Source organism: Nyctereutes procyonoides, unplaced genomic scaffold, assembly GCF_905146905.1.
Source record: "Nyctereutes procyonoides isolate TBG_1078 unplaced genomic scaffold, NYPRO_anot_genome, whole genome shotgun sequence".
NCBI lineage: Eukaryota > Metazoa > Chordata > Mammalia > Carnivora > Canidae > Nyctereutes > Nyctereutes procyonoides.
Genome location: NW_026575121.1, coordinates 871,497 through 1,015,675, shown reverse-complemented (window position 1 = coordinate 1,015,675; position 144,179 = coordinate 871,497). Strand labels below are relative to the sequence as shown.

The 144,179-nt window shown below is 46.0% G+C and overlaps 2 protein-coding genes across 2 annotated transcripts in view; one reads left to right on the top strand and one right to left on the bottom strand.

The window, feature by feature from the left end:
• Window positions 1–7,657, bottom strand: part of DLEU7 (deleted in lymphocytic leukemia 7) — a 16,431-nt gene extending 8,774 nt beyond the window's left edge. Inside the window, 3 exon segments of the mRNA XM_055335642.1 lie at window positions 7,451–7,524; window positions 7,556–7,627; window positions 7,630–7,657. Of these exon segments, the coding sequence (XP_055191617.1) occupies window positions 7,451–7,524; window positions 7,556–7,627; window positions 7,630–7,657 (174 nt within the window).
• Window positions 7,658–62,849: 55,192 nt separating this feature from the next.
• RNASEH2B (ribonuclease H2 subunit B) lies at window positions 62,850–121,816 on the top strand. Its single transcript, XM_055335969.1, has 11 exons — window positions 62,850–63,132; window positions 86,085–86,156; window positions 88,517–88,624; window positions 93,055–93,131; window positions 97,734–97,848; window positions 108,260–108,324; window positions 109,757–109,862; window positions 112,615–112,696; window positions 114,339–114,381; window positions 118,223–118,303; window positions 121,373–121,816. The coding sequence occupies exons 1-11, from the start codon at window positions 63,081–63,083 to the stop codon at window positions 121,478–121,480; spliced, it is 909 nt and encodes a 302-aa protein (XP_055191944.1). The 5' UTR covers window positions 62,850–63,080; the 3' UTR covers window positions 121,481–121,816.
• The last annotated feature ends 22,363 nt before the right edge of the window (window positions 121,817–144,179 follow it).

Sequence of the window (144,179 nt, the reverse complement as noted above, 5' to 3'; positions counted from 1 at the left end):
TACTTGTGGTGGACCCGGTGGTGAACGCTCACAAGTAACTAAGGTTCCTTAGGCATTTGCTTTGGGTATGGTACCATTTTCATTAGGAAAGTCCAGTTAAAAGCACTTTGTGATGGATACAAGCACTTGATTCAGGTACGCTCCCAAGGCGAACCCCCAAATCGTAAAACAAAGCATGGCAGCGTTTCTACCAAGACGTTGAACGGAAGTAGTTTTGCTTTCGGGCCTTCCTGCAATATCTCCCCCAAAAGCTTCATCCTGGAAAGCTTACATGTCCTGATTCTCCTATCATTCACATTACGAGCAACGTCGGAGCCATAATTAAGCTACTTGTAAAGTAGTCATTGGGCCTTTTGGTCACAGAAAAGCACAATTTTATCCCAAATGAAGAGCGATTCTCTGGCTCTGCTACTAATCATATAACCCTAGGCATTTACTTCTTCCATAAGAAGTAATTTTTAAAGACACGATTCCCAAATTTGCAGAAACTGCCCTCACACTCCTGTACTTGGGGGGAAAAAGTGCTCGTCCTCAATGTCTTTCCCTGAGTGACCCAATATCCACACACGCAGTTTGCAAAGAGCATTAGCGGTGACTGTGAAGCCAAAGCCAGAGATTTTATCACCGCAGTGCTCGGTACGTAGATGAGAAAACCAGCCAGGACTACTGAACGTGACGGCATAACTGGTACCAGACTCAGCTAATTGAAGTGGTGAACTCACAGGCAAGTGTAGTCTGTGGTGCGGGAGAGTCCTCCTGCCTCTGAGAGTTGGCATCAGCCTTGGTTCCCATGAAGCTTGCACCAGAGCAGAACTCTTGCAAACCATCAATATTTTTGATTCTCAAAGGAAGACAGGAAAACTCGGTCAGAGTGACTTCATAACTGGCTTGGCTCATGGTGTCTATGTGAGTTGGTCACTTTCAGCCGTCCTTAAAATCCTAGACTGTCTTCCTTCGGGTCCTCTGCATGTTTCTACGCTCCCTTTGAGTGGGAGTGCCTAAAGCATTCTTGATAGCTGGAGCTAGTTTGACAATGATTTCCTACATTCTCCTGGCACTTTTGGACACTATGTAAAGTGGCCGTCATAGAAAGAGACACACAAATCACTCAGTATAAAGATTGGACTAATTGTGTTACTACACACACACACACACACACACACACACACACAAATCCATGCATTGAAACATAACCTCCAGTGTGACTGTACTGGAAGTAGGACTTTTAGGGAGGTAATTAAGGTTATATGAGGTCACAAGGGTGGGGCCCTAATCCAATAGGATTGGCGTTCTTGTAAGAAGAGGGAAAGACATCCAGGATCTCTCTCGTTCTGCACGCATAGAGGAAAACCCATTCAAGACAGAGCAGGAAGGTGGCGGTCTACAAGCCAGGAAGACCTTACCAGAATCCAAATTTTTGATCTTCAGCTTTCCAGCATTCAGAACAGTGAGAAAATAAATGTCTATGGTTTAAGCCACCCAGTCCACAGCATTTTGTTATGGCAGCCCAAGCTGGCTAAGATACTCAGTCTGCAAGGTGACTGTGGCAGCCCGAGCAGAGTGTGCAGGGCACAGCACGTCCAACCCCACCGGGTCAACCAACCATCCAGGCCCACGGGCTTTATTTTTGCATGATGTTCATAACACCTCCAATCTAGCCACTGTGGTTTGGTAGAAAAAGTCAGATAAAACCATGTTGGAATCATGGGCCATGACTTCCCAACTGTGAGATCTTTAGCAAAATCCTAAATTCCTGAGTCTCCGTTTCCTCCTATAATAAACGTTTGTCTGGCTGGTTAACTCTAGCCTCTCCAACAAATGGAAGAAGACTCCATACTGTGATGCATTTTCTACCCACTCTAAAGAAACTCACTTCATGTATTTTTGCATGTGTTTGGTAATCTCTAAACATTCAATAAGAATATTAAGTGTCAGTTTCTTTAAGAAAAGAGTAAAATACCATTAAAATATCCATTAGTACTGTGCTGAGAGCTTCTCCTCCTTCACACCTGATCACGTCACTTCCTTAAGCCTCGGTGGTTTGATCAGCAAGCCATTCAGTAGCAACATCTCTAAGTCAGCCATCAGGCATGGGCTAAAAGCCAGCCTCTGGATGGTAGAGGCTTCTCGGAAGTCTCCTTGGGTCATCCTAACTCTGCTTTTGTCTGCAGTCTCAAGAAGTAAATCAAGTCATGGGTCAGATCCATCAGTATCAGGAACGGAACTCACAACAGTAATTAATAGTCCATGAGAACATGATGTGCTAACTTGCTAGTAACAGTAATAATAACAGAAGCTCAAAGGTATTGGGACTTTGTATGGGCAACCACTAGCTAAGACTCCATAAGCCTTATCCTAATAACCTCGTAAGGTTAGACGCTTCTATCCTCACTTTATAGACAAGGAGACTGAGGCACAGGAAAGCTAAATAATTGGCCCGAGGGCCTCCAGCAGAAAGCCGCATAGTAGGCTGAAGGGTTCCACAGACCAGATCACTGAGCTGTGCTGTGCTGTCTCTCCTTTGGATCCCTAATGCCTTTCATCTGGGCCATTGGCTTTAGCTCAAGCAAGTCCCCCTCCTCTCGGTGGCAAGTAACACTGCAGAAGGGAACAAAGAGAACTGCTGTTCAGGATGTTTCCATGTGCTTCCAAGTGATATGCAAGTGTTATTTCCATTAACATAAATCCTCCTGAAATCATTCTGTGTGTGACATCAATCCACATGTTCTTAATTTAAAAATATAAAAAACATGAAAGTAATTGGAGAAGACACACATACATGGAAAGGTATTTCATATTTTTGAATTGAAAGAATTAATATTTTTTAATATTATTAAAATGTTCATACTACACAAAGCAGTCAACAGGTTCAGTGCAATACCTATCAAAACCCCAATGGGGTGTTTCACAGAACTAGAATAAATCATTCCGAAATCTGTGTGGCACTACAAAAGGCCCCAAATAGCCAAAGCAATATTGAAAAAGAGCCAGGCTGGAGGTTATCAGGCTCCCTGATTTCAAGATATACTACAAAGCTACAGTAATCAAAACAGGATCATACTGGTACAAAAACAGACACACAGATCCCTGGAACAGAATTAAGAGCCCAGAAATAAGCCCACACATATATGGACAATTCTTCAACAACAGAGGAGCCAAGAACCTACAATGGAGGAAGGACAGTCTCTTCAATAAATGGTAATGAGAACACTGATCAGTCACAGGCAAAATAATGAGACTGGGTCACTATCTTACACTAGACACAAAAATGGACTCAAAATGGACAAAAGACTTGAATGTAAGACCTGAAACCATAACATTCCTGGGGGGGGGGGGGGCGGGAAGCAACCCATGGGCAGCAAGCTCTTTGACATCAATCAGTCTTAGGAACATCTTTGTGGATCTGACTCCAAAGGCAATGAAAACAAAAGCAAAAATAAACAAATGTGACTACATCAAATTAATGAGATTATGCACAACAAAGGAAACCTTCACCAGAATGAACGAGCAACCTACTGAATGGGGGAGAAGATGTCTGTAGACCAAATATCTGACAAGGGGTTAGAAGGGGTTAGTATTCAAATATATATATATATATATATATATATATATATATATATATATATCCTACAACTCAACAAAAAATAAATAAACGTCTGGTTAAAGAATGTGCAGAGCATGTGAATAAACATTTCTTCAAAGAAGACATCCAGATGGCCAACAGGAACATGAAAAGATGCTCAACATCACTCCTTATTAGAGAAATGCAAATCAAAACCACAGGGAGTTATCTCCTAACCCTGTTACAATGGCTACTATCAAAAAGACAAGAAATAACAAGTGTTGGTAAGGGTGGGGGGGAAAGGGAGCCCTCGTGCACTATTAGTGGGCATGGAAATCAGTGCAGCCACCATGGAAAACAGTATGGAGATTCCTCAAAAAATTAAGAACAGAGCTACCCCATGACTCAGCTATTCCACTTCTGGGTATTTATCCAAAAATTATGAAAACACTAATTTGAAAAGATATGTGCACTCCTATGCCTATTGCAGTGTTAGTTATTTACAACAGCCGAGCTACGGAGGCACCCTAAATGTCCGGTGACAGATAGAAGGGTAAAGAGATGGTCTATAAATACAGTGGAGTATTACTCAGCCATAAAAAAGAATGAAATCTTACCATTTGTAACATCATGGATGGACCTTAAGGGTATTATGCTATGTGACATTTAAATTAGAAAAGACAAATACTATATGATTCCACTCATATGTGAAATCTAAAAAAAAGTAAACAAATGAATGAACAAACAAAATAAAACAAAGACAAAGCCATAGATACAGAGAACACACTAGTGGTTCCCGGAGGGGAAGGGGGTTGAGGGGCAGATGAAATGGGTGAAGGTGGTCAACCGTATGCTGATGAAGGGTAGTCTTAGGGAGGTGATCACTTTGTAGTGTATACAGCTGGCAAATTATAAAGCTGTATGCCTAAAATTTATATAACAAAAAAACATATAGCAAGAAAACTCTTCTAAATCACTTGAATTAACACTAGTAATAATGAAGCCCAGTCTGCATAACCAGCCCCCTGGGATGACAGGCTACTGTGTCCTTAAGTCTAAGTCCTTTGTAATTACTACCCTACAACTGAGTAGCCAAACAAAAAACCAAGCCAAATTCCAAGATGCTGGCCAGGAGGCAAGTCATCCAGAGAAGCCTCTCCCTGTTTCCCTCCCTTCTGAGAGCACTGGCTCTTTTCAAGAGCCCTCAGATCTCATAGCTCCCCTGCAGGTGAACAGCAGATCCAGTAGAAAGACTATTTTGGGTTGGAGGTGGGGGGCCCGATAGCATTTCTTTATTAGAGACAAAGAGGAAGATGAGTGGAAGTGGGATTTTTTTTCTTCTCTCTTTTTTTTTTTTTTTTTTTTTAGGTAGAGAGGAAAATATTTGTGCCCAATGGTCTGAATTCTCTCAGAAGAGGAGTGAATAGGCTGATGTTTGGATAAAGAAAGCTTAAAGGGCACCCAGTGGCTCAGTGGCAGAGCATCTGCTTTTGGCTCAGGATGTGACCCCTAGGTCCTGGGATGGAGTCCCACATTGGGCTCCTCACGGGGAGACTGGTCTCCCTCTGCCTGTGTCTCTGATTCTGATTCTCTCTCTGTGTCTCTCATGAATAAATAAATAAAATCTTAAAAAAAAAAAAACCTTGAGAAGGTGAAAGATGTTGACAAAAAAATCAAATAGAAGCACTAAAAGGATCACCAGTAGAAGCGACAGAGGCATGATGTGTAGGCCAGAGCAGAGAGCTCTCATGCATCTGAGCGGTGCAGGGTCCCGGGACAGCTGGGCAGGGTCTCCGACTTGACCCCAAACTGCAGCTTCACCTGCTGTGACTCAGTCATTCCAACCATTACTTTTCCGTGCAAGGCAGTTCAAGGTCCCCTGCATGATACGCAGGCCTTTTGCCACCCGACCTCTTACCTCTCCAGCATCCTTTTATACCTTCTGTCACACTGAACTAATTTTAGTTCCCCCAAAGGGCCAGGTATTTTCATTGCTTTGGGGCCTTGGATCACACAGCTCCCCTGAAATGTGTTTTTTTTTTCCCCTTTCATGCCTGTGGAACAAACATTCTTTTTTTTTTTTTTTTAAAGATTACTTCTGGGGATCCCTAGGTGGTTCAGCAGTTTAGCGCTGCCCTCAACCCAAGGTGTGATCCTGGAGATCTGGGATCGAGTCTCACATCAGGCTTTTTGCATGGAGCCTGCTTCTCCCTCTGCCTGTGTCTCTGCCTCTCTCTGTATGTCTCTCATGAATAAATAAATAAAATATTTTAAAAATAAAAATAAAAGATTACTTCCTCCAAGAAGCCTTCCACGATCACCTAAGGTAAAACTGATCAGTCTCTCCCTTCCCACCTACCTGCACCTCACACATGCCCCTCCCATCACACACAACTTCCCATTTCAGCATCCTAAGATGCACCTTTTTTCACTTTTCAGAAACCTCTGATGAGATCTTACAAAAGATGGTGCATCATGCTTTAGTTGGCAAGATTTTTTGTCTTTTTGGTACCCCTCAGAAAAGGTGCATTCTAACTGGCGAGCATTGGTGAAATGCAGCTTCATTTTTTTGAACTTTCCGACGTTTGTGGGCAGTACTTCCCACTGGGTGGTGATCTTATTTCCCCTCCCCCCAACACACTCTGGGGAAGACTGGGTTGTACTGGGCGTGCTGGGGTGGTAGTGCTGGGCAGAGGCCAAGGGTGGTGCTAAGCCTCCTGTAATGTTGGGACAGCCCCACAATTAACCAGCCCAAAATGGCAACAGCAGGAGGTTCACAAACTATGTGTAGGGTAAAGCACCTACTTGGGTGTATCTTGTGCTTTATTACACCTGCATTCCAATGGTCTTTTACAGTGTATAGTACAACCTGAAATACAGCCGTTTCCCCCCAAGTCTTGGCTTGTAGTGCAGAACAGCAGCTCTTGAGAACTGCTCTAACTTCCTTCTGCTAGCCTCCCGGGGGAAGGCATGGAGGGGGGAGCCAGAGGACCTCAGAGATCTGTGACCTCAAACCACTGACCATGTGAGGTCAGTGAATGACCTCAGGTTTCCGGGGTCCCCTTGGGCCTGAGGGGCAGCGACTGTGCTCGGGTCTACACTGACCCTAGAGGAGGCTCCGCAGCTCAGCTCCAGTACTCCCGGGCCCACCCTGCGCACAGCCCCACTCCTGAGGGTTTAGGTGGACCCTGTAAGGCCTCTGTGCTCCGTGGGGAGTGGGATTCAGGCAAAAATCACTGGGGTTCTTAGGTGTGAAAGAACTTTACATAAAGCTAGGTGATTTTGTCCTACAGGAGGCAGAGGGGACTTAATCCACGCACTTAAGGCTCTGGGGTAGGGGTCACGGGGGAACTGGGGTGCAGGTGCTGCTCCCCAGCCCAGGAGCTGCCGGTGCAAGGAGCCTTGGGCGGGGAAGGGCAGGGGGAGCTGAGAAAGGAGGTTCCGGAAGGCTTGCAGGAGGCCCATCCGCGGCCCCATCCGCAGGCAGGTGGGCCCAGGTGGGCTCCGAGGTCCGGCCAGCCCCAGGGGTGTCAGCGCCCCCTGGGTCTTGCAGTTGCGGAACCCTGGGGAGAGGGTTCAGCCACCGCCCCCCCCGCCCCCCCCCCCCCGCCGCCCTGGGGGGGTCCACCCTGCCCCAGGCCGCACTCCCCTCCAGGCGGACGGGAAGGCCGCACCTGCTGCGGGCCTGGCTGCTCCATGCTCACCAGCTCCCAGGTCGAGTCCGCCCCCATTAGCTCGCATCGCCGTCGGGGCGTGGTCAGGGCACCGTCACCGGGGACCTGCAGCAGCTCCATGCCTCCTCTGCTCCTCTCATCCCTTCTGGGGGAGCTTGCCCGCACCCCGCGCCCCGCGGACCCCCCTCCATCCCCTCTTCACGCTCCCGCCCGGCCCGGCCTGCCTGGGGCCTGCACGACACGCCAGGGCCACCGACACGAGGTCTGGATTGAACGGGAGCCCGGGGTCTAGGGGGTCTCGGGGGGCCGCGGCGGTCACTGGGTCCCCCCCCCCAGCCCCACTCTGGCCGCAGCAGCTGCAGCGTCTGCAGGGCCACCAGCTGGGGGCTGCGGAGGCCACCAAGGGCGCGGGGCTGGCCATGGCCTCCGCTGGGAGCGCTGGGCCAGCAAGTGCAGCGCCAGGGTCCCACTCCCAACCCCGCGGCTCCCGGCCTCCCCCTGTCACATGTGGGGCGGCCGCGCCCAGGCCCTGGGGTGAGGACCCCGTTCCTCAGGTCCGGGGCTGCGTGCAGAGCCGGGACGGCCTGGGGCGCTGCTCCCCGTGCGCCTGGAAGTCACCGAAGGCCGAGTGCTGCGTCCCTCCCCGGGGTCAGGGCAGCAGGTGCGGGGCGTCGGATGCCTGTCAGCGACCGGCTGCCTTGGGTGCTCGGGCCTGGGAGACACCCACCCTGAGCAAGAGGGCCAAGGGCCGGACAAGGGCAGGCGGGGAGACCCTCCCTGCTCCCACCCTGGGAGAATTTTCAGGGCCTCCTATCCTCCAAACAGAAGGGGGCTTGTGTCCCCAAGTGTGCGGGTCCCTGCCTGGGGCACAGGGCCGTGGGCTCCCCCAGGGGGCTGGGGAGCGGCCTTGGCCCTGCAGGGTGAGGAGCCCCAACGGCCCTGGGGGGGGGGGGCAAAGGGTTTGCAGCTAAATCCGGCTGCGAGCCATGAACCCAGGGCCCGCTGCACAGATAGTGGCTGCTTTTCATTAAACCTAACTTCCCTCTTTCCGGATTTAGGAGAAAAGACTGGGAAATCTGCACTTTGATAGATTGGAAACTACTGGTGTGTGATTGCATTTTAGTGGGGGAAAGCAGCACACATTTGAGGAGAATGGTGTGGACCAGCGTCACAGAGCAGGGTCTCCGCTTTCTCCCTGCCTGGGAAACTATTCCCATCACCTGACAACACATGAAGCCGTAACAAGGGTGAAGGCCCTGGAAAGACACTGGACCCACCCGGCCCACGGGACCCACCAGACCCACTAGCCCGGGAGGCTGGGATTTCACTGTTCCTGTGAAAGGGAGAGTCCGGCCTCGGTGTTGTGCAGTGAGAAGCCAGAGGCCTTTGCGTGGGAAAGCTGCTCCAGTGAGTCCATTAGTCTAAAGGGCGGTCATCAGAGATGGGGGGCGGGGGGGGGGAATTCCGGGTCCTTTAAGGTTTCTTCAGCTCTAGGATAACATGACCCTGTATAATCCTCCCAACTCTCCAGTGAAGTTTCCTTCTAGTTCTCAGTGCTTTCTTCGCCTGTGAAAACAAATCTGAATGCCAAGGTAAAGAAAACCTTTCTTAAACAAAAACGAGTATGTTCACACTAATTATAACCAAGCAAAAATGCATGTCTGTGCATTGACGGAGAGGAAGTGACTTTGGAGGGAAGTAAATAGGTTAATGTTGATTAGCTTCTCTTGACGAAGTTACTGAAGTTCATGATAAAAAATAGAAGACTTCTTCTTTGGGTGTGGGTGTTTTAATCCTCGACTATTGAAATGCATCAGGTTGAGCAGACACTAACCAGGAATAGCGAAAACTAAGCCCTAACTCTCACAGAGCACGTGGCTCTCCAGGGGCGCTCCTCTTTCCAGATAGGCAGGAAATCCAGTTTCGTGGGCTGACTCTTCCACTATCAAATGGCTGAGTGCAAAGCCTTCCTGACAGATGGAATTGCAGCCAACAGCAGAATTGGAATCAGCAGGCGCAGCCTGACCCGAGGCCCCGCTGTTGTGCGTACCAGGCCGACCCTGAGCCCCCCGGGAGCCGCTGAGCCTCGCCGAGTGGGAGACAAGGGCCCTGAGACCCGTGGGGCCTACGGGATGGTACGTGCTGCTGAAATCGCTGTCTGGGTCTCCTCGGGACCTTTAGAGTGCCCTGCACTGCCCAGCACCTCGGGGGGGGGGGTCTGTCTTAGGCTGGGCCACATCTTTCTTCGTCATGACCTTGAAGGGGCTGATGTCCCAAAGCTGAGAGACGAGGCTCCAAGTGAGGAAAAGTATTCGTAGGCTATTGAGGCGGGTCAGCGACCTAGCAGATGGGCCTTGGGTCTAACCCCGGCCAAAGCCATTGGCGCTGGGCTACCGGGCCGAGGGCTGAATGTGGGCTCCCTCCACGCACACTGTCCCGGCTCGGCCACGCTGTAACAGAAGGCACACGCGAGAGGATGGAGCCCAGGACACCGGAGATCTCTGCTTCGCCACACCCGTTTCACTCTTTTATGGAAACATGCCCTCATTTGCCAGTTGAGATTCCTCCTCCGTCTCCGTCCCCATCCATAGAGTCAGGTAGGAGGACGCTGTCCCGCCGCAGAAGGCTGGGGCCAGTCACACGCCACCTTCCCATTGTGAATGGTCAGGAGTGGGCACATGACCCACCTGGAGCCAGTGCAACAATATTTAGGATGCTTTCAGCTGAATGTATTATATAAAATAAAATAACAGAACAAGAAGAGAGTGTAGGCCAAAAGATGAAATAGCAAAAAAGGCGAATTCCTTTCCAACAAGAAAACTTAATATAAGCAATAATCAACTGATTATGTAAACCCATAAGAAGAAGGTCTCGGATCACGAGTCTGAAGGCAGGATGGCTCCAGGGCTGGTTAACCTCTAGGCGGGTCAGATCCCAAGGTGGGCTCCTTTTCCAGATACCCTGGAAACCCGGCTTCATGCCGCTCACCCTTGCACTTTTAAGCGGCTGACTGCAGTGACCCCTCTGGATGTGAGACTAAGATGTGAGTTCTGGAGCTTCTGCAGCCACCTTATGAGTCTGAGGGAGAGCCAACACTAAAGAGAGAAGAAACGAAAGATCTAGAGAGAAGCAGTGGCCTTACAACAACATCAACACCACGGGGGGTCCTAGACTCCGCAACCCCGGGAGACAGCCCCCCACTGAGCTTGTCAGCTGCACAGGCCCCTGGAATCTTTTTGCTTGAGCCACTTGGGGTTTATAGTTTTCGGCCTCTGGCAACAGAAAGTCACACCAAAGCAAAGTGCTTGGCATGTAGGATAGCACAGGTGCGGTGTGGAGGGCTGCGTGGCCCTCAAGCCAAAGACCTCCAGGTCCCACCTCCTGCCCTGGGCAGTGCCGCTCCTGTCGTTCACCTGGACTTTCCACTCTCTCCTCTATTGTGGCCAAAGCTCTTTGAGCCACTCTGGGCGTTCCCGACGACTGACGGCCTTACTCAGCGAGCAGTGGACATACGACCCTGGGGAACTGGGATGCCAAGGGCTGCAGAGGGTGGAGGACTCCTGGAGCGTGGATGCCCGCGCTTGGAGAAACCAGTGCCCTGGCCCTTCTGCTAATCCCAAGGTTCTCTCCTGCTGGATTCTTCTTCTCCCCCCTTTTACTATTTCTTTCACTTGAGTGTGGTTGATGCACAAGATCACATCAGGTGGACCACGGAGCGATTCAACATCTCTGTACATCGTGCTGCACACTGGCCATGAGTGTCACAAGACAAGGAAGGCGTTGGTGGAACTGAGGAAGCCTGGCACCCTGAGAGCCCGAGGGCGTGGGAGCAGGCCAGCCACATGCAGTCATCCTCAGGGGGCTCCGCAGCGCCCAGATGCCTCTGAGCCCCCCTTCTGTACATTGGCACTCTCCTCCAAAAGGGATCCAAGAGAATTCCAGAAATGGAGCTGCTCACCTTCAGCACACCCTGGCAAAGTTCACAGGCAGGAGCGAACAAAACATGTCCAAAGAGACCAGAGAGTTATTATTTTTGAATGAAAATTATGGTTGAGGAGAAACAGATGCTGAAGAGACATTACCGAGATCTGAGACTGGACTGTAAAAAAGAAGACTATGGTGCTAGAAAAGATGGAAGCCCAAAGAAGAAAGAGCAGAAAAGATCAAATTCCCTTTTTAAACGTACAATTGTGATGGTTGAATATGCCAGGTCATAAAAATGCACATGAGATTCCAGCTTTGGCCTAAACATTTATTTTCAGAAAAAAAAAAAAAAAGCAACCCCTCCACGAAACCTCTGAATTGCCAAAAACAATTGTTTACACGGGCAATGTGTTTTCAGGACATCATATATGCACCGCCTGCCCGGGCCCTATTAAACTGGTGAAGCTAAGTGAAGTTTTGTAAAAACCAAGTGTAGAAAAATAGGCAAGCATAGTAAAGGGAGGGAAACGAGAAATTTAAAATGTTGGAGCTCACCTGCCTGCACCAACAGAATCTGATGTGCAAGTCCCCTCCTTAACACAAAATGCAATCCTTTCCGGACATATAAATCATTTTCCTTGGTTCCGTCTTACTAGTAAGTTCGTTTTCAGGAGGAATTCTGGATGTTGGCAGAAAAAAAAAATCAAAAGCAGATTTTAAAAGAACAGATATGATTTTTCCTAATTCATGTAGCTTTGATGGGTGATTTTATGTTGATGAGTGACAGCGTGGCCATGGATTTGCGTGCTGCCCACACGTAACTTCAACACGACAAGCTTGCTGGGTTTTCCCCTCAAAATCTGATTATAAAATGTAGCACCTGAAGAATATCCATTCCCTTGGAGGGAAGAATTTAAAAGCTGCTTGATTCCCTGAACTATTTGCAGGTTCTTTAATCTTAGTGGGGGGAAAAAAGGTGACCCCCTTCATCACATCCCGTGACCACCCTCGTATTTTCAAGTTCTAGTAGGTACTCTCTTATTATGATCGAAAGAAATACTTGACTTGGGCTAATATATTTAAGACTTAAAAATGAAAAAAAAAAAAAAAAAAAAAAAAAAAACCTCCCCGATCCTTGTCCTGATATTTATCCTCATTCCCCTATGCACTTTTTCCCCCTAAAAAAAATCTGCTCTTGTTCCCCGACTTCTCTTCTGTCGGCCTTTATGGTGGAACAGACCTTGCGGTTTTATCCATCCTCTCATTTCCTCCTCTCTCCCTTCTGTTTTTCCAGAGCTCCCTCTCCTAAGAAAAGTGAGAAAAGGGGGCAGGGAGGAGGGATGTGGGAGGCACATGGTTCTTCTGTGTAGCAAGATCACTATGCTTATGTTTCCGTGAAGTCAAAACTTCTTACTGGGAGTTTTGGTCCAGTTTCCAGCTCTTAAACCCTGAGTGTGGCAAGGCGGGGGGGGGGGGGGGGGGGGTCAAGCAGTTTTGGGAACTGGATTAGCGCCTTCCCACATTGGCTCTCTGCGTTAGGAAAACAAGAGGGGCTGACAGATCTGCTTGTTTGATTTGTTTGGTCATGTCGATCCTTTTGTTTCAAAATATTATTGAGAAGAGGCAAAAGAGTTGAAGTAAGGGAAAAGACATTTTAAAAATAAGGATTTGTTGAACATGACTGAAGGGATCCATATCTCCCCCTCCTAGGAGGAAAAAGATAGAAACTGTTATAAAACTTATGTTTACATAAAAATATGACATTGCATATTTTGGCATAAAGAATGTCTATATTTTAATTCTCATTATCTGGGGTTTTTTGGACTATTCACAGTTCATTAGCAAGTGGGGTCTTTTAGATGTGAATCTGACCACAAAACGCAAATGGTCCATAGAAGCGATCAAGTTTCAAGCCTTTGTTCAGAAAACATCATATGTAGATTTTATTTGGTCTGTACATCCCATTTGAAAAATTGAAACCACATTCAATAGGATCTTTAATGTCTCTGTTCAAATATCTAAGCTTACTCGGCTTAAATTACAGTCTTTGACGGATCATTCGTAGATAATGGTAGATGATTTGTTAAAGCAGGGAAGGGATTCTTGTTAAAACAGGGATTCCTGTTCATTTCAGCCAAGAATAAAATCTAATGCTTTCTAGGTAAGTGTTAATTTCATCTTTTTATTTTATTTTTTTATGTTTATTTTTTAGGTGTTTATTTTTTTATTTTATTTTTTTATTTTTATTTTATAGGTAAGTGTTAATTTTAATACGCAATTCTATTTTCCAAAGGCTTAGTTTTAAAAGTCAGCATAAAATATAAAATGCATATGATGGGGCGCCCAGCTGGCTAGATTGGTAGAGCATGTTGACCCTTGATCTCAGGGTCATGAGTTCAAGGTCCATGTTGGGCATAAAAGCTTACTTAAAATGCATATGGCCAGCAAAAAAAAAAAAATCTATCTATTGTATTTTATTTATCACAATGTGCACTGTGCTTCAAAATAAAACTTTTGTTAGCTCTCTTAAATTTCCATGCTACTATTTCAATTCCTAAATTTAACCATTCGCAGCAAAGCGATGTAGCCTGGAAGCTCACAGACGGGGCTGTTATGGATGATGGAAATGTCTCCCGGGGAATCCCACGAATCAACTTAAATGCTGTGAGAACAAATGAAAGCTGACCTCGGGTCTACATAGTCAACATACAAAAACTGCTTAGCCTCCCTGTACACCATGATAACTGATTAGAAATGTCAGGGGGGAAGTGGCCTGATTCATAGCAACTACAAACTTACAAAATAGCTGGAAATTCAGTAAACAGGAACATTTTCAAGACTTAGGATAAAAACTATATGGAAAACAAAATTATTAAAAACTGTAAAAGAAGGGGCATCTGGGTTGTTCAGTCGGTGGTTAAATGTCCAACTCTTAATTTTGACTCAGGTCATGACGTAAGGTCCTGGGATCAAGCCCTGCATTGGGCTCTCTGCTCAGAGGGGAGTCTGCTTGAGGATCGACCCTCTGTCCCTCCCCCCACTCTCTCTCTAAAAATAAAGAAATCTTTTTTAAAAAACTGTGAAAGAAGATCTAAGTAAATGGAGAAAACTACTCCCTTTCTGACTGAACAGTCCAAACTTACAAAGCTTTAAATTTTCTCTAAATTAAATTACTCAATGCAATCCCAAAAAAACCTCAATATATTTTTATGAAACTAAGCAAGCTTGTTCTCAAGGTCATCTAGACGAGAAAGCATCAAAAGAGCTAAGAAAATGTTGAAATAAGAACAATTAGGAGGGACGACCCCTACTGTGTATCAAACTGTGCTACAGGTTATACTAATCTTAGAAGTATGATAATGGTGCTAAAATGGACAAATAATTCATTAGCGTCAGAACCAGGGCTGCACATGTGGAAGGGGCCTTCAGCAGGAGCAGGACACTGATTTATGTGAGAGAGGAAGGACTTCCAGGAAAAGGTTTTGGAAAGGCCTCCCCAGTCAGATGGGCCCCAGGTGAGCCCCAGGTGAGCCCCAGGTGTGCTCCAGGTGAGCCCCCGGTGAGCCCCAGGTAGGTCTCAAGTTCCCTGCCCCAAGTGCTGAGGCCACCGAAATATATACAAGACACAGTATGTATAGACCACAAAGGAAAAACTGAATAGATTTAATTACCTAAAATTGTAAAACTTTTATTTAATGAAAGACCACAGATAACACTTAAAAACTCGTGCAGTCTTAGAAAATACAGTTGTGGCATAAAAAACGAGCAAAGGATAAATATGCAGCTATACAATTTTTTAATGATACAGATTTTGATCAAATAGAGGCAAGAGATAGAGACAAAATCAATGGTCTAATAAACACCTGAGAAGATAGGCCGCCTCTGTAGTTCTCAGGGAAAGGCAGGTGGAGGTGACGCTGGGGTACACCTCGTGTCCCCCGAGCCCTCAGACGGGCGGAAACGCAGCTGACTAAGATGCACGTGGGGGCCAAGCAGGCTGAGGCCCATCTCCTAGGCCGTTGGGAGGAGTAGACCAAGCCCGTCTCGCAGGGGTGCTGATACCCCGCGGGGACAGTCGCAGGTGGGTGCGGTGTCCGTGCCAGGGAAATGCAAAAAGCTGCAATGCCGATCCTGGGGGAATGGGTAAATGCAACCATGGGACACGGAGAGAGTGTATATCCCTGTCACAGGGAAAGCTGGTACAAACGGTGGGTAGAACTGGAGTCGTTCCCCTGCACAGGGGCAAGTGGCAGAGAGAGCAGGACCCTCCCCTGACAAGTATTAACACTGACTGAGCATCGCTGTCAACCGGTAGATTTGGGGACATAGAAAATAAGTAACACACACCGAATTCCTATTGCTGGACAATCAACAAGTCCACAAGTGTATGTGTGGCCTCTTGCCGTTCAGCTGCAGGAGGAAACCCAAGTAGCCGAGGCTTAAATACAGAAGGATTTCTTGATCACGTGTCACAGCAATTCAGGCGAGGGAGCCGGAGCTGGGGGTGGTTTACCCAAGAATGAAAATCTCAGCTTTCTGCTCTATCAGCCTCAGCTTGCGAGCTTTGTCCTCGTGGTCACAGAAGGGCTGCGGGTCGCGCAGCGGGTCAGCGGCCAGGATGGGAACTCTGGTTCTTTTTTTTTTTTTTTTTTTTTTTTGGTGTAAGCTCCACACCCAACATGGCACTTGGATTCATTAGCCTGAGGTCAAGGGTCCTTCCCATGGGAATGAATATGAGCCCCATCATATGGGGTTTGTCTCTGACTTACCTCCCTCAGCATACCACCCTCTAGCTCCAGCCACGGCGTTGCAGAAGGTGACATTTCACCCTGGTTTTGGCTGCATCACACTCCGTGACACGCAGATCGACCACGGCTTCCTTACCCGCTCACCCACCGCTGGGCACTGGCTGCTTCCATAGTTTGGCTTTCGTAAATAATGCTGCTATGATCATAGGGCTGCATGCATCCCTTTGAATTAGTGTGGGGTTGTTTTGGGGGGTAAATCCCAATAGCATGATTACTGGATCATAGGGTAATTCTACATTTATTTATTTATTTATTTATTTATTTATTTATTTATTTATTTTGAGGAATCTTCATACTCTTTTCCACGGTGGATGCACCAGTTTTCGTTCCCACCAACAGTGCACAAGGGTTCCTTTTTCTCCACATCCTCACCAACTCTTGTTCTTTTTTGTGTTTTTGATTTTAGCCCTTCTGACAGGTGTGAGGTGGTAGCTCATTGTAGTTTTGACTTTCATTTCCCTGATGATGAGTGATGTTGAGCATCTTCTCATGCATCTGTTGGTCATCTGTAGGTTTTCTTTGGAGAAATGTCTGTTCGTCTCTTCTGCTTATTTTTAAATTGGATTATTTGGGGGGTTTTTTGGTGTTGAGTTGTATAGGTTCTTTATATATTTTGGATACTAAATCTTTATCAGATATGTCATTGCAAATATCTTCTCCCATTCTATAGGTTGCCTCTTATTTTGTTGATTGTTTCCTTTGCTGTGCAGAAGCTTTTTATTTTCAGGTACTTCCAATAGTTTATTTTTGCTTTTATTCCCCTTACCCCAGGAGACCTATCTAGAAAAATACTACTACAGCCAATGTCAGAGAAATTATTGCTGTGCTCTCTTCTGGAATTTTTATGGTTTCAGGTGTCACGTTTAGGTCCTTACTCCATTTTGAGTTTCTTCTTTGTGTATGATGTAAAAAAGTGGTCCAGTTTCATTCTTCTGCATGTGGCTGCCCAGTTTTCCCAACACCATTTTTTTTTATTTTTTATTTATGATAGTCAGAGAGAGAGAGAGAGAGAGAGAGAGAGAGAGAGAGAGAGGCAGAGACACAGGCAGAGGGAGAAGCAGGCTCCATGCACCGGGAGCCCGACGTGGGATTCGATCCCGGGTCTCCAGGATCGCGCCCTGGGCCAAAGGCAGGCGCCAAACCGCTGCGCCACCCAGGGATCCCCCCAACACCATTTGTTGAAGAGACTTTTTCCCATTGCAAATTCTTGCCTCCTTTGTCAAAGATTAATTCACCATACACTTGTGGGTTTGTTTGGGTTTTCTATTCTGTCCTATTGATCCATGGGTCTACTTTTGTGCAAGTACTATACTATTTTGATTACTACAACTTTGTAATATAGCTTGAAATCTAGATTTGTGATGCCTCTGGCTTTGCTTTTCTTTCTCAAAATTGTTTTGACTATTTAGGATCTTTTGTGGTTCCATATAAATTTTAGGATTGTGGGATGTGGGGGTGGCTCAGCAGTTAAGTGTCTCCCTTTGGCTCAGGGTGTGATCCTGGAGTCCTGGGATCGAGTCCCACGTCGGGCTCCCTGCATGGAGCCTGCTTCTCCCTCTGCCTGTGTCTCTGCTCTGTGTGTGTGTGTGTGTGTCTCATGAGTAAATAAATAAAATCTTTAAAAAAAATTTAGGATTGTTTTTTCTAGTTATGTTGAAAAATGCTGTTGATATTTTGATAGGGATTGCATTAAATACATAGATTGCCTTGGTAGTATGGACATTTTAACAATATTTGTTCTTCCAATCAATGAACATGGAATGTATTTCCATTTGTTTGTATCATCTTCAATTTCTTTCATCAGTGTTTTATAACTTTCAAAGTACCGGTCTTTCTCCTCCTTGGTTAGATTTATTCTTAGGCATCTTATTATTTTTGGTGCAATTGTAAATGGGATTGTTTTCCTAAATTCTCCCTCTATTGCTTCATTATTAGTGTATGCAGACAATTTCTGCACTTTGATTTTATATCCTGTGACTTTACTGAATTAAAAATTCTAGTACTTTTTGGTGGAGTTTTTAGGGTTTTCTATATATAGTATCATGTCATCCGCAAATTGTGAAAGTTTTACTTCTTCCTTACCATTTGGGGTACCTTGGTGTTTCTATTTTTAAATTTTTGAGGAAATTCCATACTATAAAAACAATTTTTAAAAAAACATAAACAAAGTCTGAAGTCAGACAGATGTGGATTTAGGACCAAAACTTCTATTACTAGCTGTGTAAAATGAATAATGTATTTATGCTCTGATACAATTTCCTCATCTGCAAACTGGGAATATTAGTATTGTATGAATTAAATAAGAAAAAAATACATAAAACAGCATATAAAGCAATCTCTGAATTATTTTTATTTTGTTGTCTAACTGCACTCTGTATCGTGGCTTCTTTCCATCAAATATGCTTATTGTTTTTCACAACTTAAAAATTCCATCTTCCCTCAGTCCAACTTCCTTCCTTCCTTCACCTCTTGAGAGACTTGCCAGTTCTCCTTGTGCTTCCTCACTTCTAACTCCATTCACATGCTGCAGGGATCTGCCTGCCAGCTTTACTCCATTCCAGAAATGGGCCCTTCCCAAGGTCCTGTCAGCCTCCTGTTGTCCATTCAGGGTCTGCTTTTTGGTCTCTTTACCTTTTTGTTCTTGGAAAGCTCTCTTCTCATGGTTTCTGCTACTTTTGTCCCTAAAGATAAAGTATGAACACAGTAAAACAGCTTATAAGATCTTCATGAAATCTGTTCAATTTCCAGTGTTGTATCCCCTTAAGACATTATTATAAACAACTTTATGCTAACAACTTAGAAAAAATGGATAAATTCCTTGAAAGACAGAAACTACCAAAGTGTATGAGAAGAAACAGATAACCTGATTAAAGTATTCAAAAAATTAATATGTTTACTATAGATAATTGATCTGTAACTAGAAACTTATTCCATAAACAAAACAAAAATATGTTCGGGTGGTATATTCCACCAAGCAATTAAGGAAGATATAGTATCAATTCTACACAAATTCTTCCAGAAAAATCAAGGAGTACAGAATACTTTCTAATATGTTCTATGAGGCAAGTATTATCCTGATACCAAAATCTATCAAAGATACTACAGGAAAACTACAGACCATGCCTTTCATAAACCCCAAAATTGTAAGAAAAATTTTGGCAATTGAATTCAACAATAAATAAAAATGATAACACACCATAGCCAACTGATATTTATTCAGGAAAGCAAGATTGATTTAATATTTAAAAATCATTCAGTGAGGGGAGCCTGGGTGGCTTGGTTAATTAAGTGTCTGCCTTCATCTCAGGTCACGATCCCAGGATGCTGGGCTCGAGCCCCTGCATTGGGCTCCCTGCTCAGCAAGGAATCTGTTTCTCCCTCTGCCACTCCACCTGCTTGTGCTCACTCTCTCTTCCTCTATGTCAAATAAAAATAAAATCATTCAGTGAAACACACCATGTTACCAGTCTAAAAATACACTGGTGTGTATGTTTACTATAGGATTGTGTCAACAGATACAGAAAATGCATTTGGCAGAACCAGCATCCATTCTTGATAAAATTTGCAGCAAAACTACGAGTGGAAAGGCATTTCTTCAATCTAAAAAAAACTGCATCCTTGAAAAAATTACACCTACACCATAGTAATAGCAAAAGACTGAATGTTTTCTCACTAAAATCTGAGCTAAGGAAAGGATATTCACTATTACCACTTCTATATTATTCTAAGAGATTCTAGCCAGTGTAATAAGGCAAGAAAAACAAATTATGCATCAGATTGGAAAGGAAAAAGTAAAACAATCTTTCTTTTTGTTTCAATATAATCATCTATGTTAGAAAAATCAATAGGAACCTATAAAAAGATCAGTAGAACATGAATATAGCATGTTTACAGGAAAGAGGTCAATATTCAAAAATTGATTGTATTTCCATACATTAGCAACAATTAGAAATTGAAACCTGAAAAGAAGTGTCATTTGTAGTACAACAAAAAGTAATAAATAGAGATCATTAACAAAATATAGGCATTATTTTTATGCTGAAAATGATAAAACATTGCTCAAGGAAATTAAAGAAGATCCAAACAAATGGAGAGATATACCATGTTTGATGATTGGAAGCATTAAGTATTAAGATATCTATTCATCCTAAATGGCTATACAAATTCATCCCAATCTCATTCAAAATTTCAGCAGCCTTTTTGTATAAAATGACAAACTGACTCTGAAATTTATATGGAAATGCAAAGGCCTAAAATACCAGAACAACTAACTTTGAAGAGGACTAAAGTTGATTTCATGACTTTTTTTAAGACATGGTAGTCATAACTGTGATGTTGGAATAAGCTAGGCAAATAAATCAATGAAACAGAAGAGCTAGAAATAGACTCACACATATGATCAACTGACTTTTGACAAAATTGCTAAAGTAATTAAGTGGGGAAAGACAACAAATGGTGCTGGAATAGTTGCAAAGGGTTTAGAATAGTGAGAATTCTGAAAAAGAAAAATAAAACTGAGAACTTCTATTATACATGTATTTCATATGATTTTTTTGACAAAAATCTATCAATGGGGGAAAGGAGAGTCTTTTTTTAATAAGATTTATTGATCAATTTTAGGTTAAGTGAGAGAGCTTGCATGCACATGCAAGGAGGAAAAGGGGAAGAGGGAGTGGGAGAGAGAGAGTGAGAATCCCAAGTAGACTCCTGGCTAAGCATGAAGCCAGAAGCAGGACTCAATCCCATGATCCTGAGATCATGATCTGAGCTGAAACCAAGAGTTGGACACTCAACCTCCTGAGGCACCCAGTTGTCCCAGGAAACTCTTTTTAATAAAGGAAAGTGCTAAAAAAAAAACCCTAATATCAATATTTTTTAAATAAACTTCAACCCCCATATCACTCTATAGAAGAAACTTATTTTAGATCAGCCTTAAGTGTAAACAATATGCAATTATACAGTTTCTAGAAAAAAATAGATATTCTTAGAGAGGGCTCCAAAAACACTAACAATAATAGCAAAAATATTGATAAATTGGACTTCATGAAAATTAAATTTTCTGCCATCCAAGAGCTTTATTGAGAAAATGAATTGGCATGTCACAGACTGGAGAAAATATTTGCTATTAATATCTGACGAAGGATTTGTGTTCTGATATACACATATTAACAATGGAGAAAGTCCTATTTTTAATACAGGCACAAAATTTGACCAGACATTTCACAAAAGAAGACGTTAATAGCCAACAAGCACAAGAAAAGTAGCTGAACATCGTTAGTCATCTGGAAAAAGGCAAATTAAAAGCACAACGTGCTACAATTTCACACTCACTAGAATGGCTTAAAAAAATGAAAGACTGGCAATAACAAATGAACGGAGCATATGGAGCAGTTGAGACTCTCATACACTGCTGGTGGAAGTGTAAAAAATTGTACAAGCAACTTTGAGAACTATTTGGCAGCTTCTTATAAAATCAAACATACATGTCCCCTATGACTCAGCAGTTACATTCCTAGGTACTTACCAAGAGAAATGCAAACACATGTTAACTAAAGGACTTGTAAAGAATATTCACAGCATTCTTATTCACAATAGTCAAAAACTGAAAAAACACACATGTCAATCAACTAGGAGAGTAGATAAAAACTATGGTATATTCATGGAATGGAATACTTCTCAAGAAAAAAAAAGTTTAAAGCTATTGATAATTGCAAAATATGCCCGAATCTTACAAATATTAATGTGATTGCAGGAAATGAACAAAAAAAGAATACTTACCATAGGTGAGAAAATTTGGGCTCCACGACCTTGGTGATGTTGTTATGCTTGTGAATCTGTTACATTACTTGGCAAAGGGACTCAGCAGGTGCAATTGAGGTCACTCATCAGTTGACTTTAAAATAGGGAGATTATTCGGGATAATCCTGGGAGGCCCCATTAATCACATGAGCCCTTAAAAGCAGAGGCTGAGGGGGAAGTCAGAGAGACTCAAAGCTTGCAAGGAAGTCAGACTGGTCTGAAGGTGGAGGAGTCTGGTGGAAAGTGTTACAAGGAAACGGATTGACAACCAGTGCTTGGAAAAGGCTCTTGAGCCCCAGGTGAGGACTCCCCTCAGCCGACACGTTGATTTTGGCCTTGTCAGATCCTAAGCAGAGAATCGAGCCATGCAGTGACCGATTTCTTACCTGTAGAAACTGTGGGAAGATAAATACCTGCTGTTCTAAGTGCTAAATTGGTGGCAAAGTTTTATGCAGAAGTAGGTGACTAACACACTGGATGACTTATTTTAATTACTAGAACAGCAAAACTAATCTACGGTAATAAAAGCCAGAAAATAGTTTCCTGTAAAAGGAGAGAACTAACTCAAAGAGGCACAAGGCAAGTTTCTGGAGTAATAGAAATGTTCCATATGTTGTTTTACATTGGTGATTGCATGGTTTATAAAATCATCGAAACTCATTAAACTTTGTGTCTCCATTAAAAACAAAGAAACACAATGATTGCCCATGAGAATTACTAAAACAAAAACAGAAAACAAAACCCAAACCAAACAAACAAAACACTTACAATAAGTGTTGGCAAGAATGTGGAACATGATAGGGAACACACTGAGGGTCGCTGGAGGGGAGGCGGTTGGGGGGACGGGGTAACTGGGTGACGGACACTGAGGAGGGCACGTGATGGGATGAGCACAGGGTATTACATGCAACTGATGAGTTAGTGAACTCCACCCACATCTGAGACTAATGATGTCCTATATGTTGGCTAATTGAATTTAAATTAAAAGAAACAAAAGGGGGGGAATAAAAGAATGTGGAGCATTACTGCTGAGAGTATAAAATGGTTCATCCAAATTGGAGCATGTTTGGCAACTTCTCATAAAGTTAAATATACGTTCTCCCCATAACCCAGCAATCCCGCTTATAGGAATTTATCTAAGAAGATTGAAAGCTATGTCCACAAAGACTTGTACAACAGTGTTCAAAGCATTCTTACTCATAATAGCTCTAAATTGCAAAAATAACCTAATACCCACCAGTGGGAGAAAGGAAAAGCAGATTGTAGCATATCCACACCATGAACACAATGTATACTCAGTAGCAAAAAAAAAAAGTGATATGAAAACATGGATGAACCTTTAAAATGATGTATTGAGCAAAATAATTTCTGCACAAGACAGTGAATACTGTGGATTCAATTTTTTGTGAAGTCCATCAGCAGTAAAAACTGACCATGGTGATAAAAATCAGAGAATGGTTGTCTCTGGCTTTGGGAGATGAGTAATGAACAGGAAAGGGCCAGGGAAAAATTTCTGGGTGATGGAAATATTTTCTCTTGGGTGATGGTGACACAGGAGTACGTAATTATTAACAATTGTTAGACTAATAGCGTAACGTGTAAACTCAAATCACTGTTGATGTGCAATCACTCAGCTGTGCACCTGAAGCTAATGTAACGTTGTCTGTTAACTATACTCAGGTTAGCACCACCACCAGGATTATTAGACTAAGTACTTAAGTTCTATGAATATGTCAATTTTATCTCATTAAAAAAATGATAAAAAGAATCCTAAGGAGGCAGGGATGGTGTTTATTAAATCAACATTTACTCTCTCGGTGTAGTTAATTGAGCATCTACTCTGTGTCCCTCCCTGGGCTGAGCCTTCACCCTGGAAGCCCATTTTGTCTCGACATTATTTAGTCCTGTTTTCCTAACAGATGTGCTTCACACCAGACCTAGTCCCTTCCTTAAGGACAAGCTCCATGGTGTCACACAGGTCTTTGTTACCGCAGGAGTGGAAAATGACATATTATCGATAGACTACTTCGCCTGAAACGTTTGCATTTCCCGACAACCACGGTATGAAACAGGATGGAGCTTATTTTATAGGAAAAGAGAAATTGTGTGTTTGAGAAATGATTTGATTTAGAATTCTGAGTCCGGACCAAACCTTATGGGTTTGAAACCTTTGAGATTAAAGTGGAGATGATGAGTCTTATGTCCCTTTGTCACCTATTTTTTTTCCAGCAGTCGTCTGCCGTGGGTTACTGACTTAGGACTCCCCCCCTTGCTGATACCCCCGAGAGGTTTTCAAAGATTATATTGTGGAGATTATAGAGACTTGAAAGTTTGACAGAGAGTAGAGGGATTATTACAGAGATATAAAGTTTAGCTAAAAATTCCATTTTGCCCTTACAGAACATTTTGTCTCAAGATTTATTTATCTATTTATTTATTTTAAAGATTTTACTTATTTATTCCTGAGAGACACAGAGAGAGGCAGAGACCCAGGCCTAGGGAGAAGCAGGCTCCCTGCGGGGACTCGATCCCAGGACCCCGGGATCATGGCCTGAGCCAAAGGCAGACGCTCAACCCCGGAGCCCCCCAGGTGTCCCTTGCCTCAAAATTTAAAGCAGTTCACAAGAGGAGAAATACAAATGACTAATAAACATATGACAGAAGTTGAGGTATTCTAATAACAAAAGAAAAAATAAATGATAAATTAGATACTGTGGTTTTGCCTCTCAGATGATCACAATTTTAAAAGTGACATCACCTGGGTTTGGCTGGGACGTACGGTAGGTGGCTGGTGGAAACGTAGGATGGTCCAGTTCCTGGGACAGCGATGTGGCCTGTGCCGGTGTAGACGTGCAAACGCAGGCGGCCCTCTCTCTTGCCTGCTTTCCTGCAACTCAATCACATGAGAACCGTATAAAGTAAAAAGTGTCCATATTGCTTTAGATACGAAAATTCCAACTCCCAAGAATCTATTTTGAGATATTCAATAGAGATGCATGGAAAGATTAACTGTATTTATTGGGGACGTTATTTATAGAAAAAAAATGGGAAATAATCCCCATATCCAAGAATGAGGAATTGGTTAAATAAATTATGGTATTTCCATGTAGAGTGGAACACTACATTTCCATAAAAATCATGTTTTCAAACAACAGCTAAAGACATTTGGAAATGCTTATGATATAATATTCAATTAAAAAGCAGGATGCAAAAATTACATACGGAATGATCTCAATTTTATGTGCATCTGTGCAATCATACTCCCAAGAAATATACACACATGATACTATTTTAAATTAAACCAAAATGTTAAGAAGGCTTTTTCTGAGTGATGAGATTATGGGTGATCCATAATTTTTCTTACAAGTCTCTATACTTGACCAATCTTTGTTATGAGGCCATATATATTTTATAGTACATTTTAAAAATCTGGAACTATGTGAAGTAAAAAGTTAAACCTCCTGCTGACATCCCCGTACAGAGGTGACTCTCCAAACCATGTTCTGTGCATCTGCATATTTTTAAACATGTCCATGTTGAGGTATAAGTTAAGTAAAATAAACTGCATCTATTTTAATCGTAAAGCTTAATGAATTTGACACATGTGCATCCCTACTTAACTGGCACTGTAATCAAAACATAAAACATCACTTTCACCCCCAAAGGTTTGTTCATGTCCCTTTGCGACCCGATGGTCCATCCACTAATCAATTCTTGTTACCATAGATTAATTTCTCTTTTTCTAGAACTGTACAGAAAACGAAATTATACAGCATACGGTCTGTTGAATTTCGTTTATTTTACTCATCATTATGGTTTCGAGATTCATCCATGTGGTTGTAAATAAAATTAGATCTGTTTCTATTGCTGAGTGGTATCTAATCACGTAGATACACTGCATTCTGTGCTTGGATTCGCCTACTTTAATACTGGGGTTATTCTAGTTTTGGACTAATATGAAAAGCTCTGCTCTTATCATTTGTATATAATATTTATGTAGACATATGTTCTGATTTTTTGAGTGGGGGCACACACCTAGGAGTATGTATTTGTCTGCATTCTCCAGAGGAAAAGGAAATGAAGATCTAGGTAGCTAGAAAGATCAAGAGACCGATAGATCTGCAGGTAACCGTATAGATCTATAGAGCATGAACACATGCACACACACGTACCTACATATGCATATGCACATATGATACATCTGTGTGTAGGTGTGTGCATATGTATGTGAGAGAGAGAGACAGGGAGAGATTTACTTTCAAGAATTTTCTCCCATGATCACGGAGACAGAGACGTCCTAAATAAATGTGCAGTTGGAAAGGGGAGGACTCAGGAGAACTGACGGTGTGGCTCCAGGTCCAACGGCCTGAGAATCGGGAGAACCCGTGGTCTAAGCTCCAGCCTGAGTGCGAGCCTGGGGGCAGGAGGGGACTAGTGTTCCAGCCTGAAGACCGTGAGAGAGAGCGCGGCTGTCCACTGTCAGTCTGCTCCATGCAGGCCCTCAGTCCAAGGGGTGAGGCCTTCAGTCCAAGGAGGCAGGCCCTCAGTCCAAGGGGTGAGGCCTTCAGTCCAAGGAGGCAGGCCCTCAGTCCAAGGGGTGAGGCCTTCAGTCCAAGGGGTGAGGCCCTCAGTCCAAGGGGTGAGGCCTTCAGTCCAAGGGGTGAGGCCCTCAGTCCAAGGGGTGAGGCCCTCAGTACAAGGGGTGAGGCCTTCAGTCCAAGGAGGCAGGCCCTCAGTCCAAGGGGTGAGGCCCTCAGTCCAAGGGGGCAGGCCCTCAGTCCAAGGGGTGAGGCCCTCAGTCCAAGGGGTGAGGCCTTCAGTCCAAGGAGGCAGGCCCTCAGTCCAAGGGGTGAGGCCCTCAGTACAAGGGGTGCAGACCCTCAGTCCAAGGGGTGAGGCCCTCAGTACAAGGGGTGCAGACCCTCAGTCCAAGGGGTGAGGCCCTCAGTCCAAGGGGTGAGGCCCTCAGTCCAAGGGGTGAGGCCCTCAGTCCAAGGGGGCAGGCCCTCAGTACAAGGGGTGCAGACCCTCAGTCCAAGGGGTGAGGCCCTCAGTCCAAGGGGTGAGGCCCTCAGTCCAAGGGGTGAGGCCTTCAGTCCAAGGAGGCAGGCCCTCAGTCCAAGGGGTGAGGCCCTCAGTCCAAGGGGTGAGGCCCTCAGTCCAAGGGGGCAGGCCCTCAGTCTAAGGGGTGAGGCCCTCAGTCCAAGGGGTGAGGCCCTCAGTACAAGGGGTGCAGACCCTCAGTCCAAGGGGTGAGGCCCTCAGTCCAAGGGGGCAGGCCCTCAGTACAAGGGGTGCAGACCCTCAGTACAAGGGGTGCAGACCCTCAGTCCAAGGGGTGAGGCCCTCAGTACAAGGGGTGCAGACCCTCAGTCCAAGGGGTGAGGCCCTCAGTCCAAGGGGGCAGGCCCTCAGTCCAAGGGGGCAGGCCCTCAGTACAAGGGGTGCAGACCCTCAGTACAAGGGGTGCAGACCCTCAGTCCAAGGGGTGAGGCCCTCAGTACAAGGGGTGCAGACCCTCAGTCCAAGGGGTGAGGCCCTCAGTCCAAGGGGGCAGGCCCTCAGTCTAAGGGGTGAGGCCCTCAGTCCAAGGGGGCAGGCCCTCAGTCCAAGGGGTGGGGCCCTCAGTCCAAGGGGGCAGGCCCTCAGTCCAAGGGGTGAGGCCCTCAGTCCAAGGGGGCAGGCCCTCAGTACAAGGGGTGCAGACCCTCAGTCCAAGGGGTGAGGCCCTCAGTCCAAGGGGTGAGGCCCTCAGTCCAAGGGGGCAGGCCCTCAGTCTAAGGGGTGAGGCCCTCAGTCCAAGGGGGCAGGCCCTCAGTCCAAGGGGTGAGGCCCTCAGTCCAAGGGGGCAGGCCCTCAGTCTAAGGGGTGAGGCCCTCAGTCCAAGGGGGCAGGCCCTCAGTCCAAGGGGTGAGGCCCTCAGTCCAAGGGGGCAGGCCCTCAGTACAAGGGGTGCAGACCCTCAGTCCAAGGGGTGAGGCCCTCAGTCCAAGGGGTGAGGCCCTCAGTCCAAGGGGGCAGGCCCTCAGTCCAAGGGGTGAGGCCCTCAGTCCAAGGGGGCAGGCCCTCAGTCCAAGGGGTGAGGCCCTCAGTCCAAGGGGGCAGGCCCTCAGTCCAAGGGGTGAGGCCAAGACCCGCCCCGGGAGGGCCAGCGACTTTCTCAGTCACTGATGCAAACCTTAACCTCGTGCAAAACAGGAACGATGCTCAGCCAGGTGTCAGAGTGCCCACGGGCCCAGACAGGTTGACGCATGGAGTAACCGTCACAGAGGGGAAAGCATGGGTCAGGGGGCAAGTGTTTCTGTTTACCTTTTTTAAGAAACTGTCAAGAAGTTTCCCAAGATGACTGGGCCATGTCACATTCCAACTAGAGGCCTGTGGCAGTCGCGTTTCATCCACGTCCTCTCCAGCCCAGCTACAGCCCGGCTGTGTAACGTGCGCCCCTCTAATGGGTATGATCTCGTCTCGGCTTTCATTTGTATTTCCTGATGATGGTAAACATCTTTTCATGCCCTTATTTGCAGTATTTATATGTTCCTTGGTAAAGTGCCTGTTCAGGTTTTTTGCCCAATTCTTAACTGCATTCTTTCCTTATTACTGAGTTTTAAAAGCTCTGTAAATATTCTGAATACAAGAATCCCCACATGAGCTCTGCTTCTCCCTCTCCCTCTGCCCCTCTCCCCACTTGTGCATGTGTGTTGTCTCTCAATTTTTTTTAAAGGAATACTTTATCAGATCGGTGCTTTAGAAATATTTTTCTCCCAGTTTGTGGCTTCCTATTTCCCTCCCTTAGCAATGTCCCTCCAGGAACTGGAGTTCTTAATTTTGATATAGTGCAATTTATCTTTTTTTTTTCTTTTGTGGATTATGCTATGGATATTATAGCTAAAACATTTTTGCTAGCCTAAAGTGGCCAAGGTTTTCTCCTATGTTTTCTCTAGGAAATTTATAGTTTTACGTTTTACATTTAAAGATCTGAGTTATTTTGAATTGACTTTTGTATTTATTGTGAAACATGGATCAAAGCTTTTTTTTTTTTTTTTTTTTTAGCATGGATATCCAATTGTTCCAGCATTATTGCTGGAAAAAAACTGTCCTTTCTCTGTTAGATTGTCTTTGTACCTCTGTTGAAAATCTTTGTACCTTTGTACCTCTGTTTCCATCTATGTGAAAGTCTGTTCCTGGACTTTCTGATCTGGGTCACTATCACTTTGTCTATCTTTATGCCAGAACTGTCTTGATTAATGCAGCCTCACACTCAGCTTTGAAATAATTCTCCAAATTTATCATTTTTCAAAGTTAATTTGCTATTTTAGCCTCTTTGCATTCCTACGTGCACCTCATTGTTTTTTTCCAGTATGCACTTTAGGATTAGCGTGTGATTTTCTACAAAAGAGCCTTTTGAGATTTCAATTGGGATTGTGATGAACTATAGGTCAATTTGGAGACAATGGACCTCTTAATCCTTCATCTGTGAACATTGTCTCAGTATCTCTCTCTCTTAAGCTTTGTTAAAACTATCAAATGCTGCTATTACACATGATATATATGTCTCCGTAGATAAATATATAGATATAAGATAAATTTTATGTATGATATCTAAGATATGATAAATATATTATATATAGATAATATATAGATAAATTTATATGTATGTATCAAGTGACCACACACACACACACACACATTGTTAAAACTACCAGACACTGCTGAACTATATGGCAAATTTTGTGTTGATATTTTTTTTCTTTTCTTTCTACTTCTTAAAAATACTGTTCTATCTATGGTCTCCATTTTTCTTTCAAAGAAAGGCATCCATCATTCTTATTGATATTCTGAATGTAACATGTATTTTTTTCTTGGGATATTTTTAGGATTTTCTGTTTACTTTTGGTTTTCTTTTTTTTAATAAATTTATTTTTTATTGGTGTTCAATTTACCAACATACATAATAACACCCAGTGCTCATTCCGTCAAGTGCCCCCTCAGTGCTCGTCACCCATTCACCCCCACCCCCCGCCCTCCTCCCCTTCTACCACCCCTAGTTCGTTTCCCAGAGTTAGGAGTCTTCATGTTCTGTCTCCCTTTCTGATATTTCCCACACATTTCTTCTCGCTTCCCTTCTATTCCCTTTCACTATTGTTCATATTCCCCAAATGAATGAGAACATACACTGTTTGTCCTTCTCCGATTGACTTACTTCACTCAGCATAATACCCTCCAGTTCCATCCACGTTGAAGCAAATGGTGGGTATTTGTCGTTTCTAATGGCTGAGGAATATTCCATTGTATACATAAACCACATCTTCTTTATCCATTCATCTTTCAGTGGACACCGAGGCTCCTTCCACAGTTTGGCTATTGTGGACATGGCTGCTAGAAACATCGGGGTGCAGGTGTCCCGGCATTTCATTGCATCTGTATCTTTCGGGTAAATCCCCAGCAGTGCAATTGCTGGGTCGTAGGGCAGATCAATTTTTAACTCTTTGAGGACCCTCCACACAGTTTTCCAGAGTGGCTGCACCAGGTCACATTCCCACCAACAGTGCAGGAGGGTTCCCTTTTCTCCGCATCCTCTCCAACATTTTTGGTTTCCTGCCTTGTTAATTTTCCCCATTCTCACTGGTGTGAGGTGGGATCTCATTGTGGTTTTGATTTGTATTTCCCTGATGGCAAGGGATGCGGAGCATTTTCTCATGTGCATGTTGGCCATGTCTATGTCTTCCTCTGTGAGATTTCTCTTCATGTCTTTTGCCCATTTCATGATTGGATTGTTTGTTTCTTTGCTGTTGAGTTTAATAAGTTCTTTATAGATCTTGGAAACTAGCCCTTTATCTGATAGGTCATTTGCAAATATCTCTCCCATTCTGTAGGTTGTCTTTGAGTTCTGTTGACTGTATCCTTTGCTGTGCAAAGCTTCTTATCTTGATGAAGTCCCAATAGTTCGTTTTTGCTTTTGTTTCTTTTGCCTTCGTGGATGTATCTTGCAAGAAGCTACTGTGGCCGAGTTCAAAAAGGGTGTTGCCTGTGTTCTCCTCTAGGATTTTGATGGAATCTTGTCTCACATTTAGATCTTTCATCCATTTTAAGTTTATCTTTGTGTATGGTGCAAGAGAGTGGTCTAGTTTCATTCTTCTGCATGTGGATGTCCAATTTTCCCAGCACCATTTATTGAAGAGACTGTCTTTCTTCTAGTGGATCGTCTTTCCTCCTTTATCGAATATTAGTTGACCATAAAGTTCAGGGTCCACTTCTGGGTTCTCTATTCTGTTCCATTGATCTATGAGTCTGTTTTGTGCCAGGACCACACTGTCTTGATGACCACAGCTTTGTAGTACAACCTGAAATCTGGCATTGTGATGCCCCCAGCTATGGTTTTCTTTTTTAAAATTCCCCTGGCTATTCGGGGTCTTTTCTGATTCCACACAAATCTTAAAATAATTTGTTCTAAGTCTCTGAAGAAAGTCCATGGTATTTTGATAGGGATTGCATTAAACGTGTAAATTGCCCTGGGTAACATTGACATTTTCACAATGTTAATTCTGCCAATCCATGAGCATGGAATATTTTTCCATCTCTGTGTCTTCCTCAATTTCTTTCAGAAGTGTTCTGTAGTTTTTAGGGTATAGATCCTCTACCTCTTTGGTTAGGTTTATTCCTAGGTATCTTATGCTTTTGGATGCAATTGTAAATGGGATTGACTCCTTAATTTCTCTTTCTTCAGTCTCATGGTTAGTTTATAGAAATGCCACTGATTTCTGGGCATTGATTTTGTATCCTACCACGCTGCCAAATTGCTGTATGAGTTCTAGCAATCTTGGGGTGGAGGCTTTTGGGTTTTCTAAGTAGAGTATCATGTCATTGGTGAAGAGGGAGAGTTTGACTTCTTCTTTGCCAATTTGAATGCCCTTAATGTCTTTTTGTTGTCTGATGGCTGAGGCTAGGACTTCCAGTACTATGTCGAATAGCAGTGGTGAGAGTGGACATCCCTGTCTTGTTCCTGATCTTAGGGGAAAGGCTCCCAGTGCTTCCCCATCGAGAATGATATTTGCTGTGGGCTTTTCGTAGATGGCTTTTAAGATGCTGAGGAATGTTCCCTCTATCCCTACACTCTGAAGAGTTTTGATCAGGAATGGATGCTGTATTTTGTCAAATGCTTTCTCTGCATCTAATGAGAGGATCATATGGTTCTTCTCTTGCTGATATGTTGAATCACACTGATTGTTTTATGAGTGTTGAACCAGCCTTCTGTCCCGGGGATAAATCCTACTTGATCATAGTGAATAATTTTCTTAATGTGTTGTTGGATCCTATTGGTTAGTATCTTGTTGAGAATTTTTGCATCCATGTTCATCAGGGATATTGGTCTGTAATTCTCCTTTTTGGTGGGGTCTTTGTCTGGTTTTGGAATTAAGGTGATGCTGGCCTCATAGAACGAATTTGGAAGTGGAAGTACTCGATCTCTTTCTATCTTTCCAAACAGCTTTAGTAGAATAGGTATGGTTTCTTCTTTAAATGTTTGATAGAATTCCCCTGGGAAGCCATCTGGCCCTGGACTTTTGTGTCTTGGGAGGTTTTTGATGACTTCTTCAATTTCCTCCCTGGTTATTGGCCTGTTCAGGTTTTCTATTTCCTCCTGTTCCAGTTTTGGTAGTTTGTGGCTTTCCAGGAATGCGTCCATTTCTTCTAGATTGCCTAATTTATTGCCGTAGAGCTGTTCATAATATGTTTTTAAAATCGTTTGTATTTCCTTGGTGTTGGTAGTGATCTCTCCTTTCTCATTCATGATTTTATTAATTTGAGTCTTCTCTCTCTTCTTTTTAATAAGGTTGGCTAATGGTTTATCTTATTAATTCTTTCAAAGAACCAACTCCTGGTTTTGTTGATCTGTTCCACAGTTCTTCTGGTCTCAATTTCGTTGAGTTCTGCTCGAATCTTAATTAACTCTCTTCTTCTGCTGAGCGTAGGATCCATTTGCTGTTTTTTCTCTAGCTCCTTTATGTGTAAGGTTAGCTTTTGTATTTCAGTTCTTTCCAGTTTTTGAATGGATGCTTGTATTGCGATGTATTTCCCCCTTAGGACTGCTTGTGCTGCATCCCAAAGATTTTGAACGGTCGTATCTTCATTCTCATTAGTTTCCATGAATCTTTTTAATTCTTCCTTAATTTCCTGGTTGACCCTTTCAATTTTAGCAGGATGGTCCTTAACCTCCACGTGTTTGAGGTCCTTCCAAACTTCTTTTTGTGATTTAGTTCTAATTTCAAGGCATTATGGTCTGAGAATATGCAGGGGACGATCCCAATCTTTTGGTATCAGTTCAGACCCGATTTGTGACCCAGTATGTGGTCTATTCTGGAGAAAGTTCCATGTGCACTTGAGAAGAATGTGTATTCAGTTGAGTTTGGATTACTTTGGTTTTTCAACAGTGTGACTATGATGTGCCTGGATGTGGGTTTTTTTTTTTTTATCAATCGTACTTAGTATTCACTGAATTTATTAAAAGTGTAGCTTGGCATTTTTTAACAATTTTGATAATTCCTGGCCATTAAAAAAATTCTTCTGCCTATACATAATTTTATGTATTTTTTTTAGTTTCACATTTTTATTTAAATCCCAGTTAGCTAACATGCAGTGTAATATTAGTTTCAGGTGTAGAATTCTGTGATTCATCACTTGCATATGACATACAGTGCCCATCCTAACAATGGGTCTTTAACTCTCCTGCACCCATTTAGCCCATTCCCCACCCACCCCCTCCAGCAGTCCTCCATCTGTCATCTGTACTTAGGAGTCTGTTTCCTAGTTTGCCTTTCTCTTTTCTTCCCCCTATGTTCTTTGTTCTGTTTCTTAAATTCTACATGAGTGAAGTCACATGGTATCTGTCTTTCTCTGGCTGCCTTATTTCACTTAGTATTCTACTTTCTAGTTCTATCCATTTGTAGCAAATGACAAAATTTCATTCTACTTATGGCTGAATTCTATTCTGTGATATAGAGATAGATCACATCCTCTTTATAAATTCATCTATTATTGGACACTTGGGCTGCTTCCATAATTTGGCTATTGTAAGTAATGCTGCTATCAACATCGGGCTGCATTCAAAGGGTTGAATTAGTGGTGGATTTTTTTTTTTTCATTTTTTTGGGTAAACCTCAATAGCATGATCACTGGATCATAGGGAAGCTCTATTTTTAACTTTTTTTTTTTAACTTTTTGAGGAACCTCCACACTGTTTTCCAGAGTGGCTGCACCAGTCTGCGTTCCCACCCACAGTGTGGGAGGGTTCCTCTTTCTCTGCATCCTCACCAACATCTGTTGTTTCCTGAGTTGTTAATTTTAGCCATTCTGACAAGTGTGTGGTGATAGCTTGTTGTAGTTTTGATTTGTGTTCCCTGATGATGAGTGGTGTTGAGCATCTTTTCATGGTGATTTTTGGCCATCTGGATGCCTTCTTTGGAAAAATGTCTGTTCATGTATTCTGCCCATTTCTTAATTGGATTATTTGGTTTTGGAGTACTGACTTTGATAAGTTCTTTATAGATCTTGGATACTAGCCCTTTATCTGATATGTCATTTGCAAATATCTTCTCCCATTTGGTAGGTTGCCTTTTAGTTTTGTTGATTGTTTCCTTTGCTGTGCAGAAGCTTTTTATCTGCATAAAGTCCCAATGATTCATTTTTGCTTTTTGTTTCCCTTGTCTCAGGCGACATGTCTAGTAAGAAGTTGCTACGGCCAATGTCAAAGAGGTTACTACCCTGTGTTCTCCTCTAGGATTTTAATAGTTTCATGTCTCACATTTAGGTCTTTAATCCATTTTAAATTTATTTTTGTGTGTATAATGTAAGAAAGTGGTGTAGTTTCATTTTTTGCATGTTACTATCCAGTTTTCCCAACAGTTTGTTGAAGAGACTTTTTTCTGTTGGATATCCTTTCCTGTTTTGTCAAATATTAGTTGACTCTAGGATTGTGGGTCCATTTTTGGGTTTTCTGTTCCATGAATCAATGCATCTGTTTTTGTGCCAGGAGCATACGGTCTTGATCACTACAGCTGTGTAATATACCTTGAAGTCCAGAATTGTGATGCTTCTGGCTTTGTTTTTCTTTTTCAAGATTGCTTTGGCTCTTTGGGGTCTTTTGTGATTCCATACAAATTTTTGGATTTTTTGTTCTAGTTATGTGGAAAATGCTGGTGGTATTTTGATAGGAAATGCATTGCTTTGGGTACTGCAGACACTTGAACAATACATGTTCTTCCAGTCCATGAGCACGGACTGTTTTTTCATTTCTTTGTTTCATCTTCAATTTCTTTGCTAAGTATTTTATAGTTTTTGGAGTACAGCTTTTTTACCTCCTTGGTTAGGCTTATTCCTAGGTATCTTATGGTTCTTGGTGGTGGAATTCATTCCTTGATTTCTTTTTCTGATGCTTCATTATTGTTAATTGCACGTGTCTTAGATGATTTGGTTTTTCCCCGCAGGTGTTTTAAAACAAACTCTCTTAAAAGAATAGTTTGAGATTACAAAAAAGTGCAAAGATAACATAGTTCCCAGATACTCCGTTGCCAGTTTCCTCTGTTGTTAAAATCTGAGCCATCTGTGGCTCTACTTCTAATAAACATTATTTTTTCTTGACTGTGGGTCACATTGTCCTACAACTATTAGTAGCTCGTGCTCCTGTTGTTGTACATGGCCATGTGGTTTAAAGGAGCCATAGGGATGGGAGTAAATAGTATTTATCCCTGTTTTATGCTGTGGACCCTACTCTGCCAGTCGTCCGTGGCTGAGGGGCCGGTCAACCCCATCTGCAGTTGGGCTGGTTCCAAGCTTTGTTGCAAGTAATTAGATTCAGTTTATGACTGGTTTCGTGAGTTTTAAGAGTGGAATCGAGACTTTTCTTTCAGTGTGTCTTGGAATCCTAGAGCCTGCAAGACTCTAGAAACTTCTTCAAGCTTCACAGCCCTGGTCCCAGTTTTCCAAACTGTAGGGCACCAGTGCTAGATAGCCCAGCCACCAGCGTTTGGGGGTGCTGTGGCTTTTTCTGTGCCCCAGCTCTGCTTCCCCATAGAAGTATGGGATATCTCTTTCCACTCTGATGCCTTCCCTCAGCTTCCAGTTCACAACCAAGATGTACCCAGTAAAGGTCTGCCGCGCCTTGGATAAGGGGCATTCCCGTCCGTGCTCCTGCTTTGCTTCAGTTTCTACAGGCCGATGCCCGGCACTGGGTGAGAGCCCAAGCTCTGAGGAAATTCCTCTCAGCTTTGCTGCCTTCACCCAACCTTTGCAAGCCAATGTCCTGCAGTCGATGAAACTCATGTACCTAAGAACACCTCTCTGCCCCCTCCCGCTCGGCTTCTACCTTCAGCAAGCCACTTCCTTACATTGGGGAAGATCTGCGGTACCCCCGGGGGATATTTTTCAGCCCTTCTGCGCTGGCACCAACTGCAGTGTAGTAGTCCCACGCATGCAGTGCAGGCTGAGCGGGCGCACACCGTTGCTGGGCACCTCGTGATTCCAATCCACTTTGCCCATCCACGTACAATCCTTGAAAGTGTGTTTAAAGGTAGGTTGGTCTCTTCCTTCCTTTCCTATGATCCGTTCAAACCGTCTAGCGAAGAGAGCAGCTGTGGCACAGCTCTTCCAGAAAGTACTTGATTCTTTCTAAAATGTACTTATTACCTCATTAATTCTCTTATGAGCATAAAGCAAGTGAACAAAAACAGCAACAAATCCAGCTACGATTTTGTAGCATTTCTGGCTGTTCTTCTTTCTAGGGTAAGAGTGACATAAATTATACAGAAATGAAGTCTTATCTTCTCATCCGCATTGTCTTCAAGGTCTAGGTTGGGTACCTGTCAGAAGGTTCCCTGAAACACACACACACACACACACACACACACACACACACACATACTCCTTTTAAATGAGGCTAAACATGCTTTAAAGCCTCAAAGGTCAACACTCATCCTAAATATGAGAGAGCTTAAACTTTCCATGGTCTTCAAGAGTGCCCTCTAGAATCTCCCATCTTTGCAATGGCCTCACAGGATATAAATGCTTGCTGTGTGCCTACTACGTGCTGGTAACTGTTTCGGGGCCTGGAGTCTCACGGAGCTTGCATTATAGTGAACCTCTAGAAAAATAAAAGGATCGTGATTTAGATGGGAGAACTCCCACAGTGTGCAAGTTCACCATGCTCTAACATTTGAAACAGCCATTTCAGGAGCCAAATTATTAAGGATAATTTATCCCAGATCTCTGCTGGAATAAACAATGCTTCTGAGTTCTGTACAGATGTGCAGCCAGCAGGGAGCCGCCTGACTCCATCAGTTTCTAGACATCTTTCAGCAAAGTCAGAGATCCACATGGAAAGCCAAGTATCCAGGGCCTCTGTGCACAGTCAGGCATGCCCTGGGGTCGCAGGCTAATGAGGGGATTACACTCCTCTCTGTGTGTAATTTTTTCACTGGTGACAGATTTAATGTGGATAATAGTGCTCACTTAATAAGCAATCCAGTGTAATTTAACAGAAGTTATGAAGCTCAAGTTAAAATGAACCTTCATCTACGATTTTAAGAGCATCACGTGGATGGCAGAGAAGAGCAGTGAGCCGGGAACTAGCCTAGAAAGAGTAACATCCTGAATTGTGCTCTTGCATTCCTTTCTTTTGCTTCAACTTCTGAGACTGTGAAAAGTGGGAGAATGCATTTCCTGGCTTGAGTCTACTACTAGGATCTTAGACCAAAAGATCATACTAGGCCCGCGACCTGAGATCATGTTCACCCAACAGGGCCCGCGACCTGAGGTCATGGTCACTCACATGTGGCTTGTCAACCAAAGCAGGGCCAGCCAACTTCCCGTAACCTCACAGACCTGAACATTCGGGCTCTGGGCCCCCACAGTCCCTGCCACGACCGCTCAGCTCTGCTATCCTGCAGCGACACTGCCTGGACAATGCCTAAAGGAATGATCGTGGCCCTGTTCTAATAAACTTTATTTACAAAACCAGGCAGTGGCTGGAGTCGGCCTGCCGGCCACCCCCTGGGCACAAGGGTGAGTTAGACTCTAACTCGGATTGTCAGACTCTCCAGATCATGCAAGACACGTGGATCCTGGCTGGGTCCAGGCAGAAACGGGGGATGGGACGTGGCCCCACCGTGCAGACGACCGCAGAGCCCAGTGTGGGGCCTGGGAGAGCGCGTGGTGCGGGCCGAGGGCGCTGTCCCCGCGTGGGGAGGGGGAGGGGACGGTCCCTCCAGGGGCAGGCATGGCCCACACACCCCTCCACGCACCCGGCGCTCGTTCTCACATGTGCGGGACCCGGGGTCTCAACGCAACAGGGAACACCTGCTCCCAAGGGCCGCGATGCAGCGACAGCAGTGATGATGGAAGACTGATAATTAGGAGGCGTCAGTAAATTCCACAGTAGGTGAGCGAGGTCCTCTGATATGAGGAAACGAAAGCTCTCCACTTTTCCCGAAAATATTTTTAAAGATTTTTATGTATTTACTCATGAGAGACCCAGAGAGAGAAGCAGAGACCCAGGCAGAGGGAGAAGCAGGCTCCGTGCAAGGAGCCCGACGTGGGACTCGATCCCGGGACTCCGGGGTCAGCCCTGGGCTGAAGACACTCAACCCCTGAGCCCCCCAGGGGTCCTTTTCATAAATATTAAGGAATATTTTATTTAATAATTTAATAATAATTTAATGATTTAATAAAAATATTATTAATATTTTTATTTCCTAAAATAGTAAGTGTATATTAATAATACAATATTAATTTAATATACACTTAAAATATTAAATGTATAGTAATAATAATATAATAATATATTCTTAAAGATAATAATAAAATAATTTTATGATTCAATAAGATATTATTAATATTTTATTTCCTAAAATATTAAGTGTATATTAATAATAATATAATATTAATAATATAATAATAATCTAAAATAATAAAATAACAATTTAATGATTTGATAAAATATTAATAATATTTTTATTTCCTAAAGTATTAAGTATATTAATAATATGTTGATTTAATGTACACTTACAATATTAAGTGCATATTAATAATATAATAACAATGACTTTTAAAATAATAAAAATGATAATTTAATGATTCAATAAAATATTATTAATATTTTTATTTCCTAAAAATATTAAGGAAGACTTCGTGAAAAAAGATGTCGTGTATCTGGTCTTTAAAGACTATTTGCGGGATCCCTGGGTGGCGCAGCGGTTTGGCGCCTGCCTTTCGCCCAGGGCGCGATTCTGGAGACCCGGGATCGAATCCCACGTCGGGCTCCCGGTGCATGGAGCCTGCTTCTCCCTCTGCCTGTGTCTCTGCCTCTCTCTCTCTCTCTCTGTGACTATCATAAAATAAATAAAAATTAAAAAAAAGAAAAAAAAAGACTATTTGCTAGGCAGACAAATAAAGTAGATAATTTTATTTATTTATTTATTATTTTTTGAAGTAGATTATTTTAGTAGGTAATTTTATTTTACTGTCTTCACTTCTTCTCAACTCCTTGCCATCTAGCTTATCTCCAAAACTTAAACTATTCCGTCCTGAAGGACAGCAATCCATCAACTGTTTCTCAGGCTTCACTTTCTCCTTGACTGTTCTGCGTCATTTCACATTATTAATCACCATGCCCCCCACTCTTTTTAAAGCAGATTCCGGCTTTTGGGAGGACCAGTTAGCTTGGAGTATGGAAAATACTTCAGGGAATATTGCTTAGGATTTTATTGCGTTAATCAAAGTAAGAAATGAGAGGGCCTGACCCAAGACTTGGAGTACTGATAGAGGGGGGAAATGGGTTCTAGAGTTATTAGAAAAGATGACCCAAGGGAGTAGGGACCAGTTAGACGGGGCACTATGGGAGGTGGGTGGAGTGGATAGGGTATGGCCCCACCAGACTGAACCTGGTGGCTTAGAACCTTGACAGAGCGAGTGACTTCCCTCTCAGAAGTAATTTCATCCCTAAACATATTATAAAACAGATCCAAATATAATTTTACTAATTTCTTTAAATCATTTTTAAAATTGTCTTAAAATATGCATGACATAAAATTTACCATCTTATATATTTTTAATCATACAGTCCAGCGGCATTAAGTAACATTTGATCGTGCCACCATCATCACTATCCACTTCCAGAACTTTTCTCATCTTTTGCAAACCTGAAACTCTGTCTTCATCACACAGTAACTCCCCATCGTCTTCACCCTGCATCCCTGACAACACCCGCTCACTTTTTATTGCCACATTTGATTACTCCAGGTACCTCAGATCGATGGAGTCACACCATACTTGTCTTTTGATGACGGGTTTATCTCACGTAGCATCGGGAAACCTCAAGGTTCATCCATGTTGCAGCATATGTCAAAATCTCCTTTAAAATTTGAATAGTATTTCATTCTACGTGTACAACATATTTTGTTACCCTGGGTTTCTTTTAAGACTTTATTTACTTACTCATGAGAGACACGGAGAGAGAAAGAGAGGCAGAGACACAGGCAGAGGGAGAGGCAGGCTCTCGGTAGCGAGCCCGACGTGGGACTCAATCCCAGGACCTGATCCCAGGACCTGATCTGAAGGCAGAGGCTCAACCGCTGAGCCCCCCAGGGAGCCCCTATTTTGTTACTCCGTTTATTCATTGATGAATACTTGTTTTGCTTCTACCTTTCGGTATTTACTTACTTTTTAAAGCTTAAAATAACATCTTAAAGATGCTTATACTATTCCAAATTGGAAATACCTGCAAATTATATATGTTTTTAGGAAAAGCATAACTTTGTTATTATTATTGATTTTTTTTGTTAACTCACATAATGGAAAAAAGAGGAAAGCACCAAATATGATCTCAACCAGCACAGATTTCTCAGAATCTTCCATCTTCTATTTAGTCTTTCTGTTATTTTCTCTGCATTTCCCTTTCTTACCTTTAATGATACTGTGAAGAAGAGATTGGCTGTTAAATAATGCTTAGAAGAGCCAACATGCATCAGGATTATTGTTTGAAAGCCAGTGCTGGTTTTGTTTCAGTTTCATCTTTGTCAAATAAAGCTAAGATGCACTGCTTCTTGCATCCTAATTCTCTCATCTGGTTTTAATTTTCTTCTTTCTGAGGTATATCTTTCAGTAGTTCTTTTAGCAAGGATCTAGTAAGTGTATCAGGCTTTGTTTCTCTGAAAGTCTATTTTGCCCTCACTCTTGGATGAAAATAAGACCATAGCTAGACATATCACAGTGAAACATCACCAAAGACATAGAAGTCTAGAAACTTAAGAAACTTATATGTAGACTTTTGAAACAACATTACAAGTTAGGAATCTTGAAGAACTGGCTATTCAGACAGATGGAAAACCTAAATGTAAGAAAAGCAACATTATAGATGTTTGGAAGAAAATAGAAAATATCTTTATGGCATTGGAATAGAGAACTAATTGTTACATAAAATTCAAGAACGTGAACCATAAAAAATATAATACAGTCAAATATGTAAAACGTAAAAAAATCCTCCACACAATAACATATAGAAGTAAAACAGCAAATAAATCAAAAACAAAAACAAGATTAAAAAACAAAACAAACAAGCAAAAGTAGAAAAGCAAGACATGCACTAGGATATTTGCATAACACATAGCAATTATTAGTATGTGAAGAATTACAACAAATCAATTTTTTAAAAGTGATAACCCCATAGAAAAAAAGTGGGCGGAAAATGTGAATAGGCAGTTTACAGAAGATGAAAGGTGAATAACCAATAAACAGGTGAAAAGATGGTTAATCTCACCAGCATTCAGAGAAGTTAAAACTAAAACAACATTGAAATGGCCCATGACACCCACTGGCTTTACAAAGAAAGTATTTTGACCTGACAACGCAGAATGTTGGCGGGAATGTGGGAGAAGAAAAGCTCATAGAAGTCACTGGTTTGAGATTAACTTATCACAATTTACTTACTCAAAGGGTGTGAGTTTGGGCAAGGGATTTCTCTCTGGCAGATGCAAAGTCTCAGACAGGGAATCACCATGACCAACACTCCCTCATGGGGAGAAAGTGCTTTGTCCTGAAGATCTGGGTGGCCACATCACAGTGTCTACTACAAAAAATAAACTGAATAGTTAAAATAGTTACAGTATTTCTGTAGTTTGAAAACACACCAAAAAAGTGCATGTTGTTTATGCTGCAAATACATGTTAAAAACTACAAATGACTTTGCTCATCTCCCAGTTAGGTTAACCAAGTCAATCAATACAGGTTTCTCATGACCTCTACTAGTTTCTCATTGGATTTCTGTCACTTACAACCAAAAGAACCCGTCCTGATGTAGAGCACTTCGTTGTGAGGTGTCTCAAGGATTGTGGAATTAGGCAGAACGTGAATAAGAAATAAAGTATAAGCATTTCTTTAAAAATATTTACTTGTTCATTTATTTATTTCAAATAACTGGTCTATTTTCAAGATGATTTCACAGTATCTTAAAAACATGTTATAGATAATGACATGATTAGAAGAGTTTGCTCTTCTATATAAAGCCATTGAGGCAATGTGTCAATTTCTTTATAAAGAAAAGCAGATCATGCTCATGCATGAGAGGTTCTGCAGTTGGGGGGCCACTGAATGGATGTACTTCTTAGCAAGGGACCTCAGAACAGGACCCTCAAACTGGCAGGCGACGAAGTGTGAGATAAATCATTCTAGACCTGGGCCGATGGGAGCACAAGGGTCTCAACTACCCTTACTCTAAGTTTCCTTATTTATAGTAAATGAAAATAATAATGATAATAATAATAATAATAATACCCAATGCTTTAGTGACGATCCCAAGGCTTTAGTGAGGATCCAAAGAAGTACTGTGTGTGAAAATGGGAAACAAATATTCTGTAATCGTACAAGAAGTTGTTCATTTGTGGTCATTGGGGCAGTGTGGGTGACTCGAAACCTGTTCTATCTTCTCTAAGATTATACCATGACTATTTCAGCCTTCCGGCCTTCCTTTGCCTTCTCCTCCACATAGTGAAATCCTCAGCATCTTTGAGGCATGCTTTCCCCCATGAACATGCCCTTCTTTTGAGCTTTTCTGAGTCCCTTCACTGGAGTTGGTGGGTCACTATTGCGTACTGTCCTCCTCTGGCAATTGCTTTGGGGCTCCTTCTCCATTGTCAGGGACATTATTCTATACAGTCTCTCCTCCCACTATACATAACAAAAACAGTAGATGCTCAGCAGGTCAATGTTTGTTGAGTAGTGTTAAAAGATAAACTGAGGCATGTTAAAATTTTTAAGGGTTTGAGCAAAAATCGCTTTGAATTGGGTAGTATTCAATGTGGCAGATAGGAAAGAACAGAGAAGCCATACAAAACGAAAGACTTTTATAGCCAGAAGGGAGCAGGATAAAGGAAGTGATACCAGGCAAAAAAGGATGTTGGTTATTGCAAGATTATTTTCCTTTAGGGGAGGACAGGGCTCTATCAGGCAGTCTACCTAACTAGTACTGATCAAGCTATTTCTTTTTTTTTTATCATCATTGTTTTTTTAATTTAATTTAAATTCAGTTTGCCAGCATATAGTATAACATATAGCTCATTTCATCACATGCCCCCCTCAGTGCTCAATCACCCAGTGACCCTATCCCCCCCCACCTCCCCTTCTGCAACCCTTTGTTTATTTAATTGACTGGTTCAAGATTTCGATTCTGGGAAAGCCAGAACTGTAATTCTGTTTGGTGATGTGGGGCTTAGCATAAGGGACTCCATTTTGGGTCTGTTATCTTGTTTTTAACAGTAATTTAATAATCTCTGAGGTGGCATGAGCCTGCTTCCAAGAGTCCATGATGCATATCACTTCTCAGTTTTGGATTTAGTGCTGTCAAGGTGACAGCTTAGAAGTGCAGTGCTGGGAGTATCTATACCACAGGAATTGGCAAATGCTATAAACTGTGCCCCACCCTCCACCACAGCCACCTGTTAACGTCTACCAGCACACCATGCACTAAGGCAGGTATATGGAAGGCCTGCGATGGAGAAGAAAACACAGCTCCTGAGATGGAGTCACAGCTACGACAGCTCCACACAGGACAGTGGCCTGAGCCTTTAAAGAATGGCCGGCATTCAACTTAGATCCCATATTCCAAGTACACATTGGAAGGCTGCCGGATCTTTCTACTTTCATTTCAGTGATGCCCTGTTTTCACCGTTTCCCCAGCTTTCAAGAGAATTACAACTCTAATAGACACGTAGGAATGGGGAGATAAGGTATTTTTATCATTACTATCAGAGGTGTAAAAGCAAAAGGTTAGGTTTTCTAAAAAAATCTTTAAAAATATATTTGAGGGGAAAACACAAAGGTTGGACCAAACTTTTTTCCCCAAAAATAAGGAATACGGCTAACCTAAATATTATGTTCCCCTTCAATGAATTAATACTTTTTTTTCAAAGATTTTATTTATTTATTTGAGAGAGAGAGAGAGAATATGAGGGCATGAGAGGGCAGAGGGAGAGGGAGAAGCAAGACCCCTTGCTGAGCAGGGAGCTTGACGTGGGGCTGGATCCCAGAATCCTGGAATCATGACCTGAGCTGAAGGCAGACCCTTAACCAACTGAGTGATCCAGGTGCCCAAAATTAATTCCTTTAAAAAGACATTTTAGGAAAAGAGTATTTTAATGGCAAACCCCCAGCAAAATGCCTATGAAGATAATGCTTTTCACATAAGTTTAAGTCTTCTATCACCTGATTGATTATAATGTATAAATTATAGTATCATAAACTATCACCATTAAGGGTAAATCAAGAATAAATAAAGGCTATCATTTTGGTCCAACCATTTCCCACTAAGGGAGTGACTTGATTATTTTCAAAATATTTGCTACAATCTCAAGCATCTATGCTGTCACATATAGTCCCCCCCTCACCACCACTGGGATGTCCCCGGCAATGCAACATGGCACAGGGATGGCATTCATTGTCTCCTTGCTCTTCTCTGCTGTGTGAACACTCAGCTGCAGCTCACAGGACACTCACTTCCTCTGAGAAATCTCTCTCTTAGAAAAACGTGAGTCAAAGAGGGGAAAGGACATTGAGGAGATGGAAGGGAAAAGCAAGAAGGGGGAAGATGAACTAAAGGTCTGTGGATTTGAAATGCAAAGCCTGAGCAGCAGAAAAGTAAAACAGAATGAAGGAATACAAAAATCAAAAGCTTTGGAACAAAGTCATGAGAGAACAAAAGTATTAAAACTGAGAAACAAAAACAAAAACAAAAACCTGTCTGATTATAACAAATAACAGGAGACTGAGTCTGGAGCATCCTGAAATCTCCTCGATTATGGAAAAGGGAGGACTGGACCATAATGTTTCTCATGGTCATTTTACGTCAGGATGGTAACCGTAAAACTGTAAACGAGGAAACATAGCCTCGTAGAAGGAATCAAAGGGCTAGCTTGAGTTAACATGGGCCCGTACGTGTTAAATACATTCACTTGCTCCGCGTGCTCTGCATTAGTCAGTTTTCCGATTCTCTGAGACCATTACAATTCTACTTATACTTGGGATTTTTCACTTCATAGTGTTGGTCCCAAAACCTTACAAATGCCATTTGCAAAGAGAAATCAGCGGTGTTAAAAAAGCAATCATTCGTGAGAAAGATCCCAAAGGGAGCAGTAACATAAAATGATGAAAATGCCAAAGATATGAAAAATAAAGACGATTGTTACAAGACGCAATAGCACTGAATGTGTGCTTTTATGTGACAGATGTTTTTAACCAAAGCTCAACGTTGGCAGTTTGAGTACACTTATGATTTTAATTTATGTTCTATTCCCTTTTCATATCGATGTCTACTTACAACATCTGTGAAGGCTCTGTAACCTGAATTTGACAGGGGAAAGTGAACAGACTGCTTTTGGAGTGTTTCCATTAAGTCCACATAACAGACTGTTAACAAAAATCTTAAATAGCTATTCTAATCATCAACAGCAATCTTACACAAATTAAATTAGACCCAAAGGGCCCGATTAACTTTAAAATGCCTTACAGGCATGTAACATAAATTTAACTTTTTTTTTTTCCTTTGGAGTAGAAATAGGATTTTTCAGTGTGAGTCACATACACAGTTAAAAAAAAAAAGAGTTAGCAGGAATGTTAGCCTCATAATGACATGGAGACAAAATTTCATTTTCTTTATCAGGAAACCACATTGGTGTGCACAGAAATTCAGTTAGGCCGCAACCAAGCTCCCTCCTTACATGCAAAGTAGATGCATTAAATGAGGTAGGAAACATAGCTTTTCTAATAAGCTCAGGCGGTTTCATCGCTAAAGAAAAGAGGCATGTATCGATCGACAGTAACAGTAAAATGATGCCTTGAGCCAAGGTAAAGCTGAACTAGAATTTCTGCAGTTCATCAACCCCACCTACCAAGAAATAGGCTGGATTCGTGATTTAAAGGAAAATTATACCATTAATCAAGGAAAAACCATTTTTTTAAAAATGTCTTCCCTTCTCTGCTTTAGCCAAAACCCCAGAGGCCTGTCCAAATGCATTTCTTGAATTTTCGTTTATCCCAAATCCCAGCCAGCATGTTCACCACCTATACACTGAAGTCTCCATTCCTCACACACCTTGGGCAACGTCTCTCCGGCAGCTTCCTCCCAGCTGCACGCAGCACGTGAGCTCGGCCCAAATCAGTAGCAGTGAGTGAGACCCTCACGGTGAAGGACGTGAACCGTCAGAATTACCAAAGCCGCGTTTTGAATGGCCTATGGGTTTAGGGAACTGGTCCTTTCAGCTCTTGGAAAACTATCACTGACCCTCTCCTTGGCAGCAACCCCTGTGCCCTGCTGCCCTCCAGAGAAGTGTTTCCAATCTCTAGGAGACTTTCTCTTCTCCCCGCCTCTCCAGACACTTTCCAAACGCTAGGTAAGAGTCTAAAGGAAGGGAGACAAACCATGAGAGACCCTTAACTCTGGGAAACACAAAGGGCTGCAGAAGGGGAGAGGGTGGGGGGATGGGGCAACTGGGTGACGGGCACTGGGGAGGGCACGTGACAGGATGAGCACTGGGGGTTCTACTATATGTTGGCAAATTGAATTTAAAAAGAAAAAAAAAGAGTCTTAAGGGGTGTTCATTGCTTGCAGAATATTCATTTGTACCTCGGCAAACCAGAGAGCTGCTCAGAAACAACCTGTCCATGCATCTCCTGCTCTGAGCACCACCCACATCACCAGCAATACAGCCTCCTTGGTTCAAGGCCAAGTCAGTGGTGGTCGCCCAGCCACCGTGATGGGGCCAGGCACCTAATCTGACATGATTAAGGCAACAAAGGCAAAATAAGAAGGCCTTGTATCCTTGTATTTGAGGCCTCAGGTGGACCGCGCACCACGGAGCTCCCATGGGCACGGCAGCCAGACGGGGAGCACCCAAGGATCCCTCTGAGGGGAAAGCCAATGCTTCTGGACCCTTGGCATCCAGTTGTACAAATAAGTCTTCCCACAGCCCGTTCGCCTCCGGGATTTTGATTCCTTGTGGTTGAAAATACTCAGCCGATTTCAGGGGTCTCCTGAGCAGCCTGACCCCAGTCTCCCCAGAGTGTCCTAGGATTCCTGGCCTGTCCAGGCGCTGGGCCCATTAGAGGCTCCAAGCAGGAAGCAGGCACTTCATACTCCCCACCCTCCCAGGCCCACAGCTCCTTGAACCATGTGTGAGCTCCACTCTCAGCCTGAGTTCTTTTCCCGATGTTTCTTCCTCATGCGACCAGACTGGGCCTCTGGCAGCTTCCCAGTGCACCCCGGATGCCCTCGCACCTGCCTGGGCTTGCACCGCAGCCCAGACACACACAGAAATGTGTTTTGATAAAGTCTGAGCTGAATTTTTTTTTCTTTTTTTTTTTTTTTTTTTTTTTTTTTTTAGTTTATCAAACTTAATTCCTCTCGGTTTTACCTCAAGCCAGGCCTGGGGAACTGACCTGAGCGGACTTGGCTCTGGAGGCACTGAGGAGACACAGAGCAGCACGGAGCCCTCTGCCTGGGACTGCCGGGGCCCACACGGACCTGCTGCGGTGCCACAGCTCTGCCACCACCGGACTGTCACTGTCGTTCCTTGGGGACCCACGCTCGGAAGGAAGACCTGCCCTCAGGAAAGGGCGTTGAGCCACGGGGTGAAGCTGGCTGGACCGCTGGGCGCCTGAGAGGGCCGCTTTTTGCTTCAGGATGTGCGTTCTAAGCAATGAAGAGTCGGGCTGCACCCCAACAAAGTCCTCAGCTGTGGGATGAACGAGAAGCAGGGCAACATACACACCTTTGACGCCATACCTAACCCAATAAAATACATAAGTGGGAAAAATTGCTGCCAAATTAATCCTGGGAACACGGTTCTCAGGATATTGCCACCGACTCCAGAACATGCATGCCCCCCCCCATCCTTAATTCTAGAATCCTCTGGCCAATTTCCAAAGCATTCTGTGACCACACACGGCTCATCAACCATGGAGAACCATGCGTTCCCCGAACCATCTGCACCAGGGCCTTCCGGAGGCCTTCCCTCCCTGTGCGGCCTTCCCCGAGACCCTGGGCTACTCCTCCCTGGGCTCCCAGCCCACGTGGGCCTGACCTCTGACCTGCCCCCGGCTCCTCTGGGACCCCTCAAGCCCATCCACCCGCAGGGCCTCCTCAGAAATCCCTCCCAGTGACACTGGGCCCAGCTCCTGGCCTTTCCTCGCCCTCAGTGGTGCTCACCCTTGACCTGGGGTTATGTTTTTCTATTTCAGATGGGTGGTGGGCCTCCTCTAATCCCACTGCGTGCTGTCCTTAAGAATAAGCAGCGACGTCTTTCTCTTCTGTATCCATGCTGCAGCCCCTGGCTCGGGGCGGGTCCACAGGCTCCTCTGCAGACGCTGGCTGGTGGGTGGATAGAAACCGCCTGGGGACACCTGAAGCTGCCCCCTGCCCCGTGTCACCGGGTCCCCCAGCCGGGCGCCGCTGCCCTGGTGGGGAGGCAGCTTCTCATCAGCAGAGGTTCCTGTGAGGACGGAGGACCAAGCTCTCGTTCTCTTCCTCGGTGTCCTTCCTGCCTCGCAGGAGATTCTGAGATCCGTTAAGTTCCCCTTATCTGCAGAGCCCAAATCTCGGGTTTCCGAGGACATCCGTGACGCTGATAATCCTTTCGAGCTCCAAGTAGGCCGGGGTGTCCGCCGTTTCGGCCAAGCTCTTGTTCTCCAAATCCCCAGGCGATCCTGAATGTCGTGCAGAGGTACACACTTATTTCTAACGTCTGATCTAACTCTGGCTGCAACTCAAGTCCATTCCCTTTCTCCCAACCCTAAGTGGAAACAGGGACCAGGGCTTTCCTTGCTGAAAATCACGTCCACACCACATAACTGATTTTTAAAAATGTTATTTGCCAGTCTGTCTTCTATTTATTTTTTTTTTAATTTTTATTTTATTTATTTTTTGATAGTCACAGAGAGAGAGAGAGAGAGGCAGAGACACAGGCAGAGGGAGAAGCAGGCTCCATGCACGGGGAGCCCGACGTGGGATTCGATCCCGGGTCTCCAGGATCGCGCCCTGGGCCAAAGGCAGGCGCCAAACCGCTGCGCCACCCAGGGATCCCGCCAGTCTGTCTTCTAGACAAATTAAGGACGTGCTGCTGTCCCCCCCCCCCCCCCCCGCAAAAAAAAGGACGTGCTGCTGTGTCTTACATCTGATCTTGGTTTTAGAGTAGATAGCCGTCTGTACTATCGACTAATAAGGCAAGTCCTTTAAATTCACAAACATTCCAAGTACAAGGGAATTATGTCCCATTTGCTTTAAACATTTTATTTTAAAAATTAATGTATTATGGATATAATTAATGCCCCCTTTAGACTACTGACTGTTCTCTCTCCAGAAGGGTAAGGACTGAAGCCAAGTGCATGTTCTTTCTGTCCAGTTTTTAGCTGTATGTGCCATCTACGTATATCATATACCCATATATCATATCCATGCATGTGCTATGGGATACGATAGGCACCGCGTGTGGTGTTCATATTCTTTATATCACAGCGGACGTATCCCTCTGAAATGTACTTGCATGTCAGAATATGTTTTTAGGGCTTCACCAAGTTGGCAACATGGTTTTCCTTTTTACAACAGTAATATAATTTACCTACTCATTCTTCTACTGATGGACATTTAAAATGCGTCCAATTTCCTCTATTACAAACTATATATCGAGCATGTATGTATGGATCAGAACCTGTACATATTTGAGAGTTTCTCTAAGATTATAATAATGCTCATGCATGGAATTGCTATATTATAGAAAAGCATGTGTTGAATTTTACCAGATTATAAAATTTGCTCTCCAAATTGCCTCTAGAAAGTCACCCTTCCACTAGAGGTTTTTGAGTTTTTACCACTTGACACTGTTAGGGTCTTAAATTTTTTCCAGAAAGGTAGGTGAAAATTTGGTGTCTTGTCTTTTCTCTGATTGTTTGTGAGGCAAAGCATATTTTCTTGTTTATTGGTCGTTTGGGTTCCCTTCTCTGTTAATTATTTTTTTGTGGCATTTACCCATTTATCTATTTTGTCATTCTTACTGACATGTAGGCTTTAAATATATACATTCTGTTTTTCTCTTTTTCTAATCCTTTGTCAGTTAAAAACAAGATAAATATCTTTTCCTGGTCTGTGGATTCTCTTTTAACTTTAAGTGTCATATTTTACAGGTTTTTTTTTTAAAAAAAAACATTTAACATAGTCAAATTCGTCAATCTTTTTTTCATAGTTTTTGATTTTTGCATTTCATTTTATGTTCACAAAAGTTTCTTCCTAGCAATAAGGACTGAGGATACTTATCCCACCTGAAAGCCAAGTGGTATTAAAAAGAAAACTCGGGCAGCCCTGGTGGCTCAGCGGTTTAGCACCACCTTCAGCCCAGGGTGTGATGCTGGAGTCCCAGGATCCAGTCCCACATCAGGCTCCCTGCAGGGAGCCTGTTTCTCCCTCTGCCTGTGTCTCTGCAGCTTCCCCCCCCCCCCATGTCTCTCATGCATAAGGAAATAAAATCTTTAAAAAATAAATAAATAAATAAAGAGAAAACTCTAGAGAGCTTCCAGGAAAGCCCTTGCCTTGGATAAGCCAAGTCTGCTTTAGAGCAAGAAGGAGAAAGGAATGTTCAGAGAAGAGATTGTGATATAAAGGATTCAGGGGGTGACCACGATGAGTTCCAGCAGCCGCACTGGAAGGTTCAGGAGATGGGGACACATTCTGTGTGCTCTTCCCTATCAGGACTCATTATACCTCAACGATTCTTGAATATACTCAGCCATAATTGCTCCAAATCTTGTTTCTCTCCTCTTCCCTGTAATCTTTTTTAGAACTCTAGCAGGAAAAAAAAAAAAATAATAGAACTCTTGCAGGAAGCTCTCAATCCAGCCACCATGTTTACCAGCTGCCCTTTTTTATTTCCACCAACTTGTATGTGCTTTCTTGGTCATTTCCTCATTGTTGCCTTCAAATCCACCACTTCTCGGCTTGACTGTGTCCGGTCTAGATTTTATTCTGCTTAATGCACTTATTTCAATGACTGTATTTTTTATTCTGAGGACTCCAACTGAGTGGTTTTGTTTTGTTTTGTTTTTTAAATATACGCTCTTCGCACTCTATTTCCATCAGCTTTTGTTTAGGATTCCATGTTTTTTCTTGCGAAGGTGTTCCTTTATCTCTTTGGGGCTCTGAAACATTTATTTCAATATCAGCTTCAGATTGCTCTGTTATTTTCATATCATCTTCAGAGAATCCATGTTCCTCTTGTAGGAGCCATGTGCCATGCTTTGTGCAACTGTCCTCTTCCTCTTGTGCTTTGGAATTCTAGATTGCAGGCTCATCTTGAAGGGTTGCTTTTTGTTGGTCTTGCTCGTCTCTACCTCCAAGTCTATTCCCTTTTAAGTAGCAGTTTTGTGATTGTCTCCACCCAGCTCGCAACTCAGAACCAAGCTTCAATCTTGTAGCTCCGGGCTCCCACCCTTGGTCATGTTGGAGAGCTCCAAGATCCAGTCACCTGGTCACAGGGGGCCTTGCAAAGGTCCTAGCTGCAGGGTAATGTCTGTGTCTACCTTCATCCCATTATCCCTCTTTCCATCCTCAATTCACTTCCTGATTTGACATAATGAAGCCACACCGACCCTGTTCACATAGGGCACCTTTAATCCTGGTACTCAACACGGTGGAACTCTCAGCTGCCTCTGCCTGCCTCAGGGCTCAGAGCCTGTAGGCCTTAAGAGCTAGCCCCAACTTATTGTTCTGAGCTTCCTCTCTACAGGTAGCCCATAGGGAGGACTATCTGGCTTTATAACATGAGCTGTGCCCTTTCGATTATAGTTTCATACCTACAATGTTATTTGTTTGGACTAGTGTGTTTGGGGACTTGAAGTATGAATTAACTGTGTGATCTTGAGCTGATATGTTTCGGATCTGAATACCCGGAAGGGGATCTGAAGCACAAATGGAAAGAATGGCCTCACTTAGGATTAATTTAATAATTAATTGAATAACTAGTAGGAACTTGAGTATGAAGATGAGAATCAGGGAAATTTGCTTCATTAAGATATTCTGAGAATTCGAGGATTATCAACCAATCCTTGATTCTTGAGAAATTATTTTTTACTTTGCACTTTAAAGGTTCAAAACCTTTAGATAAAGCTATCTTAATAAGCCAATGTGAATCATAATTAATAATCACTAATGCTTTTTCCTTTTATAATTATTCTAAACAATTTTTCTGTGTTTTAGACTTCAAAAAATTTACTTGTCTGATTTTACTTATTACTAGTTTACTTATTAGCAAGCATTTACTGAGCATCAATTATATGCCAGCCTCTTGCAATGAGAAAATAGGACAAGATAGAGCCCCTGCCCTCATGGAGTCTACAGACATTAAATAAATATGCAATCACAGGGTGAAGCTTTAACTACCATTGTAATAAGTGCTCTCCAGGGCCCTTCTTCCTATTCTCACATAATATGGCTCCTTTCCCTTTAGGGTTTCATTGAAAATGCCATATCCTCCGAGAATCCTCTCCCCACCTGCCATTATTCTCTGGTTTGGTTCAGAGCCCAGAGTTAAGAAACTCATCACAACTTACTATTGTTTTGATTATTTACTTTAAAAATTCTGTCATCCTAACTAGACTATAAGTTCCACGAGGACAGAGGGCCCGTTTTATCTTGTTCTATTGCCTTTACTCTCACTCATTAGCATGATGCCTGGCCCATAGTTGGAATTCAACAAATATTTGCTAAATGAACGGGTAAGAGGCATCAATAAGAGAAAGAGACTTAAGAAATGAATAGGCTTTGGCCAGAGAAATGGGAGGATGTGAGCGGAGTATTGGATGAGGATGGAGAGAACTTTCCTGGCAGAGAGAGCAACCTGAATCAGCTCCTGGAGGGTGGAAGGAACATAGTATGTCACAGGAGCATAAAGGAGACCAAGGAAACTGGGGTTACAGGGAGCAGGTAATGGGGTAGGGATCAGCTTGTCTTTGAACATCAAACTGAGGACTTTAAACTTTATTTAAAAGGTCATTGGAAACTGTTGGTGGGGTTTGAGTAGGGAAGTGACTTGCTCAACTTTTTTTTGTAAAATGGTTCTATCCAATATGGCAGCCATTAGCCCCACATGGCTATTTAGATTTAGATTAATTAGAAATAAACAAAATTAAAATTTCATCTTCTTGGTCATATGATCCACATCTCAAATGCTCAAAAGTCATGAGCAGTTAGTGGCTATCTTAATAGAAAGCACAGATATAGAATATTTCCATCATTGCAGAATGATTCTTTGGATAACACTGTTGAAAAAGTTGGACACTGCTCTGTAGTAAGTGGTTCAGAGGGGACGGTTCCAGTGTACTGTAAAACTTGAACCTAAAGACCTAAATGTGAGATATGAAACCATAAAACTTCTAAAAGAAAACATAGGCAGTAATCTCTTGGACATTGGCCTCAGCAACATATTTATGTGTACATATCCTTGGGCAAGGGAAATAAAAGCAAAAATAAACTGTTGGGACTACACCAAAATAAAGGGCTTTTTTTTTTTTTTTTGCATAGCAAAGGAAACCAATAAAACAAAAAGGCAACCTACAGAATGAGAATGAGAGTAGATATTTTGCAAATGGCATATCCAATAAGGGATTAGTGCCCAAAGTATGTAAAAAAAAACACCTATACAACTCAACACCTCCCACCCCAAAAAAATAATAATCCAATTAAAACTGAACAGAGAACCTCAATAAACATTTTTCCAAAGAAGACATTCAGATGGCCATAGACCCATGAAAAGATGCTCAACATCGCTAATCATTAGGAAAATGCAAATCAGAACAATAATGAGGGATCACCTCACATCAGTCAGGATAGCCAGTACCAAAAAGACAAGAAATAACAAGTGTTGGCAAGGATGTGGAGAAAAGGAACCCTTGCGCACTGTTGGGTGGGAATGTAAATTGGTGTAACTACTGTGGAAGATAATATGGAGGTTCCTCAAAAATCAAAAATGAAAATATCATATGATCTAGTAATTCCACTGCTGGAGATTTACCCAAAGGAAGCAAAAACACCTATCGAAAAGATATATCCACCCCTAGGTTTACTGCAGCAGCAGCAGCAGCATTTACAATCGCCAAGATACGGTAGGAGACTAAGTGTCCGTTGATAGGTGAGTGGATAAAGAAGAGGCTGTGTCTGTGTGTGTGTGTGCGTAGTAATATATAAAAAAGAATAAAATCCTGCCATTTCTGACAACATGAATGGACCTAGATGGAATTATGCTTCCTGAAATAGGTCAAAGATAAATATCATATGATTTCACTTATATGTAGAATCTGATAAATAAAACAAATGAACAAGCAAAAAACAGACTCTTAACATACACTGAAGAAACTGGTGGTTGCCAGAGAGGAAGCGGATGAGAGGACGTGTGAACTAGGTGATGGGGATTAGGAGTTACAGACTTCCAGTTATAAAATGAATAAGTCACAGACAAATAAACTTGAATCTACCCAATGGCAAATGTAAGAACTTTTTGCAAGGGGAAAAAAAAAAAAAGCATTTAAAACTATAATCTCATTGAGACTAATTTTGAGTTTTAAAAGAGCAATTTAACAAGTCAGAACAGTATCAGGGCTTATATGTTCATGAAAACAGGCTGCTCTCAATTTTGAGAAACTGTCAAAACATTTCTAGATGCAGTTCTACAATTTGTATTATCTAAAAAAAAAAATATATATATATATATATATAAAAAGGTTGGTCTGGAGATAATGAACAACAATCTATTAGCAAATTTACTAATTAGGGTCACATCTATGCTTTTTGGGAAACATTAGACACTTGTTTATTTGAAGTGAAATCTCTTTGGCCAACTACCATAAATATTGGCTGCCTGTCAGAAATGATGTGCCCAGATTTCACGTTTCGCATTTCCTCGCAGGGATCCAGCCCACACAGAGCTTTTGCATAACGACAGCTGTCGGGAAAGCAGACGATCTTACATATACATTGGGTCGTGATTAATGAGCTGACGGTGGTTCCCTGGGCACAGTCACTAGGCCCGAGGTGACGTTGAGCCAAAGCACGCCCTGAGTGGCTCTGAGTGGTGGTGATTACAGCGTCCCTGTGTTGGGGTGGAGCCCAGGCGGTCACATGACTGGTCGCAGAGCTCTTTCAGCTGCAGAGGAGTGTTGGGCATGGGCACTGGTTGAGCTGTGTGTCTTGTAGGAATGCGGGTCACGCTGTGAAAGGCGTCTCTTGCTGTGGGTCACAGGGAAAACATCCGGAGCAACACTGGGCTTCTTTCAGATTTTTAGCAGCAGCTACTCTGGGCTGTTCTACCATTTTCCCTTGACCACATGTTGGTCCAAGCCCTTTCCTGATGCCTTTTTACGTTCTCTTAGCCCTGGCTGGTCGGCCCTCCGAGGGACCTCATCCCTTCCCGTTGGGTGGTGTGCAGGCTCCTCACTTCTCCAACCACCTCCCCTACTACCTCTCCCCCTGCGCACTCCACTTACCCCACGCAGCGTCTTTTGCTGTCCTTGGATGTGCCATGAGCCCTCGGCATGGGCCTTTGCATCGGCCCCTCCCTCTGCCTGCAACAGCCTTCCCTTGGAGATGAACCTGCCTGCTTCCCTCTCTTCAAAGTCAAGTCTTTGCTCAATTGTCGCCTTCCTAATGAGGCCCCTCTGAGTTCCTTATTTGCAGTTGAAGCCCCCCTGACACAACCCCCTATCCTTGCTGGATCTTCCCTCCCAGCCGTAGCCACCCTCAGCTGTGCTGTGGGATGGGTCTGTTATGCGCATCTGTCTCCCTCCACTAGATGCAAACTCCAGGAAGGCAGCTATGCTTGTCTGTTTTATTTACTGAGCTCGCCCAAACCATCAGAGCCGTGTCTGGCACAGACTAGGTGTCAATAAATACCGTGGAATTAATTTAGATTGGGCCCACGTCAAGACCGAGAGAGACCAAGCATCAGATTCACAATCACCGGGAGACTGGCATCACATTTGTAGGTTATTTTCTGCCTTTTGTCAGAAACTTCTAACTCTTTTTAGAAAGCGGGCGTTCTAACTTAACATTTTCTCTTTATAAGGCCCAGTCCTCCCCTGGCTCTACAAGCCGTGAGACCGAGACCGAGAGCCTCCAACTAACTTCTAGGAGCCCCTCCCGGAGGAGTGCAGCGCAAGTTAAGAAATGGGCCTCTGGTTACAATTTATAGGTTTAATGGAGCTAATCTAGGTAAAATCATCAAAACATGTGTCTCTGCTGAACTTATTTACCCAACGTGGAAAATGAAATCGTAAAGGAGGTCAGAACATAAATTACAGGGTCACTTGGTTTACAACATAAAACGTAGGGAGAAAAGTAACAAGATCAATGTGACGGGCTCTGAAATTTTGTGTCTGGAGCCCCCAGGTTAGGGGGTAAAGGCCCGCGGTGGAGTCGGCTCTGCACCCAGGCAGCTGGACATTTCATCTCTTTCTCACCCCAAACTTCCCACATAGAAGCAGACTACTCCCAGCACCCAAGGAAATCAGCGATGCCTTCCTGTGCTTCTATCAAAAAAAAAAAAAAAAAGGTACTTTGATCTAGTTTGTGTCATGAGGCTCATATATGAGGTAGTTTCCATTTTTAAGAAGCGAGAAGATCGTGAAATGAATAATTTCTGGAAGAAACATTAGAATTAACTCTTTGGGGCTGTACATGATGGCACCAGGGATGCCATTTACAAGGGGGCCGGGCCGCAAATAGATGGACATCGTGTCGGTAGCACAAACCCCAAAACAACAGATAACGAAAAGCTCCACAAAAGGGATGACTCAAAATTTGGCCACTTCTTGTTCATCCTCGTCCTCATCTGTGCTGCCGTAGGTAGCACACGGCTGCCCTTACGCGGAAGCTGAGCAGCATCACTCGTTCTTCATCCCCAAGCTGAGAGCGCCTTCGTCCCAACCTGCAGCGTTACTTGAGCAATTTGAACGCAGATTCCGCTGTAAAGCCCTCTTCTGCCTCCGTGCTCATCCCTGGAGCCAGAGGCACTGCCCCATACCTTGTCCATCCTTAATAGTATTTTTATTTTAAGCTACGTTTTAAATAAACGGAGACCTGCCTGGGTGGCTCCCATCTACCGGAAAGATGACAATCTGTTTCACGATAGGCTTGTCACACCTTAGCCAATTTAGTCCCACTGCCAATGCTGTGGGATAAATACTGCAATTTCTAACGTTTACGGCAGTTCTTTCACCTTTTCAATCGATGTTAATTTTCTTTTTTTTTTTTTTTTAAGTCTCTGGTTTTTTTCCTAACTGCAGAACAAGGAGTACTTCCTTGGTTGCACATCCTTTACCTCCGGCGTGATCTTGGCAAGAAATACGAGATTCGTTTGTTCTGTCTAGAGGTTCTGATAGGTTTCTGTTTGTTTGTTTGTTTGTTTGTTTGTTTTTGAGTGCGTTTAATATTTATGTTAAAAAATTAAAAAACGGGATCCCTGGGTGGCGCAGCGGTTTGGCGCCTGCCTTTGGCCCGGGGCGCGATCCTGGAGACCCCGGATCGAATCCCACATCGGGCTCCCGGTGCATGGAGCCTGCTTCTCCCTCTGCCTGTGTCTCTGCCTCTCTCTCTCTGTGACTATCATAAATAAATAAAAAAAAAATTAAAAAAAAATTAAAAAACAATTATAAGCACTTTTAAAAGACAGTCCTTTTATTAAGTTAAGTTCCTAGAGAATCAGGGATATTTGTGCACTGACAACATTCATTTGTTCTGTCTAGAGACAGAAAGTGAGGCAATTCTATGAGTGGGCGGCCCCGCGAGTCTCATGCACAGGAAGGGGAAGTGGAATGAGGACAGAGGCACCCGGAGAAAAGCAGCAGCAGTCACTCATGTTGGGGAGGAGGGGAGGCGTGTGGCGTTTTGTGGACGCCGCAGTGACCCATTTTTGTGCTTTGCAAAAATCACAAAGTAGCCTGACTTTGTCTCATTTCTTTCTTCTTCTTTTTTTTAGTTCAAGGATTTTATTTATTTATTCATGAGAGACCCAGAGAGAGAGAGGGGCAGAGACACAGGCAGAGGGAGAAGCAGGCTCCCTGCAGGGAGCCCCACGGGTGACTGGATCCTGGAACCCCGGGGTCACGCCCGGGGCTGAAGGCTGGAGCTCCCCAGGCGCCCCAGCTTTGTCTCATTCCATTCTGGCCTCAGGGCGGCCTTGGGCGAGGCTGGCCCCTGGGTCCTGCCTCTGTCTCCTGGGGAGCCCCGAGGCCCCGCTGCGCGCCCCAGGGCCAGCTTCTCCACGCCAGGGCTTGCTCTTCTTCCTCTCCCAATAGCTCCAGTCACTCCTCTAGAACTGGCGGATCTCACTACCTTACGTGGGCCACGCTGCCCCTCTGCAGCAGGCGCAATGCACCTTTAGCTTGGGGTGGTTAAGAGAAATATTCTCCCCAGAAAGGACGGTTCGCCAGTGCTCCCTGGTCCCCTTTCTAAACAATCGGCTTTTTTTTTTTTTATTGGAGTTCGATTTGCCAACATATAGGGTAACACCCAGTGCTCATCCCACCGAATGCCCCCCTCAGTGCCCGTCACCCAGTCACCCCGACCCCCACCCATCTCCCCTCCCACCCCTTGTTCCTTCCCCAGAGTTAGGGGTCTCTCGTGTCCTGTCTCCCTCACTGATATTTCCCACTCGTTGTCTCTCCTTTCCCCTTTATTCCCTTTCACTATCATTCATGTGGGGAATATAAAAAATAGTGAAAGGGAATAAAGGGGAAAGGAGAGAAAATATAAAAAACAATGGGCTCTTTAGAGAGCTGATCCTTCGCTCCTCCCCAGCTTGTGCTTGACGTGGCCTTCCCTGGTGTCACTAGATGAACATTTGGCAACAAGACAAAAACAAGCAACGACCGTTTCTTACGGTAAAAGTGATGATAAATGCAAATTTTCATTTGCATTTTGTCTTGAAAGAAGCATTGTCGGAAGTTTTTAATAATCTCCGAGAAAGAGAGAAATTTTTTATTTACCCTTAGTTGAAACTTCCTCTGCTCTGGTCACCCCCAAGCCTCGTAAAAGTCCTTTGACCCTGAACTTTTTTTTTTTTCCCTCCCAGTTCCTTTATTTCTTTTTTTTTTTTTTTTTTTTTTAATTTACGATAGTCATACAGAGAGAGAGAGGCAGAGACACAGGCAGAGGGAGAAGCAGGCTCCATGCACCGGGAGCCCGACGTGGGACTCGATCCCGGGTCTCCAGGATCGTGCCCTGGGCCAAAGGCAGGCGCCAAACCGCTGCGCCACCCAGGGATCCCTATTTCTTTTTTTAAATAGAAAGTGAACATCTCTTGCTTCTGGCATTTAGAGGAGCTTCTGTGATTCTCTACTTGCTGTTTCTTTCTTATTATTCGGAGATTGTACCTCCTTGTCTCTCTGCACGTTAGTGTGACTACATACAAATTAATTTGTGGGATATTTTATGGTACACTGGGTGTAATCAATTTGTTATCATTTATAAAACTTAGGAACACCGCAGGCCACACAGTTGCCATCACTGCCATCTCTCCACATACAGGTTTATTCAAAAGATGCAGCTCAGCTCACCGCATGCCCATAAGCTTTGTCCCAGGCTGGACGCCAGGGAGGGAGGGCGGGCGGGCAGGCGAGGCGCTGCCTGTGGGTTGGCCGGCTGGGGATTTGGGGCCCTTAGCTGATCCCTCCCAGCTTCACATTCCTCCTCTGTAAAATGTGGGGATCCCACTACCGCTTCCCCTCAAGGCTGCTGGAGGGTGGAAGGGTCACCTGAGTTAGGAGGCGAGGTCACGGTACCGAGAGAAAGCCGTTGTCCTTTTCTGAGGATAAAGTGGAGGATTGCTAGATGCCGTCCTTCAAGGAGCTGACGGGGGACGGACTGGGCTCCACCACCCAGTGACATTACTGGGAAGACGGGAGGCATCTCACTCATTCTTGGGGGGATGTTGGGGACGGGGGTGGGGGACACCAGCAGGAGAAGCGCTGGAGAGGGAATCCGCTAAGTAAGACCTGGTGGAAGAGTAAAGCTGGCCAAGCGCCGGTGGAAGGTGAGCGAGCAGGTGAAGGAATGAGGCGGTGGCGTCCGGCACTGGGAGCACAGCGTCAAGAGCTATAGATGTGACAAGGGCAGTTCCCGGTGGCCAGACGGTGGACAGGGAGGGAGCAGCGGGGAATGCGGCTGGAGGGGCAAGTGAGGCCCGCATCTCAAAGTCCCTGTGTTCAAAGCTTAGTACCTTGGGCATTATTTACCCCGAGGACCACAGGACTCTGGAGGCAGTTTCCTTTATCACCACTGGCACCCCTTCCAAGAGGGTACTTAAATTTTTTAAGTGGATAAAGGAAATTGTTTAGAAATGCTTGTTTCGACACATTTAAAAAAAATGTTTCTGTCTCTGGGCCTAAATGTCAGAGTAAATTATACTGTTGTTCCTAAGACACAGTGACAGTTGGCCGCGTGTGCCCTGGCCCCTCTCTTGATTTTTCTTGCCCCTTCATTCCTTACCTGTCCCTCATCCCACCCCCCTGTATATTTTGAAGATGCCCATTCCTTATGTGTTTGATTCATGGTCTTTTAAAGGTGCATGTGTCCTCATACAAGATACACTGTTGGGGCTCCCAGGTGGCTCCGTGGTTGAGCGTCTGCCTTGGGCTCAGGCAGTGATCCGGGGTCCCGGGATAGAGTCCTACGTCGGGCTCCCTGCATGGAGCCTGCTTCTCCCTCCGCCTGTGTCTCTGCCTCTCTCTCTGTGTCTCTCATGAATAAATATATAAAATCTTAAAAAAAAAAAAAGATAGTGTTGTTTTCTGTGTGTTTTTAAGTTCGTCTCCTTGGTACTGCGTTATGAATCTCGTCTTGCCTCTGGCGTTGCATGTTTTCCCCCCTGACATGAAGCATCCGTGTTGCTACGTGTCCATCTAGCTCGTTGCTTTCAACTGCTGCAAAGTCCACGCACGGCAGGCTTCGTAGCATTATTTATAAAAACAGTTGGAAAGAACCTCAATATCGCACACTAGGGAAGGGTTAGGTAACCTGGGTACCTTAGCAGTGTGAAACTGAGTCTTCATTAACAACATTCTGGATGCCGTGGAAACATGTTTATACCATGTGAAGGGAGGGAAGCAGACAAAATTGAGGGAGAGAAGCAAATTGTCTTTACCCTATGAAAGCCACCAAGTAACAAATACATATTCATGGGGCCAAGGGCTGGAAAGGATCAGAAAAGAATGAAAACAACTCTGTATGTCGGAGCGGGAACTGTGGGAAACGTTTCTCCTGTAGCTGTTAGTAATGATTAGGGTGTGCCTGGGGATTTGGCCTACACCCCGTAACTTTTCCCATAGAATGATCTCGGGGGAGGGAAGAGACCAGAGAGATAATCCGCTGCCTGTTCCAGTGCTGGCATCTGGACGACCCTCCTCAGCCAGAAAGGTGCGCTCTGCGGTCCCGGCAACTGCATCTGCCACCGCCCAGGGGACATAGGATGGAAATTAAAAATCCCTTTCAGAAGACTGAGATCCAGCGCTGCCAGATTTAACTGTCTTCAAGAAAAGTGAAGTGCATGAAAAGTCACGTAGCATTATTCTCCCATTTGTGCAAAAAAAAAAAAAAAATATAAGACACAGACTTGTACAGGCCTGGAAAACTCCTGGAAGGCAGAGACAAGAACCGGTCAACAGTGACTGCCCCCCCCCACCCCCAGGTGGGGATGGGGATCTGGGCGGGGTAGGAGGGGCGCCGGCTTTTCTTCAAATTATGAGAGAAGTATTCACTATCTTCTCTTTAAAAACCACGCACCAGGTACCGATCTTTCCAATCAGAATTTTATTTTCCCAAGTTTGAACCCCCAAACGTCCTGGCCTTGAGGTCTTAATTAAAACATCGCTTTGCAGACGTCTTCCTTTTTGACTCATTACAAGGAGATTTCCAAAGTAACAGATGCCCGAGCCCCACACCTGGGAGTCCCAGACCTGCACTGGCTTGCAGGGGGGCGGGGGGGGGGCTAAGGCCCTGGAGGGCCGCTCACTCGGACACGGGGGGGGCGGGGGGGCAAGGACTGGGCCGGGCCCCACCGCGGCCCGCGGAGGCTCCAGCAGCACAGCCACGGGCCGGACCGCGCGGGGTCGCCCTGCCCGCTGCGCCCGGGACTCCCGGGGCCGCCCCCGCGCACCCCAGCCCCGCCCCTCCCCCCCCCGCGCACCCCAGCCCCGCCCCTCCCCCCGCGCACCCTCTGCTCCCCGCGCCCCTCCCCCTCCCCCTCCGCCTCTCCTCCCGCGCACCCTCCGCCCCGCCCGCGCGCCGTCCGCCCCTCCCCCGCGCCCCTGCGTCCGTCCCGCCTTCCCCCTCGGCACCGTCCGCCCCTCCCCCCTCCCCCCTCCCCCCTCCCCCCGGAACCGCCGCCCCGCCCCGCCCCGCCCCGCCCCGCCCCGCCCCGCCCCCGCGCATTCTCTGCCCGCGGCCCGCGCACCCTCCCCCCTCCCCCACCTCCGCGCCCGACCGTCCGCCCCTCCCCCGCCCCTCCCCCGCCCGCCCCTCCCCCGCCGCGTCACCCGCGCCCTCGCCAGCACCCAGCCCGGCCGCGCGGGGGGAGAGGCCGCGTCTCGGGTGGGGTCGCCCCTGGGCCCGGCGCTAAATTCGAACCCCGCGGGCGCGGCCGGCGGGCTGGGCGGGGACCGCGGGCTCCCGAGGGCGCCTCCCGGGCCTGCGCCGCCCGGAGCACGCGTCCGCCCGCCGTTCCCGCCGCGCCCGGCCTGCGGCGTCGGGGCATGGACCGGGGGGGCCCGGCCGGAGCCCGGAGGCACGTGCTGCTGCTCCCAGGTACGGGGCGGGGGGGCGGGGGGACAGCGGGGGGACAGCGGGGGATGGGACCAGGGGGCACCGGGGGATGTGCTCCTGCTCCCAGGTACGGCGGCGCCCGGGGATGGGGGCGGGGGGCACGTGCTGCTGCTCCCAGGTACGGGGCGGGGGGCGGGGGGATGGGACCAGGGGGCACCGGGGGATGTGCTCCTGCTCCCAGGTACGGCGCCCGGGGATGGGGACCTGCGCGCGGCGGGCTCGCACCTGAGCTGCGGCTGCGGATGCGCCCCCTCCGCGCCGCAGCATCGCTCCCACCCTCCCACCCGAGCGAGCGCAGAAACTGACCGGGCGCCTGGGGGCGTGGGGAGGGCGCGGGGGGCGGCAGGGCCGGGACTGCACGGAGCGGCCCGGGGGTGCTGCTCTGGCTGCGCTTTCCCGCCCCCCCCCCGCCCCCCGCGACCCACAGGCCCCAAGGGGCTGGGACACTGCGCTAACCGGCCGGGCCTGGGGCAGCCCGGGGGACCCGGGGGAGGGGTGGTTCGGGGAACCCCGGTGAGGCGGGTGAGCCAGGCCTTGTCCCCCCCCCCCCCCCCCCGCCCGGGGATGCCCGCCCCCCAGGGTGTGAGGCCGGGGATGCTGCAGGCTCCGATGATGGCCAGAGCCCGAGGAGAGGAGTGCGGCCTCTGGGGTGCCCCCCACCCCCATGCGCTGGCATAACGCCCGAATTAAGGGAAACTTGGTTTTAATTTTCACTGTGTCTGACTTTAGGGTCAGCTCAGCACAAGCGGCGCTGGTCCAGCGGAGAGCGCTGGTGACGCTCGTTACCCAGCAGCCTGGACTCTGGACGAAAACTGAACATTAGGACATGCCCGTCAACGATGATACTTGCTTGTGTTTTTTTTTCTCTCTTTATAAAGAGGTGGGATGTACAGTCAAGCACACACACTTAAGCGTGCAGTTCAGTGAATGCAGCCTCGTAGGTGCGAGCTGTCTACAGGTGCAGCCCTGATCCTGCAGGTGCACGCGCAGCACACCTGTCGCTGGGGAGCCTTGGTAACCGCGCTGACCCCTGACCGCTGTCCCTGGGCATTTGCTTTCCCTGTTTGGGGGGGCGGGCGCCCCTTCAGTGTGGCCCCTTTGGCTTCCCTGGTATGTGCACGTTCATCCCAGTTGTGTAGAGCCGCGGCTTGGTTTACTGGCTGGTTTGTGTGTTCGTTGCTGTATGTATTTTATTGAACGACTGTCCATGACCTTTTCCTCTACTGCCGGTGGGCATTTGGGTCGTTTCCAGCTTGTGACTGCTGTGACACTTGTAAGAACGTTCTTTGAGGAGGCCCCGTCTGGGTGGAGCGCTCATGCCCCTGCGGCCTGTGCTCGGGCGGGCGGACCTCTGTGGTTCTAGGTTCCCCTGTGTTGAGCTCCAGCAGCAGCTGCTAACTGGTTTCCCCAAGGGCTCCTGCCGACTTGCGCTCCACCAGCAGAGCGGGCCACATCCTCGCTAGACGTGTGTGTACTAAAACCCGGGAAGCACGATTCCGGGTTTTGGTAGAATCTGTCACAGATCATGCCTTCCTTTATGCTTCATGTCGTTGCTAGGCTCTAGCAGAGGTCGTGCCCGACGTTAGAAAAACCCTCGCTCTTGTCCCATCAATTCAGTGAGATTTTCAGGGTAGGAACTCTAACCATTCGTTCCCCATAGAGGGCATCTTTATTATTCAGATACACGCGACGGCTGAGGATAATTTGAGTTGCTTATTTTGTTCTGTTTCATCGGCATCGGCATTTTCATTCTTCAAATGTGTTTGTATCCTCATCGTATTAAACGACACAAAAAAAAACTTTAAAATGATTAAATATCGATTGCGTCCCCGAAAATGATAGGTTCAGTGTGCGTACTTCTGGGCGGTGAGAGTTTCAGCGCGGTTCCTGTTCTCAGCTGAGATGTCCTGTGACCTTTGAACTCGTCAGGGGAGGCCGAGCCAGCTGTTGGGGAACTGTGCTGCCAGCGAGGGCTGCTCCTGTCCTTCCGGCCGGCCTTGAGTGCCACCTGCAGGCTCTGAGTGCACAGCCCGGGTGGCTTGGGAGTTCCTGCAGGGCAACAGTGCTGCTCAAACTTGAGGGCATCGGTCACCTGGGGAACTGCGCCCCAGCCCCACAGCTCCTGATTCAGTGGCTCTGGGATGGGTCCTGAGAACGTGCATTTCAAACAGGTTCCCAGGTGATGCCGCTGCTGCCGGTCCGCAGACACTGCGAGGAAGCACGGCACTGAGACAGCCGTTGCGAGCGGGTTGGGAGGTAGGAATGGGCAGCCCCGGGTTTAGCTCTCCTTGTGTGGGCAGAGTTAATGTCGTCGGGGGCGCACATGCGCACAGGCTGTGAGGCCTGTCTTCAGAGGTACATGCTGCTGCTGGTGGTGCTGGTGCTGGTGATGCTGGTGGTGCTGGCGCTGGTGCTGGTGGTGGTTTCTAGCAGATGCGAAATCAGCCCCAGTAGGTAGTAAATTTGAGAGAAAGAGACTGTGTCCTGGTTGGAGCGAGCACCATAGCTACGGTGGACTTGGGCCCTTAATGAAGAGAACAAAGGTTATATAAGATTTTTCATAAGTATTTGGTAGAAGCAGTTTGTACTCAGTTTTATTTATTTTTTATTCTTTAAAGGTTTTTTATTTATTCATTCATGAGAGACACACAGAGGCGTAGACAGAGGGAGAAGCAGGCTCTGCAGGAGCCTCCAGATCAAAGTAGACCACGGCACATCTTCAGCTGCAGACAAGTTTTGCAACGAAGCTGCTCCCCTTTATCTCAAGAAAACACCCGTCCAGAAGTGTTTTAGGAAGAGTTGCATTGGTTATCTACTTCCCCACGGCAGGAATAACGCTAGCTTTCGTGGGGATAGAGGATGGGTTGCTTTTTGGGAACTAAGAATCACAGGTGGCTTGCTTGCCTTAGTCCTTCCGAATATATTAATGAGCCTTTTATGAGAGTCAGCATGATGATCACAAAGAATAACGTCAGATTTGTGTTTCCAAATAGAATACAACAGTAGACCGGAAAGCGTCGTATCACTGCAGCCTTTAGCGCTACGTTCTAATTAAATGATTGAAAAAGAAGTCAGGGACACCCTGGGTGGCTCAGCGGTTGAGCGTCTGCCTTTGGCTCAGGGTGTGACCCCGGGGTCCTGGGATCGAGTCCTGCATCGGGCTCCTTGCAGGGAGCCTGCTTCTCCTCCGTCTGCCCCTCTCTCTCTGTGTCTCTCATGAATAAATAAATAAAATCTTTAAAAAAAAAGTGAAATTTAGAAGGCAAGACTAATTTTTATAGTTAATGGTAGAGAGGATTTATATTGCTGTTATTTCTGATTAGAGTCCTGTAGCTTTTTAGTAAGCCTACAAGAAACACCTCTTATTTGGGGGAGAAAAAAAATAACAGTTTAAAGTATGTGGTAAAGGAAAATAGCTATAGACCTGAATGGCTTGTCGGTGGCCCTGCACAAACAAGCAAACAACCATAAAACTTTTTCCCTCCTCTTCCTAAAGGTACAGGGTTAGAAGTGGGTTTTCCGTTCTTGGGCAGCACCGTTTGCCCGGCGCGTGGTTGTGTTCCTAAGAGAGCCTGTGGGCTGAAGGCTCGCCCAGTGAGGGGCCTGCTCCCCGGGGGGGCCTGTGCATCCCCTGGCTGCGCTGCGCTGGGTGCTGCGGGTGGACAGTCCCTGAGTATTTGTCCCCTACTGAGTAGTCTCCTGCGGGCCGTCAGCAGCCTGGAGGCACGTTTGGTATTTTCCACGCGGATCCTGAGGCTGGTTCTATCCCCAAAATTGTTTCTGGTGGCGACCCCGGTGACCTTGGCGAGACCGCCGCCGGACCTGCTCCCCGGGCCGGCCGCGCACGGTCCCGAGTGTGGACTTGGTCACCTGTCGGTTGGCGTCACGGGCCTAGGAATCGGCCCGAAAGATGTAGGACGTTTATGAGAACTTGTAAGGCTCACATATTTAATCTTCCCAGGGCAGAAAAGCATTTTCATAAAAGGAAAGTCAGAAATGTTCATGATTTTGTTTTTTCCTTGGGAGCCTAGTTGACACACGATGTTACAGTAGTTTCGGGTGTGCGACGTAGTGATTCACCAGCTGGACACCGTGTGTTGTGCTGGCCACGAACGTCGCTCCCGTCCATCCCCTCGGTGCTGTGTTCGCTGGTGCGGTGCCTCGTATCCTCCTGCCGCCTCCGGCCCATAACTGGGGGGCGGATCTCCCACTCCCCTTCGCCCGTTTTGCCCGTCCCCCGTCGCCTCCCCTGTGGCCACCATCCCTTTGTTCTCTGTATTTATAGGCCTGATTCTGCTTTCTGTTTACTTGTTTTGTTTTATTTTGTTTTTCCATTCCTGAGTGAAATCATGGTATTTGTCTTTCTCTGTCTAACTTATTTCACTTTGTATAGAACGCTTCTAGGTCCTTCCGCGTGGTTGCAAATAGCAAAATCTCATCCTTTTTATGACTCATATTCTATTGTTTATTTTAGATTTACATACACACACATATATGTCATCTTCTTTATCCATTCATCTGTTGATGGACACTTGGAGTCCGTATCTTGGGTGTCGTAAGTAACGCTGCGGTAAACATAGGGATGGCCACGGCAGCATTTTTCTAGCTGTGTCTCCCAAGGCAAGGGAATCAAAAGCACCACAAAATAAAAAGCTTTTTTTTTAAAAAAAAAATTGACTACCCCAAAATTAAAAGCTTCTACACAGTGAAGGAAATGATCGACCAAACAAAAAGGCAACCTACTGAATGGAATATATTTGCAAGTAATATATCCAATAAGAGGCTAATTTCCAAACTATATAAGGAACTTACATAACTCAACATCAAAAAAACCAAATAATTTGATTAAAAAATGGGCACAGGGACCTGAATAGACGTTTTTCCAAAGACGACTTCCAGATGGCCAACAGACACGTGAACAGATGCTCAGCATCCCTCATCATCGGGAAAATGCAAATCAAAACCACCACGAGATACCAGCTCCCACCTATCAGAAGGGCTAGACTCAGGAAACAGAAATAGTAAGTGTTGGTGAGGGCGTGGAGAAGAAGGAACCCTCGGGCACCCTGTTGGTGGGAACGCAAAGTGGCGCGGCCGCTGTGGAAAACAGATGGGGGTTCCTCAAAAAATTAAAAGTAGAGCTATACTGTATGGTCTAGTAATTGTATTTCTGGGTATTTACCGACAGAAAACACAATTTTTTATTTGAATAACAGAAAAGGGGCTGCACGGATCGTCCCCATATAGGGAAATAAACTTTGACCACGATGTTAAGAAACAACTTACCGATATTTCCTGAAGCGTTGCAATAAAACCTAAAACTAGGTTTGTACCATCTGGATGTGTGTTTGTCCACGTCCTTGGACACATTGCAGCCTCTTGATAAACCCCAATTTCCTCATGTTTAAGGTGGGGAAAACGGTCCCAGCCTCCTCTCTTAAGCTCTTCCTTGCACCCCAAGCCCTTAGCCCCAGACTTGGGACAGAGTCAGCATCCAGTAAACATTCGCTGAAAGCTATTCTTAAATTTTCCTCATCTTTCTGTTTCTGCTCTTATTTCACTGGGTACTTAGACTCTCCTTTACTGTAAGGCTCAGGGATATTGGGGATACACACAATCTCTTTCTTTGAATGGCTGTGACCTCGGATCTGCCTGGACCCCACCTACTCTCCTCCATGTCCTCTGCCTGGCAAATGCCTATTTATCCTTTAAGCCCAGACCACAGCTCCCCCAAGACGTCTTCCATCTGAGCCTCTCCCCTAGTAGTGTGCAAGCGGGTGGTATAAACCTAGTCGACCTACTTACACATTTCATCATGGTTATTCAGTTCAATATATATGTGTGTATATTTGTGTATTCATATATATGTATATTCGTGTACATATCTTCTATATATTCTTTAAATTTTTATTTGTTTCATTATTTATTTTTTATTTATTTAGTTTTCGTGTCCATATCTTCTATATATTTTTTAAATTTTTATTTCGTTATTTATTTTTTAGTTATTTAGTTTTTTATTTAGTTAGTTAGTTATTTAGTTATTTTATTTATTTAGTTAGTTATTTAGTTATTTATTTAGTAGGCTCCACGCCCAGCCTGGAGCCCAACATAGGGCTGGAGCTCCTGCCCCTGAGATCATGACCTGAGCTAAAATCAAGAGTCAGACGCCTAACCTGCTGAGCCACCCAGTTCACTATCGTTTTCCTCTAAAGCTCCGTGGAGCCCGCAGTCCAAGCCAGCGGCGTGTGCTTCCTGCGGCACCACCATCAGCCTCCCGGTGCCGGGCGTCTTGGCTTCAGCTCCGGAGCCCGCCCTTGCCGAGTGTCTCTGAAAGCAGAGCACGCCCCTTAGGATTTCCAGCCTTTTTGTTCAGGGGTCCTTTGTGTGTGCTTTTTAAATATCTTTAAAGGGTAACCTTCCATTCCAGGTATGACTGTTGCTAAAGTGGACCTGGCTGCCTGCCGAAAGGGTCAGCTCTGCGCATTCTGATGCCTGTTGTGTTCCCTGCCTCTGACACGACTCGGATCCAAACTGGCCCAGGTCTCTAGCCAGAGCTGATGATATCCTGCGAGACCCTAAGCCATTTGGTAGCTCACTTTTGACCAGTTAAATCTTCATGTAGACATTTTTCTCCCAGTATTTTTTTTAGTAACTTTTTAGAAGTTAAATAGTAATACATCCCCAATATAGAAACTTTAGTAATGCAGAAAAATATAAAGAAGAAAATAATTTGCTGCTGAGAAATAACAATTTTGGAAATACCTCGTTCTACTCTGTATATATCCTAGTATAAACTCAGTGTTCTTAAATTTTTTTCTCCTTTTTCTACTTTGATCTGTATTTTACTGTTTACTCTCCCTACTTAGGAGTTTATTTCTATGGTAACAAATACACCAAACAAGTACTGCTCTACAGCATAGACTGCATATTTTGGATGGATTATCTTTAAGAGCAGGTACAGACTGAAAATGCAGATGGGGGCCAGAGAGGCGAGCGTAAATCCACAGAGCCATAATGGACACAGGGGCAAGCTGGGATTCTTCGTAAGGCATTTGAGGTCGAATTTCTCAGGACAAGCATGGCCTCCTGCAAACGCCCCTCGGTGTGCTTGCCATCACAGGACGGCAGTGCGGGTGCGCCGTGAGTCAGCCTGCCTTAGTATGCACATCACTGTTTCATGTGGAGTCCGTCCATCCTAATTGTGTTACAAAGCTGGCCCGCACTTCTCTGGGAGTTCCCCAGCCGGGTCACACGGTCCTAGGAAGGGCCAGTGCGAGTTGGGGGCAGGGACAGGGTGAAGAGTCTAAGAACATCAGAGCTAGGGTGTCCTGGCACCGAGAGGTCCAGGGAGCCTGCCTCCCTAAGAGGTAACTTCCTCTTCTCAAACCAGCACCCTCCAGCTGGTGGAAAACCGATCCACACCTCGGATCTTCAGAGCCTGCTGGGAGAAGCTGCCTCTTTTCTCTTTATTTCTTGTTCCAGGCCAACCTTCCGACCGGCCACACTGTGATCACCTGCAACCCCAGCCTCATCCCCTGTGAGCTGTAGCCTGGAGGGGCGAGCCCCAGGTGGGAGACGGGGAGGCCCGAGGGGTACCTGAGGGTAGGGAGCACTGTTCAGAGGACGGCGAGGCGAGGCGAGGCAGCACGAGAGCTAGCCCCTGCCCCACTCACCGGTGGGCCTGAGCTCGGGCCACACGGCACCAGGCCCGTCTCAGCCGAGCATGCGCACTTTCTCAGTGGCCTCTTTGACCAGGTGACATATAGGTGGGGCACAGGTTCATCGTATGAAGAAGTATTTTTGGGCGGTAACTTCTATCTTCCTTCCTTTACCCAAGGTTTATGTAATTTTTAGGAAGCCCACCCTCTAGAGCCTGTTACCTTCCAGCTCTTAGACCGTTGCACTACACGCCGGTGTATGTTGCTGTAGTTGACTCTGCGCGGCCTTGGGAAGTGGTCAAGGCAGGCTTGACCATCACCGCTCTACAAGGCTCAGAGAAGTCAGCTCATCTGTCCGGCACTCGACAGGAATCAAATGGCAGAGACGACGGGCTCTCCCCGTCCTCTAGGACCCTGCTTTGTGCCAGAGGCCACCCTGCTACGGAGTGGGGGTCTCTTACCAGGGTGGGAGAGGTGGAAGGATCAGAAGGGGCCTGGGCTCCCTCTGCTGTCAGCTTGCAGACTGGGAACCAGGCACGCCTCCTGTCCTGCAGCCGGCCCTGGTATTATTAGACATCTCAGTCATCTGTCCTTTCCACCTCTCCAGAGTTTTCCTGCTTCCCAGATATTTCAGGAGCTGAGCTCCATCTCGATAGGTCGCCCAACTTTGTGGCTCCGAATTGGCTGCACACCTGAAATTTTTCATCCGTTTCTTCTTCAGCACACAGGCCAGTCCTAGAAGCATGGCTGTTGATAGGGACAGCCCTCAGAAAATGGGGATTTTATCTTCTGTGGTCCGTGGGGAGGGCCAGTTCTTATTTTTTATTCTTTCTTCAAAGCTTCAAAAGGTATTCTTAGAGGAACTCATAACTTGAAAATCATTTCTCTGGTGCATGCCTCTCTAGCTTTCTTGGTTTGCCTCCTGTCGTGTTTAAGGGAACTGAGAGCTTCAAAGCTGGGAAAATGACCCAGATCCCTTTGATGGCAGTGGTAACATCTTGGGAAGGGAAGACGTTAGTTATTGCCGAAATTAGCATTCCTGGAAGTGGCAAGTAACTTGAAAATCATGCTGATTTGTCTTGCGTGCGCTGTACTTGTGTCCTACCCAAGTGTTTCCAAGGAGCTGTCCCCGGCCATCAGACAGACAGGAACCAAGAGAGTTGAGTAGGTCTTCATGGCGATGACTACGCAGAATGGACTGGAACTTATTTAAATCACTCCGTTGCACGAGCATGAGAATGATACTCTCATCTTTTTTTTTTTTTCCCCTATTACATTTTCTTAAGAAAACTGAATAGCTTTGATATGGTGCTTTGATGTCTGTTCTTTCCTTTCCGAGTAACAGTGGGTGTGTGTTCCTCAGAGCTTACCTGCTGTGTGCCAAAGATCCGACAGGTCCACGAACAAACGCCCGTTGCTTCCAAGTCATAAGAACACTTGGCAAAAGGTGGCTCTCTCCGCTGCCTCGAGTCTTTGAACTTTAAATGATGTGAAGAAACTGGTCTTAACCAAGGGAGGGATGGGAAAGAGCTGCCAGGCTTGGACCGTGGGTGATAAATAACTATATCAACTGTACAACCCACACTGCGTAGTCTGAAGATGAAAAAGTGTTCCATTTGGCTTCTGCAGGACGTCCCGAGTATCCTCTCGATGGCACAGAGGCGTGAAGTCCGTGCATTGATCCCTGCTGGGTACGCCTTACCCCACCTTACCCCACCTTACCCCACCTTACCCCGGGAAGCCTAGGCTGCTCGCAGCTCTGTGTAGGCCGCTGCGCTTCCTCTTCTCACCTTTGGTCAAACTTGACTTTATCGGTTTATCACGCGATGTTTCTTGTGTCCCACAGCAGATTTCTCTCGTCTTTTATTTCTGTATTTTTTGATCCAGTGCTTTTCTCTTTCTCGCTCTCCCCGGCCGCCCCCACCCCCTGCTTTTCCGCCTGCGGCACGCACCCCCGGCCGAGGGGGACCCAGGCCGCACTGGGGTGGGGGCAGCTGCTCGGGGACTCTCTGGTCCTCACGGCTGGGCAGGACACAGCAGGAGGGGACAGGAGTTCGAGACGCCAGTGTCGTAAGAGGACAGTCGTCCCAGAGTGACCGTGCTTCAGAGCTGCGGCTCATGTTTTGTGAGTGAAGAGGATGGGATTTGAGATTAGGAGTTTCTCTCAAGTGTCACCGTTTCAGCGGTTGGTTGCCTGAGTTCATGCCTGGTTCTGGCTGCGGCTAAATAGCCCTGTGACCTTGAACAGTTTCCTTAACTTCGGGAAAGTTTCCGACCCACAAAAATGGGAATCCGAACAGTAGCCACTTCATAGAGATGTTGTAAGGGTGACATTGTGTAGCTCCTGTCAAGGACGTTGCAGTGTGGAGTAAATGCCCAGTACCCCTGAGCTGTTATTTGCTGTTTTATACTCATTGGGCGTAGTTGTCTCTTAATCGCTGGTATGTTTTCTTCAAAGTTCAAGTGCCAGGAAAGGAGCAACCGGATTCTCCTTCCTGTTGAGATACTTAGATCAGGATGGCAAACAGGTGGAAGATTCGCTGCTAGAATTAATCGTGAATTAATGGTGACCAGCGGGACATAAAATTGGATCTTTATAGAAAACACAAAGACCTTGAGAAAAGTGCCATGGAATTGGTTGAGGAAGCTAGAGGGGCAGGACTGGAGACATTTGGAAAGTCTAAGACATTATTGAGTTCAAAGTGGCTGAAAAGACTGAGTACCTGCTTTTGTCTGAATTTTTTAATTTTGGTGAAAATAGCCTTTTGGCCAGCAGGACTTACGTCGTCTCTTATGGAAGAAAAAAGCAGTCAAAAAAAGAGGAAAAAAGAAGGAAAGTGTAAAGCTTGCTGTTTAAAAAATGTAATTTGAAGTCTTATTTTACTCAGCATAGTTTTAGAAGAAGTCAATTTTCTAGATAAATGAAGTTCAGCTTAAGTATCAAAACTTGTTTTACCCTTTTTTTTTTTTTTAAAGATTTTATTTATTCATGAGAGACACACACAGAGAGAGAGAGAGAGGCAGAGACACAGGCAGAGGGAGAAGCAGGCTCCATGCAGGGAGCCCGACGTGGGACTCGATCCCAGGTCTTCAAGATCACACCCTGGGCCGAAGGTGGTGCTAAACCGCTGAGCCACCCAGGCTGCCCTGTTTTACCATTTCTTACTGAGCTTTTTCTAAAATCGACCAATACATCCGTTAACATTTATTGAGCATATCACATATGCCAAAAACTGGGTACTTTACTATATATGGTCTTAATTTTTTTTTTTTTAGATAAAATGCATTGTGTTTTGAATTTTTAAAAAAGGATATTATGGTCCTAATTTAATCTCTTCTTGGAAAGCTAATTGTTAGGCCCTTAAGTAATTCTGTGCTTAGAATTTTTGACTTTTATATTTTGATCTTATTACCTACGTATTCTTAATGTTTCCATGTCATTGAGAGAAAGGGAACTGATTTTTAATTGAGTGCTTATTACATGTTCTAGTTACTTTCCCATATATGTAAGCTTAAGAAAAACCTATAAAATAATAATTATTATTATGCCCATTTTATAAATGAAACGACGGAGGCGCGCGGAGTCTGAGCATCATGCCCAAGTACATACTGCTGAGTAAGAAGAGTTGCTGGGAGTGGATTATGGACCTTTCGGTCTCCAGATCTTGTGCTCTTTCTATGCTGACATTACTAAAGAAATAGGCCTGAGTTAAAAGTGAGTTAATGGAGGAGACCTCTTCTCCACACTCCCACTCTCTTATTTCTCTGATTCTTTCCCATTATTCTAAAAGCAGATTTTTTTTTCTTCCTTAATTAATTTAGCTATCCTTCAGCTACGCTAGATGCAGGTAAAATTTAGAAAAAAGATAGAGCTTCCAAGCCTGTGGGTGAGGAACTAGGCCATGGGATGACCCAGGATTTTCCAGATTTAAAGGAGAATTTAAAAAGAACCCCTTTAGCTTTCATAAAGCCTTTAATTTATAGTCACAAGTAATTTTGTGTGTCTACAGCCAGGTATAGACTAAAGAATTCATCAAAAGTCTTATAGCAATATGAGTTCCTTACTCATGCTAAGCCTTCAAAATCCGGTGAGGGTAAATCCACCCCTCCATAAAAGCAATGAAAACATTGGCAAAGATGGCCAAAATCAACTTTTTCAAAACTCTTGAAATTAGCCAAGTCTTCCAACAATCTGAGAAGTGTTTATTCAAGAAAAACTGCTGAATCTCATTAAGCAGGGTTTGTGGCATTGTAACTTGAACCGCTCACATATCCCTCTCCTCAGGTCTACAGTAACCTTGAAAACCAGCAGTCTTGCAAACATGGTACTCGTAAAAAAAAAAAAAAAAAAAAAAAAAAAACAGGAGCATTGCAACCACTGGATGGGACGGGCCTTGTTTGGAGCTTCTCAAAAAGTTTCATTCCCAGAATATTGTCCCTGTTTGACCTGTCTTGCAGGTCCCTGGAAAAGCTTGATTGGAGCTCAGAACTTGCTCTGCAGAAAATGCCCTGGCCCCAGGGCCTTTGTCAAAAATAATCACTGGCCAATTGTTTAACATATCAGTTGCTGAGGGGGCTTTAGCAGTTGGGCAAATAAGAACATGGCCAAAAACTTAAAAGGGATAAGGTATCCTTAAGGGACTTGGAAAAGCTCTGACATATTCCTAGGAAATTAAAAGGCTGAGCATTTACTCAAGACTGTGTGCATGCCCAGGAAAGACCTAGAAGGCCCTAATCTCCCACCTCTGACTGATTTTGAGGCCCTAGGCAAGCAGTTAATAAAAGCTAAGGCAGAAGTTTAAATTGCTTGAGTGTTGCAGGCATGTCCCCAAACACATGCAGAACTCCTCAGCGAAGGTTGGGAGAAGGCTCGTTTGTTCAAAACATTTACGGAAATCTCAGACTAATCGTTCACTGACCACTAAACTAACTGAGACATCAGTGGTTGCAGGGAATACAGACTTTATAGGATTAGTCCCGGAAGGTCACTAAGCAAACAGCAATTGAAATGATGACAAAAAGCAGCAACAACAATAAATCTTGGGAAGTTGGGGAAGGAAGTCTGATTTCCAGAATTGTCACATTAACTATTTTATTATCTAAAATGTCTAATTAAAAAAAGGGGGGGGGTGTGGGACACCTAAAGAGAAAGGAAGGTAGGTTTATATACAAGAGAAAAAATGTCAATAAAAACTGTCCCTGAGGAGGACCAATTGTTGGACTTACTCCGCCAAGTTTTTAATCAACTATTATAAATATATTCAAAGAACTAAGGCAAACTTTGTCTAAAAAATTAAAGGGAAGTGTGACAATGAAGTATCACAAAGTAGAGTGTATCAGTAAAGAGAAATTACAGAAGAATATAAATTCTGGAGTTGAAAGGTACAATAACTGAATTAAAAAATTCACTAGCAGGCTCAGTAGCAGATTTGAGCTGGGAGAGAAGAGAAATAGCAAACTTGAAGATAGGTCAATTAGGATGAGCTGGGCTGAGGAACAGAAAGAAAAATGCATTAAGAAAACTGAGCAAAGTCTCCTGGACATGTAGTGCACCACCAACATACCAACAGATGTATAGTGGGAGGCCCAGAAGAGGCAGAAGCAAAGAGAATATTTGAAGAATGCCCAGACACCTCCCAAATTTGATGGAAAACATTACATATTCAAGAATTTCAGTAAACTCCAAGTAGGATAAACTGCAAGAGCTCCACACCTACACACCTCACAGTCAATCTGTCAAATGGCAAAGTTAAAGAGAGAATGTTGAAAGCAGGAAGAGAAAATGACTTATCAAGTATAGGGATCCTCGGTAAGGCAAACTGCTGACTTCTCATTAGAAATCATAGAGGCCAGAAATTAGTTGGATGATACATTCAAGATACTGAAAGAAAAAGCTACTGAACCAAGATTTCTGTATTTGGCAAAACTGTCCTTCCAAACGGAGGGAGAAACTAAGGCATTCTCAGATGCAGAAGAACGGAGGGGATTCATCACTAGCAGACTTGACCTTCAAACATCATGAAGGGAGTCCTTCAGATTGAAAGGAAAAGAAACCAGATGGTAACTTGAATCCACGCAAAGAATACAGAGCACTGGTAAAGATAAAGACATAACTAACTATAAAAGGCGGTACAAATGTGTGTGTGTGTTTGTAGCTCCTTTCTATCTAATTTAAAACACAACTTTAGGGGCATCTGTGTGGAACATTCAGTTGAGCGCCCAACTTTTAGTTGAAGCTCAGTTTGTGATCTCATGGCTGTGAGACTGAACCCTGTCTTGGCTCTGTGCTCGGTGTGGAGTCTGCTTGAGATTCTCTCTCCCTCTCTGCCCTTCCCACTCATGCGCTCTCCCTGCCTCCAAATAAAAAAAAAATAAATAAATCTTTAAAAAATACAACTTCATAAGGCAAAGAAAACCACAAACAGTTGATGGGCTTATATAAAGATGTAATTTGTGTGTGTGTGTGTGTGTGTGTATGGCACATGGTCTATTAGGGAGATGTGACGATTATTAAATGTTTACACCTAATAACAGAGCCCCAAAATACACGAGCCAAAACCTGACAGAATCGAAGGTAGATGTAACACAATTGAATAATAATAGTGAGAGATTTAAATAACCCATTTCTAATATGGCTAAAACACGTAAGGGGAAGATCATCAAGGAAACAGAAGACTGGACCAGTACTATAAAATGACTAGACTTAAGAGACAGACATCTGTAGAACACTCCACTCGACAATTGTGTACTACACATTCACCTTAAGTGAACATTAAACATTCTCTAGAAGAGACCAACCATATCATAGCCCGTAAAACAAACCTCATTACGTTTAAAAAGATTGAAATTACTCAATCAAAATATGCTCAAAACATGCTCTCCAAAACCACTGACATGAAAATAGAAAGCAATAACAGAAGGAAATATGGGGAATTCACAAATATGTGGATATAAATGACTTAACAGATGGATCAAATGGAATGAAATGAATGAAAATGTTACACCATATATCAAAAACATAAGCAGTGCAGGTAAATCAGTGTTCAGAGCGAAATATGTAGTTGTATATGCCTAAAAAGGAGAAAGGTTCTCAAATAGCCTAAACTTCCAGTTCAAGAAACTAGAACAAGGAGAACAAACCAAACCCAAAGCAAATGGAAGGGAAGGGAATGAAGGTTAGAACAGAAGTGAACAAAGTAGAGAAGAGAAAAACAGCAGAAGGAAAAAAATCAATGAAACCAATATTAGTCCTTTTGAAAAGATCAAGAACATTACTGAATCTTTAGCTAGAATGACTAAGAATAAAAGAAGATTCAAATTGCTAAAATCAGAAATGAAAGAGGGGACATCACTACTGATCTTACAGAAATGAAGAAGGATCGTGGGGAACCCTATCAACCACTGTAGGCCAAGAAAATGGATAAGTTATATGAGGTGGACAAAGCCCTAGAATGGCATAAATTACCAAAACCAACTCTATTTCTTCAGACAGACCATCTGAATGGACCTATAGCAAGTAAAGAAATTAGTAAATTAGAAGCTTCTCACAGGAAAAAAAAAAAAAAAAAAGCCCAATCCTACATAGCTTCATGGTAAATTCCACTAAACATTGAACATATTAATGTTAATCCTTTCTAAACTTTTCTCAAAAAATGGAAAAAACATTTCCCAGCTCATTCTATGAGGCCAGTGTTACTTTCATACCAACACCAAAGGCATTAAAAAAAAAGCACAGATCAATGTCCCTCATAAACCTAGATGCAAAAGTTCTCAACAAGTAGCAAACCAAATCCAGAAGTATGTATAAAGCATCATACACCATGACCAAGTGGGATTTATCCTAGGAATGCAGCGTTGTTTGAACATACCAAAAGCAATCAATGTACCATTTTAATAAAATAAAAGCCCCAAACCACATAACCATCTCAGCCACAGAAACAGCATTTGAGAAAATATGGCGCTATTTCATGGTAAAAAAAAAAAACAGTCCAAAAATTAGGAATAGGGAACTTCCTCAGTCTAATAGAGGGCATCTATAAAAAAACCCACAGGTAACGTCATGCTAACATATTTCATAGGAAATTTTCTTTACATGTTGAAATGAAAATACTTTAGATATATTGGGTGAAATAAAATATGTTACCCGCAGTTATTTTACCCATTTTTAATATGTCTCCTAGCAAATTTTAAATTGGAGAAGTGGCTCACATTTGTGGAATGCATTTTTGGTTCTGGACCCAGGGCCTCCAAGGTCTGGTGGATATGAACCCTAGTCCCTGTCCTGTGGGACTGGATGAGGGGAGGAGGAGAGGGGAGGATGGAGCCTGGGAATCGATGAAGTGGGCTGGTGTAGTTGGAGTGGGGTGGGGATCGCGGGGATGCAGTCTTGCTCTGGAGCAGGGGTTTTGTTTTATTCACTGCTGTATTCTTAGTGCCTCGGAATCTGACTGAGCTGGGAATAGAAAACTGGTAATAAAATAAAGTTTGGTGATAAAAAAGACTCAATAAGAGAGTGGTGTTTGTGACTAAATGGTTATTTATGCAGCACCTGATACGTGGTGCTGTGAGTACATGGACTCTAGCAGACGAGAATGTGGTTTAGGGAGGGACCCCCGTGGCATCTGATCACCGTCTGACCATGAAGTGGTCAAGGTGCTACAGAGGAATAAGGGGAAGTAGAGACTGGTCGTTGGAGTTTGACAGAGTTGGTTGTCGCCAGGCTTTTTGATCATGTGAGGCAAAATCTGGTAATTTTTTTTTTTTGACATAGCTGTTTTTTTTAAATAATAAATTTATTTTTTGTTGGTGTCCAATTTGCCAACATACAGAATAACACCCAGTGCTCATCCCATCAAGTGCCCCCTCAGTGCCCGTCACCCATTCACCCCTACCACCCGCCCTCCTCCCCTTCCACCACCCCTAGTTCGTTTCCCAGAGTTAGGAGTCTTCATGTTCTGTTTCCCTTTCTGATATTTCCTACCCATTTCTTCTCCCTTCCCCTCTATTCCCTTTCACTATTATTTATATTCCCCAAATGAATGAGACCATAGAATGTTTTTTTCATATTTAGGAAAGAACACATTTGAAGCCTGCGCCCCTACTTACAACTATTGGCACCTAAAATCAGTTTTTTTCCCAATGTGCACATCAAACAAAACCCCGCTGTGGCTCGGATTTGGCCCAGGAGCCTGCTGAAGATGTCTCTGGTGAAGTGAATGCGTAACTCCTTTGACTTCTTAGGCATCAAAGCAAAGACGTCGGGCGGCGCTAGTGCTAGGCGCAGGAAGGCCTCTCGGACCGGCTTACCTAGTGGTGTCCTCATCTGAAGGCCTCCGATTCCATGCATGTCCTCTCCTTAGCAGCTGTTGCACCTGCAGCCTACATCTGCATGATTGGGGGGCCCGGTGTCCGTCTCTTCCGTGGAACGTCCGTCAGCTCCTCATGGGAGCAGGCTGGGTCTCCTTCGCTCATCAGTAGTTAATAGGTGAATGAGTGAAGTAGGCAGGAGACGTGGATTTTACAATCCATTCTATGGGGGCGCCTGGGGGGCTCAGTTCAGCATTTGCCTTCGCCTCAGGTCATGATCCCGGGGTCCTGGGATCCAGCCCTGCGTCGGGCTCCCTGCTCAGTGGGGGCTCTGCTCCTCCCCCCCTGCTCCTTCCTGTGCTTTCTCTCTCTTGTCTCAAATAAATAAATGGAATATTTTAAAAAATAAAAATCAGTAAAATCCATCCTATCATTAAAGAGGTAGAACAATCCTGTCATTAAAGAGGGTGGCACCTCAGCGGAATCCTGTGTTGAAGGATTCAGTCCGACGGCAGCTTATTTTACTGGCACGCCCGAGAACAGCTGCTCCCCCCCACGACGTGGACTTCTTCAGCGTTCTCTGCGCTGAGGCGTCCCGCGTGTATTTCAGAGAACCTTGGCCTTTGCAGCCAAACGCGTTAACGTCCGTGTTTATTTGCACTTAGTGATTCCAACGTTCTTAGTTTGACGTTTTGGGCGGTAGCTGATCCTCTGGACTTAGTGCCCTTCCTGAGAAAAACGGAGACACTGCTTCCCTTGTATAGTTGGTCGTCAAAAATGATATTTTTTGGACCTTTGGTGTCTGTAAATTTTAATTCTTTCAGCGCTGGAGGAAAGTTGAAGGAGACCTGGCAAGAGTCACCAGAACCAGAACTCTCCATCGAGAAAAAAAAAAAAGAAAAGAAATTTAAAAAATCCATAGTGGTTCACCAAATTGACGTCGGGAGACGGGCGGGCGAGCTGAAGGGGAGACCAGAGCGCGGCCGGGCCGGGGCCGGGGCCGGGGCGCAGCAGGCGGGAGCCACCCGGCGGCCTTCCGGAAAGTTCTTAGCGGCGCTGGGCGTCCCTCGGGTTTGTAAGCCGCACGAAGGAAGGTCTGAAGAGATTCCTGCAGTCAGACCTGCGTGGCTCCGTGCAGACCATCCTCAGAACCACAAGGCGACAGCGCGGGCGGGCGGGGTAGGGCGCGGCCCGGGCCGGGCAAGGGGCCGTGGGCCTCCCCGCTCTCGTGGGGCGAAAACGTCGGCGACTAGTTCCTCTCGATCCTCTTATCCTTGTGAAATGACACGACCTTGAAATTTTCTTTTTTTTTCCTTATTTTTTTTTTTAATTCCGGTATAACTAACCCAGATGTGTTAGTGTCAGGTGTGCAACACGGTGGTTCCACGGCGCACACGTTACGCGTGGACTCCTGACCCCTCACCTGCCCTCTACAGTTCAGAGTCGGCTTTCGGTTGGTTGGTTTGCTTCTTTTTTCTTTACTAATTTGTTTCTTTAATTCCAAATATGAGGGCACCTGAGTGGCTCCGCGGTGGAGCGTCTGCCTTGGGCCCAGGCCGTGACCCCGGGGTCCCGGGATCGAGTCCCACCTCGGGCTCCCCTGCTGCTCCCTCGGCCTGGTCTCTGCCTCTCTGTGTGTCTCTCAGGAGTAAATAAAATCTTTTTTAAAATCCAAATATAAGTGAAATCATATGGAAAACAGTATGGAGGTTCCTCAAAAAAACCCTAAAGCCCCTAGAGTCACCGTAAGACCCAGTAATCCCACTACTGGATGTTTACCCAGAGGATCGAAAACCCTCACTGGACAAGGCCGGGCGCCGTGTGGGCCCGAGGTGCGGCCGGGCCAGGGGTCGCCGGAGGGGGTGCGGCCCGGCGAGAGCTGTTTGCGGCCACCTGACGGGGCTGGGCGCTGGGGTCGTCTGTCTGTCTGTTAAGGGCCAGCTGGGCTCTCTCTCCCCGGTGGTAGCAGGATAGGGGGCACCCATCTGCCTCTCCCTCGGGCCTGCCTGCGTCTCTAGGGTGGCTCTACAGGCAGGTGCGGTGCTCACCTTTCTCGGTGAATCCGAAAATTGCTGCCTTCGAATTGGGGGGCACAGAGTTTGACGTTGCGTGTGACTATTGATAGGGTTCGGTCCTGCCGTCTCGTCTGGCTGCCGTCTGTCTCGTGTGTCCTCCAGAACATCCGTCTCTTACTCCCTTTCTGCCTTTTTGGGTGAATTGAGTCTTTATGGTGCTGTTTCACCTCCCATGCTACCTTATCAGTGACAGCGCTTTTTGTTACTCCTGGTGACCCCTTGGGGCTCGACGTCCCGCCCCCCGGGGACGGGAATCTCCCCGAGGCCTGATCCGTGGCCGCGGCCTTCCCGCCCTGCCCTGGCCCGCGCGCCTCCCCGTCTCGCGTTTCGCTGACGTCCACCTGGCAAGCCCCGCACTACTGGTGTTGTCTGTGATCTTTTTTTTTTTAAGATGTTATTTATTTATTCCTGAGACCCTCAGAGAGAGAGGCGGAGGCCCAGGCCGAGGGAGAAGCAGGCTCCTGCGGGGAGCCCGAGGGGGACCCGATCCCGGGACCCGGGGTCACGGCCTGCGCCGAGGGCAGGCGATCACCGCCGAGCCCGCGGGTCGTGATCTTTAAGGCGAGTCCAGTGATCCCTGGGCCGTGCGGCCTCCTTTCCCCGCGCCCTCCGTGCCGCCTTTGGGTTCGTGCCTGCACCGGCCGCCTTCGCCAGGCTTCCTTCACGTTCCCTGGGGGGCGGCCTGTCCGTGGTTCCTGCTCTCAGCCCTTGCGTGCCCCAGAACGTCTGTTTCGCCCTCATTTCCCGAGGCCGGTTGCCCTGGCATCTTCACGTTTTCCGTCGGGACGTCCGGGTCGCGGCGCGGCCTCCAGCTGCACAGTTGCCAGCGACCGGTTGCCGCCGCCTGTGGCTCCGCGCCGCTGCCGTCACGTGTCTCCTTTAACTCGCTCTTAGGATCTGCCCCTTTATTGCTGGCTCTGACCCGTCCATTATGTGTAGTTCACGCTCTTTCCCGGGCTTCGGGTTTAATTGAACTTCTCGAACCTGTGGGTGTGCTGGTTTCATCAGATTTGAAGATATTTAGCCACAATTTCTTCATTTTTCCCTTCCCCGCACCCTCTCCAGTGATGCGTACGTTAGCAGGACGTGCGAGTCCCCTCCTGCTCGCCGGTGGGCGAGTCCCCTCCTGCTCCCTGGTGGGCGAGTCCCCTCCTGCTCCCTGGTGGGCGAGTCCCCTCCTGCTCCCTGGTGGGCGAGTCCCTCCAGCTCCCTGGTGGGCGAGTCCCCTCCAGCTCCCTGGTGGGCGAGTCCCCTCCTGCTCCCTGGTGGGCGAGTCCCCTCCTGCTCCCTGGTGGGCGAGTCCCCTCCAGCTCCCTGGTGGGCGAGTCCCCTCCAGCTCCTGGTGGGCGAGTCCCCTCCTGCTCCCTGGTGGGCGAGTCCCCTCCAGCTCCCTGGTGGGCGAGTCCCCTCCAGCTCCCTGGTGGGCGAGTCCCCTCCTGCTCCCTGGTGGGCGAGTCCCCTCCTGCTCCCTGGTGGGCGAGTCCCCTCCAGCTCCCTGGTGGGCGAGTCCCCTCCAGCTCCTGGTGGGCGAGTCCCTCCTGCTCCTGGTGGGCGAGTCCCCTCCTGCTCCCTGGTGGGCGAGTCCCCTCCAGCTCCCTGGTGGGCGAGTCCCCTCCTGCTCCCTGGTGGGCGAGTCCCCTCCTGCTCCCTGGTGGGCGAGTCCCCTCCTGCTCCCTGGTGGGCGAGTCCCCTCCAGCTCCCTGGTGGGCGAGTCCCCTCCGCTCCTGTGGCGAGTCCCTCCAGCTCCCTGGTGGGCGAGTCCCCTCCAGCTCCCTGGTGGGCGAGTCCCCTCCTGCTCCCTGGTGGGCGAGTCCCCTCCTGCTCCCTGGTGGGCGAGTCCCCTCCTGCTCCTGGTGGGCGAGTCCCCCTGCTCCGGTGGCGAGTCCCTCCGCTCCCTGGTGGGCGAGTCCCCTCCTGCTCCCTGGTGGGCGAGTCCCCTCCTGCTCCCTGGTGGGCGAGTCCCCTCCTGCTCCCTGGTGGGCGAGTCCCCTCCTGCTCCTGGTGGGCGAGTCCCCTCCTGCTCCCTGGTGGGCCATCGATTTTCCGTTCTTTTTTCTCCGTGTTGCCATTTCACCTAGTTTCTGTTGCGACGTCTTCAGCTCGCGAACCTTCCCCCCGCCGTTAGTCCCATCTAGTGTGGTTTTCATTTCAACTTGGGTCCTTTATAAAGACCTTCTGCGTCTCGACGAGGAACGCCGCGTCCTTCTGCCCTTGCCCGACCCTTCCGACATCCGCGTCCGAGATCAGGACCCCTCCCTCTGTCATTGGTTCCTTTATTTCCCTCCTCGTGGGCCATTTTCTGTGGCTTTGAACGCCCAGGAATATGCGACTCGGCGCCAGACATCATGAGTTTTACCTTCTGGGTTGACGAGCATTTTCGTGTGCCTGGACGTGATCTGGAGCTTCCCTCGGCGCGGGGAAGGGGCCCAGAAACGCTTTGGTGCTTTTCGGTCTTGCTTTTTAGAGCCCTTCGTCGGTGCCACAGCAGAACTTAGCTCGGGCCCTTGGTTTCCTGCTGCCGAGGCGAGACCCTCTGGGTGCGTGGAGGGTGTGGGGGCGCCCGCCCGCCCGGCGCTGAGAGCCCTGCGCCACCAGGCCCCCCTGGCCCGGCGACTGCGGGGCGGCCTCTGTCCTCACAGGTGCGTCGGGGTCTGCGCCCAGGACTGCAGCTCCCCCTTGTGCACGTCTCTGGGGTTTTGTCTCTTTGGAGCTCCCTCCTTGCCCGTACGCTGCCCTCTGAACTATGGCCCTGGCGCCTCCAGAACCTTCAGCGCCCCCTCTTCTACCCAGGGAGGCCGCCCGGCATCATCTGGGGCCTTCACTTCTGCACTCCGGGCTGCAGACGCCCCCAGGCAGTAGGCGGGGGCATTCGGGGGTTCCCCTCGATCGTTGCCCATCTCTCGGGGATCACAGCTCAGTGTCTGGAACTTAACAGTTTTGTCTATTTTGTTGTTGGTGGCGGTGGTTTCAGGTGGGAGGATAGATACAGTCCCGTCACTGCATTTAGTTGCAAGTGGAAATCCCAAAATCAGTTTTTTTTTTCCTTTATATAGTTAATGTCACTCTTATTTTAAGAAGAAAGCTGTATTTTAACCATTAATGAAGAAACTGATGTCTAATCACGCTTGCTACGTTTAAGCGTGTGAAGATCTGAAGTAGGGGAAGGCAGTGGGGGCCAGAGAAAATAAAAACCATAAAGAGCCGCTTCTTACCCCAAAGGTCTCCGATTTGCGCTTTTGGGGGGTTGTTGCTCTGCTCGATGATCGGAGCCCCTTTGTTCCTTCTGGAGAGAGAGTCTCTAGGAGTCTGGGTGCATTCAAAATGCGTGGAGGATGTTATGAATAAAATGGCCATCGTGGTTTGGTCTACACGATTAAAACTTTGACAGTAAAATATGGTAGAGGACACATAATGAGAGAGCTTACTTCGATGGATATTGAAATGTATTTTAAAGCTGTAATGATCAAAGTTTTCAAATAGTAATGCTAATAAAGACACAGACCAGTGGACCGACATAGAATTCCCATACGCAGACTTATAAGTGTAGTTAAAACACGTAGCCTAAAGGGTCTGTTCCAGTCATGGGTTTTTAGAAGACCACATTGGCACAACCGGGCAGTTCATTGGGGGAAAAAAAAAAAGAGTTGGATCTCCTCTCCATGTCTTCTACCCAGGCGTATTCCAGGTAGATTAAAGATGCATTATTTGGAGAAAATAGAGGTGATGCATATAGGCTTGAGAAGGCCTACGTAGGACACAGAGGGTACAACCGTATGGGAGCTCGAGAGTTTACAAAGAAAAACCACGTAAACAGAAGGGAAAAGGAAAACAGAGTAAATAAGGTGAGCAACAAAGCAAATGTCTTGACTTTTACAAACTCATCATTTCTTTTCAGAGTATTTAAAAGATGCTTCAAAGAAGATGAAAAGTGGGCTTATGTTCGTAAAATTGGTGAACCCATGTTCAGGTAAGCTTTCCTCTCCCCTTCTCCCATAGCAGTAACTTTAAGGTTTTTTTAAACATTGCTGCCAAAAAGTCTGTATACTTATTTACCTTCGTACGTCTGTCCTTCCTTACTAGCTTTTAAAGGTAAGACGGCGATGCTGGGTGACAAAAGCAAGCTTGATCTGAACATTTTTTATTTCTTTCTTATTTTTTATTTCTCCTTCTAAATCTGTAGAACTGTTCGCTCATCAGAAATGCATGCAAGATAAGAAGTGGTGTGTTTTAGTTTCTCTCTGAAAACAGACTGATCTTCAGCTTTCTTTTTTTTTTTAATTTTTATTTATGATAGAGAGAGAGAGAGAGAGAGAGAGAGAGAGAGAGAGGCAGAGACACAGGCAGAGGGAGAAGCAGGCTCCATGCACCGGGAGCCCGACGTGGGATTCGATCCCGGGTCTCCAGGATCGCGCCCTGGGCCAAAGGCAGGCGCCAAACCGCTGCGCCACCCAGGGATCCCCAATCTTCAGCTTTCTTAAGCCAACTCTTCTTAAAGCAGCTATTCCAACATGAGCCTCCACTTACATTCATTTTATGTGGTGAAGTAAAATAATCAGAGTAAAACAACAACAACAACAAACGTTTTCTCTTGACCTGCCAGGATTTTGAGTGTTTTCATTGTTAGTGGTACTTCCATTATTTTGTTCTGACCAAAAGGCAGTGTATTTGTTCCCAGTCTAGAAGTGATTTTTTTAAAAATAAATTTTATTTATTTATTCATGAGAGACACAGAGAGAGAGAGAGGCAGAGACACAGGCAGAGGGAGAAGCAGGCTCCATGCAGGGCGCCCGACGTGGGACTCGATCCCGGGTCTCCAGGATCACACCCTGGGCCAAAGGCAGGGGCTAAACCACTGAGCCACCTGGGCTGCCCAAGTGATTTTTTTTTTTTAATATAAAAAGCGTTGTGTACAGAGATACATATTCTATGGCAACTAATTTTTATTTTGACTGTATATTCAGTGCATTTTGTGTTTGATTTTTAGGCAAAAACATTGAAATATTCCATAAATACATAGTATTGATGCACCTCCATGTGGGATTATTTTTTCATTATTTTACAAGATGTATGTTAGAAGGTTGTAATTGATTTTATAAGGTTTTGAGTAGACATGTGATACGTAGCCAATTAGAGCGTTGTGCTGGTGGGTCGGTCCTGAATAGTAAGAGCAAAGGAAAGCCAATGGGTGGTGCCTTATTGGTGTTGATGGAAAGACATCATTGGAGGCCACAAGAAAGACACACATTTCTGGCTTCTTCCCGTGTCCTCTTCCTCAACGGGGAGTTGAATTTGAATTGAAAATGGAATCGGTCAGCTATATTACCTGGAACTCCTCATTACACATCAGACTAAGTTGAGGCAAGCAATTTTTTTCAAGCGAAGTCTTTGGTAGCAGTAAAGGGTAGTGAAGCATGCAACGAACACAAAAAAGTCAGGCTCCTTGTAAAATTTATTTCATGTAAATGCCTTTAAACAACAGAGGAACAGGGCAGCCCTGGTGGCGCAGCGGTTTAGCGCCGCCTGCATCCCGGGGTGTGATCCTGGAGACCCGGGATCGAGTCCCGCGTGGGGCTCCCTGCATGGAGCCTGCTTCTCCCTCTGCCTGGGTCTCTGCCTCTCTGTTACTCTCTCTGAATGAATAAATAAATAAATCTTTTTAAAAAAATTAAAAAATAAACAGCAGAGGAACAAATGTTTGCATTTACTACGTGACTGTGGAAGAATAAAGGCTAACGCTCGCTGAGCATGTACTACGTGCCAGGTACTGTTTTGGGAACTCTGCACTTGCTCTGCCTTTTACTAATCCTTGCAAAAACCTGTGAGGTCGGTTCCATATTGCTCCCACTTTACAGAGGTGGAAACAGAGGCACAGAAAGGTTTCCATACCTTCCCCAAGGGCACACGCCCAGCATGTGGTGCACATAGATTCAGACTGGAGGTCCTTCCTCGCCCAGAGCTGGCCCTTGGGGTCCCCACGGGAGGAGCCACCCGCCAGCTCGGTGCATCTGGCTGAACCCGTAGGTCTGGGCAGCTTAAGAACGGGTTTCCCTTCGTGACCTATCCCAGGAGTCAGTGAGACGCTTTGTAGCACTTGAGATGAATGACTTGCGCTTTTTTATTTATTGGTTTGAGTTGAGTGAGGATCACAGAGCTGGAAAATAAGCGTCTGTCTATGGTAGCCACACGCTTTCCTTGGAGCCAGTTCGTGTAGAATGTGTTTATGTTCATAGTAGGGTCACTCCTCAGAACTGTGGGACAGCCTCGACAGCCTCTTGATGCTCCGTGCGTGTGAAAACTTACAAATAAAAACCAGATTTGTCTTAACAGGGGAAGGAACCATTTACTTGTTCGATCTGTGTCTCCAGCAGCTGTTTGAAATAAAAGTTTTCAAGGAGAAACACCATTCTTGGTTTATAGACCAATCAGTCCAATCAGGTGAGTGACTCGTGTATATATTTCCATTCACCTAACACCTACTTGGTGTGGGAAGGCTTTCCCACCCCTCACGTGTGGAGGCACAGGCCTGGCGGCCCAGTTCGCAGTCGGGCCCATGCCGTGGCTGCCTGGGCGTCAGCAGGGTGTAATCCAGGGCAAGGGGAAGATCATTGGAGCAAGTTAAGATCAATATCCAGCATATCTTACATAGTAGGACAATTTAAACTAATAACTCTGCTTTGTGTCTTAAAACACTGATGGGTTCTTAGAAATTAGATGATCGGGGAATCTCCGGGTGGCTCAATGGTTTGGTGCCTGCCTTCGGCCCAGGGCGTGATCCTGGCGTCGGGCTCCCTGCGTGGAGCCTGCTTCTCCCTCTGCCTGTGTCTCTGCCTCTCTCTCTCTCTCTCTCTCTCTGTCTCTCATGAATAGATAAAATCTTTAAAAAAAATAAAATAAATCAGATGATCGTTCTAACGTGGGGGTTTGCATTGTATGGACTGGGAACTCTGTTCTTCTGTTAGGCACTTCTGAGGATCTTCGCATTTTAGTAGTAGCATTTTATTCCTTTGCAAATGGATACTGCTGTTGCTTTTAAAATAAAATAGAATATAACAGATTTTTTAATGCTTTGTCATATAAATTATTACTGCCCTCACCCACATATCCCCGACATACCCAGCACCAACGTTCTGTTTCTTTTACTGGTCCTCTGATTTGGGGGCAGCATTGACTCAGAAGGAAAACGGATACGACGTGTCCTGATGGTTCTAGGAGTCGGGAGGTGGGGGGAGTCGGGGATAGTCGAGGCGTTCCACGTTCCCTCTGCCTCTTTTCTCATGGTTTTTGGAGAGTATTTTTGTGTTTCTTTGTAAGCCCTCTGTTTTCTGTTGGCCGTGTATTTCTTCACTTAGTGCCAAGATGGAAAGGCCACTTTCTTCTGAGACATTCCAGAGCCAGAGTTTATTGCTGGTGACAAAATTCCTATACCTACGTGCCTGAGACTATGTGCAATGGCTTTCGGTCGCCAAAATGCAGTGGCCGTCTGTGTATGTAGTCCGGCAGGTGGAAAGTCTGCATTCGCTTTTATTGTCGCTGCTGTGCTCATCGATCTGGCAAAATATGAGAGTTCCAACTCCTAACGTGATGCACTTGCAATCGGGTTTAGCTTAGAGAGACACAGTAACACCCAGATGATACTGGGAAATATTGATCACCTCTCCTGGACTGTCAGAGCTGGTACCTGCCCGCCCCCCCTTTCTTTTTTAATGGACCTCATTTAGTCAAGTGGTTTTAGATTCATAGCAAAGTGCCTGCTTTTTTCATCATCGTCTTCTTTTTATTTTTTTTTATTTATTTTTTTTTTTTAGCATCTTCTTTTTAAACTCAGCCTTGAAGAGAGAACTGTTTTTAAGAATAGCCACCAGGATATTGTTTTCAGACCTAGAAACCGGTTCCTAATTTCTATCGTGGATGCCTCATATAAAAGGAGCTTAGAGCTTCTAAGAGGTTGTTTTCATAAGCTTCTCTAATACTTTAAAAAGAACAATCAACTAATATAATGTGAAATTACTCTCTTACATTTCCTTTCACTTACTACGAAATGGAACTGCATATATAATTTAGGGATTAGAAGTTCTTGGCTGTAGAGGTGGGTTGCTCTGTTAGGGAATAAAAGTAAGTGCGTATGTTCCCTGAAACCAAAATAAGTATAAAGATAAAGGAATTGTTTATTATTCCATTTGATGAACTATATCTTCTGGCTTATGGAAGAGAGTCTGGGATGCTTGGATGGGCTGTGACGAGGGAAGAAAAGTGGGGAATGGATAGACTAGTTTGTTTGATTTGCCTTTTTTTCCTGGATAGTACCATGAATCTTGCTACAGAGTGTCCTGTTTCTTACGCTCAGTCTTATTATTAGACTCTCTTCCTCATGCCTTTTTCTCAGGGAGCAGGAGGATAGGGTGAGCTTTGGATAGGGCAGGGCCTCAGGTGGGGAACCACTTTCTGAGCTTTAAATCATTAACCCACAGACCATAAAAAGAGCTATGTATGGAGGGAAGACTATTGCTTGCCCGTGGCTTCATCCTCAAAAACATAGGAAATTACCTTTTACTGAAGCTTTGTAGGTAAACCTATACATACAGGTCTCCTAATGTTTCCCTGGTTCACCTTCGGTCAGTGTCTCCCCCGACTCTTGCCCCTTATTTGGGACGGTGGGAGGACCTCTGTTAAAAATGATTTCTAAATATTCCATATCTTCTCTCTTCATTCATCCTTCGGTGGACACTTAGGTCGTTTCCATCCCTTGGCTACTGTAGATAATGCTGCAGTAAACATCAGGGTGCATGTATCTTTTTGAATTCGTGTTTTCTGTTTCTTTGAGCAAATACTCAGTAGTGAAATTCCTGGATCACGTGGCACTTCTATTTTTACTTTTCTGAGGAATCTCCCTCCGTACTGTTTTCCACAGTGACTGAACCAATTCGCATTCTTGCCAATAGTGCACAAGGGTTCCTTTTTCTCTGTGTCCTTGTCAACGCTTGTTATTTCTTGTATTTTTTTATTCTAACCACTTGGACAGGTGTAAGGTGATATCTCATGGTGGTTTTGATTTGCATTTTCCTGATGATGAGGGATGTTGAGCATCTTTTCATGTGTCCGTTGGCCATCTGGAAGTCTTCTCTGGAAAAATATCTATTCAGGTCTTCTGCCCATATTTTAATCAAATTATTTGTTTTTTCTGGTGTTGAGTTGTATGAGTTCTTTCTGTATTTTGGAAATTAACCCTCTATTGGCTGTATCATTTGCAGGTATCTTTTTCCATTCAGTAGTTGCCTTCTCATCTGGTTGATGGTTTCCTTCAATGTCCAGATCTCTTCTTTTGGGGGGGTGGTTCCAATAGTTCATTTTTGCTTTTGTTTCCTTTGTCAGAGGAGATATATCAACTAAAACAATCATAGATATATGTTCATATATATGTGAAGTTCATATATGAACTTTAACTAGAATAATACATATGTATGTATATTTACAATGGAATATTACTCAGCCATAAAAAATAATGGGATCTGGCCATTTGTGACAACATGGGTGGACCTAGTGGGTATAATGCTAAATGAAGTCAGTCAGTCCAAGAAAAATACTGTATGATTTCACTGATAAATGGAATTTAGGAAACCAACCAAATAAACAACAAAAGAGACAAGAAAATACTTTTTTAAAAAAGATTTTATTTATTTATTCATGAGAGAGACAGAGAGAGGCAGAGACACAGGCAGAGGGAGAAGCAGGCTCCATGCAGGGAACCTGATGCGGTACTTGATCCCGGGTCTCCAGGATCACATCCTGGGCCAAAGGCAGCGCTAAACTGCTGAGCCACCCAGGCTGCCCCCACTTTTTTTTTTTTTTTTAAAGATATTCTTTCTTTATTTGAGAGAAAGAGAGCATGAGTAGAGGATGGGAGCAAGCAGACGCCCCACCGAGCAGGGAGCCCAACACAGGGCTCAATGCCATGACCCTGGGATCATGACCTGAGCCAAAGGCAGACACTGCCTGAGCCACCCAGTCGCCCCAAAAAAGACTCTAAAATACAGAGAGCAAACTGGTGGTTGCCAGAGGGATGGTGAGTTGGGGGGACAGCTGGCTGAAATAAAGAAGATGAAAAGGTACAGACTTCCAGTTGTAAAATAAATAAGTCACAGAAATGAAAAATACAGCACAGGGAATATAGTTAATGAGACTCTATTAACAGTGTTAGGTGACAGGTGGTGACAACATTTAGCACATTCTGCCTTTCAAAAGAGTCCTGTAGAAAGTCCTGTGCCTGATCCAGTTTTGGTAATTTGTGAATGGATAAAGAAGATGTGGTTTATGTATACAATGGAATATTCCTCAGCCATTAGAAATGACAAATACCCACCATGTGCTTCAACGTGGATGGACCTGGAGGGTATGATGCTGAGTGAAATGAGTCATTCGGAGAAGGACAATTATATGGTCTCATTCATTTGGGGAATATAAATATTAGTGAAAGGGAATAGAGGGGAAGGGAGAAGAAATGGGTAGGAAATATCAGAAAGGGAGACAGAACATGAAGACTCCTAACTGTGGGAAACGAACTAGGGGTGGTGGAGGGGGAGGAGGGCGGGGGGTGGGGGTGACTGGGTGGCGGACACTGAGCGGGGGCACTTGACGGGATGAGCACTGGGTGTTATTCTGTATGTTGGCAAATTGAACACCGATAAAAAATAAATTCATTATTAAAAAAAAAAAGAAAAGAAAATCCTGTGCCTGTGTAAGAAGAACTTCTGAATTTGGAATTCCACGTATATTTTTCAAGGAATGGTTTCCACATTGGGATTAAGATGAAATAACTAAGTTGTCTTTCCAAGACATTTAATTTCCTTTGTTCTCTTTTTGATCTGTAGGCGGTCTGCTCCACTTCGCCACACCCATGGATCCTCTATTTCTGCTTCTCCACTACCTCAGAAAGGCTGATAAGGAGGTGGGTCTCCCTGTGTTAACGATGAGGGGACGACGGAGCAGGGTGCTCTTCGGCTGAGCTTCTCTCTTTGCTCCCCGTGACCCAGATGTAGAGTCCCCACAATTCAGACGTCGTGTAATTTAACTCAGGTTGGCGTCGTTGGTATAGAACATGGATGGGTACCAGGTGGGCTGGGGTGGCTTGGAGCACCTCCACGCCTGAGAGCCAGCCCCGATCTAGTTTTCCTGTGACTTCTGAGAACGGCCGAGCCCTCTCTGCCACGTGCCCGGCTCGTTCGGCAAAAAGCCTAACGATGAAAATGTCATCGTGAAGTACTCCTTAATTTTGAAATACAGTACAGATGTTAAGAAACTGACCTCAGGCCTTCGGGGAGGAAAGAAGACTTATTTTCTTTCATTTTCTTCTTTGTGAGAGACTTTAGGTAAACTGTGGTGTGCCTAGGAAAGGCTCATTAATGGGGCTGCTGCACCCGAGACTTTAGGGATCCCAGTTAGGATCCACAGGATGAAGTTACCTGTGCAGTGTAAGGACAGACTTCACAGAGCCATAGTTTGAGCCAGGGGTCCTGCGGCATTCTGCTCTCAGGATACCTTTACACTCCTGACAGTCTCTAAGGGTCCCCAAAAGCTCTTTGCTCCTGATTTTATCTATCAGGATACTGACACATTCGAATATACATTCTGATACATTGATACATTAGATGTATCGTGTATAGATTCCGATACACGTATGGAATGTATAGAGTCTGATACATTGACATTAGAAATGAAAACTGAGAAATCTAAAAATAATTTCATTAATTTATTTTGAAATAAAAATAATAAGCGCATTACGTGATAACGTAAAGATCCAGTGGAGGGTGTGGCACTGTTTTCCATTTTTTGCAAATCTCCTTGATGTCGGGCTCAACAGAAGACGTCTAGGTTCTCGTATCTGGCTCTGCATTCCGTCTGTTTCCACGTGTTTCGGTGGAAGTATATGAAGAGTGTGCAGCCCCGCAGAGATGCGTAGTCGGAAAAGGGAAGGACGGTGTAATAGGCTCTTTCAGGTAACTGTGGATACTGTTGTTTGAAACCACCCAAACATCGAGGGGGGTGGTTTCTGAAACGTCAGTGGCAATGCAGAATCTGAAACCCCGTCAGTGAAGTCCCCATGTTCTGTTTATGTGAGTCTGTTGGTCTGTCTTGCACCGAGAATGGATTTTTTTACCCACATGTGACTTTGTAATATCACGCATTGGGATAGTCACTGGGAGAATACTGTTCCGCTGGATTCTGCAGAACTTCCACGTCTGGGCACACCTCATTGTCTCTCTCTCCGTTGTTGCCGTCACCACCGAGTCATCGGGAAGCTGTCACGGCTGCAGGGGCCACTCTTCTACGATTCTGATTTTCACTTGGAAATTAAAATTGTATCATAGGCTACAAGTACTGCCAGTCTTTTCCTTGAGGTGACGGGCTCACTTTTTTGATGTCCAGCCAAATACCCAAGTCTGAACAGCCGTAGTCCACGATGGTTTTTTCCAGTTGAAAATGGTATCCTACAAAAAGCGGGAAAAGGGGCCATTTCTGCTCCTGGCTTAGTGATGCAAGGACATTTTCTTGAGGTCATCACGATGCCTGGGTAGCAGAAGGGCTTTAGCATCACTTTTAACACACGGAATATTTAAAAGATTTCCACTCAGGGTCAAGGTTTAACCAAAAAGGAATTGCTTTTACTCCTTAATCAAGGATATCCTTCAGTAAAACTGGTTTTTTCTCTTTTTTTAACTGCCCTGCATGGCAGTGGAGAGCAGAGGAGCTCCTGGTTGAACACAGGAGCACAGGTTGGTGCCACAGCCATGGCTGGTGCTCAGGAGGCTGCACCTCTGCCCACCTCTGCAGGGCAAGTGTCAACACAGTGAAAATGCACATAGCATCCTAGCATTATTGTGAAAATGACCTTGAAAAGGTATTAGAGACTCCCAGGGATCTACCAACCACAGTTGGAAAACCTGTGAATTAACAATTTTAAGGAAGAAGTGCTATTTAAACTGCTTGGAAGAATCTGGGTTTTTATACTCCGATGTTTGCTTATTATGTAAATGTTTTTGGGCTCATCTTACTTAGTCCTTAGACCAAATTTCCAGAACTTCCATACAGTAGGTCTGTCAATTTAATTTGCTATAAAAACTGAAAGCAATAAAACAGACCTGAAACTTTAAGTCACGCTTTCTCTCCTGATGCAGCTTAGCTTCTTGCATTCTCCTCCTTCCCTACATCCTCCGTGCTGGCATATGGACCCGGGAGGTTTTATTCCTCGCTTCATCCATGGTGCTCATCATCTGGAAGCTACCGTGAAGCGAGGCAGTTTAAGGTATATATGCAATGAAGCTAGGAAGTCTTCATCTCTAGGGAGCAGGAGTGGTTCTGGTCACCCCCAGAAGGAAGGACCCGGTTCGGTTGTATTCAGTTCAATACTTGAGTTGGCTCCCATTTGTTTTCTGGGATGCATGAACAGAGAGAAAGCCTCTCCCTCCATGTCATGGGGGTGTTGCCCGTGTCCCACTAGGACCACTAGGACCACGACTGTGGCAAAGTAGCCCTCAACCGGGCCCCCGGGAGGCCTGAGGGTACCGTGGCTGGTTCAGGTCGACAGGGACAGCGAAGCAGAAATCCTGCTCAAAGTGGTGTTGGCTTTCATTGTAAACCGTCTTACTTTTTCTCCTCAAATATCTGAAATGCCCTATAAGATAACTCATGAGACATTTAGGTATTTCCTTCCTTCCCTGCATTTTAGATACGATCTTGTCCTATTGAGTTAAAGGATATTGGGATGCGCTTTTGAAACGTTGACCTGCTCTTTTCTAATCATAAGGTTTAACACCAGAGAGATTCTTCTTTCTAGCTATCCCAACTGTTATTGACTTTATTTCGAAGCAGGTTGCTATTGCGTTTCCTTTTGGGGCCTATATGGTAAAGAAAGGGAGAATGAAATATTAATTATGAAATTATTATTTTTTTAACACATAGTTGGCTTTTTTTTTTTTTAAGATTTACTTATTTATTTATTCATGATAGACATAGAGAGAGGCAGAGACACAGGCAGAGGGAGAAGCAGGCTCCATGCACCGGGAGCCCGACGTGGGATTCGATCCCGGGTCTCCAGGATCGCGCCCTGGGCCAAAGGCAGGCGCTAAACCGCTGCGCCACCCAGGGATCCCTAATTATGAAATTATTATATCATTTCTGTGTGGCAGTCCATTATATATAATCAGAATATTGTGTTAAACTGCTAAATATTGAAAATATTTGTTGACCATGGAAGAATGTAGATTAAGGTAGATATCTAGAGACAGCAAGACTTGGGAAGTCTGCGGATTATTCTTACTATCTGATGGAAAAAAGCATTTCAATTAAGGCATTTCTTGCCACTTGTTGACTTAAGAGAAAGTGCGAGGAGCCTTCACACCTGCTACTGAATGAACGAGATTTCACCCTTAAAACCAAAGAAAGCTATATTTGCAGTGAGAAAACTGACCAGATGGTTTCTTTGTCTTCCGATGGGGTTGTCGCCAAAACAGAAAAGCAGAGTGAGCTAGCAGTGGGACATGGGCAGGGCCATACACTTTCTATAAGGTCCAGTATCTCCAAGTCAGGGCACTAATCATTTAGACAGACTTCACCTCTCCACGCTCCTGACAGTTCAGTAAAAACAACCTGATTGGGAAGAAGAATGTTCTGAATTCCTGTGTGTGCGCTCTGGCCCCTGGGCTCCCAGGCCTCGCACACCCACCTCTGCAGATGAGCCGGATTTAACAGCAGCCTCCTTGCACCTACCCGCCTGGCTGTCTTGTCTTTCCTTATGGTCGACATTTGGAAGCGCCATCAGACGGCTCTGGCAAGAGTGGATTCATTTTGGTTAATTTTCTTCTTTCTTCAGCCCTGGGCTAAGGAATAGGGGAAGCTGTTTGCTTGGGTGCGATCTGGGCTTATTCCTGAGTCCTGGTCAGGGCCCTGCTGTGTGACCTCAGCTGGTTCTTCCTCCCACTGAATGGCTGGGACCAGCCCAACGCAGTCTCCACCATCTGTGCAAGCTTCCATGGCTTCTAGTGCTCTTCCAGAATCCACCCACGCCATCCCGCTTCATCCCGTGACTGTACTTTAGATACGGGTGGTAATGCTGGTTGGAACCCCAGTGCTTTCAAGAGCTCCAGGAGGGAGCTGAGGTCAGTTCTGGAGCCTCTCCCAGTGTAGGGTTTTTTTTTTTTTTTAAAGATTTTATCTATTTATTCATGGAATACACAGGAGAGAGAGAGAGAGAGGCAGAGACCCAGGCAGAGGGAGAAGCAGGCTCCCTGCAGGGAGCCCGACGTGGGACTCGATCCTGGGGCTCCAGGATCATGCCCTGGGCTGTTGGCGCCAAACCGCTGAGCTACCGGGGCTGCCCAGTGTAGGGGTTCTTTAGGTGAAACAGGTGGCTTTGAACTTTATTTAAAGGTCCAGCTACAAGATGATGTGTCTTTTTCTCTTTTCTTACAAGGTGTGAGTTTCTGAGTTTGCTGACTGGAGTGCTTGCATTCTTGACTGAATAAAGTCTTTTTTTTTTTTTTTTTTTTTTCAGGGAAAGTTCCAGCCGCTAGATCAAGTTGTGCTGGATGACACGTTTCCAAATTGCATCTTGTTGCTGAGACTTCCTGATCTCGAGAAGTTACTTCGACACGTGACAGAGGAGAAAGGTATCCTAGGTGGCCTTTGAAATCAGGCTTGTGGCTGCTGGAAAGGCTGGGCACCTGTCCCCGTGAACGTAAGGCTTGTTCTAATCACCCGTCGGGGACGCTGTCATTCAGACTTGCTTCCACTTGTCAGAACTGGTTCTCTGTTGCACTGGATCGTTCAGGCTTTGAAATTGTATCCTGTGGAATACGGTGGCCTGTCTCCCACAGGGCCAGGAGCCACGAGGCTTGGGCTTTGGTCTGCGTTCTTCTTTGAACTAGTCTGTGACTTCAGTTCAGTTCCTTACCTGCTTTCGGCCTCGGATTTCTCTCTCGTAAGATTACGTAAGGCCTACGCCTTCATTGAATCCAGAAGTGCTTATCAAGTGCCAACTAAGCAGCCTATGTAGGGCACTGGAGTTAGACTCCAGGCTGGTTATAAATAAGACATGATCCTTTGTCTCACTAAGCTCTGAGTCTACTGGGGACAAATTGCAAGCAGGGCAATGGCAGCAGAGCGTAATAGAAGTGAACTCGGGGTGTTCTGGGTGCACACAGGACAGGTGTATAACCTTGCGGCTGGAGAGTGCAAGCAGTTGGGTATCGTGTTGCTCCCAGTGCAGCCCTGAAGGGTAATCAGGGTCAGAGGCATCACAGAGACATGGGTTCATGAGAGAGTTTGTCATGATCAGCAGCTCTAAGGAGTTCAGGTGAGCCAGGGTATAGGATGCCAGCGGGGCCTCTAAGGTGGTAAGGAAGGAAAGGGGTGGGAACACAGGCACGCGCTCAGATGAAGAAGGGGCTTATGTGTGTCGGACTCTGCCTACCGGTAGCGGAGCGTCAGCAGAGTGTGAGCCATAATGTGGAAAGCACATCGGAGAGTCTAAGGCCGGGTCCCCAGAGGCTGCTGCGGGGCTCCGGCAGGAATGACGGTGGCCTGAGCTTAGCACCTAGAGCTAGCGGCAGGTAGCACCTGTCCGGGGAACCAGCCTCCCCGGCTGCTGGGCAGCAGTCCAGGAGGGGGAGGAGGAGTCCAGGATGACTGCCGCGTCCGGCCCTGGCTGCACGGGGCCTCCTGGGGGCACAGGTGGGAGGAGCGGGCTGGGGGAACCCAGGAGATGAGCCGGAGACACTGTTCCTTTGGATTCTGAGAGAAAGAAGTGAGGCTGCGTACGTGAGCACGTCCCGGAAAGTTAGAAACGCTGTGCACACGTGGCATCCGTGCCTCAAAAGGGTCACTCAAGCAGGCCCAGGGTTAATGTGGAAATGTGGTGCGGGAAACAAGACAGCAAGCTGCTGATTCACAGGAGGTGGCCGGTTTGGCAGTCGTGACGGTTTTGAGCCCAAGAAACTGGTGGTTCCAAGAAGTGTGAGCTCACAGCACGAAAGGGGAGACCTCACTGATAGCATTTCACATCTTCGATCCAACTAAATTCACGCTCGGCCGGGCTTAGCATTCCGTTCTGGATATGGTATATAGCACCAAGGTTTTGTCTAAAGAGTCCTGTTAAAGTCCTCGCCGGGTCCTGAGCTGGGAGACGGTAACAGTCTCGAGGGAAGTAGATCGCAGCCGTTTCTTTTTTTTTTTCTTTTTTTTTTTTTTTAATTTTTTTTCGCAGCCGTTTCTGAGAGCTGCAATAACAGAGGATAATTGCAAGTCATTTGAATTTTGCCAAGCTAACGTACATTGAAAATGCAACTAATTCATTATCCCCAGTGCTCCTACGAGCTGTGTCGAGGACAGTTACGTTAACCCCAAACCCAGAAGCCCAGATCCAGAAGCGAGGTGAATGCACCGGCTTGTATTAGCTTGCAGCCTGTGCTCCAAAGCAAGAGCTTCCCTCTCTCTCATCCTTCCCTCCTGCACACAGACCCCTGACCCTTGATTGGATCATTATCTGAACGGCTGTCCCGACCTCTTTGACTTCTTAATATTGCCTAAATGTTGGAAGTTCTGCACTTACCTGTTTGACCAGCTCTAAATACACTTCGAAATACTGTGCATTTCCCTTTGGACCTTCATGGGAAGGGCTGTCTATCTCAGCATGCTGTCCTTGCACGCAGAACTGACATAAAGACAGTATTTCACCTATTTGTCTTCTGGGTTAAGGGGTGAAGCAAGGACTGGGAGATTGTTTATGTGTATTTTGATGAACAGGCCTTTTAGAGGCTGAAGCATATTTGGGAGATATAAGAGATCCTACTATTCCTTTTCTTTCCTTGTTTTTAAAATGTTTGGTTTTGTTTTTAAACCTTCCATTAAGATTTAGGGATCCCTGGGTGGCGCAGCTGTTTGGCGCCTGCCTTTGGCCCAGGGCGCGATCCTGGAGACCCGGGATCGAATCCCACATCGGGCTCCCGGTGCATGGAGCCTGCTTCTCCCTCTGTCTATGTCTCTGCCTCTCTCTTTCTCTCTGTAGCTATTATAAATAAATAAATAAATAAATAAATAAATAAATAAGTAAGTAAGTAAATAAATAAATAAATAAATAAATAAATAAATAAATAAATAAAAATTTATTAAAAAGATAAATAAATAAACCTTCCATTAAGATTTAAAGAATGTTTTGATTGTGAAGAAACTGTCAAGACTTCTAGAGAGAACTGCATACATCTCTTACTATATGAAATCAAATCTGAATTATCACTTTATGTTTTGCCTTACTGTCATTAAAAAAGAAGAATTTGAGGCCTGGAGTGTTAAGAAACCTGGAAAACATATTGGCTGATAAAATATCTGCTCAGAAAGTGAAAGTATCTATGGGCAAGTAAAACAATCATTTTAATTTGAGAAAATTCAAGATTTAAAACATTCAGATAAAAAACTGCAGATATCATTTGTACTCAACCCGGTAATCAACAAATGTTAATATTTTATTGTATTTGTTTCATATCTTTTTGGGGAAAGAATTTCTTTAAGAATACTCTGGTAGGGGCGCCTGGGTGGCTCAGCAGTGGAGCGTCTGCCTTTGGCCCAGGGCGTGATCCTGGAGACCTGGGATCGAGTCCCACGTCGGGCTCCCTGCAGGGAGCCTGCTCCTCCCTCTGCCTATGTCTCTGCCTCTCTCTGTGTCTCTCAGGAATAAATAAATAAATAAAATCTTTAAAAAAAGAGAATAGTTTGGTAATCTGATCTCAGGATCTACTGGCTTATAAGGAAAATTAAAAGTGTATTTGTTATATAGTGTTGAAATCATTCAGTTTTCAGCATTCTTGGTCTGTAAGATGAAGAGTTGGAAGGGTTGAGAGTATTCCCCATATGTTATATTTAGTACTTTGCAAAGTTGTTCTACATCATAAAATAAAGCTTTTATTCTCTTAGCTTCATAGTGTTGAGATTATTGAATGACCAGGATGTGAGCGTTATTTAAGTATTGCAGTTAATAGTCTATCTGCTAGCTACCATAAACCATAAAGAGATGTTTCTGGAATTAAATGATGTAATACAAGTAAATCAGTGCCCAGAGAGCACTGGATGTATAGTAAATGCTCAGTGAATGTGAGTACTAGTAAGGCTTCTGAATTAGAAAATTTTTATTTATTTTTATTTATTTTATTTTATTTTTTTGAATTAGAAAATTTTTAATTCTTTGTTGATGTTTAAGTACTGGGCACACCCATATGCATCCTTTTGATGGTCCATTGCTAAATATATATAGTAAGTGAAGTAGAATGGGGATAATTGGATAATAACAAAAACATCTACCATCTAATGAGAAATTATGTATCCTCTGTATTTTACATAAGTTATTGTATCTTTACAGTAACCCTTTCGCTATTACTACAACCTGCATTTTTGCAAATGAGGGGACAGAGGCTCAAAGAGATGAAGTTACTGGACTAGCATCCTGGCAATAGAAGTGGTGGCACCAGAACTGCAACCCCTGTCTGACAGCAGCTCTTTCCCTTCCTTCTTGCAACCGTGTAACACTTCCGGAACACTTAGGTGTTAGGTAGACTCCTTAGGTGGTGTCTCATATAAAAATAGAAACTCATTTCAAAACAAAACAGCTTGGGATATACCCCATCTTCATAATTTCCCTTCCAGAGGCAAAAAGAGGGAGACAGAAGACCGGGGACTGCAACACCTTAAGGAAAAGACAGACTTCTCATCCCGGCAGTGAGCTTTCCTGTTCTCAGACAACCATCCCCCTCTTCTAGTGATTGCCTTGGCCTTGGGTATCAGCTGCTTATTTGAATTACTGTCCATTTATACACTAGTGTTTGCTTCCATTCCATATTTTATTGCTAGGATTTCCCAAACAAGAAACAAGGAGGACTGCTAGGGGTGGTCAGGTGATGTCCATGGGAGGGAGCAAACATAAGGAAGAGAGCTGATTGCCATTAACATCCGTTCTCTCCATAGGCTCTGTGCAGACGGAGCAAAACCCCAAACGCTCAAATTCCCCAGCCAGCTGTTTTGATATTAGACTCCAGATGCTGTCTCAGAAGTCTGTGGCATTAAAGATCTGGTTAAGCCTGCTGGGTTTATGAGAACCTCCCCCACCCACCTCATCCCTGCTGCATAAACCAGCCACGGTTGTTTGTATCCCCAGTGATGGTGGCGGTGACCTTACTCGGCTCTGCCTGCTTTATTAGTGAAGGAAGTGATGTGTCTCTGTTTGCTAACTCTGGGGCTCACTTTGTTTCTTGCCAAAGGAGCTCACATTCAGCGGAGGGATGACAGGGGAAAGGCCTAATAAAGGGTTATGAACTTCATCTTGAGTGGAACACTGTTTCACATTGCACGCCAGAGCTGCACTAGGCTGTCCGATGTGATTAACAGGAAGAGCCAGGAAAACTTACCTGATTAAAATACCCCAAGTACAGTTGCCAAGTTTCTATCTCCAGGGGGCAGGGGGGAAAAAAAGAGACCATATGAGTTTCTGTTATGGAAAACATTGAGAAAGTAGATGTGAAAATGTGCTCTAGGCAGTTCGTTCAATAATACATCAGGGAAATGCAAGACTGTGAGCCGATTACCCAGTTGCTGAACATGTTATTTAATTGTGGACTCACTTTTATTCCATCTTTATTTTGTAAACCCAGTCTTTCCAGATGTTTGAGACCCGTTTTATAGGCACCAGACACATTAGGGAAAGAAACCTTCCAACATATGTACATATTATCTAACTCACCAGCTCTTGCAAACATTAAGTCTAACACACGAACAAATGTGTTACGGTATTTTTCATAATTGTGGGTAATCTGTAGCCTTCACGAATATTTTGAACCCCTTTGCTTATCAAAATTTGTAAATTTCAAAATTAGGCCATAATTTATGCACTTGTAGCCTTTTGTAGCCTTCTGAGATATCCAAATTGGATATTTCTTAGTGATCATCTTGTCCAAGGAATGTTCAATTAGAAATAAATGTGTAATTAAAAACTTATATGAAAAAAAAAAACCCTCTAGGCCCAACTAGCATCACTGCTTAATTCTACTTTACTTTAGGAAAGAAATAATACTCAAATAATGATACTTACTCAAGTCCTTTCAGAAATTAGATGAGGGGGGAATACTTCCCAACTAATTTTATGAAGCCAAAATTACCCCAATATCAAAGTCAAAATTATTTTAAAAATAAAACCAGGCCAATATCCCTTATGATCATAGACTGAAAAATTCCTAATAAAATATCAGCAAATCAAATATATAAAAAGGATAACATAACCAAGTGGGGTTTATCTCAGGAATGCAAAGTGGGTTGAACATTAGAAAATCGATCTGCATAATTCACCTGTTTACACGTGACAAAAGAAAAATTGTAGATCATTTCAAGAGATGCAGGAAAATCATGTGACAAAATTCAGTCATAAAATAAATTCTTAGCAAATTAGAATAGAAAGTCACTTCCTCAGTCTGGTAAAGGGCGTCTATGACAGACCTAAGCTCATATCATACTTCACTGTAAAAGACTGAACACGGTTTTCCCCTATGGTTGGGTGGAAGGTAAGCATGTCTGCTCTGACCACTCTATTCACCATTGGAGTGGGAGTCCTAAGAGTTTCACAAAATAAGAAAAAGAAAATGGTATATAGATTGGAAATTAAATAGTGAAACCATCTTTATACATAAAAAGTATATACATGTATGTAGAAAGCCCAAGTGAATCTACCAAAAAAAATTACTATAACTAATAAACAGGATACAAAATCAATGTACAAAAAATGAATTGTATTTTTGTATACTAGCAGTGAACAATTGGACAATGGAATAAAAACATATTACACAGAATATCATCAAAGATCATGAAGTTCTAGAAATAAATATAACACAGTATGTGCAAGACCAGTATACTGGATGTTACAAAACATTGCTGAGAAATTAATGAATTAAATAGAGAGGTATACCATGTTCATGAATTTGAAGATTCAATATTGTTAAGAGGTCCATTCTCTTCTAACTGATCTATAGATTTAATGTAATGCCTATCAGGCTTTCTTGGGGGAGAGAGCCAGAAATTGAGGAGCTGATTCTAGAATTTATGTGAATTTGCAAAGACCTGCAATAACTGGAACAATTTTGAAAAAGAATAAAGTTGGAGAACTCACACAATCTGATTTCAAGACTTACTCTAGAGCTATAACAATCAAGGAAGTGTGGCATTGGTGTAAGGATAAACATACAGATAATGGAACAGAATAGAGAACCCAGCAGTGGACCCACACTTATATAGTCAATTGAATTTTTTTTCAGTGGTATCAAGATACTTCAGTGGGAGAAGAGATAGTCTTTTCAACAAATGGTCTGAAGAATTTGGATATTCATATGAAAAACAGTATTAACAGAAAAATTAACTCAAAATAGATCACTAATTTACATGCAGAAATGGAAACTACTGAACTTCTAAAAGAAGGGAGAAAACTTTTGTGACCCTGAGGATAGGCAGGGATTTCTTAGGACACAAAACCTATTAATTATAAAAAAAAAGGAAATTATAAATGTACCCATGAATTACATTTTATCAAAATTAATATCTTCTGTTTTTTTAAAGACCCCACTAAAAAAAAAAAGATAAACTGTAGTTGGAAGAAAATGTTTTACATGGTATATCTGATAAAAATATGTATCTCAAATATATAAAGAGTTGTCTTAACACAATAATGAGATGAAATACATATAGCCCAGTTTAAAAAAAAAAACAAAGCCAGAAAGTGTGAACAGACAATTAGCAAAAGAAGATTTATAAATAGCCCATAGGCACCAGAAAACATGTTCAATATCGTTAGTCACCAGGGAAATGGAAATTAAAACCACAAGGAAATATCATTAGTATTCACTAGAGTGGCTTGAAATAAAAAAAAAAAAAAAAAAAAAAAAAAAAACAAGTTGAGGAACAACTGGAACTTGCCTACCTGGCTGGTGGAAGCATAAAATAGTAAACAGCTTGACAAGTTTCTTATGACTCATTCTACTCCTGGGGTTTACCCAAGACTTACAAAAACACATCTCTATGGAAAGACTTGTGCAAGAACGTTCAGAGCAGCATTTTTGTTTTCATAGCAACTTTTTCAAAATAGCCCCAGACTAGAAACAACCTAAATGCCCTTTGGTAGGTGAGTGTGTAAACAAAATGTAGGCTGTCCATAGATGGGATACTACTCCATAAGACAAAAGAACTATTAATAGTGGCAATGAAATGGATGTGTCTCACAGAAATTATGTGCAGCAAAAGAAGATGGTCACAAAAAAGTACTTGCTGTGTGATTCCATTTCCATGAAGTTCCAGAATAAAGCAAAAAGTAATCAATTTTGATAGCAGATCAGTGGTTACCTGAAGTCTGGAGAGGTGTGAAACAATAGACTACAGAAGGGCTCGAGAGAACGTTTTGGGGTGACAGTTACATGACCGTATATATGTATTTGTTCAAAATCCTCAAATTAAAGTGGGTATATTAACCACATAAACGTTATTCCTAAATAAAGGTAATTAAAAAAAAATGAAGTAGTTACAGACCCATGAGAAGTCAAGCCTCCTCATATCAGACGTAGTATTTTTTTGTTTATGTATTTGGTCTTGTTTTTTCCTCCTCCATGGACCCCGCAAAGGTAATACTGGAATCCAGTGATAGAATGTGGGCAGGGAGGCAGGAGTGAGTGATGGCCTTGAAGTTCGGGCCTGGTTGACCAGGAGGATGGTTTGGGAGGAGGGTGAACAGTGTCTCTAGGCTTCCTGGTTGGGTTTGGTTAGCCTTCTTAGAAAAAAAAAAAAAATGAACTCACCCCCTGAGAAAAGTACAGTTGGCCGTGGAGCAGGAGCAACCGAGCCAGAAACGAATCAGAAGAAAAGCCACCAGGACCTAGAAGAACCGAGAGGACGAGTTTTCGTGGAATCATGGAGAAGTTTTGCCCCCACAAAGAGCAGGGTCAGAAGCACTGCCAAGGGTCAGGGCCCAGTTCATCTCAGTAAAACGAACATCAGATCCCAGAGCGCCGAGTCCGCTCGCGTAGGCTCCGGTGGCCCCCGCTGGCTCAGTGCCCTGGGACGACGCGCTCCACGTCCCTCTAGCCCAGTCCTTCGAGGTGGGGATGGGCCAGACCGCGGTTTCCGCCCAAGGTCCATTCTGAACGTCAGCGAGGAGTGTAGGTGAGGAGCTCCGCCAGGCTTGCACGGAGACCGGGCGTGTGATGCCGTCAGCACTGGCAAGCCGTCCCTAATCTTTGTTTCCAAATAATATTAAGTGCTGCTTGCGTGTGCGGCGTGGGCATGGGCGCTCGGCCCCGCGGGTGGCCTTGCTCGGCAGGGGCCGGGCCGGGCCCAGGGTCCAGAGCCGGGCCCAGAGCCGGGCCCAGAGCCGGGCCGGGCGGTGCAGGGCCCACGTCTCCACCAACTCCGGCAGCGCATTTTCAAGAGGATTAAGGAAGGGCCTCGGGGCTCGGGAGCCAGAGGGCAAGGAAGCCGGCAGAGGGTAGAGGCAGAGTGTAGACGTCCTCAAGGAACGTGGAGATCGGGGGCAGACCCGAGGGAGCAGCGGCATCAAGGCGCCCCTGTGAGGGGAGGCTGCGCTGAGCTGCCCGGGACGGCTCCGGCGGCGAGCGCGCCCCTCAGGGGGTCCAGCCCGGGCGCGCACGTGCATCGAGGGACTCCTGGACGCCCTCGTGTTGGGCCGTGGCCAAGAGCACCCGGCCGCAGGGAGGTCGGGCCGTTGGCTCCAGCGCAGCAGGCGTCGCACCCCGGGGTCCTGGGGCTCCTGGCACCGTCGCAGCCGTCCCCCCTCCACACTCCGGGCCCACCGTCACGCCTGCTGGTGCCCACGGTGTAGACAAGCGCAGGCTGACGTGGGGAGGACGGGCCGGACCACGGAAAACCATTCCCAAGGTGATTGCGAGCAGTCAGGTGGGGGAGTCCGTGCTGGCCCGGGGCTTTCAGGGGCCCCCAGGTCACCCCCCACAGGCAGGGGCCCGGCTCTCTGCCGGTGGCCCAGAGAGCGAGAAACTCCCTGGCCGCAGGGTCGCCGAGGACATTCGGGCCCACGTCACCCTGTGCAGAGCTAGGGGGTCGCGAAGGGAGCAAGTGGACCCTAGAAGACCTGGAGCCTTTATCCCCTTAAGGGCCGAGTCAAGCCTGTCGGAAATCTGGATCCCCTGAAATACAGCTGTGGCCACGCTGGTAACGCCTTCGAAGATGGGTTTATCGTTTCTTCGTTCTCGCTGATCCCGCCGGGACAGTCCCAAGTAGTCAACAAGATTTGTTTTTTTTCCCTGAACGTCTGCAGTGCACTTCATATGCATCTGCACTTAGTTTCAGTGTCCTTTCTTGGGATTTCCACTTTTATTTTAGAAAAGACGTCTGTAATGGAAAACACTAGGGTAAGCTTAAAATCATTTCAAAAAATGAAGGTTGCTTGCCATGTTAATTTGCTGTGTTTTAAAAATGACGGATTTATTCTCTACAGATTTTGTTTTATGCCTTTTCCCAGTTTCATTAAACGATCGACGCACATCGCTGTATGGGCTTAAGGTGTCCGGCATGATGGCTTGACTCACAGCTGTTACGAAATGCTCACCACAGTGCGTTTAGTTAACATCTGTCATCTCATATGGATGCAACAAAAAGGGAAGAAAAAAAATTTCTCCTTGAGATGAGAACCGTTAGTGTAATTTGATGATTTGCTTAGATTCCCATTCATTTGGTGGTTGGATGAAACCTGAGTCACCCAAGTCCTGTTTTGGGAATTTTTTTTTTTTTTTTAGACTCAAGTGTGCTCCCAGGCTCATAAATTGAGTTTTTCAAGAATATAAACTGTTATGAAACATTTTTAAGATATAGATAGTATATATAGATAGATAGTATGTGTATGGAGATAGATATATAGTATATTATATAGCATATATCTAGATATATATATATATAGTATATATATAGTATAAGATATAACCTTAGGAATTTATTTTTTTAATACACTTATGTTTTTTTTTTTCTTCAATCCAGAAGTAGACAAAAAGAAGTATTATAAGTACAGCAAGGAGAAGACAATAAAGTGGCTTGGAAAAAAGGTATAGTACCTCTCTAGTACCTGGAGTACTGGAGTGCCTACTTTTTCCAGCAGGAAAAGTTTGATGCTCCCTTTAAATAATATTTAGAGAAGGTGCTAAGTGTGAATCCAAAGACCATCTTGTGTACCCAGTTAAAGGAGAAAAACTGTATAAAGATATCCAGATAGGAAAAGAAATGTTTTACTTTTCATCCTCCGTCATTCATGTATGTCTGGAGTTAGCGTCATCTTCCCCATTTCCCAGGATCCTCACCCCTGGGTGCAAGAAGTTCTTCATGGTGATGGAGATTTGAGTCTTCCATGCCAGGTGATATCAGGCATGATGCATTTTTGCTGCTGCAAGTCCTGCTGTTGTCTCAGAGGTTGAGGTTGCTCACATGCAGCACAGCAAAGGGCTGGGGCAGACGGGATTCACACTTAGAGGCAGTGTGTCTCACTGTCAGCGTCCGGTTGCTCGAGGGATCTTAGTGATCCTAAAATCCTAGAACTATTATAAGGTCTGAGCAGCGTTTTTCAGATTGATTTAGTGGGTCTTGATCAGTATTTCTCTTAGAATTGAATGGAATGGGATTGGGATGGGGTGGGATGGGATGGGATGGGATTGGGGTGGGATGGGATGGGGTAGGATAGGATGGGGTGCAGTGGGGTGGGACGGGGTGGGGTGGGATGGGGTGTAGTGTGATGTATTAAAATATAGCACAGAGTAAGGACAAGTATTAATTATGGTTTTATGAAACATGTAACTATAGATGTGTTGAAGTATTGGGTCGCTGTGTTATTTCTTACTGTGGGTACAGTAGAAACAAACCAACCACTTCGACAGCCAGTGGAGTAAGAATATCGTGCACTTCGCACTGATTAGGAATCTCCCCAGACCGGGTCTATGGATGACAGTTTTTCCGGTTCCGTGCATACCTGTATAGTACCGATTCCCAAGCTCCTTTTCTATCTTGTATGTAAAAACCTGCTTGTTCCATCGTGTTACCGGGCACATGGGGAACCTGGAAAAATGGAAATGGACCTTGCAGTGAGGCCACTACTATTCAAAGCAGAGCAAAGATGCCCCCATGGGTCACCCTGCATTTGCATTAGCAGTAGGTGAAGAATCAGGGTGAGTGCTGAGCAGGACCTTGGCATTTAGTTTTGTCCTTAGCAAATAATAATGACACGAATAGCAAAGGGACATTTATATTTATTGAATATGTCTCTTAAATCCCTAGGAAGTGGAAAATTTATTACTTATTCTGTTTAGAAAAATTATTGCATATAAACTGAGCCATCTCTCATCGTCTGATACCTGGTGAAGACACTTCTAGGTCCTTGGGTACTTACTTCTTCCTGCATCCTAAATGGTGGGAGGACGATCTGGAAGGTTGTGGATTTCTAATGTTAGTTGGAAATACCCTAACGTTCCCTTTATGGTTACTTCACAGGTTCAGCAGACCGTGTCGGCCCTAAAAACCAACAATGTGAACGTCAGCGCCCGGGTACAGGCAACTGCATTTTTCTCTGGTGACCCGTTTTCCAGTGACAAGGAAGGTAAGCAGATCATTTCGTCAGAAGTCCTTTCTGCCTGGAGGAAGCTGCTGACGTATAAATGTCTGTCCTGCGGATTAAAATCGTGATGTCTCAGAAGCTTTGCATCTTGCCCGTGTGCTCTCGCAGATCTCGGGGTTCCCAACCCAGTAATACTTCTACCGTAGATCGTTGCTCTCACTAATCGATACTTAAATCCTGCCTTCGGCAAATATTTGCTTTGCACTAATAGTATTAACCGGCCAAACGCCTCGGGCTGTCGTTTATCAAGAGAGTGCTGTGTGCAAGCCCCGTGCTTGAGTTGCCGCTGGACACACAGCAGCCCCGCTGACCCTCCCCGCAGGTCCCATCTACACTGAGAGTCTGGAGGCTGCGTCCCAGGTCACACGGCTGGTAAATGATAAAGCCGAGCTTCCGATGGAGCTGCTGGCTCCGAGGCCCACACTTACCATGTTTGTGCTACTACTTGTGTGGCCCTGGGTTTCCAGTGTGCTACCTCTCTGCGGCGTATCCTACTATTGGTCTTAATATTTTGATTTTAGGTGAAAATCAATTCCTCCGGCAATTTTTTTCTTTCAGGTTATTAAGGTCTGTTCTTTTGCTTTTCCCAGCGTACCGTCCTCTTATTTTTATATGAGCATAGTTGCGTAGTTGAATAAACACAGCTACGTTATGCTACTAACCTTCTCAAATGGTGGGACAGAAATTATTCTGACTTTGAGCTCCAATCCAGTGTTCCCCTGTTGTGGGCATACAAACTCCAAAGCCTCTGAGTTTTGTCATTAAAACAATTAAAACTAGGACCAAGAGGGCAGGCCCCGTGGCTCAGCGGTTTAGCGCCGCCTTCAGCCCAGGGCATGATCCTGGAGACCCGGGATCAAGTCCCACATCGGGCTCCCGGCATGGAGCCTGCTTCTCCCTCTGCCTGTGTCTCTGCCTCTCTCTCTCTGTGTGTGTCTCTCATAAATAAATAAAATCTTAGAAAAAAAAAAAAACCAACTAGGACCAAGAGTCTGCTTGTGCTTGAAAGTATAATTCAGGCGGTCTTTGATTAGCAGAAATATACGTTAAAACACTTTGCATGTGTAGATGGTAGAGGACTCCTGCCATTCGGGAAATGGGGGAAAGCTCTGGCCATCCTCAGTTTACCAGCTATCACGGTTTTTGATTGGCTCCAACAAAAGAGAAGGGGTTCAGTCAGATGGATGGATGGCCCATAGATTTTTTTTTTTTTTTTAAGAAGGAGAAGGGATATTAGAGATTATTTAGACAGATCTCGTTTTAAAAGTAAGGATTTGTGGTCTCAGAGACGTAAATGACTTAGCCAAGGTCACCCATCCTAGCTAGTAGGCCACATATTCTGCTCTGAATCCAGCGTTTATACCAATTTCTGAGTCGGTATAAGCCAATTCAGGGACTGGGCACGGCTCTATTGCCATGGCTTTAGGGTCTAGCCAGAAAGTAAGCCTACAGCATTTACACTACTTCCTTCCTTTTTAGATCTTTAATGAAGTTTGCAGCCAGAAGAGGCAAACAAATAGCATGCTGGCTTTCTTAGGTTCCTTCATCCATTCGTGGATAATTACCAACCTAGAACCAGGAGCACATTTTAAGAAGGGTCTGGTGATAACTTTCAGTTCTATGTTGGTGGAGAGAATCTCTCACTGAAGACTCTCCGAGATCATGTGGTCCGGACAGCAATCCCTTTAATGCTCAGGCAAATTATTATCTTAGTTTGAAGGCAGAAGAGAAAGAAAAAAAAAAAAAAAAAAAGGAGCAAATAAGTATCCCAGCAGCAAACCTGAGACAGTGTTTTTGATTATCTCCAAATGATTATCCACATATTAACTTTGATTATCCTCTAGTATACGTGAAATACTGAATTTAAAAACAGGGCTGTAAACAGATTTGGTCTCATGTAGCTGCAGCTCACTGATGCCACGGCTTCATTTTAGAACTGAGTGTCCAGGTGCTAAGAATTCATTAGTTAACAATGATACATCCTACTGAGCTTAGTTTTACACATTTTTGAAGGTAGTTTTTTTTTTAATTTTTTTTTTAAGATTTTATTCATTTATTCATGAGAGACACAGAGAGAGAGGCAGAGACCCAGGCAGAGGGAGAGGCAGGCTCCATGCAGGGAGCCTGATGCGGGACTCAATCCCGGGTCTCCAGGATCCCGCCCTGGGCCAAAGGCAGACGCTAAACCACCCGGGCTGCCCAGAAGGCAGTTTTACTAGTTTGAGGGTATGTATAATGTTCAGGATTCTTATAAAGCATGTACTTGACAGAGACGTGTCTTATAGTATGTCTCTTAAATGAACATACTCATTACTACTCGTTAATTAGATTTATTCTGTATTGCAACAGACCTAGAAAAGATTAGTCTTTAGAAGGCACGAACATGTCAAATTGTCACAGCTGATTTTGAGCTTTATTTGCATTCAAAGGCCTCAGCTAAGAAAACGACCCCGAATCCTTGTTCTAACCATCATTTGGTGAGCATCTGCTGTGTTATGTCATCTGCTAACTTTGATATCATCCTCTATCGTATTTCATCCATGAAATTGCTCACTACTCTAACAGATGGATGTTAGCGTCCCCATTTTCCAGATGAGGAAACGGAGGCTAAGAGCTTAAGTGAGTCTCTAAGGCCTGATAGAGCCAGAATTTTAACTCTGGTCAATTTGACTGTAAAACTACCATCATTGTTACTAACTTTTTTTTCTTGCACTCTCCATTCTGTTTCTTCCAGAGGATTATGTTTGCTATGCCCATGGCCTGATATCTGATTACATCCCTAAAGAATTAAGTGATGACTTAGCAAAATATTTAAAGTAAGTATCATTCGTCTTTAGTTATAATTAGGAAGTGCCTCGGTGCTTCTCGGTTCCCCAGCAGGTTCCTTTAAAGCTTATCACATCACTATTTCAGATAAGAAATTATTCTTGAGTTACATCCTAGGCTTTGTGGTTTGAAGGCGACTTTTAATAGACACTGATTTATTGGGACAAATTGATGTGATGCATACCGATTGAGGAAACTAGTGAGCATTAGGACTGGAATCGCGAGTTGCTATGATTGTGGAGGGTAAACGGTTTAAAATTTTATCCCCAGTTAGACTTTACTAATTTGGTTCCACGTGATCATTTTAAGCGAAATAAAGTTTAGAAGAAAACAATAGATGGCACGTAGAATATATATATATATATTTTTTTAAGATTTGTTTTTGTAATTTGAGAGAGAGCAAGAGTGGGGGGGGCAGAGGGAGAGGGAGGAGCAACCCACCCCCCCTCCTGCTCTGCTCAGCAGGGAGCCCGACCTGAGGCTCCAGCCCAGGACCCCGGAATCATGACCTGAGCCGAAGGCAGAGGCTTAACTGACTGAGCCATCCAGGCGTCCCTAGAATATTTTTGAAAATTACATTTAAAGGTTTTGTAGCATTTTCACGGTCATTAGACGTTGGCCAAGTACCTCCATTGTGCCCAGCACCTGGAACTCAAATGATGAAACACGATCTGTGTCTGAAGGCTGAAAAGGGGTTTAAGAACGACTTGATTTGTGGCTTGTCCTTCATAAAGATATTTAATATAATATAAAGACTTTACCTTAGGCTGAAAGGAATGTGTTTCTTTTCTAGGTTTTAGCAACTATTGTCAAGATTTTATGGGTGTGATAATAGCTTTTCCTGATTCTTGTAGTAGCTTTCCCCTCTGATACGTGAAGATAAAGCGACTTCTTAATAGATATATAGTTGCTGTTTTTAGCAAACTGCATAGGTCCTACTTTAAAAAAACAATGAGTGGAAACGAGTTTCCGTAATAGTTAAAGTGTTTCTGAAAGCCTGCTTTAAATTGATAACGCTATCTTTCTGTTTAATATTTCCCTGGGTTTCTCAGTGCCTGTTTGTCTCATTAGAGACCTAGATCTTTGTACTCCTGTTATTTCTTAAATTCCTTTCTTTGCTCAGAAGCGATGAGCTTTTGGTTAAAGATTTGGAGAGAAAGACGTGTCAGTTAAACTTCTCTTTAACTGAAGAAAGGTCAAGTTTGTCTAACTCTTTGTTAGGCAGTTAAAATAATTCTCGCTTTTAAATATACGCTGGATTCCATTGTATGTCAAATACATCGTATTTAAGTAAAATATGTGTATGGTGGATTCATCACTAATGAAGGGAGAAATACTACATTTATGCTAAATTTATGGAGACTAAAGAAGAGCGGTTCCACTGTAACAAGTGAGTCCTAATTTTATTTTATTTTATTTTTTTAGTTCAGACAATTCCAATATGAGAAAAATGAAGATTTTTTTTTTCATTTAGAGAAACGTCATTCTTTCCACCGAGATGGTTTACACTAGGACACCGGGGGGTGAAGCTAGTCCAAGAAAGTCGCGTTACTAAGTCCTAAGGTGACCCAGTCTCTCTGTTTGCTTGTCTATGAAAAACCATGACTCTGATTCTTATTTTTGACTCCTCAGGCTTCCAGAACCTTCAGTTCCATTGCCAAGCCCTCCATCAAAGGTAAGGAGCTGTGACTAAGATATCTTTGGGGGACTTGGATAAATATTACATTTTTACCGCGGAGGTAGAGTGTGCTCTAGTACATTGTAAAGCCTACTGAGTCCTCCTTGGCTGGAGTGACGCTGGGTGGATTAAAGATTATAATGAGCTCTCTCCATCGATATTCTTTTATTCTTGTAGATTTTACCTGAATGATAAAAAACAGTGCTGCGAAAACCAAGTTAAGAGTCGGTTGTAGCCAGATAACCTACGTAAAAACCTTACGGATATAGAATTAAAATCCGGCCAGGTGCTGTAATTAGCTCTGTTAATCGTCAGGAATACTCGATGTATAACAAAAACTCATTTTGCCAGATCTAATTGTTACTGGCCCAGAGGTGAACACAGCATGATTTTTTTTTTTAAAGATTTTATTTATTCATGAGAGACACAGAAAGAGAGAGGGGCAGAGGCACAGGCAGAGGGAGAAGCAGGCTCCATGCGGGGAGCCCCATATGGGACTGATCCCGGGTCTCCAGGATCGTGCCCTGGGCTAAAAGCATGATTTTTGCAACACAAAGAAGCCTTTGAGCAAGGGGAGCCAAGCTTCTTCCCCCCTCAAAACACACCCCTGCTTGGAATGATCAAGGCAACTTGTGTATCGCAAAAAACCCTTCCTCTTCCAGACGTTCTCAGGCTCCCGCCCAAGGCTCCTCTGCTCCGTGGGCTGCGGCTTGTGTCTGTCTCCTGGAGGGGGAGAGCGGAGGAGTCGGCCATACACCACCCCGATGGCAAACTGCGGGGTCCCTCCGTCCCCCAGACCCTCGAGGAGCGCTTCTCGGAGGCAGGGAAATAGAGACCTGCGCCGTGTCGTGTCGCCGAGGTCCCTCCCCGCCAGCGGGTACCGGCTCCTTGAGAATGGAAAGGGGACACGCCGTGGGTGTTAGGGAACGCTCCTTTCCCTGCCTTCCACGTGGCCAACGTGCTTGGGTCTCGTTGTTTGGGGTTTGGTTTTTTTTTTTTTTTTTTTTCTCGTATCCTATCCCGTTTGGAGCACTGGTTACTTTGACCTTTGAGGACGGAAAGTTTCAAGCGCATCGACGGTAGCCGTAGGCCGTCGTCAGCAGCTTGTCAAAGGAGGGTCATCCTCTCTGCAGGGGAATAGCGCGGGGCGGGGTCAGCTGCTGCAAGACCCGAGGTCGTGCGGGGTCAGAGCCGCGTCCTTCCCGTGGCAGTTTCCAGACCTTAAAGTGCTTGTGATGTCCTTGGGTATGATTTAGATCAGGGGTCGGCAGCCTTGGTCTGTAAAGGCCAGAGAGTGGCCATCTGAGCCCCACGGAGCCCACGGCCTCTGTCCCCAGTCCCCGCTCCGCTGTGCTAGCGGGGAGGCCGCCACCCACGATTCGTGGGCCTGTGGACCTTAATGTGTTTTGCACTATTTCCTTACTATCACCCGTTTGCGTGGGCCGAAGCCCAGCGTCCCGCCCTCGCCCCTTTCTGTCGTTTGAGGGGACGGCTGGCGGCCGGCGGGGCGGATGCAGTCAGCGGGTTGGGGACACTTGAGCTCCTCCTTGCAGACCATCGTTAAGGATAAGAACCGCCGGACACTAACTCCTGTGGTACTGGGCCGTTCGTTCGCTCCTTCTCCAGAACTGTACCCATTACCCATTGAGTCATAGCCTTTGTTGCTGTCTTTCTGAGCCTTTTTTTCCTGTTTCTTCTGAAACTTTCCCCCAAATCTGTAGCAATTTGGGCTTTTTTTGTTTTTTTTAAAGCAGTCTCCATGCCCAGCGTGGAGCCCAAACACGGGCCTTGAACCCATAACCCTGAGGTTGAGACCAGAGCTGAGACCAGGAGTCAGACACTTAACCGACTGAGCCACCCAAGCAAGGACCCTGATCTGGTCATTTAAATAACAAAATCAGTGTAGAAATGAGGATTCCTTTGAACATATTCGGCGTGTGCTGTGAATAACTAGAGAAAGGTCTGTGCCGAGGCCCCTCCAGCATAGTTTTCTTTTTGATGAGCTGATAACCGGTGTCTTGCTTGATCCGGAGCCGTCAAAACCCTTGGACGAGTCAGTCATCTTATTAAGCAGCGTATGCTTATTAAGAAGCGCTTTTCGTCTTAACTCTTGTCTTGAACGTTTTCCATCGGACTTAGCGAGAAGCGAGCGTGCCCAAGTGGACAGCACATCTGTAGTAGAACGTTTTACCGTAGAGGAGAGCAGACTTCAAGCCTAGGACTTCAAGCCTTCTGCAGGCTTTTTTTTTTTTTTAAGGTTTTTAAATTTACTTATTCAAGAGAGACACACAGAGAGAGAGAGAGAGAGGCAGAGACACAGGCAGAGGGAGAAGCAGGCTCTGTGCGGGGAGCAGATGCGGGACTCGATCCCAGGACCCCGGGGTCACGCCCTGGGCCAAGGGCTGCGCTCCACCCCTGAGCCACCCGGGCGTCCCTGCCTTGTGCAGTGCGAGGCCATCGTAGCCTTCATCTCTACTTCCTGTGAGGTCCACTCTCCTTCTCCTTTGCGTAAAAATAAGCATCACCCACCTAAATGCCCTTTACTGACCTTAATTCAAGTAGAAATCTGTATTCTTCTGAACGTGGCTTGGGTGCGCACTGTGCGGGCAGGTAGTGCGTTGGTGATGAGCCAGGCTTTCTCTCTTGAAGATGCGTTTGCGGGGAGGTTGCCGCGCGACCAAGAGAAGGCCCGCCCCGCCGCGTGACGTGACGGATTTCCAGGATGCCCCTCTGCGCTTTACGGTGAAGCACTTCAAGGCCTGCCGTTGCATCCCCTTGGCCTCACACACGTGCCGTGGCGTCTTTTAACGCCCACGCCGCAGTTCTGTGCTTTAGCAAATGCTGGGCCAGGAGGAGGGAAGCTGGGAACAAATCCGCCTTTGCTGGGGGAGACCCACAGCGGGTCTTGTCCCCCCCGCGTCTCCACAGAGAGCTTGAGGATCTGCAGAAACCCAGGCTGTGGCCACTGTGCCGTCAGTTCTCCGTGTTGAGCATCAAGACTAACCTGCCCTGCTACGTGCCTCTCACGTAGTAAATAAGTCCCAGTCCCTTCGGTTATGTGAACATGAAGGCCACAGACCTAGCTCCTGACAAGGTTCTCGCATTCATGGGTGCAAAGTGCTCAGGAGGAAGGTGGAAATGGGAAGGAAAGGCGGAACTAGTGGCATTGGGCCTCATGGAAAGCCCTTGCACAGCAGTGGAGACCTTACCCCCGGCCTCTGCGAAGGGGCCTTCGGTCGTGCGTTTAATCTCTCTGTGCGTCCTCGACCTGCTGGCTGCTCACCTTGCAGGGTCGTCCTCGTGTGGACAAAATGAGATAGTTGAGTTGAAGGAGGTAAGAATGAGGCTATACAAAAAGGGTGATAAGAGATAATTTCGTGCCATACTGCTTTTTTTTTCATGCCTTATTCCTAAACGGGCGTTACACCAACCCAGAAGGTGAGCCAAGTGGTGGCTCCAGCTGGACACCTGGCCCCCTTCAAAGAATTTCTTGTCTTTGACTTCTGTGCCCACCTTCGCCCTCCTAGACTGTCCTCGAAGCCGGCAGTCACCCAGGTGCCCCCTCATGCTGCTACGAACAGAATCCATGAGCAGCACCGCTCGGCTGCCCGTGGGCCGGGTCATGGACCCCGTCGGACGGCCCCGCCTCACGGCTGCCGCTCCGGGGGGATCCGCGGCTCGCTCTCCCACATAATTGGCGAAATGCAAAGTGGGCCCCTTGCAGGGTCTGCTCTTCCCTTTGGCCTTGACCAAAATGACCCGTAGAGTCTTTTTAAAAAAAACCGAATTGATGTGTTGAGGTGACATTTGACATCACTTCCCTGCTCTAACATTGCAGAAAGTAAAGTTATCTGATGAGCCCGTAGAAGCAAAAGAAGATTACACTAAGTTTAACAGGAAGGATTTGAAGACCGAAAAGGTATGTGTGTCCCGCCGTCGTGGCCTGTTCCTGGATCCAGTTAGGCGATCTGCGCGAGGACATCGGGAATGTGCTTGACTGTGATTGTATAATTTTGTGATCTTTTTTTTTGATTTCAAATTATAATTTTGTGATTTATCTTTTTTTAATTTTTTTTAAAATTTTTTTTTAAATTTTTAAAAATTTTTTTATTAAAAAATCTTATTAAATTAAGATTTATTTATTTATTTATTCATGAGACACACAGAGACAGAGACAGGCAGAGGGAGAAGCAGGCTCCACGCAGGGAGCCCGACGTGGGACTCCATCCCGGGTCTCCAGGATCACGCCCTGGGCCAAAGGTGGCGCTAAACCGCTGAGCCACAGGGGCTGCCCTAATTTTGTGATTTAACTCAAGGATTAGTAACTTGCATTTCTGTGACTCAGTGATTAAGTCACAGTTGTGAACGGCAGCGAATGTTTCAAGCCGGGAAGGCTTTTTCCCGGATCGAGGCGGGGCGGTGCACGTAGCAAGAGCGTGCCGGACTCTGTCCTCAGAGGGGCGCAGAGCGAGGGAGCGGTGCTGCCTGGAAGCTTCCCAGAGCTTGTGACGATGACGATAGTCCTTAGTCACCATCCAGCAGTCACCCCAGCAAATATTTTCATGACCTTTCATACAAACTTTTATCTGGTCCATACATTATAAATGCATGCACAGCTTTTAAAATTGGCATTTTAATATTTACAGTTTGGGGTCCCCTCTCTCTCATTTAGCATTTCACTGTATCATGAAAACATTTACGTGTCATGAGGGATTCTGTGACAACCTTAATGGTCTCACGATATTCAGTCATTTATTTTATTTCGCCATAAGGAATATGATCTGTTTACTAGCTCCCTTACTTTGGACACATGGGTTATCCTGCTTTTTTTAATTTCTTGTCCTAATGAAGTGATAAACGTTATAGTCTGTATCTCTGGTTATCTCATTAGACACAATTTAGAACTAAGAAAGGGTAAGAGCTTGGAAAACATGAGCTCTGTGGAAAAAAAAAAGGAAAAAAAAAGAAAACATGAGCTCTTTCCATGATTTTTGAGACAATATATAAATATATGTGTGCACATATATAGGGTTGTGGTTTTATATATTTATTATATATGATCATATGATTGTCATATGATCATATATACGACTATAAAACATGTAAATCATGTGGAAGGAGCTCATGTTTATATATGTGTGTAAATATATGTTTATGTGTATACGTGTGTGTCTACATGTTACATAAACTGTATATATATGCACATATGTATGTGTCTGTGTGTATAAACTGCTTTCCAAAAATGTAGAAATTTGTATTCCCAACCATCATTGCTGTTGAGCATTCATCTTGCTTTGTTGACAACACTGAATATTGTCTTTATTCTTGAAATTTTTGACTCTCTAATTAGGCTGTATTTCTCTGACGAGAAAAGTTAGTTGTTGTTTTTTCCAAATGCTTGTGGCCCATTTGCATTTCTGCAAATTGTCAGTCCATGTCCAGTGCCTGTTTTTCGTATTGGGATACTAGGGTTTTTCTTGTTGATTTTTAAGAGCTTATTCTAGATTAGGAATTTAACAACACTTCATGACATACAGGGTACAAATAATTCCCTAATTGGCTTTTAGCCTTTTTATTCTTTTTTTTTTTTAAACAGTTGTAGGTTATTTTGAGGATTAAATGTAGGAAATGTTCTTCCTTGTGATTTTCTCATCATTTTTATGCTTAGAAGGACCTTGCCTGCCCTAAGATAAATTAACTTCCTCCTAAATTTTATTTTTTTATTATTTTTTAAAGATTTTATTCATTTATTCATGAGAGACACAAAGAGAGAGGCAGAGACACAGGCAGAGGGAGAAGCAGGCTCCATGCAGGGACCCCGACGTGGGACTCGATCCCGGGTCTCCAGGATCATGTCCTGGGCCGAAGGCAGGTGCCAAACGGCTGAGCCACCCAGGGATCTCCTCCTCCTAAATTTTAACAGCAGTTACCCGCTCCTTGGCATTTAACGTTCATCGGTTTGACTCTTGGGGCTCTGCGTAACGTATCTGGGCAGGCCACGTCAGGGGGTAATCCAAGTTGAGACTTGGCAAGGTAGGGAGCATTCTGGACGGCTTAGTTCCTCCGTGGAACTGTTTCTGCCCCCACCCTTGTGACGGCCGCTTTTTGTCCCGTCTACCTGGGCACAGTCCCAGGAACTGAGGGGTTGGGCCAGGATGTCAGCTGAATTCGGGGGGTAACTCCTCTCCAGGAGACTGTCACTTTGTCCCATCCAGGCAAAAAACAAGCCCCCAAAATGGGGCCGAATGTGAGAAGCAAGATGCCAGGGACCATGCCCTGTGCCCTTGGAAGGTTCTCCGGCAGGGGCTTCGCCCCACGGCGCTCGGGGGCCAGAGGGCTTGGCTTCGGCTCTGCTGAGTCCCACCCCGTGTGGCCCTGCTGCTCTTTAGCCTCTGGCAGCGCGGGTCCCAGGACGGAGCAGGCAGTGACCGGCAGGGCTCCTCCAAGGCGGCCTTTTGAAAAGTCTCCCTTTGTCGGAAGAGGGCCGGGGCGGTCGCCCTGCTGGTCCCCATGCTCCCGGGGACGGGTTGTCTGGGATACAGCAGCTGTCCTAGGCCCCCGTGGCTGTCCTGGGCCCCCGAGCGCAACGCAGCGGCGCCCGTTGTGCACCCGTCATCACGCCGCAACACACTGTGACCCCCCAGTCGCTCCCAGTCCCTTTGTTGGCGCTACTGGGCTAATAGGCCCTTCCTCCGGAGCCGTCCCCCCGAAGTCAACCACGGGTCGTAACGTTCCACCCTCAGAGGGCAGAGGTTTGTCTCCTGCCTGTTGCTCCAGACTTTATGTCTTGGGTCTAAACTCGGAATGGAAATCAGGACTTAAAAAAAAAAATCATCGTCATCGTCATCCCCATCGCTCCCTTAGGAAGCACGTTAGCAACAAGTACTTCTCTCCAGGAACCTTGAGACGTGCAGGGTCTTGTCTGATTTGCATGTACGATTCATAAATGTTACATTTGTAACAATTTTTCTCTTATTTTCCTTAACAGAAAAATAGCAAAATGACTGCAGCTCAGAAGGCTTTGGCTAAAGTTGACAAGAGTGGAATGAAAAGTATTGATTCCTTTTTTGCTACGAAAAATAAAAAAAAAAATTGAAAAGATCTGAAACTTTGACAATGAAATCTAGCAAAACTGTTTGCCTTTTACATGTTCCTTTTTTGTCCTTCCCCCGCACCAGTGTACCTCCTGACCCTTAATTACTGCCTTTTGGAGGAAAAAAAAAAAAAAAAAAATGAAGGCAATTTTCAGAGTCAGACATTTCCTGGGATTTGATTTTTGTCTTTCTGAACAAAATGTGGGGAAGTCATTGTGTAACTCTGTGGCCTGTGGCCTTCACAGTCCTGTTTGACATCATGAAAAATAATCAAGTGAATAGAGTTATCCTCTAGCTGGCATCCTGGTTTTTGCTCAATAAACTGACATGTGACAATATTTGAGCGTGTGCCTGTTACTTTACGCCGCTTTGCCACACGGTCCCTATAGCACTATGGTTTTCAGCGCACTGACAGCAACCAGCAGCTGTCGGGGAAACTACTACCTCCTAAAAGCCATTTGTTTTCAGTAAATCTTCTGTTTAATATTTTCTGTTTTATGAATACATGTTCCTTGTAGAAAATCGGGAAAGGCGTAAAATTAAAGTGGTAATCTCCCAACTTGACACTACCCAGAGATCATATATGGCACATGTTCTTATAATAATAATTTTTTTAAGGAATCGTAATAGTAATTTTATCATCTTCTTTCTTGACACTTCATTTTGGGAGCATCTTCCCAGGCTACTAAAGTATTCTTCATAAATACGCTTTTTTTTTTTTTAATGCTGGTCATTTTTAATTATTTGGATATTTGATTATTTAATGACCATGACCCTGTTTTGGACATTTACATTACTTACAAATGTTCACTGTTTGAAGAATCAGGTTATAAGTAAATGTTTGTTCACATCTTTAATTGCTCCCTTAGAATAGATTTTTAGATGTGGGCTTGCCAGTTTATAACTGAATTTTCCGAATACATACTTCTGGGAGGGTCGTTCGCAGAAAGGGCGCAGGATCGTGCCCTGTAACCCATGGTGGTTTCAGTTCTTATTTAGTGCCACCTCGTTAGCTTTGAATGTCATCTTTGCAAATAAGTGGGAAAAAGCATTTTATTCCCTGATTACTAATAGTATTGAACATTTTTTTCACATTTACTAAACCATTCATCATCTTACAGAGAATTTTATCTGTTACATTGTGAAAGTATCAGTATTTTTCTTACAGACTCTAGAGATGCTCTAAAACTTAAAGACATTAATTTTTGTCCACCATGTTCATTGTAAATTTTTTCTTGGTCCAAAAGTGGTCTTTAATTTTTGTGTATGTTTTTTTTTTTTTTGGTCATGCATTGTTTTTGGGTTTTATGTATGTGTATATATATGTATGTGAATATATAAATATAAGTGGTATATTTATATATATTTTTATGTGTATATGTGTATAAACTTGTCCTTTACATTGATGTTGTACTTAGAAAGATGCTTCCCTTTGCAGGAAAGTTAACCAGTCACTTGCTTTTCTTCTAAATTTTTAATAATTAATTTTTTGGCTTATATTTAATGACAAATCATCTACAGAATTTGTGTTTAAATATGCTGTGAGATAAAGCTCTAATTTGATTGTTTTCTCACCTGTTGATTTTTCCGTGAGAGCTGTACAATTATTTTCTCGGGTTCTAAGAGTAAGTTCCAATGGGATTTTTACTGAGATTTTGTTAGACACATACATTAATTAGGGGAAAGACAGACATGTTTATAAAATTCCTTGTTGTTACTCAAGAATATTGTATTTCTCTATATTTGCTAGAATCCCAACCATACTTTCACTAACATTTGGTTCTTCATCTTCATATAGGTTCTAGATACTACTTTTTAGGCGTATGTTTAGGTATTTTTGTTGCTATTAATAAAATTCTTTTTTTTTTTAGTTAGATCTTCTAACTGGCCACTTTGTGGTAAAGTTTTACATTTCTATATAGTTATCTTTTTTTTCTATATAGTTATATTTTAAATAACCAATTTATTAAACTTGTTTATTATAAATTTAAACTTTATTATATTCATATTGGGTTTCTGGTGTATAAGGTATGTAATCTTTGAAAAATTGTGTACAATTCTGATAGTCACACCTCTTTTATGCCTTTCATATCCTGGGTGGGAATACCTGGAACAGTGTTGAAGAGTAATAATAGTAGCTGCTCGGACTGATTTGTGATTTGATTCTTGTACGTCACCATTCTGACACTAGCTGTTAATATGATAAAGAATATTTATTTTTGATATTTCATTTCATACTTGGTTTCTTTAAAGTTTTATTTAGTAACTGGTGTCGGTTGTTATCAAATATGTTTCTGGCACCTCTTGAGATGGCGAGAGAGCTTTCGCTGAACTGTACTTCAGTTCCGGTGATAAACCCTCCTTGACGTTAGATAAGGGATACCAGTGTCTGCTTCCGGTCTAGCCATGTCAAATCTAGTTGTAATTAGCTTTTCTGGGCTCTTCCTTAGAATTTTTGCCTCTCTACATTCAAAAGCAATGTTGCAATTAGGTTAAGTGTCAGAATTATGCTGCGTTTCCATCTTGACCCGTGTTCCGGAAGGAATAATTTTGCATAGGAATATTCTGTTATTGGGCCATACTGAAGGAGACTTTAGGTAAAACCATCTAGCACGGAGACGTCTTTTACATCGTCGCAGTCTTTAATCTGGAAAAATTTCTCACCTGGTCTTTATCTTACTCGACCTTGACATTACTGAAGAGTACAGGCCAATTACCTGCTAAACGTTCCTCACTCTAAGTTTGCCTAGTGGTTGCTCTTGATTAGGTTTCGGCGATACCCTATGGGACCCCACAGAGGTAACGGCGAGTCTCTCTCAGGGCAGCATCTCAGGAGCCACAGGGTGACCCACCAGCAGTGACGCTCACCTTGACTAAGGTGGTGGTAACCTTTGATAAGGTCTATCCACCATAGAGTTACGACTTTTTTCCTTTGTAATTAATGGGTAATTTGTGGGTACGTGCTCTGGGGCTTCTAAGTAGAGTCTCAACAAACATTCACCCTTGACAAAGTTTAGAATCGACGGGTGATTTTTCTAACTCCTTCATTTCTTCTGTACTTATTTTTTTTTATATTTAGCTGGAATTTTTTTTTTTTTGAGGAATAGCTTTCCCTTCCTATACTTATTTATTCATTTATGAACTCATGTAAGTTTGGACTTGTAGATTTTGTATTTTGTCCCGTGAGTTCTATGAAATTATTTTGTTGCTCACAATGACCCAGAAGGGCCAGTGGGAGCCCCTACTGGCTGGCTTCTGTATCTTTTTTGGTGTGTTTCTGTCACTTTTTAATACTTCCTTTCTTCTTATGTGACAGGGTATTCTGGGCTCTGGTATCCTTTCTGCCCTTGCTGTGAATCTACCTTTTTCCTAAAAATCCAGGATTCCTTTTCATGTAGAAACCACTTTCTATGCACAAGATGTGCTCCTCGCTTCTACCACCGTGCGTGTGGATTTGCAGGTTTCTCTCCTATTCCCAAGTCACCGAGAGTTTTGGTCAGGAATGGGTATTGACCTTTATCACCTATTTTTTCCCTCATTTATTGAAATGATCCCGTACTTTTCCTTCAATAAAGGTTTATGTTTTAGTATGTGAAGTATAATGATTGATTTTTGGAAGCTAAAATAACATTCCACACTTTGTTTATAGTGCATTATTCTTTCCCTACACAGTATTCTGTTTTAATTCCTCCTATTTTGCTAAGGATTTTTGTATCTCTCTTCATGAAGGATGTTGGTCTGTGGTTTTCCGGGTAATAATTCCGTCTAGTTTTGGTATCAGGAGCAAAACTGACCTCAGAAAATGAATTGAGAAATACCCTCTCGTCACCTATTTTCTGAAAGAGTTTATAGGAGATGAGTAATTATTTCTTCGTTTTACGTTGCACAGAATTCAACAAAGGAAGGCATTTGGGCCTGGAATTTTCTTTCTAGGAAAGTTTTTAATTACAAATTCAATTTCTATAATACATATAGAGCTATTCTAATTTTCTTTTGTATGTGTGTGTGTCAGTTTTAGTAATTTATGTCTTTTAAGAAATGTGTCTGTTTCATCTGTGTTGTCAAATTTATTGGCATAAGTTTTGTCTCATGTATCTATTATCTTTTTTTTTATATCTGTGGATATGTAGTGATTTTCCTTTTTTTCATACCTGATTGGTCATGTGTATCTTTTTGTTTTCTTGGTTAATCCAGCTAAATATATATATATATATATATATATATATATTATTTCTGCTTCTGTATAGATGCAGTATTTATTTGATGTTATTTATAAAGCATTTGAGATAATAGGACAGAACTTTTATTCAGTTAAATTTTGTACCTTTTCACAATGGTAATCATTTTTTTAAAAAAATTTAAATTCATTAACACAGAGTGTATTAGTAGTTTTGGAGGTAGAGGTCAGTGATTCATCAGTCTTACATAACACCCCGTGCTCATCAGATCATGTGCCCCCCCCAATGCCCGTCACCCAGTGACCCCGTCCCCCCACCTCATCCCCTCTAGCGACCCTCAGTTTGTTTCCCATTTTAAGAGTCTCTCCTGGTTTGTCTCCCTCTCTGGTTACATCTTGTTCCATTTTACCCTCCCTTTCCCTGTGATCCTCTGCTTGTTCCTTAAATTCCACATATGAGTGAGATCATGTGATAATTTTCTTTCTCTGATTGACTCACTTCACTCAGCTTCATACCCTCCAGGTCCATCCACGTCGAAGCACATGGTGGGTATTTGCCATTTCTAATGGCTGAGGAATATTCCATTGTATACATAGACCACAGCTTCTCTATCCATCATCTTTCGATGGGCACCGAGGCTCCTTCCACAGTTTGGCTATTGTGGACATGGCTGCTAGAAACATCGGGTGCAGGTGTCCTGGCGTTTCACTGCATCTGTATCTTTGGGGTAAATCCCCAGCAGTGCAATTGCTGGGTCATAGGGCAGGTCTATTTTTAACTCTTTGAGGACCCTCCACACAGTTTTCCAGAGTGGCTGCACCAGTTCACATCCCCACCAACAGTGCAAGAGGGTCCCCCTTTCTCCACATCCTCTCCAACATCTGTTGTGTCCTGCCTTGTTAGTTTTCCCCATTCTCACTGGTGGGAGGTGGGATCTCATCGTGGTTTTGATTTGTATTTCCCTGATGGCCAGTGATGTGGGACATTTTTCCATGTGTCTATTGGTCATTTGTGTGTCTTCTTTGGAGAAATGTCTGTTCACATCTTCTGCTCATTTCTTGCCTGGATTACTTGTTCTTTGCAGTTGAGTTTGATAAGTTCTTTATAGATTTTGGATCCTAGCCCTTTATCTGATAAAAACATTTGCAAATGTCTTCTCCCTTTCTGTAGGTTGTCTTTTGGGTTTGTTGTCTTTTCCTTTGCTGTGCAAAAGTTTTTTATCTTGATGAAGTCTCAATAGTTCATGTTTGCCTTTGTTCCCTTTGCCGTGGGACACATGTCTAGTAAGAGGCTGCTGGGGCCGAGGTCACAGAGGTTGTAGCCTGTGTTCTCTAGGATTTTGATGGAATCTTGTCTCACATTTAGATCTTTCATCCATTTTGAGTGTATCTTTGTGTCTGGTGTCAGAGAATGGTCTAGTTTCGTTCTTCTGCATGTGGATGTCCAATGTTCCCAGCACCATTTATTGAAGAGACTGTCCTTTTCCAGTGGAGAGTCTTTCCTGCTTTGTCGAATATTAGTTGACCATAGAGTTGAGGATCCACTTCTGGATTCTCTATTCTGTTCCATTGATCTGTGTGTCTGTTTTTGTGCCAGAACCACACTGTCTTGATGACCACAGCTTTGTAGTACAACCGGAAATCTGGCCTTGTGATGTCCCCGGCTCTGGTTTTCTTTTTTATCTTTCCCTGGCTATACTGGGCCTTTTCTGGTTCCATACAAATTTTAGGATAATTTGTTCCACCTCTGAGAAATGTTGATGATACCTTGGTAGGGATTGCATTGACTGTATAGATCGCTCTGGGAAGCATAGACATTTTCACAATATTTGCTCTTCCAGTCCATGAGCATGGAACGTTTTTCCATCTCTTTGTGTCTTCCTCAATTTCTTTCATGAGTATTGTATACTTTTCAGAATATAGATCCTTTACCTCTTTGGTTAGGTTTATTCCTAGGTATCTTATGTTTTTTGGCGTAATTATAAATGGGATTAACTCCTTAATTTCTCTTTCTTCAAGTCTCACTGTTAGTGTATAGAAACGCCACTGACTTCTGGGCATTGATTGTGTATCCTGCCACGCTGCCGAATTCTGTATGAGTTCTAGCAATCTTGGGGTGGAGGCTTTTGGGTTTTCTATGTACAGTATCATGTCATCGGCAAAGAGGAAGAGGTTGATTTCTTCTTTGCCAATTTGAGTGCCTTTTATTTCTTTTTGCTGCCTGATTGCTGAGGCCAGGACTTCTAGGACTATGTTGAATAGCAGTGGCGAGAGTGGACATCCCTGCCGTGTTCCTGATCTTGGGGGAAAGGCTCCCAGTGCTTCCCCACTGAGACGGATATTCGCTGGGGGCTTTCCTTCTGCGCCTACACTGTGCAAAGGTTTAATCAAGAAAGGATGCTGTGTTTTGTCAAATGCTTTTTCTGCATCTGTTGAGAGGATCATATGCTTCTTGTCCTTTCTTGACCTCACACTTTTGAGACTAGTGGTCAGTTATTCTGTAAAAATGCCCTTCAGTTTTTGAAACTGTACTAATATCCCATTTCTCACATGATTATTTTGTAATACTAGTAACAATAACACTCACTGATTCTAATCAGTGACAATAACACTGATACAATAACAATATTGTCAGTGACAATAACAATAACACTGATTCTAATGACAACACACTCTGTACAGCGTCCATGGAGTAGCGCTGTCCTGAGCGTTTTGCTTGAGTCCCCACAACAGCTATAGACGTAAGGCCAGGTAGTGGCCATAGGAGCCGGGATAGTGACAGCCAACCCCAAGGGCTGGCTCCAAATCCCGTGGCCCTTTGCTCCTCTTACTTACGTTATTTATCTTTTTGATTAATGTGCTGACTCGGGGTGAACTTCAAAATATTTCTGCAAACTACAAAACCACTCATGTACACACACAAGAGCCTCCAACGTTTTTGTCAAAACATACATATTTCTGAAACGTATCTCAGATTACCAACATTCTTTTCTTTTTTATGTCTGGTTTATCTTCCACCGAAATTTCCCCTACGTTCTGGCTCTCAGGCTCCGTCATCTTTCAAGGTTTGTACTTCTCGGTTGTGCACTCCCAAGGAGACGCGCCTCCGTCAGGTTTAATGTGGGTTTCGAGTGAATCCCACATCGAATCGAGTGAATCGAATTTTGCGAGCTCGGGCGTGTTTCCAGGCGCCACAGCCCATTCCCAGGATCGTCGTCCTCTGACGGGGAGACGTAGCAGGCGCGGGGGCAATTTGGAAGTGAGGAACCAAAAAGTACCCGTTTACTTACCAAATGCTCCTGTTGCTTCTCTTACATGCAAACTTGTGACAAGACCAGTAAACAGGCATCTTAATCTTTAAAAATGTGATGAAGTGGAAAAGGACTCCCCATCCCATGTTTCAAACGGAACTAAAGAGTTTACTCCTAAAGAGTAAAAGTAATCGGCCTAAAATGACCAGTTATTTTAACGGAGCCGGACCCTGCTGCCCTGGCCGTGGTCCAGTCCGGCCTGAGCTGTGTGGGCCCGGGACCGGGTCACCAGGCTCGCTGGCCCACAGTCGCGTGTTCCCCGTAGGGCGAGACCAGGTCCCCGAGCGCCCCGGGCCCTGCTGCCGGGGGAGCCTCAGCCCCCGCGGGAGGACACGCTCTGGGGCAGGGGACCAGCCAAGGTTTTGTCTCCGGCACCCCTCCAGCTCCTTGGGTGGCTCACCCCATCTGTCGTCCGAAGGAGAGCTGGCGCCTGCCGTGTCCTGGCCCGTGTGGGTGTCCTGTCCCCGCTGCCCTTGCAGCGACAGGAGACGCCGGTGGGAAGGCCTGGCGGCACTGCCCACATACTCCACAGGCCCTGAGCGATTTTCACGGCGATGTACGTGCGTGACCGTCGGGGACGGTACGGCTCCCGGGTGTCACTCCCCACTTCACAGCCCCGGAGGCCCACGTCGCGCCAGAGCCCGCACCAGGCTCCCGCGGTCGGGCCTGAAGGCTGGGGACCGCCTGCCCTGACGTCACCTGATGCCTCGGGACAGTCCTGCATGCAGGGCCCCGGGCAGGGAGGGGGCGCCGCGGCCTTGCTCGTGTCCTCAGCGGTGCCCACGGCCGGCCGTGCCCTGGGGGGCATCACGGGCACCTGCTGCCGCGGGCCATCAGGCGAGCAGAGACCCTCCCTGACGTTGACCGGCCCGCGTCTTCCCGCACCCTCGGAGCGGGCGGGAAAGGGGTGTCCCTGTTCCACGGTGGTCCAGCAGGTGGCACAGCCTGAGGGCGCCGGGCCCACCCTGCCCTGGTGGCCTCCGCCCGGGCCTCGCCCCCTGGGTGCGGCTGTCACCGTCCTTCCCTCGGGAGCCTGCGTGCATTGTGAGCCTTATTTTAAGGAAGGAAACATCAGATTCAGGAGCTTCAGCCTCTTGCTGTACCCAGTAGGGGTCCTCGGGCCCGGATGTCCTCGGGTGGGCCGCGGCCGGGCCTCCACTCGCTGGTGCGTTTGCACGTGGGTCTGTAACCCGCCTGTCGCCCGTTGGCCTCTACGAACTTCCATTAGCAAATGGCGTTTTGAGGCTGTCCCGTCGATGAAGACTATAGAAGAGGGAGGAAAGACGCCAGACGTGATTGAGAGAGGAAGCGACCTCAGAGATGCTAAAAGGGTGGTTACCGCACACGTGTGTTTTAATCAGAAGAAACGTGTGAAACTAATGTTGTCCCTGCTCGCAAAAGAAAAAAGCCAAGGGACAAGCTCAGATTCATTTACTCCTTTAAGGACATATACTGAGCGCCTGCCACGTGCCAGGTGTTCCAGACACCAGAAATACAGCTGCCAGCGTGGCCAACAGATACCTGCTTTCCAGAAGTTTCTGCTCTAGGGGCAGACGAGGGGAGGGGGTGAGAGTCCTGTGGAGGCAGGTGGTCACGGATGTCTAACCTCAATTTCTGAGTATGGCGCAGAAATCTGACTTCCATCCGCTTAAAAACCTCTTTTTGGGAACATAACAGCTGCAGAGTACGTTGTGTTTGAGCTCGCACGCAGTCAGCACGTCGTCATTAAATGTCAGAGGCGCTCCCCAGAGGGCTGTTAGGGACCAACCACTTCCACCGGCAAGTCCCTACTTCCCTGTATTTTAATACGCTGGAGTCCACGTAAGGCCTCCTACTTTTTAAATTTTTTATTTACTTATTTTTTAAGATTTTATTTATTTATTCATGAGAGACATAGAGAGAGGCAGAGACACGGCAGAGGGAGAAGCAGGTTCCAGGCAGGGAGCCCAATGCGGGACTTGATCCCAGGACCCTGGCGGGGGGGGGGGGGTCCTATGCTGCCCCTATGCTGAGGGCAGATGCTAAACCGCTGAGCCCCCCGGGATCCCCAGGATCTCCCTTTTAAAAGAAAAAGAGTAGAAAGATAGTTTAAGAAATATGCATTTTAGGATGAATAATCCCTAAGATTATGTGTTTTGTATTATGTATTTGTTCTCATGTGTTTCTGATATTTTTGTTTTTTTTCCGAAATGACGGCATTCATTCCATAAATTGGGGTGACCTTAGGTCTTTGTGTTTCACTCCATTTGAACAGCACAAAGAAAAATGCCCCCTCCCTACCCCCGCTCCTCCAGAAGACTAAGATCAGCCCCAGAATGAGCTCAAGGAGGGAGGAACCCCGTCCCTTACCCGAGCTCTTCCCTCGGAAGCCAAAGTGTCGCAGCTGCTGTTGCTCAGGGCTCAACCAGCCCACCCTGCTCTGTCGTTCTGGAAGGTGCAGACAGCCTTGGGGGTTCCGGGACTGCTCCTGCTCCCCAGAGTACAACATGTGTTTTCCTTTCCTCTCTAGGTGGCAGCACAAAGACAGAAAAGGGACAAGTGACAGCAAAGCCTGGCTCCTTCTCCTCTAACTTCAGCCACTCTCAAGGGTGGCTAAGACTTTTTCTTCTGCACCTTCTAGAAATCCTGTAAATGCCAAAAGCTGTATTTTAAAGAACTAACCACTAACGATGCATTTCTTGGGTTCATACCACTGGTATGGGCAGGGCCCTGCCCTGGAGGCAGTTCTCTTGTGGAGCTTGAAAGCCCGAGGAGGGCCCACAGCCTGAGGCACCAGCCTGTCTCCCAGTTTACCGGATGGCGCTTCCGACTTCAACACAGTGGGGGGGGGGGGGGCTCATGGTGAGGCTGGGGCCTTTCTTTCTTTTTTTTTTGCATATTAATTTTTTTACTGGAGTTTAATTTGCTGACATATAGCATTAACACCCAGTGCTCATCCCAAGTGCCCCCCTCAGTGCCCGTCACCCAGTCACCCCCACCCCCACCCTCCTCCCCTTCCACCACCCCTAGTTCATTTCCCAGAGTTAGGAGTCTCTCATGGTCTGTCTCCCTTTCTGATCTTTCCCACTCATTTTCTCTCCTTTCCCCTTTATTCCCTTTCACTATTTTGTATATTCCCCAAATGAATGAGACCATGTAATGTTTGTCCTTCTCCGGTTGACTTACTTCACTCAGCACCACACCCTCCAGGTCCCTCCACGTCGAAGCACATGGTGGGTATGTGTTGTTTCTAACGGCTGAGGCCTTTCTGAAGCCTGACCACGTGGCCTGTCCTGCTTTCCTGGGGCGGGGTAAGCGTGTTTTAGGAAGGTGTGTGCTGACCATACACACTTGATTCCACACAGGAAGCTTTGACGACCCAAGTTCCTATCCTTACTTAAAAAAAAAAAAAGAAAGAAAGAAAAGGAAAAGAAAAGAAGGAAGGAAGGAAGGAAGGAAAAAGAAAGAAAGAAAGAAGAAAAGAGAAAAAAAAGAAAGAAAGAAAGAAAGAAAAAGAGAGAGAGAGAAAGAAAGAAAAAGAAAGAAAGAGAAAAAGAAAGAAAGAAAAAGAGAGAGAGAAAGAAAGAAAGAAAAAGAAAAGAAAGAAAGAAAGAAAGAAAGAAAGAAAGAAAGAAAGAAAGAAAGAAAGAAAGAAAGAAAGAAAGAAAAGATCCCGACTTCTCTTTCCTCCTTACCAATTTGGCAGTTTCTAATTCAAAACAATACCCGACCATGTGAATTTTACAATCTGCTGGACTTACAAGCATTGATTCATTTTTTTTTTTTTTTAAATCTAGTATGGGCAGCCCGAGTGGCTCCTGGTTTAGCGCCTGCCTTCAGCCCAGGGCGTGATCCTGGAGTCCCGGGATCGAGTCCCATGTCGGGCTCCCGGCATGGAGCCTGCTTCTCCCTCTGCCTCTCTCTCTCTCTCTCTCTCTCTGTCTCTCATGAATAAATAAAAATTTTTTAAAAAGAATATAAAAAATCTAGTATGTGTATTATTACTTTTTTTTTAAGTGAAGACATAAGACACGGGGGAAAGTGGGAAGTAGATGCCGGAAAGTCATTTAGTGGGGATTCTGGTGCACGGTGAGTATGTGTAGGGGGCAGCGGAGGGGTTTGTGCAAAAATGCCCCGGGATCAGAGCTGGCTCACTTGACACACAAGAGGAATGGGGTCGAAGCCACTCAGTGGTCCTCCTGCATTCCGACAGGACCCCACACCTCTTCTTGCGGAAACAACTTTGTTTCTGACTCTCTAATTCCAGCAGGTAGGTGGAACGTGGTTCTGGAAAGTACTCTGACTTCTTACACGTCTCCTTTCACACGCGCAGAAGTTTCCACTGAGCGTGAAGGACTGAGTATGCCGGAGCTCTGTAGCTTAATACTCCCGTGCTCCTCTTCAGGGACCCAGCGCTAGAGAGTCAGCTGTGGAACTCAGGGGTGCGCCAGGTGCCAGGAGGGAGCCTCCGTGTGGCGGGAAGCACCCGTTTGGAATCCGGGCCATCGGGGTAAGAACCCAGAGCCTGACACCTTGTGCTGCACACAGTTGTGGAGTTAGAACCTGGCCTTTTCTGTGCCCTCCTTGCATCATCCCACGCACTGTCCTCGGAGGCCAGGGTGTATTTTGATCCAAAGCAACTACCAACGACACTGGAGTTTTACTGCCAAGTGTGCAAATCGGTTGGCCTCTTAGGACCTCATTTCCGGGCTGGAGAGCCAGCTAACAGGCGGGCTGTCCCTTGCTCTTCTCCCCCAGGAAGATGCTCTGGGGAGACCCATGTGTGGGCGCCCTGCTCCCACGGGTACGAGGCTGCCCCAGCTCCAGAACGGCTTGCCGAGCAGTTGTGCGTCTTCCATCGGCACTTGCCAACTGTGTCCTCGATCCCCTACCTCCTCCTCTCCTCTCCTCTCTCTCTCCCCCTACCACCTTCACACACACACACACACACACACACACACGCGCTCACTTACTGCCTCAAATATAACCCACTCCTTGGTGACCAAAGTCCCTGAACACCGGTGACACCTCAGTTGTTACTAGAAGCCCCACTCTCTTACCTGCGCCCCAACCTCGTACTCCACTGGCCTCAACTTTGAAGAACTACTAACACTTTAAATTCAGGACACCTGAAATCATAAAAATCTATTACTTGTTAAATCTGTACACAGTGATTCAAGATCTACTCTCCAGAAACAGTTGAAAAGACAACAGGAGGCCAAAACGACGCCTACCTGCACCTTTGCACAAGCGGCTCTGGGTACGGGTTTCCCAGGCCCTGAACCGGCTCCTGTCGGAGTTGTCTGGTCTCCACCACCCTGCAGCTGGCCGCCCCACACTCACTTTCCCTACAGTCTATACGGTGTTGTTAGATTGCTGTGTATAGTGTCGGGTGTCATGTCATCCTGTCTGACAAGTGCTTCTCAGGAAAACTGCACACAGATCAGTGGCCATCTGGCCCCAGCGCGCCGGCCTCAGGCCCTGTCCCAGTAAAACGAGATACTCCTTCCTTGCCAGATCGTCCAGGACTTATGAGAGAACAGTCCTGCTTCCAGCCGGAGAGGCTGTGGGAAGCGAGCCCGGGGAGGAATATACGAAAAGACGACTCTGGAGGCCAACTTGGAAAACGAGGTGCAAAGCCTTGAAATGTCTCGTTCCCATGGCTGCAGCGACAGCCACCGGCAGGAACCCGGGAAGCAGTCGGGAAGGTGCAGAGCTTCCCTGCAGCATGTGACCCCGGCTTGCAGGAAGGCCAGAAGGGGAGCCGAGGGAGGTCGCCCGCCTTGCCTGTGCCTCGGGCCTGTGGGGTCGGTTGTGATGCCCCAGCGGCCAGCACTGCGCCTGCGCAGCTCGGGGGAGCCCTGGTGCAAGGAGGCGCTCCAACCCCGGAGGGGCCTTGCGGTCGCCTCCCAGCTCCCGTGTGCCCCACGAGCTGCAGCCCTTGACACGTACTAAGTGGTTTAGTGCCTATTTTTCAAATGGAAGTGAAAACAACTTCAGTTAGATTCTCAAAAGAACTAAGATTTTTTTTAAAGATTTTTTATTTATTTATTTATTTATTATTTATTCATTATTTATTTATTTATTTATTTATTTATTTATTTATTTATTATTTATCAGACAGAGAGAGAGAGAGAGAGAGAGAGAGGCAGAGACACAGGCAGAGGGAGAAGCAGGCTCCATGCAGGGAGACCCGGTCGATTCCCCTGTCTCCAGGGTCACGCCCTGGGCTGGAGGCAGGTGCTCCACCGCGGAGCCCCCCGGGGCGCCTGGAAACACTATAATGTCTTAATTACGCCCCGTGACCTCAGTAAAGAGCATGCATTCTTCCCAAAAAAGCAGAATAAAAGGTGACCCAGGAGCTGTAACACAGCCAGCGGGGATTTCTTCCTCCGCCGACCTGCGGCGAGGGGGCCTGGGGAGCAGCCGTGGGCCCCCACCCCGGGCGGGAAGGGCCCACCTCGCAGGGGCCAGGCTTCCACTCAGGCCTCTTTATTCTTCTTTTTCGAGGCCTTCTTAGCGCAGCCGTGGGCCGGCGCCCCACGAGGGAAAGCGAAGCCCCAGCGGTCGGGGGGCTCACAGCCCTCAACCCGGGCGCCGTCCCCGGGGGCTGCGATGGGCCGCAGTGCGGGCGGGGCCTGCGCCAGAGCTTGCCCCCGCCCCTGTCTACACCCGCCCCCGGGGCGCCGCGCCCTAGGCTACGCGCTCCTCCTGGCCTGGAGGCCGAGGCTGCCTCCTGTTCATCTTCTGGGGACGAGCGCCCATGTCGCGGTCCGGGGAGCCCAGGGCACCCAGGTGCCGCCTTTAGCCCCCCCGGGAGGCCTGCAGCCCGCGGCGGGCATCAGGTGAGCGCGGGGCTCCCTGAACTTCGGGGCTCCGGGGGGGGCGGGGGACCCCGAGAGCCACGCGGAGGGCTTCCCTGGAAGCGGATGCAAGCGCGGGTTCCCGCCCCAAGAGACGAGCCGCCAACGCGGAGCTCGGGACCGCGGGGTGGAGCGGCAGGTGCGCCCGGCTGGGACCCGCGGGATCTGCGCAGGCGCGGCCCGGGCCAGGCTCTGAGCTCCGCGGACGCGGGAGGACGCCCCCCAGGCCTCGGGGTCCGGAGGGTCCCTTTGGGTTATGGTCTCGCTGTTCTGGGCCGACGGGGGGGCGACGGGGGGGCGACGGGGGGCGACGGGGACCGACAGGGGCAGCTCCGCGGGGAGTCGTGGTTAGAACCTGGGCTCCAGGGAGGCACCGAGGGTCCCGCAGGACAGTGAGAGCGCTGGGCGGGGGCGGGGCGGGCAGGTCCAGGCAGGGCCCCAGGAGCCCCCGCCCCGGGTGCCCCAGGAGGGAGACCCCGCCCCCGGGTGTCCAGGAGAGAGACCCCGCCCCCGGGTGTCCAGGAGAGACCCCGCCCCCAGGTGCCCAGGAGAGAGACCCCGCCCCCCGGGTGACCTGGGAGAGACCCCGCCCCCCGGGTGACCCGGGAGAGACCCCGCCCCCGGGTGTCCAGGAGAGATAAAAGAAATAAAAGAAATAAGGGAGACTTAAAAATAAAATTCTTCCTGGCAAAAATCAATATGAACAAAGTTGAAAGACAAGATAACTTGGAAAAACTATCTGTACCTCCTATCACAAAGTACGAATTTTCTACAAACTGAGCTATTAAAGGACAAACCACTGGAAAAATGGGCAAGGAATTGGCACTTTAAACGACTGGAAATGCACCAAATTGCAAATGCATCAGTCCTTTGACGCACTGATTCCAGTTCCGGGGATTTATAAACCTGCACCTGTGCGAAACCATGTATAGGTGAGATCATTCGTGTCATCGCTGATTGACACAAGATTGGAAACACCCGAACGTTGGTCTCCAAGGGGCTAATTAACTGAATGATGTGCATCTGCATGATGTGTTCAGGTTGTCAGTGGCTATGTAGCAAACGACCTCAAAATACAGTGATTAGGACAAAAATGTGTTATCATCTCTCCGTGTTCCGTGGGCTGAGTGGACTCAGCTGGGCGTTGGGTGGGGTTGCGGTCAGGTGTCCCGTCTGGGCGCTGCAGCCTGGTGAGCCCGCTGGGCCCGGCCCACACCTCTGCGCCGTCTCCCCACAAGCCTAACTCGGTGTCCACACAGCGTGGTGGCCTCAGGGCAGCCAGATGCACCCCAAGCCTCTTCCCCCACCCCGGGGGACGGTCCCAAATGTGGAAGGTGGAGGCAGCAAGCCTCTTGCACCTAAGCTGCGTCCACAGCATCACTTGCCTGTATTCCATTAACGGCGCTGTTATCCAACGAATCCTTAAGTCTGGCGCGTGTTCAAGGCCAGGGAAGGAGAATCGACCCCTCAACGGGAAGACGAACAGAAGATGGGGCTTTTATGTGCCACATATTGAAAACATGCAGTTGTAAAAAAAAAAAAAAAAAAAAAAAGAGGATGTTCTCTGTACACAGACGTGAAAAACGTCAGGTTCTATTGTTAAGTGAAAAACCTTAGAACAGCGTTAAGTAGCTCCGTTTGCACCAAGTAGGCAGGCGTGGGGAATAAAAACACCCAGGTTTGTTTGCTTCTATTTTCATAAAGAAAATAATAAGAAATCAGTTAGAAATGCTTATCTCTGATGAGAACAGTGGGTGGTTAGGTTCAGAGGTAGAAGAAAGACATCTTAATATATGGCTTTTATGTTATTTTGACTTTTTAAATGAACTGAAAAAAAAAACCACTTGGAATTCTTAAATGTAGAGATGCTCAACCTTGCTCGTTTCCTTGGGGACCTGGTGCTATTGGGGGACCCAGGCCATGGGCTCTATTTTGACAATCCCATTGGTCTCCAAGAAATCTTCATTTCACCCTCACAGCGATACAAATCTACCCAGAAAAACAGCCCATTTGGTCCCCCGTTTGGTTATAGCCAGTGGCCCCCACGAGCAGTGGTGCCTACGAACCGCCGCATCTGTGCCGGCCTGGGGATGTCAAGAGGCGCCTTGTTCTTCACCCTCAAACCCGAAGCGCCGTTTCGAACACAACGTCCCATATGCTGAACCTGTCAGAAGAGGAGAGCAGCCCGCGGAGCGCTGGTCACCGGAGCCAGCTGCTGAACATTCGGGAGCTTTCCGAGCCGTCGTTCAGCCCCCCGAGCTTGAAATCCACCCTGTGGCTGCTTCCGGGGCGTCATAAATAAGCTAGCATCAGCGTGCAAACGGGTGTGGGAATGAAAAACGGGGAATTGTGGAAGGGAAGGGGTGGAGGAGTGTGCAGGTGTCCCAGGGCCCGGCCGGCGGCAGGTGGACATTATGCTTCCTTCATCAGGGCGCCTGGGGGTCTCCACTTCTTCTGTTTCTCTAAGAAACTGTATAGACTTGGACCATGGAAGGATTTTTATTAAATAGTTAACATTCTTTTAAAGATTTATTTAGTCATGATAGACACAGAGAGAGGCAGAGACACAGGCCGAGGAGGGAGAAGCAGGCTCCATGCAGGGAGCCCGACGCGGGACTCGATCCCGGGCCCGGGGTCACTGCCCTGGGCCGAAGGTGGACACTCACCGCTGAGCCCCCAGGGCGCCCTTAAATAGTTGACATTTCCTGCACAGCCACATGTGCTCCGCTTTATCTCACTAGTCACCCTAAGGACGTCTTGACGCGAGCGCTCTGATGGTTTCCGTCCACAGAGCTGACACGCGGGGCACAAAAGGGGAAAATGAGCGGCATCAGCCCGGGAGCCACGAGCCAGGTTCCAAATCCGGTGGCTTGGCCCCAGTGCCCGCTCGTTTCAGCATCACGCCGTCAATCCTTCCCGGTACTACTCGGAAAACTCGGGAAGTCGTGGTGAAGAAAACTAAAGTCACCCGTAATTCTAGCTCCCAAAGATGATCGCTGTTAACCCAAGTCAGTGGCTTTCAACGGGTCCCTCAGCTCAGTCCCTCTGAGGACTATGGTAACTGTAAGCGGGGCCCCCCCGAAAAGATCTGCTCCAGGGTGTGAAGGGTGTAATCTGAAAAATCGCACATTTGGCTTTTTTATATGGTCCCCCCGCTGTCTCGTTTGATTTCTTCTTCTCAGAAATGGCAGGTTTTCAACGTGCACACTGTCCACGATGAGGTGTAAAGAAGTGGGATGCGATTTTACTAGAGGGGTTGACGGGGCTTTCCTGCGCTCACGGTCGCGTCCCCGCTGTACCCTCCTCGGACAGCGTCGGCTCTTCTTTTCTCAAGATGCTGAGTATCGTGGTGATGTGCGCACGTGGTCACATACAGAGTCACGCCATACATGTCACCCGAGAGCCAGGTTCATATTCCAACAGGCAGGTGCACGTGTGCACACGCACGCACGCACACAGTTTTTGGAAGAGTTTCAGCAAAACCAAAGTGGATTTTGAATTTCAGATTCGACGTTGAAAAAGTCGCAGAAATCAAAAACAAAAAGTCGCAATCACAAGATGATCATGGTATTTTCAAATAAATGTGCCAAAGAGAAGAAAAAAAGCAAGACAAACCTCCTCTTCAATCAGAGGTGTTTTTTTAAAAAAAACTTCCAAATGGCTGGCAAATGGTTGCATCTGAACATTTTGAGAGATTTCTCTGTGACCTGATTTATTTTTTTTCCAACTGGTTAAAAAAGAATACTTTTTGACATGTAAAGAACTTATAATGAAGACGTTGAACCCAGTTCTTTGGGAACGACACATGCTAATAGCAGATCGTGGATACCAACCGGTTGAATGACATTAGCTATGACCTATATTTCGAGGCTGGTTGACCTCTGTTTTAGCTCTTTTTTGATTTTCAGTATTTTTAATTCCTGATTTTTAATTGGTCTTCCCATTTTCTTTCTTCCCTGTGGTCCTTAGCGCTTGGTCCCTGTGACACAGGGTGTTGCTGGGCCCCGGGGGATGCGGCTCCTGCTGCTTGGCTGTGCTCCTAAAGTAACCCGTTCTTAAGTGATTTGCGACTTCAGCGTCTTATGCTTGTCACTAGTGTTTTCTTTTCTTTTTGGTTTTAAAGATTCCATTTATTTATTCATGAGAGAGAGAGAGAGAGGCAGAGACACAGGCAGAGGGAGAAGCAGGCTCCATGCAGGGAGCCTGACGCAGGACTCGATCCCGGGTCTCCAGGATCAGGCCCTGGGCCAAAGGCAGCGCTAACCGCTGAGCCACCCAGGCTGCCCTCACTAGCGTTTTCAACCCTTTTTTACTGAGGTCTTTATGTAAGAGAATAATGATTATTTTTCATTTCTGCAGTGCAAGCTCATTATTCTAATATCTTCAAACCCATGGATCCAATAGACGTGGAAAAAGTAAAGCTAATGTTTCCAGACGCAGAACTTTCTTTCCTAATATGGGACCACAGCCGTTAGTCGAACCTCCTCCGTGTTTCCACCCTCGGAGAAGGTCAAACAAGCCACAGTCAGAGGGTGCAGCGTGTGTCACTCTCATGTTTATTAGTCATCAGCAAATTAGTGAACGTTCTGTGTCCTGAAACCTCTGGTTTTGTTCCATTAAGGTCTTCTCCCTGCAGTGGGGCCTCGCGGCCTTCCACGGTGGCAGGTGGCGAGGGGGGCAAGTGGTAGCAGGTCCTGTGGAGAGCTGCTTTATGTATTCCGGGACATGCCTAGTTTACAATACGTTTTCAGAAAATAACATGCCTTCTTGCCTTTTCTCTCCATTGTACCTGTCATCAGCTTTCGCATTCGTCCAAGGCAGCCGCGTAGTGGAGAAATTCAGGGACTGCCCACGTGCAGAGCCTGCTCTCCGGTGTTTCTTCCCCGACAGAGGAAAGCAACAACCAGGATCCGAGGGAGGCTTCACTTCTTGCTGATATTCGTGAATTTTAACACAACTTCAGACACACGGAGGGATGAATGACTGTGTGTTTCAGGCTCTGATTTAACCATTTGCGTAAACTGCTGGATATCTCATGGGAAAAGTTGAGTGTTTTTTTTTTTATTAAGATTTTATTTATTTATTCATGAGACACAGAGAGAGAGAGAGAGGCAGAGACACAGGCAGAGGGAGAAGCAGGCTCCATGCAGGGAGCCCGACGCGGGACTCGATCCCAGGACCCCAGGGTCACGCCCACTGAGCCACCCAGACATCCCGGGAAAAATTAAGGTTTAACTTTAATTCAGGTCTCTCCTATTCAGTTCACTGCAACCACGTGTCTGACATTAGTAGCTGTGTCGGGGGCGCAGGAGCGAGCACCCACCTTTCCCTGTACTCTCTGCTGGAACATTAGTGAGGCTGCGGCCTGGCGGCCAGAGCCACGGCCAGAGTTGGGGGTGCAGGTGGGGGCCCTACAGCTGAAGCCCAGTTCTTGCACTTAGCTCTGCGTCCCTTTCCCCATCCCTAACATCAGACGACAGCAGTACCCACCTCGCGCCCCAGGACGAGAGCCTTCAGCTGGGGCTTGGCACATAACCGTGGGCGACCAGCCGTAGCCGCGACAGCATTGCCCCCACGCCTTCCGGCACGAGCACCGATGTATCTAACAGGGAAGGTGGGCTGGAAGCTGTTCCACCACGGAGGCGTCAGGAGCGACCAGCTCCAACAGGAGCGCAGGGGGAGAGGGACGCAGAGCATGCGACGACCGGAGCTGTGCGTGCGGCAGGCGAACGCAGGTGCACGGAGCAGAGCCCGCCTTCCTCGTGCTGCCTCCGCGAGGATGAGCCCAGCCGCTCGCCGACGCCCCAGATCTATGAACTCTCACCACACAGTTAGTTATTCCTAGATTTCTCTGCACCCTTGAAACCTATTCTATTTATTTAACTGTCCCCCGGGAGCACGGTCGCCTTTGTCTCCGTGGCACAGCCAGTCGTGTAAAACTACTGCATCTGTCGGACTTCTCCGTGTGGCGCATAATTGCTTGATTTCCATTTGAAAGTGCGGCCCTGACATGACTACACAGACCCACCAGTGACAACAATGATGGCCCGACACCTCCGAGGGGCCGGGGTGCATAATGCTGCGCTAAATACGTGCACCAAATGCACACTTGCCTTCAGACGCACCAGCTCTGGGTTTACAGCTGCAGATGAAGGATTCCTCGGGAACAAAAAATTTAAACAAAAAAATAAAAATAAAAAAAAAAGAAGAATAAAGAACAAGAAACCAACAGATTAGCATCAGCGTGAGTCTGGTGGAGCCAGATGGCTCTCTGTGGCAATCGAGCTCTCCCGCTTTCTTCCAGTGACCCCGAGCAGCAGGCCGAGCCCGCTACGAGGGCACAGCAATGATCTCATTCCCCAGCCAGGCACGTGACTTGCCTTCTTTCTCTCACACGCACGCCAGCTGAAGGGAAGTTGGGAAAAAAGGGTCAGAAAGAGGGGGCGGCGAGTCTGGGTCGTGGAAAAGAATCAGCAGCGGTACCTAGAGGAGGGGTGAGGCCCCAGCGGCCGCCAGGCCCCAGCACAGGCTTGGATGGCCCTGGAGGAAGCCGCTGGATGAGGAAGGGGAAGGGGGGGGGACCCTGGCCACGGTCAGGCCCTCCATCCACATCCGCATCCCTGACTCTTGCTGTATGTGCTGGGGGCCGCGGAGGGCGGGCAGGGCTGGCGGGGAAGCCACACGACCAAGCCGGGCTCCGCTGGGCTAAGGACGGTGCGGCTGTTTGAGGAGCGGGCCCCGATGACTCTGTCACAGTCCTTGGCGGCCAGCGTGGCGCCGGAGCCAGGCCCTCATCTGCTTGCACACAAGCTGGCTGTGCTGGGGCTGGGGTCTGGGTGCAGGGGCTGAGGGGCCCGGCCTCCTGGGGTTCCCGGGGGAACGAACCTAAAGGTTGTGGGTGTGGGACATCCCCGTCCTTGGAGGTGCTCCCAGGTCCTCAGGCCTGGAGGGCGCTGGGCCTGGACTCGCGGTGCCTCCCCTGCTGGGGAAAGTGCGAGCAGTTCACAACCCAAAGTGCGTTCCTGGAGGGACAGGCAGGTGTCTGGCGATGGCCGTGCGGCCCCGGTGGGGCTGTAGGGGGTGCGGGCATCCCTGGCACCGGGGCTCGGAGGCTGCAGCACGGACGTGTGTCCCCGGAAGGATGCTGTCAAGGGCGCCAGGGCCCACCCGGCACGTCGGCAGCCTGGCTCCGTGTCCCCAGGCCCTGGAAGGGGGTCTCTGCCAGCACGTCCCCGGAGTGGACGGAAGGCTCCAGATGCAGGGCACACATTCATTTGCAGCCGGAAATCATTATTTCAGTCCTAACAAACCCGGGACAGAGTCCCCTGCACTTCCACCCGGGGCCGGGCACCTGCTTCACAACTTCGGGCAGTCGGAGCCCCACGGGGCCCCACGGCCGCATCCTGTTGGGCGGGGAGCGAAGCAAGCTGCCGGCCGGTGCCCAGGCGCCAGGTCCCGCTGTCCTCCTTCCGGAGACGACAGCAGGCCGCCCGGCCACACCGGTTTGCTCCACTGTCCCCACAATCCTACCCCCACGCGTGCTGGGGGCCCTGGGCTGCGCTCCTTCCCCCCACCTAAGGACCGTGGAGGACAGCCAGAGGGCAGGCCGCGAGAACTGGAAGCTGCATCGCGGCCCCGGGGCCCACGGGTGCAGGAAAACCCCTTAATAGGAGCATTAAGAAAAAGAAAAGAGATTCCTAGCGTTTGAAGAGGGTTTGCACCGCGAGGGTGACGCTCGTAGATGCTTCGTGTGTGTCACGACATTCCCCGGAGGCGGGCCCTGAATTAGCCCGATTTACAGGGGGGCCTCGGAGGCGAGAGATGTCCAGCGGCTTCCCCAAGCTCACCCCCGCTCCAGGCTACCCTGCGGCGCCCCACGCTGTCACCCGGAGCGGGACGTGTCCTGGGGGTGCCAGGGGCCCGGGGAAGTGCCCCCTGGGGGTGAGGGGCGGGCCTGGGTCGGTCCCCGGGATGCGGGGCGGGCCTCGAGGTGCCCACCCACCCTGCGGGCGTGGCCGGGGGAAGCGCGTGTAGTCCGTGTAGCCCGCAGGAGGCCGGGCCGGCTGTGCCCCGGGGGTCGTTGTCCGGGGTGCCAGGGCACAGCCTTGCAGACACCCCGAGAGCAAGCAGGCCTCGGTCAGGAGCCCCCGCCCCAACCCTGCCCCCGCGGTGTCACCTGGCCTCGTGGCTGGACCCGGGCCCACAGGATCCCCGGGGCTGGGAATGACAATGATTTCCTTGCACAGCCCCTGGTTACGCGGAGATTCATAACCGCGGGATGTGGGGCGCTCCCCCACCCCCCCCTCCCAGCCAACCCCTAACGTGACCCACAGCGTGGGGGGGGGCGGGGGTGCAAGTGGGCCCTGGAGCC

What these genes read in the sequence shown, in the direction of transcription:
- RNASEH2B (XM_055335969.1), top strand. Translation starts at nt 63,081, where the DNA reads ATGGACCGGGGGGGCCCGGCCGGAGCCCGGAGGCACGTGCTGCTGCTC. An exon ending in AGACCAATCAGTCCAATCAG is followed by an intron (nt 88,625 to 93,054) that starts GTGAGTGACTCG and finishes TTTGATCTGTAG; the next exon opens with GCGGTCTGCTCCACTTCGCC. An exon ending in TAAAGTGGCTTGGAAAAAAG is followed by an intron (nt 108,325 to 109,756) that starts GTATAGTACCTC and finishes GTTACTTCACAG; the next exon opens with GTTCAGCAGACCGTGTCGGC.